This window comes from Salminus brasiliensis, chromosome 15 (assembly GCF_030463535.1).
Source record: "Salminus brasiliensis chromosome 15, fSalBra1.hap2, whole genome shotgun sequence".
NCBI classification, from domain to species: domain Eukaryota; kingdom Metazoa; phylum Chordata; class Actinopteri; order Characiformes; family Bryconidae; genus Salminus; species Salminus brasiliensis.
In genome coordinates this window covers 33667740-33811051 of record NC_132892.1, presented here as the reverse complement: position 1 = coordinate 33811051, position 143312 = coordinate 33667740, and the positions used below count along the sequence as shown (strand labels likewise).

Here is a 143312-nt window from a genome sequence, read left to right as displayed (position 1 = left end):
GTGGACACCCCTTCTAATGAATGCATTGAGTTACCCATTGCTGACAAAGTCCCTGTAGAGAAGTACTTCCAATAGAATGGGACTCTCTGGAGCAGATCAACATCATGAACCTATTGGGACCATGTCTAATGCCAGGTGTGGGCAAGATGGGTATAAAGCCCCCCAGCATAAAGCTGAGGAGCAGTGGAACTCTGGAATGATGGATTGTTCTCCATGCAATACCTTTGGGGAGAGTTTGGGAGGTAAGGTGGTGATCCCCTGGACAGTATAAATGGTTACTCCAATAACAGTAAGCTAAATTTATTACATTCCGTTACTTAGATCAGTTTCTAAATAGCTTAATGCACACGTGGACAAAATCGTTGGTACCCCTCAGTTAATGAAAGAAAAGCCCACAATGGTCACAGAAATAACCTGAATCTGACAAAAGTAATAATAAATAAAAATGCTATGAAAATGAACAAATGAAAGTCAGACATTGATTTTCAACTATGCTTCAACAGAATTATTGAACTCATGAAACCGGCCTGGACAGAAACGATGGTACCCTTAACTTAATATTTTGTTGCACAACCTTTTGAGGCAATCACTGCAATCAAACGATTCCTGTAACTGTCAATGAGACTTCTGCACCCCTCAGCAGGTATTTTGGCCCACTCCTCAAGAGCAAACTGCTCCACTTGTCTCAGGTTTGAAGGGTGTCTTTTCCAGACAGCATGTTTTAGCTCCTTCCAAAGATGATCAATAGGATTTAGGTCAGGGCTCATAGAAGGCCACTTCAGAATAGTCCAATGTTTTCCTCTTAGCCATTCTTGGGTGTATTAAGCTGTGTGTTTTGGGTCATTATCCTGTTGCAAGACCCATGACCTGTGACTGAGACAAAGCTTTCTTACACTGGGCAGCACATTTCTCTCTAGAATCCCTTGATAGTCTTGAGATTTCATTGTACCCTGCACAGATTCAATGGACCCTGTGTCAGATGCAACAAAGCAGCCCCAGAACATAACAGCCTCCTCCATCTTTCACAGTTGGGACAGTGTTTTTTTTTTTCTTGATATGCTTCATTTTTCCATCTGTGAACATAGAGCTGATGTGCCTTGGCAAAAAGTTCAATTTTTGTCCTATCTATCCATAGGACATTCTCCCAGAAGCTTTGGGGATTGTTATTAGAGTTCAAGTAGATTGTTATTCATTTATTGTTATTAGAGATTATCCTCTGGTAGACTAAATCTGATTGGATAGTGTTGTTGTTTAGGCTCTGGGAGACTGAATCTGATTGGTTGGTGTTGGGGTTTAGACTCTGGTAGACTGAATCTGATTGGTTGGTGTTGGGGTTTAGAGTGAGAAAGATGCTCGTGTTCTAGTTTCCCAGTAGATCATTTCCAGAAATACCAGCAGCCTGACATAAGAGCAACATAGAGTTAAAATTGGTTGAGAAATATAATAAAATTAGATTTTTGATTACTGTGAAACTAAATCAAGAGTTTGTTTTTTTGATGTTGGAGTTTTGATGTTCATGCATTTTATACTTACTCTGTTATTTGTTTCTCTTTGTTGGGTGTGAGTCTCTAAGAAAGAGAAAACATCAAGGCAGTAGATGTTGGTGCCTATCTGACCACTAGAGGGAGACATTTGATTAGGCTTTAAAACCGGTTCAGTATTGTAGAAAGGGGGTTAAAGGAAGAGATCAGGTTTTCTCAGCCTGAGAAAGCAAGAAGAAACTCACTTTAGAAGAGAGGAATATGCTCTGCCCCTGGATGCCAAGCAGAGGCCAAACAGGTACTTTACTTTCAAATAATAATAATAATAATAATAATAATAATAATAATGCTAAAATGCTTAAATTGTTGCAATCCTGCTCTGAGTGAGATTCGTCTGGTCCTGTACAATGTCATCTTCTAGTCTCATTGTGTTGTCTTCTCAGTGCTGTGTCAGAGTTTAGCTAAGGCTTGCAGAAGAGTGTTATAGTAATGAGAAGTGTATATTATTTTACAATCAAATGGGAAACAAAGTGGGAAACCCCTTGAAAACCTTCATGTGATCAACACTGAGAGATGGAGGTAATCTAACTAAACTCACACACCTGAAGAAATGTCTTTAATAATCATTTATAAAATTCAATTGTGTAGAATTAAACCTCAGATGTTTAGTCTGGTCTGCTCTTGATTGATGGTTGAAGTGAGTGTTGAAGAACAGAAGGAAAAAAACATACACATCTGAAAGATTTCTGCATGGAGGAAGGGGGAAAACTTTCTCATATGTCTGAGACTGGTCAAAGATAATGAGAAATGTCTATTTGAGGATATTTCAGGCAAAGGGGGAAATACCATTCGTCCATCCATCTTCTTATCCGTTGCTTCCTGTTCAGGGTCATGGTAGATCTGGAATTCATTTGTAATCTTTGGACACAATGCAGGAATACTCCCTGGACAGGCTGTGAACCTATGATGTTCAGCACTGAGCTGTTAGCTAGCCTATGTTTATTATTTAAAGCATAGAGGCTAGCATAAACGTAAAATGCTAAGTTTAGATAACAGATGTGCAAATGCACACACACAGCTTGTCTAGTCCCTGTAGAGATGTACTATCAATAGAATAGGACTATCTAGAGCAGATAAACATGAACCTATTGGCACCAGTAATGCCAGGTGTGGGCTAGAGGGGTATAAAGCTTCCCATCATTGAGCTGTGGAGCAGTGGAAGAAGTGGAAGTGTTCTCTGGAGTGATGGATAGTGATCAGACATCAGGACAATACCCTTAATTTGGGAACAAACTATTAAATGAGCAGGTGTCCCAATACTTTTGTCCATATAGTGTAGCCACCAGTAAGGTTGTTTTCGAATAAATCAGTGTTTGCTTGGTTATTAGTAACAGTGAAAAACCTAAAGTTAACCTAAACCCCTAAAGTTTTAAGATGAGATGAGTTTATGAATCATATCTCAAAGTGAATGCACTATATATCAATGTGGATCAGCAAAAAACAAACTCTAGTCCCAGTATGTTATATTACAATTGTTTTATTACATATCTGATTACAAACATTACACATAGATAAATTAAAAAGATGAACATTGGATAAACATTAGGAAATGTAAAAATTTAAAAGAAATAAACATAAGAAAAAATACAAACAAGAGATTAGAATCACATGAAACTGCCTTCAAATCATCTGCATTTGTGTCACTAATTAATCATAAATAAAATGATTATCAATCTAAACTAAAAGTGAGATTTATTAGCACAGATGAAAGCCAAGCCAAATGTAGGTAATCACTTTGCACTTTGCACATTAATACAAAATATTGCATTAAAGAAGACAAACTTTAATGCAAAATACTGTTGTTGTTGTTTTTTGGTTGTTGTTTATTGCTCTAAGGCCTTATGATTGAATGCTATTGCTTTGGTTTGGAGTCTGCTCTAGTAATCTCTGGTATTGGGGTTGAGGGTCTGCCTGATTTAATCTGATTGTAGACAGAATTTAATTGGGTTTTGGTAGACCTGATGTAATAGTTCTAGTAGAGTTTTGGTTTAGGGATTTAAAAACTAAGCCAGACTGAATCTGTCTAGTTGCCGTTTAGACTCTGGTTGGTTGGTGTTGCGGTTTAGCCTCAGTAGACTTAATCTGATTGGTTAATGTCTGGGTTTAGGCTCTGGTAGACTGAATCTGATTGGTTGGTGCTGGGGTTTAGGCTCTGGTAGACTGAATCTGATTGGTTGGTGCTGGGGTTTAGGCTTTGGTAGACTGAATCTGATTGGTTGGTGTTGGGGTCTATGATCTCATAGATTGGATCCAAGTGCATTTTCTGGTCTGGTCGGTCATTTTCATTATCACCATCTGCCTAAAATCAGAGAAACACACAGTGCCAATAAGCTCTTTAGATTCAACCTCTTTAAGGTAGACATACGGGATGGGGAGGAAGACACATGCGTTACTTTTAGAGTGGTGAAATCAACAGTTCTGATGGCAATTTTACATCTGAGATAATTCACTTACTTTTTTTCTTATTGCTTGTTGGCTTAAAGAGTCAGAGTCTAGAGAAAAAGAGAAATGAGAAAAAGTCAGTGCCATAGGTGCTGTTCTCCAACCGTCCTCTAGGGGAAGGTCTAGTGCTCATCTCTAAGCAATAAAGTGATGGTCTGAAAAGTGAATCCACAGTCCAGCCCACATAAACTCTGTATGTGTGTGTGTGTGTGTGTGTGTGTGTGTGTGTAGTACCTTGTCTCTTGTGATATCTGAGTCTATATAAAACCACTGCTGATCCCCCAATCAGCAGCAGAACCACACAGACTGATACAACTGTTTTAAGAACAGAGGAACCTGGAATTGAAATACAGACAAAGGAACAGAAAGATCCACCACTTCGATCACTCACAACTTTACAACACAAACACAACCTCACATATAATTCAGTACATACAGTATAGACCTATATATATATATATATATATATATATATATATATATATATATATATATATATATATATATAAAACTATTATTATTATTAGTAGTAGTAGTATTACAGATGTATACCCATTAATTTATTTATTTGAGGAAGGAAGGAATAAACAATAAAATGAAAGTATATATAAATATGAGTTCTTACTGATTTTTTCTTTATGAGATGCAAATACCCCTGGTTCTGCTGATGTGCTCCTGTAGGGTGCTGTCATTGGTGTCTTAGTTGTAGTTGGTCTTGCTGGTGGTGGTTATTATAATGTTGTTTAAATGACAAAACATTAAATTAAATAATTTACACATTTAAACATTTATAAAAAACAAGGTCAAACATTAAAGATAAAAACAATGTGAAATACAATATTTGCACTGCAATATTTTAGTTGCCATAAGTTCACTGCAGTGCCATATTAACAGTAAACAACTGTCAAAATATATATATTACTGTATACAGTAACTTCAGAGTCCTTTACGTCACAATTACTGTGCAAAATCGGCAAAATGGTCTGACACTCGGTGGCTGAGCTGTTCTCTGTGAGCTGTTCCTCCTAAATTCTTCCACTGTTCAGTAATAATACCCCTCACAGCTGATGGAGGAAGATCTAGGAGGGAGGAGATTTCACCAGCTGACTTGTTGTTGTTGGTGCAGCGGTGTCTCCTATTACATCCAGAACCACGCTGGAGTTCAGTGAGCTCTTCAGAACCTCCCGTTCTTTCACTGATGTGTGGAAGAAAGACAGACTGCAGGACTAGAGGCTGGATTTTATACCCCTGTGGCTGAATGGGACTGAATCAAACATCTGAATTCAAACATTAAGAGGGGTGTTTTCCAATTCATAATATATATATATATATATATATGGTGGGCCATTTATATGGATACACCTAAATAAAATGGGAATGGTTGGTGATATTACCTTCCTGCTTGTGGCACATTAGTATATGGGAGGGGGAAAACTTTTCAAGATGGGTGGTGACCATGGTGGCCATTTTGAAGTCGGCCATTTTGGATCCAACTTTTTTTCAATGGGAAGAGGGTCATGTCACACATCAAACTTATTGAGAATTTAAAAAAAAACAAATCAATGATGTGCTTGGTTTTAATGTAACTTTATTCTTTCATGAGTTATTTACAAGTTTCTGACCACTTATAACAGGACGTTAATATCACCAACCATTCCAGTTTTATTTAGGTGTATCCACCATGTGTATATATATGTGTATATATATATATATATATATATATATATATATATATATATATATATATATATATATATATAGAGAGAGAGAGAGAGAGAGAGAGAGATGGTACTTCAAAAATTCTGGATACAATATTACTAAATATATATAATATTATCTTACCAACAACCTGGAGATCAATCCTCCTGAAGGTGGTCAATTTTACACTCTTTCCATTACACGAATAACCTCCTATATCAGCTTCTCTAACATCACTGATGTTTACAGTGAAAATGTTGGACTTTCTGTCGTCAAAGATGGAGAATCTGCCTTTCTGAAACTCTGTGGTTTGGATCACTTCTGTAAAAGAGTTATCGTGCCTTTTGGCTAAAAACTTGGGTTTGTTCTTGAATTCCTCTGGATAGTTACAGCTGATAGTTACAGTGTCTCCCAGGAGTGCAGTCACTAACTCTATACTCCAGGCATCTGTCAACCATACAATCATAACAAAATTAATTATTGGGGAAATATATAGCAGCTACACTATATGGACAAAAGTTTTGGGACACCTGTTCATTCACTGTTTCTTCAAGTCAAGGGTATTTAAAAGAGTTAATCCTGCTTTTGTTGAGGTCTCTACTGTCCAGGGAGCACAGCTTTCTAGTAGATTTTGGAGGGGCATTGCTGTGAAGATTTGATTGCATTCAGCCGCAATAGCTTTAGTGAGATCAGGATGTTGGATGATGCCCACCCCACCTCATCCCCAACTCATCCCAAAAGTATTGGATGGAGCACCACCATCATTCCAGAGAATACAGAATCACTGCTCCACAGCTCAATGCTGGGGGGCTTTATACCCCTCTAGCCCATGCCTGGCATTAGGCATGGAGCCAATAGGTTCATGTTAATCTGCTCCAGAGAGTCCTATTCTATATGGCAATACCTTACAGGGACTAGACAAGTTGTGACACTTCTGTGTCAGCAATTAGAGTAACATAAAGTAGCAGAATGCATTAATTAGAAGGGGTGTCCACAAACATTTAGACATATTGTGTAGCTATGTAATAAACTATGTGAAAGCTTACTTTAATAGCTCAACCAATCTAGGAAGATTGAGAAATTCGGACTGCAGTTAATGACTAATTCAAGTATGAAAATTATTTTATGGAGTCTTGATCTCATCTTGGTCTTGGTTTTTATTTAGACTTGGTCTTGACAGGACAGCTAGTCTTCACCTAGGAGCCAAGACCTAACTAATACTGGGTATATTTTCAACCCTGATCTTCATGCAGGGGCCCCATGAAAAGATGTTACACTGGGGCCCACAATTCTAACAATTCTTCAAAATACTCAATTAATGCATTTTTAGGGCCCCTGTCAGTCACATGACTGTTCTAACCCCCATCCCAGCCCCCATGCGGTGCTGTCTTCATGCTCATCACAGTGTCTTTTTTGCTATGAAGATCACCGTTAGCTTAAATAATGATCTGACAGTTGTATTTTTTATTGATCAAAGCTATTTTAGCCCAAAAGTGGCTTTGAGGGATGAGTGCTCATGAGTTTAAACTGATCCCTAAGGCTGCACTTTCACTAATATTGACACAACTCAATACAGTCAATTAAAAGCAATTGTTGGTTTCTTGAGCCTTTCAGAGCTCTCTGAATAAAACTTGAAGGAACATTCTTAAACAAGCTGCATTTACTGAGCCATTGGCAGCAACCTATGTTAAATATCTCACCTGTGACTTGGTAGAGAGTGAAGATGAGGAGAATCTTCATCCTGAACTGAAATAAGCTACACAGAAATTCAATTCACTTTTCCAGATGGTCTTAAGATCTTCTTGAATTGAACTGATTTTTGTGTTACTGGACTCTTTTTGTATGTGTATGTTTTTGTTTCCACTTCCCTTCGGGTTTAGTTGGATCCTCTTTCTTTGGAATATGTCATATTTTATCCAGTCACTGCCACTCCTACCAGCACCACAAATTAAATGGGCCCCATCTAGTGGAGTATTGAGACCAATCTGGCACTATGGCATAAAATAAAATGCAAAAAGGAAATAATATGGTTGACCTCAAGAAATTTAGAAAGATAATCACTGTCCCTGCCTAAATTAAGGTTTCTGAAATATGTGATTGTACTGCTCACTGCCAAATCTTAAACCTTAAGATGTTTGTCAGTTCATGAATAATCTAGGACCACCACAGCTTGGGTCTTGTCCATCTTAAAACATACCTCATTAAACTTAACAGCAGTTATTTAACAGCAGTTAATAACCAGGTGAAGCTGTGTGTCTAAGTAAGAAATATACCAAACTGAGTAAGGAACTGACCTTCCAGGACCTGAATTGATGAGCCCTCCTGTAGACCTTCAGGGTCCATTAGCAAAGCATATCATAAATCAGTGCATTTCAAAACGTATAGATGTTGCCTCTTAGTTAATCTGTGATCAGCTTTCTCTTCCCTTATGATTTAACTTCATATCAAAGGTTTTCAATAAACTTTCAGTGAACACACTGCCACCTATTGGCCAGAAAAATAAATGCATGATAAATATGAAGGGCATGTTGTAAGTTATCAAATATGAGTGCACTTGTTTAAAATTTCTGTAAAATTGCATTAGAAAAAAACAGACAGAAATATCTTCATAAATTATAAGAGTACAACATCTATCAATGTTGGGCAAGAAAGGACACACCAGTGAGTGGGAAAAGGGCAACATGAACTCAGCAAAAAGTTCTATTAGGTCAGAGTAAACTGTACTCCTATAACACTTGAAGACAGTCACTTATATTTACATTTACAGTGTTTAGCTCTTCTCCAGAGCGACTTACAAAAGTGCTTCACTGTTTACTCAAGAAAAACCTCAGCTAGAATCAGAATCAGAAATACTTTATTGATCCCATGAAATGACAGTTGTTACAGCTGCAACCGTTAGTGTAAGATTAAACACAGTTTTTAGTTTGAATAGACTAAAAATTCAGATCCTCTAATCTTAGACTCAAGTCAATATAGAGACCATAATACTCTACTCTTCACCCAAGTACTCTCAGAAGAGGAGGGTCTTCAGTCTGGGTTTGAGGACCGTGAGTGTTGGACTCTGCTGTTTGGACACCCAGGGGAAGTTCGTTCCACCACTTCAGTGCAGGACAGAAACAAGTCTGGACGCTCGTCTTCCGTGGATTTTAAAGGATGGCGGGTCAAGCCGAGCCGTACTTGAAGCTGGAAGGGCTACAGAGGGGCTGGCTGGTCCAGTCTTGGCTTTGAAGACCAGAGTCAGGGTCTGAATCTGAAGACCTGGGCAGCAGCTACAGGAAGCCAGTCAAGAGAGAACGCAGCAGTGGAGTGACATGGCTGAACTTAGAAAGGTTGAAGACAACCCATGCTGCTGTGTTCTGAATGAGTTGCAGGGGCCTGATGGTGCGCAGAGGGAGACCAGTCAGAAGAGAGCTGCAGTGGTCAAGTCTTGAAATGACAAGAGACTGAACGAGCACCTGGGTGGCCTCTCTAAAGAGGAAGGGTCAAAATCTCTAGATGTTGTACAGGAGGAATCTGCATGACTGAGTTAGATTTGCAACATGACTTGAGAACGATAACTGATCATCCATGACTACACCAAGGCCTCAGGCTTCTGTAGATGTAGAGTGACCAGTGAGTCTAAATCTGCTTCATTTTTTAGCAAAATAAAATAATTTTAAACTTAATTTCTGTTCAAAATTAACTTTACTTTATCTTTAATGTTGTCTTTCACTGTGAGGAGGTGTGTTCCTCCAAATGTCATCATTATTGGAGGTTTTGTCAATTCACCACTTTCAGACCAGCGGATCAATTTCAGACAAGTTAAATCTGATGAATCTAGGGCCTAAAGTTTGATAGACTGAATCTGATTGGTTGGTGTTGGGGTCTAGACTCTGGTAGACTGAATCTGATTGGTTGGTGTTGGGGTCTAGACTCTGGTAGACTGGATCTGACTGGTTGGTGTTGGTGTTTAGGTTGCGGTTCTTCTGGTTTCCAGGTGGATCGTTTTCATAATCATAATTAGCCTGAACACAAAACACACAGCTTAGCTTTCTGTGTGTAATGGTTTTATTATGAACAAAATTAAATTAAGACACAGTTTTAAACCATATAAATTATGTGAAATTCAATTAAGATTAAAGAAGATACTGTAACTCCAAGAGTATAAAAAGTATATTGTCTAAAATATACAGACAGTCACCTGCTTTGTTCATTTTCTCTAGTAGTTCATTTGAATTTATTTATAATACATTTATAAATCTTTTGTTTACAAACTGATTCACTGTGATGAGTTTCACTTACTTTGTTATGGGCTTCTCGTAGTCTGCTGGTCAAGGCAGAGTCTAAAAAAAAAAAAGATATATGCTCAGAGCCATATATATTGTTCTCAATCCTTCCAGTAGAGGGAGACTTTGTACAGTTTTATGCTTACACAACTTTATATCCTGCAACATTTACCAGGAGTGTCCTTAAGACATATTTACTATGAGTGTATCTTATCCAGAAAGGACCGATGTAGCTGCTGGGTTTCACTCTGTCTATGTGATCGGTTCTATGAACCTTGAGTGTTTTAAACCATGTGTGAGCCACTCTGGGTTAGATTAGATACCCCTGCACTATTAACACAAGTGTGTGTGTGTGTGTGTGTGTGTGAACACTATACCTTGTGCCTTGTTGCGTCTCAGTTTGCAGAACAATGTGGATAATCCTCCAATCAGCAGAAAAGTTGCACAGACAGTGATGATGATGATGATGATGATGACAGAGGAATCTGCTGGAAACAATATCAGAAAGAACCCACCAGCTCATCTGATTACCATCTCAATGATTAGACCATTGCTCATCCTATGGCATACACTCTATGTCCAAATGTTTGTGGACACTACTTCAAATGAATCTGAAAATGAAGCTTTCAGTTAAAGTAGCTAAATGCATTTATTAGAAGGGGTGTCTACACATATTTGGACATATAGTGTATAATCATATCAATCCTATATAAATATAGTGTAAAATCATATAAATCATATTTAAATGTAGTGTTTAATAAATAAAACCACACCGTAATGTTCTTCATCAATGGTGGCTGGTGCTGTTGATGAGCTCCAGTGAGTTTTTGATATTAGCTTGATAGTTGTGGTCGACCTTACTGGTGGTTTACGTCATGGTGGAGGAAATTAAACATGCATTTAAATGAAACTAGAAATCACTCATTCATAGAAATAAATAAAATAAAGCAAGAAATCAGAGACAAAACTAGGTTACACACACACATACATATAGACATAGTAAGTGGACATGTCTCACCAGTAACATGTAGATGAATCTTTTTGAAGGGGACTTGTTTTCCATCTTCCCACCTTTTACAGTAATAAACTCCTTCATCCTCTTCTCTCACATCACTGATTCTCAATGTGAGAACTTCAGACCTCTTGTCATCAGAGATGGAGAACCTGCCTTTGTGAGACTGTACATTGTTGATCACTTTAGCACAGGTTCTGCCTTCCCATTTACAGAAGAATTTGGGATATTTTTTGTAATCGTCTTCATATTCACAGCTGAACGAGACAGTCTGTCCCAGACCAGCAGTTACTCTTTTTTCACTGACAGCATCTGTCAATCATATAAACACACAATGACTTCAAATACAGTTCAGCAGCACTGTCACTGTGTAGAGCCTTGTGTCTGTACAGCAGAGTCATCTGCTCAACCTCATCTGATGTCCTTTATGTTGTTTCCAGCAGAATGAGGTTAAACTGTCCTCTCCATTACATTACGCTATTTACAGTGAACAGACACATACACTGATATGGTGTGTGTATCACTGCAGCACTCCGGGCAGCAGTGGCAGTTTGGCCGGTCCTGGGTATTGAAGCCACAACCCTGTCATCAATAACCCAGTGCTCTAACACCTGAGCTACCACAATAGGTTCATGTTTATCTGCTCCAGAGAGTTCTATTCTTTTGGCAGTACTTCTCTACAGGGACTAGACTGTCTGTGTGTGTGTGTGCATTTGCACACCTGTGTCAGCAATGGATGCAACTTAAAGTAGCTAAATTCATTTATTAGAAGGGGTGTCCATAAACATTTGTCCAAATAGCGTGTTCAAATGCCTGATACTGTTTTCTTCTGATTAAACCTGTGTAATGTATTTGATTCTTGTAAACTGATGATGAGAGCCTATAGAGAGTTATATTTCACAAGCTGTCATTAATTAAAACTTTACTCTTTACTCATTTCATTGTCCTTTCCAGTTGAACAGTGCCTTTTCTTTTGTATTCATTTTTTATCATTTACAGAAAAACAATTATGTAAAAACTACAGTGGAATATGATGCAATTATGTTCCGTGACTAATAGTTGCATCACACAACAGCACAATTTAGTACATCTCTTCTTACAATGTGTGGTAGTGTTGTGACCCACAGTGACGCCAATAGTCATTACCTAATCAACATCTCTTCTCTGAAAAGATGACTTTTGCCACCTATTTCTGGCTGCTATTGATGTGATCTCTGTTAATGTGTAGGTCAAGGGTTATTTCTGTATAAATTATGTGTGTATATTTGCTGCTCAGTGATAAATAAGGTATTGAACAAGTAGATTTTCAAAAGTGGATCTCTAATGTTCTGACAGACAGACCAGAAGCAGTGTGGGTAATCAAACGTATCACCCACCATCACCCTCCGCACTGGAGTCCCCCAGGGTTATATCCTGAGCCCTCTAGAGTGCTGTATAACTTCTAAACCTGCAGCATTCTCATAAGGGAACATCCTGCTTTGGGGCAGTGGTGGCTCAGCGATTAGAGCTCCGGGCTATTTATGATAAGGTTGTGGGTTTGATACCTGGGCTCTGCAAGCTGCCACTGTTGGTCCCTTGAGCAAGGCCCTTTACCCTCTCTGCTCTCAAAGTTGGCTGCCCACCTCCCTGTATCTGTGTGTGTGTGCTTACTGCCTCCAGTTCACTAGTGTGTGTGTTCACTACCACAGATGAGTAAAAGACAAGGACACATTTTGTTGTACATAGTACAGTGATGAATGTGTGCATCTTTACCTTTACAAACTGGTTTGGGTACAGCACCAAAGAGCATAAACCCTAGACCCTATACCCTCTCTGTTTGTGTCTATAACAGTATATCTGTACCAGTGTGTCTGTTACAGTATATCTGTAGCAGTGTGTCTGTAACAGTATATTTGTAACAGTGTGTCTGTAACAGTATATTTGTAACAGTATGTCTGTGACAGTATGTCTGAAAGGCTGTGCCTGTAACAACATGTTTGTAACAGTATATCTCTGACAGTATATCCAAAACAGCATGTCTATTACAGTATATCTGTAACAGTATGTCTGTAACAGTATATCTGTAACAGCATATCTGTAAAAATGTGTCTGTAACAGTATGTCTGTAACAGTATATCTGTAACAGTGTGTCTATGACAGTGTGTCTATAACAGTATATCTGTAACAGCATATCTGTAACAGTGTGTCTGTAACAGTATGTCTATAACAGTATTTCTGTAGCAGTATGTCTATAACTGTATATCTGTAACAGTGTGTCTATAACAGTATATCTGTAACAGTATGTCTGTAACAGTATATCTGTAACAGTGTGTCTGTAACAGTATATCTGTCACAGTATGTCTGTAACAGTATATGTATAGCAGTGTCTGTAACAGCAAATCGTTAACAGTGTGTCTGTGAGAGCTTGTTGAGTATATCTGTAACAGTATGTCTGTAACAGTATATATGTGATGCTGTGCCTGTAACATGTCTGTGACAGTATATCTGAAACAGCATGTATAGTACAGTATATTTGTAACAGTAACAGTATATCTGTCACAGTATGTCTATAACAGTATATGTATAGCAGTGTCTGTAACAGCAAATCATTAACAGTGTGTCTGTGAGAGCTTGTTGAGTTTCTTGAGATGACACTTCTCAGGATCAACATATACACATATAAAACTGGACACAAATATAGGAAAATTTGAATTTAGAAGGATATAAACAGACTTAGCTCGGTTGAATAAAAACTACTTTACTGCAACTGAAAACAACAGAGCAAGATGTTTTACTTTTTCCATCCTAGATAACTGATTACTGGTATTTGTATAATTAACAGTAAGCTGATTTACAGTTAGTTCAGTGTGAATTAAAGCTATTCCAGTCCTGCATGGTGTTTGACAGTGGCATACTCAGTAGCAGATTCCTCCTTACTGACATTGACTGAGGCATGGGTGGGAGACCCTGGATTCTTCTGGAAACTGACAGTGGTGTAGGTGAGGTCTCGGTTTTTGGATGGTTGCACGGTAGAGTGGAGATGTTTATCAGAGCTGTTAGCCGGTGTTGATGCCTTTGCATAAATTCCAATGTCTGAATCAGGAAGATGTTCAGGTTGTTTAATCTCTGCATTGTCAGAGACCACTGTAGGAACCTGACAGTAGAAGAAAAACAGACATTTTACCATTTTGTTTGACATATTTGAGCCTTTTCAACAGGTCAGTCATGGAACTGTGTCCTGTATTTATCCTTTCTTTTGATGTATTATGGGTTCTACTTTAATCAACTGACACATTTGCTCACCGGTTTATTGTCTTTTAACTCCATGCTGGATGAAAGAGTGATACCTGTTAAAAATGAAATCAAATGACGTCAGTGTCTTCAAAAGGTCTTCAGATCACAGAAACAAGCTTTGACACGTAGAATAAGAACCCTTAATGTGTGTGAGTGCGTGAACAGTACCTTGTCTCTTCTTGTGTATCACATAAAACAAGATCAGTGTTATTCCAATCAGCAGCAGAACCACACAGACACTCACAGTGATGGCAGAAGAACCTGGGGTTAAGAACAGAAAGAACAGATACAGTGGGTGTGTTTACATGCACTTAAAAAACTATGTTGAGTATGTGGTTTCATACTCAGATTTCTTAGATCTAGGTCTAAAAATCCAAGAAAAAAATACGATAAAGATCGATCGATTTTAGCTCAGTAATTGGATTTCCTAATGTATGTTCAATTTGAACTTTATTTAAACTTGGAATACATTAAGGGTGACCCTCATTAACACATAAAATATAGATTTAAAATAAAAACAAAAAAGTTGTATTGATGTGATTAATAATTTAAAACACTTGTACTTGGTCAGTAGTAATCTGTTTGCGGTTCACTTTTAAAGCCAATATGTATGAAACAACTCAAATTACATTTAAGATGTCATTGCTCAATATATGAGGATATTGGAAATGCAGTTGATTACAAATAATTCACATAGTTTTATTTAAACACAAGATACTATTTTATATGCTAAGTTTATTTACTAGTATCTTACGTATGTATGGCATGTGGTAAATGTCCTTATCGAGAGTGACTTAGATTTGAATCATGTTACACAGGAAGGAGAATGTAGAGTAAGGAGTCTTACCCAAAAACAGTGTGCCATGAAGGTGGTGTTGTTATCTATTACAATACACCAACCTTGAAATCATTTAAAATTATGTTTAACTTTAATTGACCTTTAATTTCCCCTTTCCCCTGGGCTTACTGATGGCCTGAAAGCAACCTCCGTTGATTGATTGAGTCATGTTAGGACACATTATGGCACATTTTGTGTCTTTGCTAATGCTTACATCTGACCCTCTTTTTTGTCTTCTGTTAATTCTCTGTGGTCTAAATTTGATTAGAAATGCTCACATTTTCACTCACAGTGCAGATAAAGTAAATACTTCTTGACATGAGAGTTATGATAATGCAATGTCTTGTATTTAAATATGCTTTGGTCTTTTACAGCTCAGAGTTGTAAAATGACATTCTCAGTTGTGAAAACAAAAAGGAAGGGCAATGTTACAGTGTCATAAAGCAAATATTTAGTATCTCACCAGTGACCTGAAGCTGAATCTCTGTAAAGAAGGTGTAATAACCCTCTATATCCTCTCCAATGAACACTCCACAGGGATAAACTCCTCCATCATCTTCTCTCACATCACTGATTCTCACTCTGAGAACTTCAGACCTTTTGTCATCAGAGATGGAGATTCTGCCTCTCTGAGATCCTGTTCCAGTGTTAAGGATCTCGGTAATAGAAAGATCATCCAGTTTAAATAAGGATTTATAGTAATCCTGAAACTGCTCTGGATAGTTGCAGCTGATGGTGAGCGTCTCTCCCTGAGAACCACTCAGTGTTTTTGTCCCCTCACAGCAATCATCTGTCAATCATATAAAGAAACACCTGAGTTACAGAACAGCAGAATCAGCTGTGCCGTTATTCTGCATTCATAGGTTATATATATTTAATACACAAAACAAAGATAAAGGATATCATCACTCACTGTTCATAATCTTTAACTCCACTTCACTACTCTGCATCTCCCCCACTTGAAGCCTGTACACTCCAGCATCCTGGGGGTTCAGTCCTCTGATGAACACCATCAAGTGTCCTGTTTTACTTGAAGTAAGCTTGAATCTTCCATCATAAACACAATCACTTCTGGAGTCAGGAGGTATTTTATTTATGCACTTTGTTTGGTCAATTTTCCAAATGTATTTAGTGTGGGATGAGTACCACCACAGATCAAATTGTATAATGACAGTTCCTCCAGAATAACCAATCACATCAAAGCAGGACCCTGAACCTGTCAATCAAAAGGAAACCTTTACTTAACCTCACTGAGCCTTCTAAAGAAGTATATTTGTGGCACTCATGACAGAAACAATTAAAACAATATAACGAATATAGCGAATATAAAATATGACATTTTCATTTTTTTTAAATATACTTTGCTGTGTCATTATTTTTAGGCAAACACATTACATTTTTTGCATGCATTTAAAAACTATTAAAAACTGTAAATTAAACAAAACAAATCTAGAAAACTACTGCAGTGTCTGACATATTATCATTAGCATAAAGTAGAATATCTAAGATAAGATAAGATAAGATATTCCTTTATTAGTCCCGCAGTGGGGAAATTCATCTGACCTGAAATCAGGTAGAGAGTGAAAAAGATGAAGATTTTCATGTTGAAGTTCACAAAAAATCAATCCACCTTCCAAAAGCCTTTCAGTCTTTCAGTCTCTGAAGAATAACATTCTTAGCCTGCGTCAGCTGTAGCTCTTTGTGTGTACGTCTGTACTTCCTCTTCTATCTGGAGGAGTTGTTTCCGTTTTTACTTGAATCGTGATTGCAAAACTTCACAACTCCTCCCATTAGCATCACTGACAGTACACCATACTGCACATAGGATCAGCTCATCAAGTCTCATCAATTGGTGGTTGACTGCTGTCTCTGTACTATGACTGCAATGAACAAAGAAATGACCTCACTGTATTATCCAGACACTATCCAGACATACAGTTTTTTTAATTACACATAATTATGCACAATTTGTGCTACATTCCATTTAGCCCTTCATAAATAATCTTCAGCAGCCAAAGAGCAGTTATAGGTTGGATATTTTTAAACTATATATTTTCCTTAGAGCTGTTGGGAAGTTTAGTGTTTATGCTCTAAAATAAGGAATTAACTTCATGCTCTCAATTAAAGAAAGCAATAGTAAAGTATTATAATAATAATAATAATAATAATAAGTGTATAAAGGTAATGATGAAACAAAAAAGGGATGTTTTATGTAATATAATAATATAAATGACACCTAAACTTTGCCTAAAAGTACATTCCTATCATAAATAAGAGAAACATTAACTGATCCCACTATATACTTATGAGTATGAACCAATTAATCTGTGTTACTCTAAATTTAGTAAACATGCCCAAAAGCCCTCAATATTATAATATTCCTTAATTCATAGATATGGTTGTCTTGTCTTAATCTGCTAATTTATTGTTTCTTTTCAAAACAAGGGTATTGAGTTTATTCTGCTTTTGTTGGAGTAACTATCTCTACTGTCCAGGGAAGAAGACTTTGTACTAGATTTTGGAGGAACATTGCTGTAAGAATTTAACTGCATTCAGCAACATTAATGTTGGATGGCTGGATGGAGCTCCACCACCATCATTCCACAGAACACAGTTCTTCCACTGCTCCACAGCTTAATGCTGGGGGGCTTTATACCCCTCTAGCCCACGCCTGGCATTAGGCATGGTGACTGTGCGTGTGTGTGTGTGTGTGAGAGAGAGAGCAGTACCTTGTTTATTGATACATCTCAGTCTGTAGAAGACTAGTGTTAGTCCTCCAATCAGCAGCAGAACCACACAGACACTCACAGTGATGATGATAATAGAGAAACCTGGAGCTGAGAGACAGAAAGAACAAACCAACTTTATCACACACACACACACACACACACACACACACGACCACAAATACCTCCTCAATCTAACCAGGAATGCATCAGTTCCTGGTGTGGAGCCTAAAGCTCTAAAGGTCTGCATGAACACATTTAAGATGAATACAGAATAAAATAGTTCTGAGTAATCGTTGAGATCTTACTGGAAGGTTCTTATCTTAAAGTGATTTTCAATAAAATATAAACACAAGATACATACACACAATAATGCATACTAAAAAACAGATGCTTCTCTTTTCGTCCCTGTCCAATGAAAAACATGCATCTCCAAAAAGGCAAAAATGCTCTTAACTCTGAATGGAAAAATATATTCAAATAATTTAGAGCATTTCTATTGGTCCAGTCATCCAGAATCATTTACACAGTGCACAGAGCAGCTATAGGCTTTAAACTTTGAAGAAAACTAAAAATTGAGACATTATACATTGGACAGCAGTGTGTTTTGTGTGTGTGTCTCTCTGAGAATGTCATCATACAGTACTATGCTGAAATACTTAGCCAAACCCACACCCACAGACTCTGTGACTTCCTCGGCTCTGTCACACACTGTTTGTCTAGTCTATATATATATACAATGGGGAAAAAAAGTATTTAGTCAGTCACCAATTGTGCAAGTTCTCCCACTTAAAAAGATGACAGAGGCCTGTAACTGACATCATAGGTAGACCTCAACTGAGAGACAAAATGAGAAAAAACAAATTCTGAAAATCACATTGTCTGATTTATAAAGAATTTATTTGCAAATAATGGTGGAAAATAAGTATTTGGTCAATAACAAAAGTTCATCTCAATACTTTGTTATATATCCTTTGTTGGCAATGACGGAGGTCAAACGTTTTCTGTAAGTCTTCACAAGGTTGGCACACACCGTTGCTGGTATGTTGGCCCATTCCTCTATGCAGATCTCCTCTAGAGCAGTGATGTTTTGGGGCTGTCGGCGGCAACACGGACTTTCAACTCCCTCCAAAGGTTTTCTATGGGATTGAGATCTGAAGACTGGCTAGGCCACTCCAGGACCTTGAAATGCTTCTTACAAAGCCACTCCTTTGTTGCCCTGGCAGTGTGCTTGGGATCATTGTCATGCTGAAAGACCCAGCCACGTTTCATCTTCAATGCCCTTGCTGATGGGAGGAGGTTTGCACTCAAAATCTCTCAATACATGACCCCATTCATTCTTTCATGTACACGGACCAGTCGTCCTAGTCCCTTTGCAGAGAAACAGCCCCAAAGCATGATGTTGCCACCCCCATGCTTCACAGTTGGTATGGTGTTCTTTGGATGCAACTCAGCATTCACTCTCCTCCAAACACAACGAGTTGTGTTTGTACCAAACAGTTCTACTTTGGTTTCATCTGATCATAAGACATTCTCCCAAAACTCTTCCAGAACATCCAAATGCTCTCTAGCAAACTTCAGACGGGCCGGATATGTACTGGCTTAAGCAGGGGAACACTTCTGGCACTGCAAGATCTGAGTCCCTGGCGGCGTAGTGTGTTACTGACGGTAGTCTTTGTAACGTTGGTCCCAGCTTTCTGCAGGTCATTCACTAGGTCTCCCCGTGTGGTTTTGGGATTTTTGCTCACCGTTCTTGTGATCATTTTGACCCCACGGGCTGAGATCTTGCGTGGAGCCCCTGATCGAGGGAGATTAGCAGTGGTCTTGTAGGTCTCCCATTTTCTGATTATTGCTCCCACAGTAGATTTCTTCACACCAAGCTGCTTGCCTATTGCAGATTCAGTCTTCCCAGCCAATGAATAAGCATGTGTCCCAATACTTTTGTCTTTTCGGTGTATAATAAAGCAATGGTATAATGAAGTATCTCACTAGTAACTTGTAGCTCAAGCTTTGGGTTTCCTTCCACACTCCACAGGTATAAACTCCTCCATTACTTTCTCTCACATCACTGATTCTGAGTGGAAAATCTGAGATGGAAAATCTGTCTTTCTGAGACTTTGTTTCAGTGTTAGAGATCATAGAGTCATCCAGTTTGAAAAAAACAATTGCTGCAGTTGATGGTGACAGTCTTGCCCAAGTAAGTGCTCATTAGCTTTGTTTCCCCACAACAAGCATCAGTCAATGATATAAATAAACATGTATAAACTACAAATCATTACCTCAGCAGCTATATAGTGCTCAAGGCCTGAGTGTGTTTTAGGTGGACAAATAATGTACAGTGCCCTCCTTAATGATTTGCCTCCAAACATTACATTTTACTCAGTTAATTCAAGTATGTTTAAGTACACATTCACAAATTTTACAGTCTAAATAATAAATAATCTTTCATACATATTTGCACCATTTTAAGGTACCATAAAATACGTGAAGTCCTTTATTGTGTTTATGGAAAGCTCTGTGTGTCTCAATTCATTTATCATGTTTGATACTCCGGCCAAAATAGCTTAAACAGGTTATAATGTCTCAAATTTCTCTTTCTTCAGATTTATTTCCATCTTCTGGTTTCCAACTCCAAAATCATACTGTGCCTCATCATGCTGACTCTAATCTTCCATGATGAATAAAAAGTGTCCACTGTGGTCTTGTATGATATTAGTGCAGTCACTGTTTTTTTTCTTGCCAATGTGCTTTTATTGCCTGAACCCCCACTTCAGATCAGAGAGTATAATAACACTTCCAGTGTAGCCCATCACATCAAAGCAGCTTACTGGACTGAACAATGAAAAGGAAAAATCACTGAGCCTTCAGTTTTACACCTGTCAAAATTGTGTGTAATTTTCTTCAATGAAAAATTACATTAATCTTCATTATAAGTAGCGCCTCCCGTCTCTGTGTGTCTTTGCTTGCATTTTCTCCACTGTTTAGTTCCTCTTTCACTACTTACAGTATCTCAACCTTACACAGCTCCTCCCACCAACATCACTGACAACATTAAAATAGTCATGAAAATAGTGCCATCCTCTGGGAACAGCCCTGAATGATATAGGGATTATGCCTCTAGGGTTGATAATTAAAATTGAGTTGTTGGAAGGTATTTGCATCTGTATCTTCTGTAACATGGCCAGCATGAGGACTGTGAGTAGAAAAGCCATCATTATCAGTATACACATGCATATACAGTATACACTATATGGACCAAAGTATTGGGACACTCTGCTCATTTCTTCTGAAATCAAGGGTATTAAAATAGTGTGTTGGAGTAACTGTCTTTACTGTCCAGGGAAGAAGGCCTTCTACTAGGTTTTGGAGCATTGTCGTGATGATTTGATTGCATTCAGTGATAAGAGTGTTGGTAAGGTCAAGATGTTGAACGATTACCACCCACCTCATCATTCTCAACTTCCTAACTTATCTGGATATACTGGATGGAGCTTCACCACTATCATTCCGGAGAACACAGTTCTTCCAATGCTTCACAGCTCTATGTTATACCCCTCTAGCCCACGCCTGGTATTAGGCAGAATGGTGACAATAGGTTCATGTTGATCTGCTCCAGAGAGTCCTATTCTAATGTCAGTACTTGTCTACAGGGACTAGTCATGTCATAAATGGATCCATGCTTAATACAGATTTCATCTTTTTCAAATGTGAACACCTAGCTTTTTGCAAAAAGGACAGACAAGTCTTCAATATATGTCTGAAACTGTAAATTCACTATACAGTGCACTACTTTAAGGTTTTGCTAATTTGTAGTGGTGTCCGAAAAACTCCCAATGCACCGTAATGAGAAGGGTCCAAACAGTGCACCCTGGCAGACATGGATTTCCCATAATTCATCACGTTAATTGGTTTGAAGTTTCACCCACAGCTTCTCTGAGGAAGACTGCCAGTGTCAGATGTCCAGATTGTTCACTACTAAGTGGAATTCTGTTCCGCATAATAGTGCTCCATAGAATGACCTGGAGTTTCACATGTAGGGGATAGTGAATAGGGCGCAGTTCAAACACAGCTCAAGTCTTTTAAAATGTACATGGCAAACTCTTACTTTTGGAAAAGAACAGAACCTCAGAACTTTAATTAAGACTTTAATCATTTTCAAAAAGCATACATCGATACATCCTAATTGATGATTTGGCTATTAAATGTCTACAGGCCTTTAGTAGAAAACAGCTAACATGAATAAGCATTCCATAAATAACATGTTCTAAAGATGAAGATGAAAGCATATTGTATAACTCACTCAGGTACAATCACATGTGTTTACAGGGTATTTACTGTAGTATAAAAAAACTTGTTTTGGAAATGAGTACTTAAAAATACTACAACCCACTTTGGTTATTTCTTATCTGTGTGGCATTTTACAGTGACATATTGAGTAAAAGGTTTCTTGTTACTGAAGCAAGCTGAAGCATCAGTCTGACAATGTGAATTTTTCTTGAAGTTCACAGAGATGTATTTGACCGCATCAGTGGAGGGTTCAGGCAGATGTGTTGTACTGTAGATATTCTGGAAAGGAGGGTTTGTGGAGACCTGCGAAGTAGCATACAAGCTGCATCAGAGGTAGCATGGGAAATGGAGCAGTAGCCACAATTTCACGAATGTTTCAGTGTCATGAAAGGTAAACAATGAACATGCATGAACCAGCTGTATAGAACCAGTACAACTAGCGCTTAAGACAGGGATGATAGCAATGGCCACCTGGACACACTAAAGGCCGTTATCTTATCAAGAATCGCATTTTTGAGCGATTTGATTTTTGTATTGATTCTTGCACCTGTTTTAACACTGATTGTTTGTTTGTCATTTTATATGTATGTATGTGTATGTATGTTTATTTATGTATGTGTATGTATGTGTACTCAATTAGCTTCTGGTGCTTGCTAGGCTGCCATTGTAAATAAGAACATGTTCTTGATGACTTGCCTGGTTAAATTAAAGGTTTAATAAAAAAAAAAAATTATACATGGATACGGACAGAACCTTCTTTCTATACTCTGCATCCTTTTTTCAATGTTTTAAGAAGACATTTCTTCTTAAAATGGTTGGTGAATAAGGCCCACTGTTTTTAATGAAGCATTATGTGAGAGTCCTTTTCATCATGTTATGGTTAATATGGGCTGACAACCTCACACTTATTGCATACACATACATACACAGACTAAAATATACTCACTTTATCATTCTTTTCTGCGTGCTTCTTGTTTAATGAACCTGTGGAACACAAAGAAAATAAAAATGAACAGAAAATAATAACGGAATTTAAACAATTAATTGAATGAGAAGATATTAAATACAATTAAATTTGAAGAAGAACATAAACTACCACAGCTTGCAGTTTTGTGTGTATGACAAAGCAGTACCTTGTGTCTTGGTGCATCTCAATCTGTAAAGGATCAGTGTTAGTCCTCCAATCAGCAGCACCAGAACCACACAGACACTCACAGTGGTAATGACAACAGAGGAACCTGGAGCTGAACCTGGAAAGAACAGATTTCCGTATTTGTTTATGGGTGTCATCACACTTTTGATGTATATATAGTAAAAAAAAAATGCAGTTTGGGAACGCTTGGTTAAATTATGTATTTTATAAGTGTATATAGGTAAACATATTCTCTACATTAACTAAACTTAAATATAATATTTTCCTGCACATTCTAAGCACAATTTCTTTATTGTATGCATTTTATGAACAGATAAAATAGAGGGGGAAATTATATATTTAAGGTGCCACTTCTTTTTACTTTTTACTATGCTTTATTTTTCACAGCATGGTAAATAAACTAAATAAACAGTAATTATGCTATAACATGTGTCTCTGTAGCGGGTTTGACTCTAAACTTCACACACATTAACTACACATGTGTCTGTTTGACTGGGGTTGCACTAGGCTTGACCTTTTGCATAACATTTAGTTTCCTGTATAAATGCAGAGGTTCTGTATAGAACCAGTACAACTAGTGCTTAAAGACTTGAATGCTTGAAGAGTTCTTTAGCTGGATATGGTTGCTTTTAATAAGGGTCTATATAGTATATAGCTATAGTAACATGGCAATACATCATTTTTAATACTATATTTTGTTTACAGTGTTGAATGTGTATATATAAATATATAAATATAATGAAAGGTTATTACTGGAATGTTCTGATGTGACGCTGTTTGTGCTGCTGAAGTGGTTCTAATGGGTGATCCATCAGCAATAACATTTAATAAAATGAGGAACAAACATTTTTAAAGATATATTTAGTCAAAAAATTATACTATGACACACCTGCATGTTCTTCTTTAGAGGTGGTTGCTGCTGTTGCTTTTAAAGTTGTGGTCAATTTTACTGGTTGTCCACATCCCGATAGAGGTGATTAATCATACATCAATAGACAAATTATTAACTGATAGAAAGAAAAAAACTTACACATAGCAAAGAGTTAAAGTATACACACACGTATACACCCAGTAAGTGGACATGTCTCACCAGTAACATATAGATGAATCTTTTTGAAGGGGACTTGTTTTCCATCTTCCCACCTTTTACAGTAATAAACTCCTTCATCCTCTTCTCTCACATCACTGATTCTCACTCTGAGAACTTCAGACCTCTTGTCATCAGAGATGGAGAACCTGCCTTTGTGAGACTGTACATTGTTGATCACTTTAGCACAGGTTCTGCCTTCCCATTTACAGAAGAATTTGGGATATTTTTTGTAATCGTCTTCATATTCACAGCTGAACGAGACAGTCTGTCCCAGACCAGCAGTTACTCTTTTCTCACTGACAGCATCTGTCAATCATATAAACACACAAGGACTTAAACTATTTGAAACATTTCTTTCTACAGCTGTTTGCTGCAAATGTGAACATTTCTCAGATAAGTTAAAAATATAGAGAATTAAAATATATATACACTATATATATATAAAGAGTCAAGAAATTAAAGTGCAACCTGCAAAATAGCAGGTTTAAAAAAACATGTGCAAAAGAAAAAAATGAAAAAAGTAAAAAAAAATCCAAAAACACACCCAAATGTAACATAAGGGTTGAGGCAGGCTGTATTTTATAATGGCGACAGTAATACTCATTCTCGAGACAGGAAGAGGTCAGAAAACAGATATACAAGTATAACACAGGGCAATCAATAATCTAAGTAGAAGGTCAAAAACAAAAGTAACAACAAAGTAAGCAAAGAAACCTGTGCATGGATTGATCACGTCACAGTGACTTCAGAGAGAACACTTTAAACTGAGGTGCTTAAGAGGAGTCCAAATCAGAAAAGCTCCTGTGTGCTGGAGATGAGGGGTGAAGTTTAGCCCATGCACTTTGGAGACCATGATTTGAGCATGAGCTCCCCACTAAGGCCAGTAGAGGGAGGCATTACACCAAATATCGCAAAAAGATTTTTATACTAGAATGAGGTAAGAAATGAAGAAATTTATTAAAGCCAAAAGTTTACGGGAAAAAAAGAGTGGTGGTAGAGGGGTTTTCGATTAAATGATTCGTGATTATCTTGTTAGTTGGCGTGTGTGGTCGGTGACAGGAAACCACTGGCCCTGCTGATGGTCTGAACATGATACACAGCTTTTTAAAAGATGCTTTCCACATTCTGAAAAGTTGTTCGTAGCTAATCTAAAATCTTTTAGCCCTCATTAGGTGGGCCACTGAAACAAACAACATTTGAACAACTGAACTGTAAACAACAAACCAGCCATAAAAAGATTGCAAAGGGCTGTGAAGATGATTTTGCTAAAAGCAAAGATTGAGTCTAATCTCTCAAATTGTGTCAATTCTGAACCTGTGTCCTGAACTTTAGTGGATGGAAACACACCTTATTTCTTTTCTGCCAAAATTTCGCTATTGCACATAATTTTTGAGAAATGTTTGAATGGAAACCCAAATACAGTGTAAAAGTAAATGTGCGACATAATTAAATCCTGCAGTGTTTCTTCCCTCAGGAAAATAAAAATGTCACTTTTAAGACCAGAGTGTTTCAGAATGTGTTACTTATTCCTATCTATTAAAACCAGTCATAAAAAGATTGCAAAGAGCTGTGAAGATGATTTTGCTAAAAGCAAAGGGAAGAAACACCGCAAGATTTAACATTATGTTGCACATTTACTTTTACACTGTACTTTTAACTGTATTCAAATATTTCTCAAAAATTATGCGCAATTGCATTGCTTATAGCACAAAAATACAACCACTGGGCAGCTATCAAAGTACATCACCACAGGACCTGCTGAACCTGTCATCAGTACTCTAGAGCACTGGTTTCCAATCCTGGTCCTGAAGCATTTTAGTGTTACCTTATTCAGCTAGTCAGCTCATTATCAAAAGAGGGCAGGTCCTCCAGGACAATGCAATACAATAACCTGCCTATCTAATCTAATTACTTCACCAGTCTCCCATACCTGTCATCAATAACCTAAATCAGTGCCCACCCCCACCCTGCACATTTTAGTTTTTACTCCGCTCCCAAAGTGTTGTTGGAGGTAGTGTGCAAAATACCATGAAAATGTGAAAAGCAGGGGCTTCTAAAGGACCAGGTCTGGGAAACACTTGTCTAAAGGATCACAATGACAACTTTAATACTTAATGTTGTTATTATATTATAAAGTATTATACAATTAGCTTAAATAAAATTAATAAATACATTTAATAAAACTATTTTTTTAATTAAATACGTTTCAAATAAAAGTAAAACAGAATATCTGACCTTTTATTAAGCAGAACGTGAAGAAGAAGAAGAAGAAGATTATTTTCATTTCGAAGGTCACAGAAGTTCTAATCTCCTCTCTATGTGGCTGTCTCTGTCTCCACTGTGGTGTGGTTTGGTATATTCTTCTTTTTGTATTATTTATCACAAAGACAAAACCACACAGATCCTCCCACTAGCGTCACTGACTAAACGGATCACAGAGGAAACACGTAGGTGCAAAATTTAGCTTTCCAATGAGACATCACTGTCTGATTACATGGAGAAGTGATGAAATAGTCTACAAGTAGTCTAAAAATAATGAAAGCCCTTTGTTAGAAGGCTTGCTTCAAAAACTGGAAAATAAAACGAGACCAGAATGGCTTATTGGAAATAAGAAATGTATTAATAGAGTTTACGCATGATCTACAGAAACATGACTCAACAATGACAGATGTAAAACCCTAAAGGTTTGTGTTATTGGGTTGGTTACATCATCTTCATCACCATCATCATATCCATATCCTCTCTGCTCTGGAAAGAGGAAGAGACGTACTGTAACCACCTTTTGCGTCTTTTTGTCTTTAAGACCACAACACATCTTGCAAGACTGTGATAGAGTTGAGGAGGGCTGGATGGGGGAGGTGGGATAGGTAAATATGTGCATTTTTCCATATTGAGATGTGTTGACGTGCGGTAGCCTACGTCTTAGGGGTGACCATTTGTGGCCACCTGGCTATCTTTCTGCCCATGTGGGGAGACTAATAACAGGAATAAATTCGTCAGATCAGATTCAATCATCATTACAATGCAGAAAAAACAAAATAAAGCAATACAATTTAGCAAATTACTAGAATTAAGAAGTAGTTTATGAAAGACAGTCCATACTTTGCTAGTTTTTTTTTAAGTTTTTTATGTAACGTGTCTATTTGTTACAAATCTTCTAAAATGAATTCATAAAGGATTTTTTTAAACTTTTTTTTAAGCAGTATTTGCATATTAAGTGTGTCTCATAACATGGATTGATCATATTTTGGTCTACAAAAAAAGGACACTGGGCACACAAGGGTATTCAATGTGGTTGGGATGTCATGGCCAGGAGGGCTTTAAGTAGGCCTTGTTGTAGGACTGTAGCAATGTGTGTGGTGTGTGTAGTGGTAGTAGTTCAATTACCTCTAAAACCATGCAACTATGTTATTGAGCATTAATACATAAGCATTTACTAATTTAGCAGCTTTTAACTTCAGCAGTCTTAATAGCCTATATGACTAAATTAGCTTGTTTCTTTTCAACTTGTGTGTTACAAGCAAAATACATTTAAAGGTTCACTTTCACCACCTTTGACAGAGCATTTTCATGCCAAAATATGAACAAATAAATAAATAAATAAATAAAAATACAGTAATAACTAACCAGTTGCCACAGACATTATTCTGGCCTGTTGGAGTATAGAAGTTCAAAGTTTTATTTATCATATACAGACTTATACACAGTACAAAAATAGCAGTAAAATGCTTTAATCAACTGTCCGCTCACGCGAAACAGTAGGATAGAACATATAGGGGGAAATCTCAAACAAGATAAGCAAAGATGAGGCAGCTTTGTCCAAATACCCTAAATTAAGCAAGATATCAAAAATATACTGAGATAATAACAAATATATACAAAAATAAATACCATTTTATACACTAAATTTACACAAATAGAAAAGAAATGTCTTGTGCAAAGTAATTCTTCCTCATCCTCTTAATGTTTGCCTTCAGGGAGCAAAAATGCTTCCCTGATCGCAACAGAGAGAACAGTCTGTTGCCTAGAAGGCTAAGGTCCTTTACCATCTTTACCACCTTGGTCCAGCAGCACTTGCTGTAGATGCTCTGCAGGTCAAGAAGCTTGGTATGAATGATGCACTTAGCTGAACATCCCACCCTCTGGAGAGCCCATCTGTCCTGCTTGGTGCTGTTCCCAAACCATGCTGTGATGTTCCCTGCCAGGATGCTTTTGATAGCGCAGTGATTCCACAGCACCTTGGAGGGCAGTCTGAAGTCCCTTTGGAAATGGTCGAGATGCTGACAGGCCTTCTTCACCAGGAAGTTGATGTGGGAAGACCTTGAGTGATCCTGTGAGATGTGAACCCCAAAGTACCACTCTTTCTGCAGTGTATCCAGATGGGGTGGTAGCTCCTCTCCTGCTTCTTGTTGCAGTCCATTATCAACTCTTTAGCCTTGCTGATATTGAGGAAGGCGTTATTATTTTAGTAACCACAGGATTATTTTCTAGAGCAGGTTTGTGTTTATTTACATTTGCGTTCAGGTATTTTAAGCCATGGTCAACCAGCTGTGGTGGGAAGCAGTTTGATCAATGGTTGATGCAGATGCAGGTACATATAGACCAATGTGGTGGTGAGAAGGCGGGGCTTATAGATATGTGTTTGAAGTTGTAAAAATCCAGACAAAGAATGTGTGGCAACTGTAGAAATGTGAAATGCAAAATCCAGGAGGAATTTTTCACATCCCAGAACAATTGTAATGATTGTTGGCCAAACATGGTCAAACTGCACCAACAAAGACAAAATCAATACACTGTTATCCTTAAATGCTATCAGTCAGTCAGCTCTGTCTGGAGACTTTGGTTTGCTGTTTAATGGCTTTAAGTGCCACTGTAGCTGTGAGGCTAATGTAGCTAATAAACAATAAAATGTATATCCTACTAACTATCTTGCTAACTAGCATGGTTGTAACTGCACACTTAAGTCATATCAGTTATCAAAAACATTTATTTGGCATTAGAGTCACATAAAGACACACTTTTAAACATTATACCTCACAATTACTGTTTCTTTATGGAATTTAACATATAAGAAAAAAATAAAGCATGAAATATGGCATGAACAAAGATTACAACAGATTTTGTATGTTACGTTTTATGTGAATTAACCAAATAAATAGAAAGTTTGGCTCAAATGCTGTATGAATATAAATTTTCTGTATAGAAATAGTTTCCTTATTTTTAAATATAACCATATTAATCTGCAGATAAAAAATAAAAGAGAATTTCCCCACTGTGGGACTAATAAAGGATTATCTCAGATTAGTTATATAATAAAATTAGTTATAAGTGATATAATTTAACCAGCGACTAATGTACACTGTAGAATAAATGTACACTGACCAGCCATAACATAAGTAACATGTCAAGTAACAAGTGAATAACACACTTACAATTATCTCTACAATTATTATCCACAGTGGCTTCGACCAAGAGGTGTATATGAGGCAGCAAGTTAACAGTTAGTTCCTGAAGGTGGTGAAGGTGTAATAGCAGGAAAAATGGACAAGCATAAGACTCTGAGACACTTTGATAAGATCTCCAAAACATCAGGCAGGTCTTGTGAGGTGTTCAGTGGTCAGCAACTGAAGGACAACTGGTGGACCAGTGACAGAGTCATGGGCCTCTAAGGCTCATTGGTGCTCATTGAGGTTCCACCGTAAACTTACAGGACTTGGACAGACTTACAGGATCTGTTGCTAATGTATTGGTGCTAGACACTACAGGACCCCTTTAGAGGTCCTATGGAGATCTTTTTGGCATCACAACAGGGACCTGCTTGAGATTAGGCAGGTGGTAATAATGTTATGGCTGATTGGTGTATATTTAGTTCTATATTGACATTTACAGAGGGGGCAGTGGGTGTGTATATTTAAAAGTACATCAGCAAGATTACATTAGCATTAAATTACTTCAGTCCTGGAATGGTGGTGGTGTCTGACAGTGGCATACTCAGTATCAGGTTCCTTATTACTGAAGACACTGATTACATCAGTGGGAGTATCTGGTTTTCTCTTAAAACTCACTGTGGTGTAAGTGGGGTCAGTTAGAACTGCCTGTGCATCTGATCTGGAAAGGCTTCTGTTACGTTTAATTTCCTTGTAGTTACAGACCACAGTGGGAACCTGAGAGTGGACAAGAATAACAACACTGACAAGGACTGAATATTTTACATAATTTTACACGAACATTTAACATGTATTACTTACTTTTTCATTTTCTTTTATCTCCATCCTGGGTGAAGATGGACTGGAACCTGTTGAGTACATTAAAGTATCATTGTAAAACACAGCATTCACATTGAAATAGATAACTCTGTACTCTATAGGTTCTGTATGTGTATGTGTTTTGAGTAGTACCTTGTTTCTTGTAGCGTCTCAATTTCCAAAGTATCAGTACTAATCCCCCAGTCAGCAGCAGAGCCACACAGACATACAGTGTAATGATGATCAATGGAAAACCTGCTGAGAGATGCAAGCTCTGCTAAGTTCACACCCAAACAAAGCACCAGCAGATGGAGCTGAAGCTCTACATGAGGGAGTGAGTAAGGCCTGTTCAATAATTCAGAGTCAGCAGAAACCATGCTTCACAGTTTGATGGGTCTGAATACAGATGCATGCCCCTTATCCACTCCTGATAAGTTTGAAGGCCTGAGCTGGATATCACCCAGACCTCAGTGAATAGTTCATCACCACTTCCTCTTCTGTGGACTTTTTAGACTGGTGATGCTTGACCCCTACATGGACACCTGCTTAACACCTTTAAAAAAATAAAGGTGTTTCAAATTGTTATTCGAAACACCTTGGAGAACCATGTTTTTAATAGATACCTATTAAAACATTTATTTCTTTGTGGAACCAAAAGTAATTCTTCTCTGGAATCACTCAAAGAATTATTTGAAGCACCCTTAATTTTTGACCCTAACCCTAACCCTACATGTGATCCCCACCTGTTCATACTAACATGTTCTATAAGCAACAAATGATTTGTGTCTCATTGTTGTTAAATAACCTCTGATAGACCTCCAGCATTAGTCATCATTAGTCAGTTATGCTGCCCACCATTAGGCCTCACTCCATTTCAAAGGTCACGGTTTATCACACTGTGGTTTGGACCTAATTGTTCCAATTCATAATGGACCTAATGATTATTTTTTTTATTTATGTATACTAACATTTGAGAATTTTGCCTTGTTGCTGACAATTATCCCACCCCTTCATAACTTCCCCTAGTGCTAGCAATGCTCCAGAAACTAGTCGGGTAAGGACTTGTCTCCTCTGACACATATGAGTTCAGCAACTGCCGCTGATATGGCAGCTGACATGCTCTGAGGAAAGCAAACTTTAATTGCTAACAGTTTATAGCTTCAGGTTTTCCACACTTTGGTTCCACATTATGTTCATCAATATGTTCATCAATACTCCTTCACTGTGCAGACACTTCATCCTTATTTCTTTCTGCTTCTTTTATTTCTTCAGCTATCAAACTACTAAATGCTGAAAATCCTTGTTAGAGCTGCTTATCGTTTTCTTGCACTGCCCTTTTGTTGACCAGCTGTATCTGATCTTATTAGTAAAGTAGTCTGAACTGACCTGAATGTATAGTTTACAGCTTACAGTGTATTCTCTATACAACTGCAACAGAGAACCGTCCAATACGAACACACATATTGTTACACCCATACTATTATTGACTTTTGCATAATTCTTAGTGTTGTGTTGTGTTTTGTTAATGTTTTTTCTTTCCAGAAATGATTGAAAAGGATGTCCTGTCTCTGTCACCCTTGCTGTGCTCCCCAGGGGCAGTTAAAATTAGCACCATACAAATTAATTTTATTTAAATTGCAACATACTGTTGGCTCAGTTCTGTCACACAATGACACTGGCTTTAATACAATGGCTTTTTAACAGGTTTACACTACATGCTTAATAGCCTCCATTGAAACTGGACCGAATTTAGGACTTTCTATTATTGTCTTTCTCTCTTCTGCTTTCCTCAACATACATAGGCTTTACTAAAAACTATGTTTTTTTTTCCATTTTCTGGTTTCTTGTTGATTTTCACTTCTCTTTTAGCCCCTGTTTCTTGTTTAGATTAAGTTGGGCAATGGAAACAACACTGATTGTTATCACAGTATGGCATGTTGCTCGGTACATTAGCTCTTGCAAAACCCTTGATCTAATCTCAGAGTTAGGTTAATTTTGTCATCAGTGGTTTTGAGCTATGCTAAACTTATTTGTTCTTCCTGTGCCCAGTAAGTGTGCAACATTAACTCACTGCTTAACTTAATAAGTCTTTATTTTGTTATATTATGAAAACTGATTTTTTCTATATTAAATTTAAAAGATTGTAACGATAGTCAAAATGAATCAATAACTTGCCAGCATGTACAGTATTAGAACACCTGCTCATTTATTGTTACTTCTGAAATCAAGGTTATTAAAAATAGGTTACGCTGCTTTTGTTGGAGTACTGTCTACTGTGGAGCATTGCTGCAAGAATTTGATTGCACTCAGTCTCAAGAGTGTTAGTGAAGCCAGGATGTATTGGATGGAGCACCACCATCATTCCAGAGAACACAGTTCCACTGCTCCACAGCTCAATGCTGGGGCCTGTATACCTCTTTAGCCCATGCCTGGCATTAGACATGGTGCTAACAGGTTCATGTTTTATGCTCCAGGGAGTCTTATTCTATTGGCAGGGCTTTCTTTTTGTTTAGATAAAAAGGATTCAGTATAATACTAAAATATAATAAAATCGTTCTTTGCATTGTGATAATGGTAAAACCTTTGAGAAAATGCCTCTTTAAATACTTTATACAGCAAACTCTATCACAGAGAACAACCATTTCTGCATTCAATTGGTTCTTTAGGTGTATATGGCTCTATATACATGGAACCAAGAACCTTAAAGAATACTTTTATTGGAAAAAGGTCATTCAAAAACATACATGCAAACCACATAAACATTATATAAGGTCATAGAATCACCAATTAGCTGATCCTACAAGCAGTGTTTTTCAAAACTGTGCAATCAATTAAATAACAATGAAATTCATACCTTTCATAACTTGCAGGTGGACTCTAGTGTAAATGGCGAATCCAGAATTCTCTTCTCCACACCAGTACATCCCTGAATCCTCCTCTCTCAGATCAGTGATGGTCACCCTGAAGGCTCCAGCAGATGCATCTTCACTCAGAGAGAATCTGCCACTTCTGTTTGTCTCAGAAGAAACTTTGACTCCTTCATGGACACAGCTGGAAAGCTCCTGTCCCATGCAGAAGAACTTTCCTTTATTCGTCTCAGAGTCTGTCCTAGAGCTGCAGTTGATGGATATATTGAGTGCTTCACGTCCAAGCACATGAAGCTCTGGAAAGCACAATGGAAACCATAGAAGATCTTAGCACAAAGAGCCCACTTAGAATTTAACACATGAAAGAAGCCTCCAACCTTCTTTCATGACGACCTTCAGTTCCATGGAGAGATAGTTTGTCAAGACTCCTGTCCACACTGCACACCAGTATTTCCCAGAATCCTCTGAGGTCAGTCCACTGATGGTCACAGTGAAGACACCAGCAGTGGTGTTGTCACTCAGAGAGAATCTCTTCACCTTCTTCTGAAGCTGAGTTTGAGAATGAAGGCCTGTTTGTTCTGTTAAACATTCGTCCTCTTTCTCCTTACAGAAATACTTAGAATGTTGTTGATAGTTTGAGGCATAAGGGCATCTGACCTCCACTACATCACCTTCAGTACCAATCACTGTGCTGGCTGCAATCAGGGAGAAATATAGTTTTGTTAAATTAATTCATATTTAAACAGACTTAAACAGAAGCTTTATTTCCATATGCTCATCAGCCATAACATTAGAACCACTGTGGTAAAGTGAAAAGCACTGGTTTTAAACTGATGACAGGGTCATTGGCACCTAAGGCCAGAAACATACTCCACACAAATATGTAAACGTAAATGCCCAGCCAACACTTTGCAAACTTAAAGTGCGTTCTTACTTTACTGTGGTGGTTCAAACACTCAGTACACAATAAAACATCAGAGCCAAGTGATACAGTTTACTGGAAAAGCATGCCATGTCTACAAGACAACTTCAGTGGCACTGTAGTGCCCCTTGCTGCAGTGCTCAGAATGAGGTTTGCGCTTGCATTATAACACTTACATTTACATTGACAAGACACTTAGCAGAAGCTCTTCTCCAGAGCTCCAGAAAATATCAAATGCGCCATGATGCACATAAAACCCAGTTTGCGTACCTTAAAGAATCTGCATTTGCATCCTTGCATAAAGTATATTTCATGCCTAGGGTCTATTGATTTGTAAATGGAGGAGCAACCTCACACCTTACAGGACTTGAAGGATCTCCTGCTAACTTCTTGGTGCCAGAAACTACAGGACACCTTAAGAGGTCTTGTGGAGCCCATCCCTCGAATGTAGTAGAACAATAGGGACCTCCTCAATATTGGTTATAATGGTATGGCTGATTGGTGTATGTTGGGTCAATAGATTGTACTGACTTGAGACTAAACTATACTATTAGAAATGTTTATCTACACAAATTCAATAAGTTTTTCTACAAGATTGGAATATATTATTGCTTTTGAAGTAAAACATACAGCAGTTTCAAATGTCAACCATGGTTCATGTTACTCACCAGTACGTAGGTGGATATTTCTGATTGCAGATATGTAACTGACTGTTGATTCGTTGGTCTGAACGCCACAGAAATAAAGCCCTGCATCGTCTACCGTCACAGTTTTGATGCTAACTCTGAACATGTTCAAGTCTCTCTCGTCAGAGATGGAGAACCGTCTTGAGTCCTCTTGCAGTCTCACTGTTGTTAAAGTGTTGGGCATCATGTGTTCAGCAGAGAGATCTTGTATTTTGAATAAGCACTTGGGGTTCATTTTTTTCATTTCTGAATATTCACAAATGAAGGAGGCATTGTGTCCAAGCTGAGCAGTGACCGTCTTTAACTCACTAAAGAAATCTGTTGGGGATGAAAAGGCAGTGGTTGTGATGTTGACAGACAGACAGATGTGGAATGTGCTTATTAATGCAATACATGGATACACTGTATCATAATTATGACAATTATTACTTTGGTGTTTTCTTTTGTTCTGCATTAATGTCACAACCACAAAGACCCCTAATCTAAAATCAAGAGAAATGAGCATTTCCTTCCTGCTCATTGTTCAAGTTAAACAAGTCCTGTAAGTGGACAGAAGTATTGGGACACCTGCTTATTCATTATTTTTTTCTGAAATCAGGGGTGTTAAAAAGAGTTGGTGGAGAATTGCTGTGATGATTTGATTGCTTTCAACAACAAGAGAATTAAGGAGGTCAGGATGTTAGAAGATCACCACCACATCCTCAACTCCTCAACTCATCCTAAACCTATTGGATGGAGCACCACCATCATTTCAGAGAACACAGATTCACTTCTCCACAGCTCAATGCTATAATGCTATACCCCTCTAGTCCACGCCTAGCATTAGGCATTATATTGGCTGTACTTCTACAGGGATTAGACAAGTTGTTTTTGCATCTGTGGATCTGTCAGAAATGGGTGTGACTTTTATTAGAAAGTTGCCCACACTATTTGGACATTTTCTCCATTCTGTTGAATTTTATATTTGATATTCAGGGGTATTAAAGAGGCTCGAAGTGTTATAATGCCTCATTTTACTAGTTAGTTCTAGAACAAATGACTGACTCCTTATTTTAAGGTGAAAACATTTAGTTTTCCATCCAGTTACAACTCATATCTGGTTAATTCACTCTAGTTCCTGCCTATTTGAGTAGTACTGGCTTGTTAAGGCTTAAGATTACACTGAATCATGGTCAATTTTAATCCAGAATCAATGTTATTAAAGAAGCTTCAAATATAGACCAAATTCACTCACCTTCTTTTACTTTCAGCTCCCAGTCTTCGACAGTCCAGTAGGCAGAATCTTGTACAAAAGCACACCTGTATAGTCCAGTATCCTGGAGACTCAGATTGCTGATGAACACTTTAATCACTGATGCAGTGGTATCATCGTACATGTGGAATTTACCATTATGAACCCACTGATTTGGTATATTTGTTCTTATTTTGGTCTCACAGATCTGTACTTTCCTGCAGACCACCTTTGATTGAGTTCGTACTGATGCTGAATAATAGCAGTTAATAATGACACCTCTGCCTGAATAGCCAATAACGTCGACACAATCCAGTAGACCTGTCAGAAAAATAAAACAATATTTTTTCCAATCTTCTAATTTTTGTTGATTTTTCCATCTTCTTTTCTTTTCATTAGGTTTAAAGTGACAATTCATGAATGGCTAACATGTATAGTGTAATGGTGCATCTTCTGAGCAAAAAATCTGACCTTTGATCTGGTAAATGGTGAGAATAAGGAGGATCTTCATTGTAAAATTCACAGATGGTTGTCTTCAAACATTGGAAAGTTCATGTTTGCTCTCAGTGAGCTGGGCGTGACTGGTATGTTTCCTCTTTCTCTTGTATATGAAAAAGATGCTCAACCACACAACTCCTCCCATCAGCACCAGACTCATCACAGAGAAAGAGCACCCTCTAAAGGATATATCAGACTGATTCTTCTCAATAACACACTGATAAAGTGCTTTTCTTAAAAAATCATAAAAAAGGGGATAATTGGCCTTCTTGCATACTAAGCATTGGTTTGATTGCTGTTACAGTGTTTTTGCAGTACAGGCATATTTTATTCACACATTGTCAAACAGCAGAGGCATTCCAATATGCACATTTTAAGTTCTGTCAAGTTGTTTACTAATTATTTAAGTACTTTAAGTTTACTTTTTATGTGTATTACTTGCATTACTTTAATATTAGAGCCCCATGCCCACAGAAAACATAGAATACATAGAGAGAACTGATTTATTTATAATAATGATCGAAAAAACATATATAATTTTTTTTAAAATAATAAAAAATAATTTTAAGTCATCATCCTTCTGCTTTTCCTGCTTTTGGAGATTAAAATCGTGTCACGTGACACAACCTTACGTCGCAACGACATTGTTTAGCTTTTATTTTCTGTTTAAAATTTTTCCCTTTGCCGTATTTTCTCCTCCTTAAAATACCTTTGTGAATTAAATTGTTTAGAAATAATAATAATAATAATAATAAAAAAAAAAATCTTCCGCACATGCGCCCTCGATAAACCAGCCCGAGGCGCCAAATTTCCCTGACGGTCAAGTTCAGCGGGAGGCTCGCGCTGCTCTGCTCTGAGGAAACGCTAAAATGGCTAACGGCTTTCCTGCCGTTTCTGGACAAAGACACCGTTAAAACACGACGAATAAATGCTGCTATACACAATCCGCCACACAGAGACTTCGACCGTAAGAATATCACACGAAAATGAAGAACTTGAGGCAGATTTCAGTTAAAAGCTACACAGCTGTCAGCTGATCCAGCATAGCCAAACGGATGTGACTAGCCAGTTAGCCAGTTAGCTAGCTAGCTAACGTCTTTCCTCATTTTCGTGTTTCTCAGCTTAACTCCAACAACAACAGACATCTGTCTCCTGAAATATGTGAGCCCAAAGCAGAAATGTCAGATAAGTGAATCTAAAGCATAAATGTGATATTTAAGATTAACATGTTTAAACTGATAAGTGAAATTCTTACTTTGCTAATCCTCCTTTTACACATGAGGTATTAAAACATAGGTAAATCTAATCAGTATAAGCTATTATAGACATAATTAAAACAGTGAAGTGAAAAAACACTAACAGAGGTAGTGAAAATGTAGTTTCGCGCAGTTAACATTGCTGTTATATTGTGCAAGAGCATGGCAGTAAAGTTAGCTACATGTGCAGTGTTGTTATAAATGCAATGCTGTTCATAAAATGTAGCACCTAAGTGTAAGGTAAGTAGATTTAAAATGTTGAATGTTATGCATATGAACCTAAAGTAAATAACAAATGTGGGTTAAGTGAACCTCAAATATAAATGTAATGTATGTGAACTTTATACACAAAACAAATGTGAGCTAAAATAGCCTGATACATAAATGTGATGCATGTGAACATAATAGTAAGTGAATCTAAAGCATAAATGTGATATTCAAGATGTACATGTTTACTGAAATTTAATGAAATTCTTTTCTAATCCTCCTTTTACACATGAGGTATTAAAACAGGTAAAATCTATTCAGTAAAAGCTATTATAGACATAATTAAAACAGTGAAGTGAAAATACACTAATAGAGGTAGAGAAAATGTAGTTTAGTACAGTTAACATTGCTGTGATATTGTGCAAGATGTAGTGCTGTTCATAAAAAGGTAAGTAAATTTATGTGAATTTAAAATGTTGAATGTTATGCATATGAACCTAAAACACATAACAAATGTGGGTTAAGTGAAAATGTAGTTTAGTACAGTTAACATGGCTGTAATATTGTGCAAGCTACATGTGCAGTGTTATAAATGTAATGCTGTTCATAAAATGTAGCACCTAAGTGTAAGGTAAGTTAAATAAATGTGGTGTAAGTGAACCTCAAATATAAATGTAATGTATGTGAACTTTATACACAAAACAAATGTGAGCTAAAATAGCCTGATACTATTTTGTGAATCTAGTGAATCTAAAGCATAAATGTGATATTCAAGATGTACATGTTTACTGAAATTTAATGAAGTTCTTTTCTAATCCTCCTTTTACACATGAGGTATTAAAACATAGGTAAAATCTATTCAGTGTAAGCTATTATAGACATAATTAAAACAGTGAAGTGAAAAAACACTAACAGAGGTAGTGAAAATGTAGTTTAGCGCAGTTAACATTGCTGTGATATTGTGCAAGAGCATGGCAGCAAAGTTAGCTACATGTGCAGTGTTGTTATAAATGCAATGCTGTTCATAAAATGTAGCACCTAAGTGTAAGGTAAGTAGATTTAAAATGTTGAATGTTATGCATATGAACCTAAAACACATAACAAATGTGGGTTAAGTGAACCTCAAATATAAATGTAATGTATGTGAACTTTATACACAAAACAAATGTGAGCTAAAATAGCCTGATACATAAATGTGATGCATGTGAACATAATACATATTAAAAATGTGAGGTAAGTGAATCTAAAGCATAAATGTGATATTCAAGATGTACATGTTTAATGAAATTCTTTTCTAATCCTCCTTTTACACATGAGGTATTAAAACATAGGTAAATCTATTCAGTAAAAGCTATTATAGACATAATTAAAACAGTGAAGTGAAAAAACACTAATAGAGGTAGTGAAAATGTAGTTTAGTACAGTTAACATTGCTGTGATATTGTGCAAGAGCATGGCAGTAAAGTTACATATGAAGTATTGTAATAAATGTAGTGCTGTTCATAAAAAGGTAAGTAAATTTATGTGAATTTAAAATGTTGAATGTTATGCATATGAACCTAAAACACATAACAAATGTGGGTTAAGTGAAAATGTAGTTTAGTACAGTTCACATGGCTGTAATATTGTGCAAGCTACATGTGCAGTGTTGTTATAAATGCAATGCTGTTCATAAAATGTAGCACCTAAGTGTAAGGTAAGTAGATTTATGTATAAATGGTGAATGTTATGCATGTGAACCTAAAGTGAATAACAAATGTGGTGTAAGTGAACCTCAAATATAAATGTAATGTATGTGAACTTTATACACAAAACAAATGTGAGCTAAAATAGCCTGACACATACATGTGATGCATGTGAATATAATACATATTTAAAATGTGAGGTAAGTGAATCTAAAGCATAAATGTGATATTCAAGATGTACATGTTTAATGAAATTTAATGAAGTTCTTTTCTAATCCTCCTTTTACACATGAGGTATTAAAACATAGGTAAAATTATTCAGTATAAGCTATTATAGACATAATTAAAACAGTGAAGAAAAGAAACACTAATAGTCGTAGTGAAAATGTAGTTTAGCACAGTTAACATTGCTGTGATATTGTGCAAGAGCATGGCAGTAAAGGTAGCTACATGTGCAGTGTTGTTATAAATGTAATGCTGTTCATAAAATGTAGCACTTAAGGTAAGTGAACTTAAAATGTTGAATGTTATGCATGTGAATCTAAAGCAAATAACACATATAAATGTAATGTATGTGAACTAATACACAAAACAAATGTGAGCTAAAATAGCCTGATACATATATGTAATGCACATGAACATAATACATATAAAAAATGTGAGGTAATTTATGCTGAAATATAAATGTAAGGTAAGTGAACCTAACACATAAATGTGAGGTGAGTGAACTTAATGCATATATTAAATATGTGAGATAATTGATCCTGAAATATAAATGTGAGGTAATGGAGTCTAAAACATACATTTGATGTGTGTGAGCCTAATACATACAACAAATGTGAGATAAGCGAACCTAATACATAAATGTGATGTATGTGAGCCTAAAACCTAGAAAGAAATGTGAGGTAAGTGATCCTTAAATATATGAGATAAGTAAACCTAACACATAAATCAAATCAAAGGTAAGTGAACCTAAAATGAAATATGTGAGGTAAATAAATCTAAAATATACATTTGATGTATGTGAACCTAATACATGAAGCAGATGTGAGCTAAGGGAACCTAATGCATACATGTGATGTATGTAAATCTAATACATGTAAAAATGTGAAGTGATCTTCAAATATAAATGTGATGTGTGTGAACCTAAGACATACACATTTAAGGTAAGTGATTCTCAAATATAAATGTGATGTGTGTGAACCCAAGACATATACACATTTAAGGTAAGTGATTCTCAAATATAAATGTGAGGTAAATGACCCCAAAACATACATTTGATGTGTGTGAACCTAATACATAAAAACAAATGTGAGCTAAGTGAACCTAATTCATAAATGTGATCTTAAGGGCCAATGGGCAGTCTTGCACTGGCAGCTATATGTTGCTGTGACTTGTCAAGATTGTCAACTTCCAAATCCAGGATCATTTGTGGCTTCATATCCTCTCTTGTGCTCAGAGATGTATCTTTGTGCATTGTGCTCATCACAAGAACATTCTTGAGTCTCTTTGGGCAGTAAGAAAGAAGTGTTGTTTTCTATGTGAAAGCGAATTTTGAGGAATGCAGAGGTCTTCCTTGCATCTTCAGAATCTCTCTGGGATGTTCTGACTTATTTTTTCTGACTCTTCCCAAGATAGTCAGCTTTCTCTCCTGAAATTCATCTTCAAGATGGTAGGATGTAAAGTTGTCACGTGATGTTATGACCTTGCAGCCCTTCATTCATTTCCAATACCACACGCATTCCCTGATTCTTCTCAGGTGCTCCTCCAGGTGGCTTTCTTTCAAGTTCCATGTATGGTATGACAAATGTAAGGTAAGTGAACCTAAAATAAAAATGTGAGGTAAATGAATCTAAAACATGCATTTAATGTGTGTGAACCTAATACATAAAGCAGATATCAGCTTAGTGAACCTAATGCATACATGTGATGTATGTGAATCTAATACATATACAAAATGTGAGGTAAGTGATCTTCAAATATAAATGTGATGTATGTGAGCCTAAGACATACTAACATTTAAGGTAAGTGATTCTTAAATATACATCTGAGGTAAGTGAACCCAAAACATAAATGTGAGGTAAGTGAATGTATTTTATAAAACATATAAAATACAAGGTAAGTGATCCTTAAATATAAATGTGAGATAAGTGAACCTAACACAGAACAAATATGAGGTAAGTGAACCTAAAACATAAAACAAATGTGAGGTAAGTAAATCAAAACCCAATAAATAAATGTGCTTAAGTAAATTGAAACCTAATAAATAAGTGTAAGCTAAGAGAACCTAATACATAAATGTGGGATAAGTGAACCTAATACATAAATGTGAGGTGAGTGAACTTAATGCATATATTAAATATGTGAGGTAATTGATCCTTAAATATAAATGTGAGAATGGAATCTAAAACATACATTTGATGTGTGTGAGCCTAATGCGTACAACAAATGTGAGATAAGCGAACCTAATACATAAATGTGATGTGTGTGAATTTTACACAACACAAATGTGGGGTAAGTAAATCAGAACCTAATAAACAAAGGTGAGCTAAGAGAACCTAGTGCATACAGTACATGTGATGTATGTGAACCTAAAACCTATAGAACAAAAATGTGAGGTAAGTTATCCTGAAATATGTGAGATAAGTAAACCTAACACATAAATCAAAGGTAAGTGAACCTAAAACAAAAATGTGAAGTAAATAAATCTTAAATATACATTTCATGTGTGTGAACCTAATACATAAAATCAAATGTGAGCTAAGTGATACTAATTCATAAATGTGATGTACATGATCTTAAGGGCTATATGTTGCTGTGACTTTGTCAAGATTGTCAACTCCTCCTTTGGTGGAGTTGTATTCTAGGATCATTTGCGGCTTCATATCCTCTCTTGTGCTCAGATGCATCTTTGTGCATTGTGCTCATCACAAGAACATTCTTGAGTCTCTTTGGGCAGTAAGAAAGAAGTGTTGTTTTCTATGTGAAAGCAAATTTTGAGGAATGCAGAGGTCTTCCTTGCATCTTCAGAATCTCACTGGGACGTTCTGGCTTTTTTTTCTGACTGTTCCCAAGATAGTCAGCTTTCTCTCCTGAAAATCATCTTCAAGACGGAAGGATGTAAAGAAGTTGTCACATGTGATGTTATGACCTTGCAGCCCTTCAGTCAACTCCAATACCACACGCATTCCCTGATTCTTCTCAGGTGCTCCTCCAGGTGGCTTTCTTGCAAGTTCCATGCGAAACTGGATTTTGCATCACAGGCTGCCCATATTTAGATGCCATATTTCACAGGCTTGTTTGGCATATACTGTCGGAAAGGAGAGTGTCCTCTGAATGGAACAAGGCGCTCATCAACAGTAACATGGGGGCCAGGATTATACAATAAAGGCAGGATTTCGACCCATTTATCCCAAACAAATTTAAGGTAAGTGAACCTGAAATAAAAATGTGAGGTAAATAATTTTGAAACATTGATTTGATGTGTGTGAACCTAATACATAAAGCAGATGTGAGCTAAGTGAACCTAATGCATACATGTGATGTATGTGAATCTAATACATATACAAAATGTGAGGTAAGTGATCTTTAAATATAAATGTGATGTATGTGAACCTAAGACATATACACATTTAAGGTAAGTGATTCTCAAATAACAATGTGAGGTAAATAAATCTAAAATATACACTTGATGTGTATGAACCTAATACATAAAGCAGATGTGAGCTAAGTGAACCTAATGCATGCATGTGATGTATGTAAATCTAATACATGTAAAAAATGTGAAGTGATCTTCAAATATAAATGTGATGTATGTGAACCTAAGACATACACATTTAAGGTAAGTGATTCTCAAATATAAATGTGAGGTAAGTGAATCTAAAACACATTTGATGTTTGTGAACCTAATACAATGTGATCTAAGTGAACCTAATTCATAAATGTGATTTACTTGGTCTTAAGGGCCAACGGGCAGTCTTGCGCTGGCAGCTATATGTTGCTGTGACTTTGTCAAGATTTTCAATTTCTCCTTTAGTGGAGTTGTAATCCAGGATCATTTGCGGCTTCATATCCTCTCGTGCTCAGATGCATCTTTGTGCATTGTGCTCATCACAAGAACATTCTTGAGTCTCTTTGGGCAGTAAGAAAGAAGTGTTGTTTTCTATGTGAAAGCGAATTTTGAGGAATGCAGAGGTCTTCCTTGCATCTTCAGAATCTCACTGGGACGTTCTGGCTTATTTTTTCTGACTGTTCCCAAGATAGTCAGCTTTCTCTCCTGAAATTCATCTTCAAGATGGTAGGATGTAAAGTTGTCACGTGATGTTATGACCTTGCAGCCCTTCATTCATTTTCAATACCACACGCATTCCCTGATTCTTCTCAAGTGCTCCTCCAGGTGGCTTTCTTTCAAGTTCCATGTATTGTATGACAAATGTAAGGTAAGTGAACCTAAAATAAAAATGTGAGGTAAATAAATCTAAAACATGCCTTTAATGTGTGTGAACCTTATACATAAAGCAGATGTGAGCTAAGTGAACCTAATGCATACATGTGATGCATGTGAATCTAATACATATACAAAATGTGAGGTAAGTGATCTTCAAAATATGATGTATGTGAACCTAAGACATATAAACATTTAAGGTAAGTGATTCTCAAATATACACCTGAGGTAAGTGAACTCAAAACATAAATGCGAGGTAAGTGAATGTATTTTATAAAACATAAAATACAAGGTAAGTGATCTTTAAATTTAAATGTGAGATAAGTGAACCTAACACAGAACAAATGTGAGGTAAGTGAACCTAAAACATAAAACAAATGTGAGATAAGTAAATCAAAACCCAATAAATAAATGTGCGGAAGTAAATTGAAACCTAATAAATAAGTGTAAGCTAAGAGAGCCTAATACATAAATGTGAGGTAAATGAACCTAATACATATAAAAAATGTAAGGTAAGTGATCCTCAAATATAAATGTGAGGTAAGTTAACCTAATACATAAATGTGAGGTAAGTGAACTTAATGCATATTATAAATATGTGAGGTAATTGATCCTGAAATATAAATGTGAGGTAAGGGAGTCTAAAACATACATTTGATGTTTGTGAGCCTAATACATAAAACAAATGTGAGACAAGCAAACCTAATACATAAATGTGATGTATGTGAACCTAACACATAACACAAATGTGGGGTAAGTAAATCTAAAATACACATTTCATGTGTGTGAACCTAATAAACAAAGGTGAGCTAAGAGAACCTAGTGCATACAGTACATGTGATATATGTGAACCTAAAACCTATAGAAAAAAAATGTGAGGTAAGTTATCCTGAAATATGTGAGATAAGTAAACCTAACACATAAATCAAAGGTAAGTGAACCTAAAACAAAAATGTGAGGTAAATAAATCTAAAATACACATTTCATGTGTGTGAACTTAATACATAAAATCAAATGTGAGCTAAGTGATACTAATTCATAAATGTGATGTACATGATCTTAAGGGCCAATGGGCAGTCTTGCGCTGGCAGCTATATGTTGCTGTGACTTTGTCAAGATTGTCAACTCCTCCTTTGGTGGAGTTGTATTCTAGGATCATTTGCAGCTTCATATCCTCTCTTGTGCTCAGAGATGTATCTTTGTGCATTGTGCTCATCACAAGAACATTCTTGAGTCTCTTTGGGCAGTAAGAAAGAAGTGTTGTTTTCTATGTGAAAGCAAATTTTGAGGAATGCAGAGATCTTCCTTGCATCTTCAGAATCTCACTGGGAAGTTCTTGCTTTTTTCTGACTGTTCCCAAGATAGTCAGCTTTCTCACCTGAAATTCATCTTCAAGATGGTAGGATGTAAAGTTGTCACATGTGATGTTATGACCTTGCAGCCCTTCAGTCATCTCCAATACCACACGCATTCCCTGATTCTTCTCAGGTGCTCCTCCAGGTGGCTTTCTTGCAAGTTCCATGGAAAACTGGATTTTGCATCACAGGCTGCCCATATATAGATGCCATATTTCGCAGGCTTGTTTGGCATATACTGTTGGAAGGGGGGGTTTTCTCTGAATGGAACAAGGCGCTCATCGACAGTGACATTGGAGCCAGGATTATACAATAAAGGCAGGATTTTGACCCATTTATCCCAAACATCTCTCATCACTGCAAGTTTTCCTCTTTCGCGTTGACCAGACAAATCAGATCACAAGAGAGATCATGTGAAATGTCTCTAAAGACATTGTTACTCAGAAGATTGGCCTTTCATTCTCTTCATTCCATAAACTTGCAGTTGATTCACCCTTTGACCTGTAACCTGGAATTCCAATGTAAGCATGCAAGTCAGTTGGATCCAGTGGCTTCCATTTTTTTGAAAGACATGCCTCCGCTCCAAGTTGGTCGGCTCAAGGATTATCTTCTCTATGGGTGGGGATACGTTCAACAAATGTGAGATAAGCGAACCTAATACATAAATGTGATGTATGTGAACCTAACACATAACACAAATGTGGGGTAAGTAAATCAGAACCTAATAAACAAACGTGAGCTAAGAGAACATAATGCATATAGTACATGTGATGTGTGTGAACCTAAAACCTATAAAAAAGAATGTAAGGTAAGTGATCCTTAAACATAAATGTGAGATAAGTAAACCTGACACATAAATTTAATCAGAGGTAAGTGAACCTAAAACAAAAATGTGAGGTAAATAAATCTAAAATATACATTTGATGTGTGTGAACGTAATGCATGAAGCAGATGTGAGCTAAGTGAACCTAATGCATATATGTGATGTATGTAAATCTAATACATAAAAAAATGTGAAGTGATCTTCAAATATAAATGTGATGTATGTGAGCCTAAGACATACACATTTAATGTAAGGGATTCTCAAATATAAATGTGAGAATCAAAACCCAATAAGTAAATTTAAGCTAAGAGAGCCTAAAACAAATATGAGTTAAGTGAATCTAACACATATAAAAATACAAGGTAAGAGATCCTCAAATATAAATATGAGATAAGTGAACTTAACACAGAACAAATGTGAGGTAAGTGAATCAAAACCCAATAAGTAAATTTAAGCTAAGAGAACCTAAAACATGAATGTGAGATAAGTGAACCTAACCTAATACAGAAATGTAAGTAAGTAAATGTCAAATGTGAGGTAGGTGGATCTTATACATAAATGTGTTGTATGTGAACCTAATACATATAAAAATGAGGTAAGTGATCAAATCTAAATGTGAAATAAAACACATTGAACAAATGTGACATAAGTAAATCAAAACCTAACACATAAAAGCAAGTTAATTGAATCTAAAACATAAATGAAAGCTATGAGAACCTAAAACATAAATGTGATGTATATAAACCTAATACATAACACAAATGTGAGTTAGTTGAATCTAAAACAAACCATATATGTGAGGAAAGAGAAACTTAAGTGTAAGTGTGATGTTTGTGAACCTAATACATAAAACAAATGTGAAGTGAACTTTAATTTCTAACATCTAACATTAATCTAACATTAATATGGGCATTTGACCTTTTAACCTGTGGAAGTATTTTTAGCTTGTAGGAGTGTTATTGCTGACCAATAGTATCATTAGCTTATTTGTTGTCGTTCTGGTCGGGAATACTTTTACTGCTAGAGGATAAATATACAAACTACTTTGCCTTGCCTTTTTTAGTAATTTTAAGTAAACATAACTAATGCAATAAAGGAATGAAAGATTTTAGTGAAGCTGTTTAGTTTACCTTTATTTTTTGATTTTGCACTGTTTACCTCTGAATACCCCTGACCTACTGCTGCCACCCATCACTGCTGGCCACTGAAGTGGAGAAGCAGAGAAAGTGTTAGGTGCTACTAAACTACTAAAGCTACTAAGCTACTAAATGTTTAGTATTATACAAAACAGCTGACATACAAAACTGAACAATCATTTATTAATATAAATGTTCAATATATACAATTAAGATGCCATTTGAATACAGCAATGCAAACAGCTGTGATAAAGCAAAGTATGTCACTACATTGTGTTAAATAATCTAAAGAAAAAAATAACTACTTTGATCATGTTCCAAAAACATGTTTGACAGTAGCATAGTCACAGAAGTCGTCCTCCTTGTTGAAGGTATCAGCATTATTAGAACTGCACACATTCTTCCTAAATTTCACAGTAGCGTATGCTGGATCTTCAGCAGAGATTGCTGCTGAATGCAAAAAGTCACTCATGGGTAACTGGAGATTGTCATAAACAGGATCTGAGGGGTTTGTGAGCAGTTGGGAAGTAGAGTAGACTGTGGAAACTGCAGTGTCTGATGCTTGACCTACACCACAGATGTTTACTGGGTCTCTGAGGGATTGGCTTGAGAATGAAATTGGGTCTAAGAAGAAAGAAAACTTGATATTAACACTCATACATTAAAAAAATCACATTCTTATTGTGAATTTTAAACACAATATTAGTCACCTTAATAACAGTCCCAGATTAAATGAAGGGATTCATCAGTGAATATGTGAATTCTGTTTACTTTTGGCCTCATAATTGCTAGCCAACAGAGGGCACTACTGAGCATGTCACTATAGTCTGTGTCTAATTAAAGTTATAGGTAGAATTGTGTAGAAGTTATGCCTGTTGTATATATTTTTTCAGATTTAATTATTAGTTGTGCTTATAATAAGCCTTTGTTGTTGGTGGTGTTGATGTACTGCTGTAAAACGTTTTCAGCTTACTGTAGCCTGTGTTAAAAGAGTAAAATTAACTGTTCTTTGGAAATGCTAGATTGGGGTTGGTCATTAATCAGTTCTGTGTAAACTGATTTAGTGATTTAATTATAGCAAATACATGTAGGTAATGTACCCTTCTGTAGCTATGTATGTGTCGTTTAGCTTAAGAAAGGTGTATGTATCCATGTGCGTGGTTGTACTTTGATTCTTGCTTCGTTTTCGGAGAGTAAGTATGATGAATAAGAATCCAATCAGAAGTAATACCAAAATCACAGAAACTAAAACTGGAAATGCTGGTTCTGGAGAAACATAATCGGAATTAGTGAATCAGGTATAAGCAAATTTAAATGTAGACATGTTAAATATATGTAGACTTCCTGTGTTCTGCACACTGTATAAATACCTTTAGCATCAGATGAAGGTGATGTGGTTTTAGAAGTTGACAGTGTGGTTGGTTTTGTTGTGGGTGAACCTATGTGTGTTGATGACTGTGATAGAACATCAGGATCTAAGGAATTAGATTTGTGTTAGAATTAAACAATGTAAATAAAATATTTTTAAAAATTGCTTTAGCTTTATTTGTTTTATGTTGTGTTTGATGGTGTTTTTGTTATGACTTAAATGTAAGTAGCTTTGGATGTCAGCCAGGTAAAATAATTGTAATTACATCTAAGAATGCCAGGAGTGCTTGTAAACGCACACAAGCAAACTTTTTAAACTTTCTCAGTAGTGTTCATTATTGTTTGCTGAATGTATTTGAGAAAACCAACAGATATGCTAATATTACTGGGGTGCTATTTCAGGCTTTTCTCAGTTCCTCATTTAAATGCTAGTCATGGTGATAAGGACTCATATGTGCATATGCAAATAGTTTTTTATGGTCTCTAGTAATTCTATTTTAAACTACTAGTGCATTGTCTTAGTGCTAACTTGTCAACAGTATTACAGAAATTAGTTAAATTATGTCCATATGTACATATGGATAAAATATTGTACATAACTAATTTAAGTAATTACTTTATGTAAGACTCTTCTCATATACATCACTTTGTTTCTGATATTGCTTCTGACATTTATTCATAGTAAATTAAATGTGTATGTATGAAAATGTATATGTAAGAAAATTAAATCAACAGTATCTACTCACCAGTAACTTTGAGATTGGTCTGTGTGATATGAACATTGTATCTATGACCAGATGTCTGGCCTGATTTAGCTCCACACCAGTATTCACCAGAGTCTTCCTCAGTCAGGTTGTTGATGCTCACAGTAAAAATCTGAGCTTCTTTGTCATCACACAGAGAGAATTTCTCTACTGTTTTCCATCTTCTAATACTATCACATCTACTACTACTAGATATTTTATAAGCACAGTCAGCAATATCCACTTTCCTACAAAGAAACTTAGGTTTGCCTTTATAGTGTTGTGGGTATTTACAGCTGATGTTCAGACTTCCTCCGACATGGCCCAGTGCATTGATGTTGTTTTTATTCACTGGAAAAAAAGTTTAAGTTTTAGTTGGCTGAAGTGTACATCATTTTTGCAACATGTTGTAACAGCAACACAACTTTCTACAGATCTAGTGATATAGTCTGTACAGTGTCTAGTGATCAAGTTAACTCATGGAGCAACAGACTACTTTAGAAATCAGACTTTTCAAGCCATAACTTACCAGTAAGTGTAAGTAGTTTCTTTAATGTGTAGATATTTAGGTTTGAACCATTAGCAACACCACACTGGTATGTTCCAGAGTCCTCCACAGTGAGCTCTCTGATCAACACCCAGAGCACTGTAGTTTTTGTGTTATCAAACAGTGAGAATCGTCCTCTATTTTCCCAAGTATTTTTAACTTCTGTCCTGATCTGGGTGACACAGTTTAGTGTTGAAATCTTACAGAAGTACTTTGAGTTTGATATGTGACTTTTGTCATATTTACACTTGATGAGGACTCCTCCTCCTGAATGTCCTGTCACTTCATATGAGGCACTGCCACCTACAAAATGTCCATTTAAGTAAAGCCTGCTCAACTGGCAAAAACAATCATGATTTTGGTCAATATTAAAATTACAAATATTTAACATGCTTACTTATTGTAGGAGACATGCATTTATTGAACTTTTAAAAAACATTTCTTACAGTGTGAAAGCACACTGCTGTGAAAGAAAGTGCTGAATTTATAACATGAGACAAAACAAAAACACTACTATAAAACAGAATGTATTTGAAATCAAAATTTGATTCAGTCCCACTGCTGAAAGTGCTGATTATTTAGAAGTGCATTTCCTTACCTGAAATCAGGTAGAGGGTGAAGATGAAAAGGCTCTTCATTCTGAGTTCTGGCTCGCAGATCCACACCAGCTGTAGGCCACTTAAGACAGATATCAGAGGTCTATCTCTGTCAAACTCTGAGCTTCTGTTTTGACTTCCTCTGCATCTAAAACAGTACATGAGACCATGCCTATTTCCCTTTTTAGGTTATGAGAAAGAAAGCTGCAGAAATCTCTTTTTTGGTCAGATATAAATGATCTGAATTGCTGTTAAAATGCATTGAAATGTATTTTAAGTGCTTTTAAGTAAACTATCATTTGCTCAACTTGTCAGGATGTTCATGCATTGAAAACACTGCAGCAGGAAAGTACTAAAATGTATAAAACTATAATAGACTTTATAACAGAAGTAGAATTTACTTGATACAAACAAACAGCCATAGTAAACAAATTGCCATCATTTGTGTACAGTGCATATAGAATGCAATGCAATGCTCAATTATTCCTTAGATAGTGCTGGGGTTTGGGGACTCTTGGATAACTGGATCTGATTGGTTGGTACGTCAGATTTTTCACTCTGGTAGACTGATTGAGTCTGATTGGTTGGTACTGGCACTCAGAGACTGGAAGACTGAATTTGATTGGTTGGTGCTGGGTTTCTGACTCTGGCAGACTGAACCTGATTGACATTTTCTTTTTTTTAAGAATAAAAAAGCTAGGTCATTTTAATAACTAATATTAGTCTGAAAATATGAAGATTTGATTCAATTTTTAATACCTCTGACAATGACTTGACAAATTTGACAAAATGTCTCTGGAATATCTGGTCCTGGTAAATTCATTAAATGTAGTTTTGAGAGAGTAAGTACATACATGCTAGAGTTTATATACAGTGTATCACAAAAGTGAGTACACCCCTCACATTTCTGCAGATATTTAAGTACATCTTTTCATGGGACAACACTGACAAAATGACACTTTGACACATTGAAAAGTAGTCTGTTTGCAGCTTATATATCTGTGTAAATGTATTCTTCTCTCAAAATAACTCAATATACAGCCATTAATGTCTAAACCACCGGCAACAAAAGTGAGTACACCCCTAAATGTCCAAATTGAGCACTGCTTGTCATTTTCCCTCCAAAATGTCATGTGACTCATTAGTGTTACTAGGTCTCAGGTGTTATTAGGTCCAACATATCACCTCATGGCAAAGAACTCTGAGGATCTTAAAAGACAAATTGTTGCACTACATGAAGATGGCCAAGGCTACAAGAAGATTGGCAACACCCTGAAACTGAGCTGCAGCACAGTGACCATGATCATCCAGCATTTTAAAAGAGCAGGATCCACTCAGAACAGACCTTGCGTTGGTCGTCCAAAGAAGCTGAGTGCACGTGCTCAGCGTCACATCCAAATGCTGTCTCTAAAGGTAAGTGCAGAAGTGCTGTCAGCATTGCTGCAGAGATTGAGAAGGTGGGGGGGTCAGCCTGTCAGTGCTCAGACCATACGCTGCACACTACATCAAATTGGTCTGCATAGCTGTCACCCCAGAAGGAAGCCTCTTCTGAAGTCTGTATACAAGAAAGCCCGCAAACAGTTTGCTGAAGACATGTCAACAAAGGACATGGATTACTGGAACCATGCCCTATTGTCTGATGAGACCAAGATTAATTTGTTTGGTTCAGATGGTCTCAAGCATGTATGGTGGCAATTAGGTGAAGAGTACAAAGATAAGTGTGTCATGCCTAAGATAAGATAATCCTTTATTAGTCCCACAGTGGGGAAATTCTCAGTGTCACAGCAGAAAGGGATGCATGTCAGTCAAGCATGGTGGTGGGAATGTCATGGTCTGGGGCTGCATGAGTGCAGCAGATTTTGGGGAGTTACATTTTATTGAGGGACACATGAACTCCAATTTGTACTGTGATATATTGAAGCACAGCCTGACCCCCCCCCCCCTCCGGAAACTACGTTGCAGGACAGTGTTCCAGCAGGATAATTACCCCAGACACACCTCTAAAATATCCCTGTATTATTAAAGAGGCTGAGAATAAAGGTGATAGACTGGCCAAGCATGTCACCAGACCTAAATCCAATAGAACATCTTTGGGGCTTCCTCAAGCGGAAGGTGAATAAACGCAAAGTCTTGAATATCCGTCAGCTCCTTGATGTCGTCATGGAAGAGTGGAAAAGCATTTCAGTGGCAACCTGTTTTTCTGTTGTCCCATGAAAAGATACTTAAATACATGCAATTTATAACAATTTATACTATTACCATAATTACCATCTAAAAGCAGGATATTATGCTAAAACTACACACTTGATTAGCCCACAGGAAGAAATGTAGTTTCTAGAGATAAAGATAAAACAAGAATTTTTCATTTTTTTAAACAAGAAATAAAAATATATTTTTTTAAACAAACACTACAAGAGTAGAACAATTACCGATGAATGGTATGAATACTTAAAAATATTAATACAAACAATTTACATAAATGGTCATAAAATAGCAGGGATTATTGATCTTGATTGATCTACTTGATTGATCTCTGTGATATTAACTGTTTCCATGATCAGATTACCAGTCTGATTTAGCTCCATGCCAGTATTCAGTACTTCTCAGGCCCTTTTGATTCTCACAGTAAAGAACTATTAGAGTAACACTTTACATGGCTACATCATTTTAAAAGATAGAATATTCAACACTTTAAGTTAACCTTGCAATAATGTAAATTATAAGTCAACTGCATTTACATACAACACAGATTAAAATCACAAGTAACCCAGCAAAAGTAAATAATGTAATAAATATCACAACTGAAATTTTTTAAGAACTGCAGACTTATGATAATTAAAATTGAGTTTATTGATTATAGTTAAGGCAGAATTATAATATATTTCTGCCTTAATTAAAAAAGTGTTTTTTGCTTGAGATCAATCTTGAGAGCAGTATCTGTCATGTTGGGTCAGACATGGCAGTGAACACAAGGAAACACTTGCAGGGTTGGACAATGCAAGACTTTATTGAAAACAGGACACAGGGTAACAAAAACAAATAAAACAGGTACAGCAATCTAATGGGCAAAACTAGAAAGTAAAAAGCACTTGACAACACAAACCAGGTAACCAAAGTAATACACCTGGGACAGGGAGGAAGCCAAGCAGTTTAATAGAAAACTGGGAAACATAAAACAAAACTAACACACTCTACAAGGTTTGGGCTACAATGCAGTAAGAACCAAATCTGTGAATGTAAAACTGCGATTCAGGGCTTCAGAAACTGATGAACAAAAAAAAACTAAATTTTAATACAATTGCAGTAAAACAAGTATTCATTTCTGAATCTTAATATTTTTTTCAAATGAAGATCAAATGAAAATCCATATTTAAATAAGAGACAAAGTTTTTGCATATAACTGTATGTAGCAATATGTTAATCAATGTACTTACTTAGTGAGGCAGATTTATTTATAAATGAAATATAATCACCTAAAGTGATCATGTATGTATGCTTGCTGCTTGAGAGCTTCTTTTGCAAATGTAAGTCAGTCACTACCTTCATCTACATTGATAATAATAGGTAATAGGGCTGTGGAGTAGATATACTGATCAGGATGGTTTATGGTAGTTGAGCTGTAGAATAAACAGGATTTGTAAAATCACAGAGGTTTGCAGGTAATTGGATGTTGTCATAGACCGTTTGCGATGGATTTGTGGACAGGTTGACAGTAGAGTAGACTGTGGAAGCTCTGGTGCCTGAGGCAAGAGGACATCTGGTGTCTTTAAACTCCTCATAGATAGCCACGGGTACCTGCTGGGTTAAAGACAATTTACCCTTTTAGTAATTTTAAGGCAATTTACATGACTAGATTTTGTCTGTGATTTAAGATGTTTCAGCTACAGATTAGCATTGCATGCATTTAATTGCTGCATATTTGTACAGCAGTGATTGACTTATGCTTACACACTTATTACTTACCATGTGGTTGTTTGAGGGGCCTCTGAGGGATTGGCTTGTGGTTGACTGTGGGTCTGAGGAGAGATATGTTGATGTAAAAGCAATTATACATAACACAATTAAAATACTTGGTAAGTGTTTAAGGCATGATATTCATTACTTGAATTACTATTCAAACTGTTATTTGGATTAATCTGAGAATGTGTATACTGTCTTTATTTCAAGCCTCATTATTGCTAGCCAGCAGAGGGCAGCATCTATCACTTTTAGTTAGTAAGCCTGCTGTCTCAGTTGTTTTTTTCTTTGTAAGCCAACAGAGGTGTACTTGATATAGTCAGTTTCAAGTTCCAAATATCATTGCTGCCCCATAAACACATTTTCATTTGATCTGTTTTTCAGTTTTTGACATGTGAATCTGACAGTTCTTTATATTGTCTTAGAATGTCATGATGAATGGACCAATAGCAATGCTCAAAATTAACATGGAATAAAATAATTGACTTTCATTGTAAGCTAAGACAATGTATTTTTGTGCTGTAAAGTTGCCATTTTAAAGACAAAGGTTTTACATGACGGCATTGATATGCCTATAGTTTGTAAAAATCGCACTAAGGCCAGGGCTCCAAACCGGTTGGAGAAAATGATCTTGATGTTTTGTATTTTGGATATTTTTTTAATGCCTCAGATTTATATATCAAATGTGAATTAATTTATGCTTTCATTACAACCTCTAGTAAATAATTTTGGGTTAACTGCTGCTGCTTTAAAAGTAACTTTCAGAATTCCATAACTAAATACCATGTAATAGCTTTTTTGTTCTAATTACTATTACTAGTATTACTAAATACTATTAGTTTAATGTGTATATGAGGTATGCAGGGGTCAAATAAAGAATTTTCAATTAATACCATAGTCTACCATGTACATTGTGGTCCTGTTACCACTACACTTTACCAACCAAAATGTACCTGTACAGTACAATGAAATTATTTATTCCTATCCCAGATTAGAAAGCCATAGTTATCATGCAGGATCAGCCATGCCACAGCAACCCTGAAGTAGAGAGTGTTAAGAGCCTGTGTGTGTGTTTGTGTGGCTGTGTGTGATGGTACCTTGATTGTTGTTTCTTTTTTGGAGTATAAAAATGAAGACTAAGATTCCAATCAGAAGCAGCACCACAATCACCGATACAACAGTGATCACAGGGGCAGCTGAAGGTGCTGATGCTAGGAATATGGAAACACAATTATCAAATCAGTTTTATTCAGTAATCATTAAGAAGTGATGACATATGAGTAGACTTGGTGTGTACTACAGATTGTGTATAAGCACATTTATCACCAGATGAAGGTAATGTGGTCGTAGAACTCAAGAGCGTGGTTGGATTCATGGTCAGTGAACTTGTGCTTGTTGAAGACAGTGATAGAATATTAGGACCTGAGGAGTTAAATGTGAATTTGTTAGAATATCTATGTGCATTATTGCAGTCTTAATACAGCTTTATCAGGATACATACAGTTTGTGTACCTGATGAGGTTTTAAACTAATTAGCTATTTTTTAGCTGAAGAGTTTTCTCTCATATGTGAGAGAATGAGCATTTGCTGTCTATAAATGCCATGTAAAGGAATAGAAGCTTTATCATTTTCATTTTAAGCAAAAAAGATGGCAAGATGCTCATCACAAACACCTAAAACACCTTAATATATGGACATCAATCTCTCATTAGAGGAGCTTTGTGATTATTAAAGTGAATGTTTTTCAGAAAATCAACAGCCATGTGCTAATAATTCTGGGGTGCTATTTCAGGCTCTTCTCAGTTCCTCATTTAAATGCTATTAATGTTAATCACATGTCAAAGAAATGTGCATATGTAACTTTTTCTTCAGGTCTTGAAAATACTACTATAACTACTGGTACTACTAGTTCTAGTCCAGGTAGGATGTACTAACAGAGGTGACAAGTAACAAAGTATTGTTGCTTTGTTACTGTACTTAATACTGTACTTTGTACTGTAAACTTTATACTTTTGCTCCCTACGTTTTACAAGAACAAATACATTTTCAGAACAGGCTTATTACTAAAAAATATATTTTAGCAGTTTATTAATCACAGTTTGTAATCAGCTAATTGCATGTTTAAATTAATGCATGTAAAAACTAAAGTAAAAACATCCCAAAGCATTCCAAAAAAAGTGAAAACAGATTAAGTCAATGTAGTATCTACTCACTAGTAACTCTGTGATTGATCTGTGTGATATAAACCTTGTATCCATGATCAGATTCCCAGTCTGATTCAGCTCCACACCAGTATTCTCCCTTAGTCAGGTTGCTGCTGCTCACAGTAAAGATATCTGTTTCTCTGTCATCATAGAAGGAGAATAGTCCAACCTTTATCCATTTTTTGCCCTCTTCAACAGGTGTTTTATAATTACAACCAGTACTGCCCAGTCTCTTGCAGAAAAACTTGTTTTTATTTTTAAGGGCTGTTGGGTATTTGCAGCTGATGTTCAGATCTCCTTTTACATGACCAACTAGGTTGATACTTTTATCATAGTGCAGACCTGTCAAAGGAATTATTCCATTATTTCTATTGGTATTGGGATTTTATACTGACTACAGATTATTTAACTTGTGAAGCAACAAACTACATCAGAAGACTTACGTCACGACTAACTGATCAGTACCAACTCATTGGTCACATGCATATGTTTACATAGAAACATGATTACTGCTTGTGTATCGGGGTTATCTTTTCAGACCCAGTAATGATATGGTGTTATGTTACAGTTAAGTATAATGTGAACTTAATTAACTCTTCCTCTTGCTGCCAAAGATTTCAGACTAGAATGTGAATGGACAGATGAATAAATGTACTTCACAAATGCTAGTAATTCTGGAGGTTTGGGAAAATAAACAGATGCTACCAGAGTAGACACTGACCTTTGTTCAGTTCCATTATCTTCAGTTCCATTGTTGAGCAAATGCTTTGTTTTGAATCTTTAGAAGCTACACACCGGTACATCCCAGAGTCTTCCACAGTGAGATCTCTGATCAACACCTGTAACTCTGCAGTGCTGGTGTTATCAAACAGTGAGAATTTTCCAGGATCAGCCCACTCCTTTTTAACAATTGTACTGATCTGGTTGGCACATTTTAGCATCAACATCTTACAGAAATACTTTGGAGTTGATATGTAAGATTTGTCATATTTACACTTAATGAGAACGCTTCCTCCTGAGTACCCTGTCACTTTGTTGAAGGTTTCCCCACCTACTAAAAGAAGCCAAATGTCCATCTAAGTACAGCCTTCATGTGACACTGCTGATGATGATGATTATTTACAAGTGTAGGTCCTTACTTGACATCAGGTGGAGGGTGAACATGAGGAAGATCTTCATTCTGAATTCAGGTTCTCAGATCCACACCAACTCTTGTCCACATCAGTCAGATATCAGAGACTTTGAAACACTCACTCTTTGTAAAGCTATGTGTCTCTACTCTACATCTTCAGCAGCATCTAAACCACAAACACATGCCATGCCCACTTCCCTTTTTAACTCTGGCTTTGAGTTGTGTTGGAGCTTGTTGCGTGTTTCATGATGTAGCAGCACATAAAACATTTTTTGCTCAACCCCTTAAACAGTGCAGCAGGCCTAAAATGTTGTTACAAATTTCTATTACCAAAAAATAGCCCCACCAGTTTGAACAGAGGTCCTTGTATTCCCTGAATAATACACTTTAGTGTGTAATAAGCCTTTCTTCTTTAGAGGTTAGTAGTTTACTAGGTACAGATTACTGTTGTGCAGGAGTGTAGATCATTTAAGTTGGCAAGATGATCATGATGGTGTGATGGTAGTTGAGCTATAGTATAAACAGGATTTGAAAAGGCCTAGTTTTTTTTTGGGTAAGTGAACATTGCCATAAACATTGCTAGTTTGAGAGACATCTAAGGGGTTGAGCAGTAGAATAGACACTTCACTGTGTGAGGGAGATGGCTGAAAAAGGCACTTAACAGTGCTCTTCATTAAGGAATGTGGACATGCTAATTAAGTTTTACCTAAATCATCACACATGCTTGATGCATTACTCCTTACTGTAACACATTACTAAGACATTTTTACACATTTTAATAATTTAGCAATGAGTCTTGCACCTAATTTAATGCCCCTAATTAATGCTTGTGTACTTATTAACCAAACAGTTTAGACTGCTTAGTTTGTTTTGAACTACTTTGTTTAACCAGGTAGTTTGAACTGCTTAGGTTAATTATTAACTGTGTAACATCTGAGGCATTAGTATTGACATGGAATATTTATTTTAAGATGTAATGTATCTTAATGGCTGTTAATTAACATTCTTATAATAATAAGCAACCATATATTGTACTTACTGGTTGTTTATTGAATATATTGTGTATAAGATTTTAAATAAATAAATAAATAAATACACTAATTTCTCACAATGTGGTTGTTTGAGGAGACACTGAAGGATTGGTTTGTTGTTGAGGCTGGATCTGAGGAGTACCATAACATTACATTATTAGTAAATGATTCCATTCAAATATGTATGACACATAAAGTTTGTGTTTAAGTCTATTCTTACTTTGGGTCTCCTAGTGTCTTTCATTTAGAGTCAACAGAGGGCAGCATCTGTGCATCACTCTTTCTCCACTGAGGCCTAGTGACCAATTCTCTCTCTCTATATGTGTCTTTCAGTTTAACATTTTTACCTAAAATGGTAAAATTTGAAATTTGGAATGAGTGGATCTATGAAATAAGTAATAAGTAATAATGGAATGGAATGTTTTTACAATAACATAATACCTCATTCCATTATTTTTTTTTCTCTGGAGCAGAGAAACATGGACATAGTGGCACCATGCTTAATGCTGTTGTGGATTAGAGGGGTATAAAGCCCCAAGCATTGAACTGTGGAGCAATGCTTCACCCAATACTTTTGAGATGAGTTGGCAATGAGGTAGGGTGGTGATAATTGCATGCTAACAAATCAGTACAGCCTTTATTGTTTTTTCTATGCTCAAGGCTTAACAACTATGTATCCAAAGCTCTAAAGAGTAGGAGACATGGGAAACAGTTCATTTCTAGCATCTTCGTGCTCTAAAGAAAGACTGAACTGTAGGACTGTAAATCCCTGAGGATAGAATCTGTGATAACAGTGTTAAAATGAGTGGGTACTAAATTTATAACTTTGTAAAACACTTTTTATGACTTTTTTATGATTATGTAGATTCATCCACACTGTACCTGATACTAATGGTGCTAGAAGGTGCAGTGGTGGGAGATGCTTTTATTTATCTTTAGTTTTACTGGTGTGTAGATGTCTACTTTCAAACATTTATCAACTGCACACTGATATGTTCCAGAGTCCTGTACAGTGGGCTCGCTGATGAACATCCAGAACTCTGCAGTGCTGATTTTACAGTAAAAATCTTCCTGTATTTACCCACTCATTACTAACCTCTCTTGATCTGATTAGCACAATTTAATCCTAAAGCCTTAAAGAATTACTTTGGGTTTGATATGTAATGTTTCTCATATTTACACTTGATGAGAACAACTCCTCCTGAATATCCTGTCACTTCCCTGGAGGCCCCACCACATACAAAAAAGACAATTATTTTATCTAGTTAGAACTGTAATTTGACACTGCTGATAGATATATTTATTAATAATGTTCCTTACCTAAGATGAGGATAATCTTTATTTTAAGTTACTTATCAATTCTACTCCATTTTAGACACTTTGAATGTTGTACCTCCCTAGCTCTGTCTGACTGTGTGCCTCTGCTTTGTCTTTAGCTGCATCTAAAAAAAAGGTGATGACAGGTTCATGTCATTCATTAACTGATAGGTCATTGTAAACCACAACAAGACAGTGTGAAATGTGCATCACAGTGCTTTGAAATAAGTGCATGATACCTTGGCATCAAGTGGCCTGAATTGAACCAAGTTCCTTGGTTTTTCCTTAGCCTTAGGCTTTTTCCAGGATGATTAAGTATTGCATGTATGTGTAAATTGTGAGTATATATGTGAGTTTCGTTTGCCACAATCTACAGTATATATATATATTTTAGTGTGTGAGCTCTGTCCTTGAATATGCATGGTCATGTTGTTGATTATCAACTAAACTAGAAGGCCTCTACTGCCATCTAGAGCACAACATGTTTAACACAGGAAGTAAGCTCAGTAAGCTGTGGTTAAGTTTGCTGCACACACACTTCTCTGATGTTTGTACACTCATCAAGCTCTTTATTAAGAACATCTAGGCCAGCAGCTTCAGGTAATGTTCCCATCAACCATCAGAATGGGGAGCAAAAGTGTCTGTTCTCTGGTGTACTAAAGAAAATGGTATTTATATTTGTAATCACTTAACAAATAAAAAAAACATAACTGAACATTTAATACTACACATGTTGGATGATTATTATGGCTGTGATTATAATACATATCAGTGTAGTCTGCTGTTGCTCTGGAGTTTTTAACAGAAAGTAAACAAAGATGGCCACCCCATTGTTCAGTAGTAAAGGTGGATAGGTTCATGTTTATCTGCTCCAGAGAATCCTGTTCTATTGACAGTACTTCCTACAGGGACTGAACAAGCTGTGTCAGCAGCCGGTGTAACTTACAGTAATTCATGCATTAGAATTGATATCCACAAGCATTTGGACATGTCTTTATTGTAAATATATAAGACATATACTGTATATATTACCAGCATGACTATTTACAGAACCAATGGTGGTTGTTCTATTACACATCTAGTAGTACAAAAGTTAGAATATCATTTTAAATTATATAAATAAGTAATATACTTATTACTCACCCTGCAGTTGTTTGAAGGAGCAACAAGAGACTGGCTTGTGGTTGCATCTGGAAAATATGAAAATAAGAAAATTAGTTTCTTAAAACTTTCTAAAAGCTTTCTGAGAGCATGTTCATTTCTATCTGTCCTTACTCTAGCTATCCTAATGCATGTTCATGTACAGCCAGCAGAGGGCAACATCTGTACATCATTGTCAGTCTTAGTGGACAAACAATGATATACAGATACCTTTTCTATAACCAGATACTGGGAATGAGTAAGTCTTGGGAATAAGTAAATCTTGGGAATGAGTAAAGTGCTTGAGAAAATAAATTACCAGAGTGTCATCATAGTATGTCTCAGATGTCTTCATGCAGGAAATGTCTGTACAAAATACTGTATGGTGTGGAAAAGCTTTGGTGAGTTAGCCTGAATACTGATGACTGTGTATGTACCTGAACACTGTATGTCAGTTCTGTTACCAGGACTTCTGCACATGCATACTAATCAAAAACATGTATACCACAATGCAGCAAAATCAAATAATGACCTGCACATATTTGTACATGCAGACCAGGACTTCAAGTTGTATGTCACCAATACTGATGTATACAGTATGTTTTGACATCAGCTAAACCTTTTCTAATTAAATCAGTGTCATCATTTCTCATTAAGCAGTCCAATACTGTAAGTATGTGGTTGTACCTTGATTCTTTCGAAGTCTCTTTAGGAGACTGACTGTGAAGAATAAGAGTCCGGTCACAAGCAAATCCAGAATCACAGACACAACAGTGATCAAAGAGGAAGCAGGAAACACAATCATAATTGAAAAAATATTATTCCCTCTATATACAGTTGAAACCAGACATTTACATATACTATATAAAAAGACACATGCATTTTTGTTCCACTGTCTGACATGAAATTAAAAAAAATCTTTTCTCATTTTACGTCAATTAGGGTTACTAAAATTATTTCTATTTGCTAAATGCCAGAATAATGAGAAGTATTTTTAGAGCAGTTTTTATTACTTTCTTAAGTCAAAAGTTTAAATACACTAAGATTACTATGACAATTTGGGACAGTCCATATGATGATGTCATGTCTTTGGAAGCTTCTGATAGGTGTATTGGCAAAATTTAATTAATAGTTAATTAGAGACAATCTGGCTCATCCTTGGGTGCATCATTGGGGCTGAGAAGTGTGTGATTATCCACAGTGAAACAAGTACGGTATCGGTTTTACTGTTTTCACAATAAAACAGTAAAATATTTTCATATTGTCCATCCCTACTTGTGAGGATGTTTTACTGTTTAGTGCAATGGAAATCTGCTCTCTGCTCTCTACTCTGTATTTCATATTACTTTCTTTGTCTTAGAACCATTCATTTTGACAAGTATGGCAGAAATTCTGAAGGAAGCAATGTTCCTGGTTCTGAAATTGCTATTACTGATTAACTACATTTTTCAAATGTGCATTATATATTTTAGTACTTTTAGTATCAAATGAGGATATTCCAGTGCTTTTCTGTATGTTTTCTTTTGTGCACTGTAGAGTTGGGGTTGATAACAAGGGGTGGGGTGATGTTCTTGCTTGTGTTCTTCCTAGTAATGGTGACAAATATAAGAAAATTAAGTGTTTTCTTTTCTGATATATAGGCATACAAATTCTGAAAGTGCCTGGCACATTTATTAACAAGCAATCAAATAGACCTGTGAAGACACATAACTTACATAACTCAGTTTTAAAATGCTCAGAAATGATGATTAATGTTTAATGTGGAAGAGAAAATAGCTGAATGAATCACTACATATTCTCACTTCCACATTTAGAAATTGTTAGTATTTGTTAAAAGGTTACATGTACTATACTCATACCTATGTAAATAATTTCCGCTAACATTGTAGGGATTGTTGCCTTAATATTAATCACACATATTTTTCTTGGTTCTACCTCAGACACTGACAGGATTAAAAGGCTTAAGGATATCCACAAACTAATGTAAAATGGTATCTACTCACCTGTAACGCTGAGTTTGACCTGTGTAAAATAAACCTTATATCCCAGATTCCTTGTTTCCCATTCTGATTCAGCTCCACACCAGTATTTGCCAGAATCTTCCTCAGTCAGTTTGTTGATGCTCACAGATTTGGTTTCCATCATCATGCAGAGAGAGATTTCTCTCCTTTATCCATCTTCCCCTCTCTTTAACATGAGAGTTGTAATTGCAGTCAGTAATTACAAAACAATTGCCCACTTTCTTACAAAGAAACTTGGGGTCTGTCCTGTGAGATTTTGGGTATTGGCAGCTGATGTTCACTCTTCCTCCTACATGACTATTTACATGGATGCTCTTTTCATAGTAAAAATCTGACAATGAGATTAAACACTTATTATTATTCCCCACAGTATAGCATAATCATTGCCTACCAGACAGAATTTGCAGTACCTCACTTTAGGGGCAAACTACCTACAGGTTGGTGATTTGTCAGCCTCCAGTCAATGAACAACTTTTTTTTCAATATTTGTGTGAATATTTCATAGATGGATGACAAAGACTAAGTGTCAGCTTAAGACGTAGCCTGTGTCAAAACAAGCAGTTTGGGAGGGCATGAAGTAAATGGAGTGGTTGGGTATGGGAAGGGAAGACATTAGGTTTTGTGAGCCTTGATATGTGGTTGATAAAAACAGATGTGAATATTAAAAATGAAATCTGCTTAGTCCATATTTCTATAGAAGAGATTAAGAAGTAGATGTTTAGGACAATAAACAGGTGCAGTTTTAGGAGATACTCACCCTCCTTTATTTTCAGTTTCACTGATGTGTAGATGTCCAGTTTCAAAGATAGATCAACTGCACACTGGTACGTTCCAGAGTCCTCCACAGTGAGCTCACTGATCAACACCCAGAACTCTGCAGCGCTGGTTTTATCAAACAGTGAGAATCTTCCAGTATTTACCTACTCATTACTAACTCCTGCCCTGATCTGTTCAGCACAGTTTAACCCTAAACTGTTACAGAAGTACTTTGGGTTTGTTGTGTATTTTTTCTCATATTTACACTTGATGAGAACTCCTCCTCCTGAATATGCCATCACTTCTTTGAAGGCTCCATCACCTACTAAAAAGGTAAAATGTCCATCTAAGTAAAGCCTTTATTTGACACTGCTGATAGAACTGGTTATTTAGAAGAGCAGGTTCCTACCTGAAATCAAATACAAAGTAAAGAGGTGGATCATCATTTTGAGTTTAGGGTTAGAGATCTACACCAGCTCTAGTCTACTTCAGTAGTCTACTTACACACTTCGTCTTTTGTCTTTATCTTTGTTTCTAACTTTGTCTCTGCGATGTCTTAACCAGAACTGATTGTGTGGCCACTTCCGTTTTTGTTCTTGAGAAACATAAGTATGCTTAAGAACAAGAATCTTAACATCCCTTCTGAACCTGTTCAAGCAAACATGCAAAAATGCTTTCTTAATTCATTTTACTGTGATACACAGTGACTTTCACTATGCTAAAGCAGTTTGTATTTTTGGGGTTTTGGGTTTTTTGCTTTTTGGCTACATTTTACCTGTTGCTCTTGCTATGTAATATTACTGTTGTGCACAAGTTTATCAATTTGACTTACTTTGTATGTACTCCACAGTTACACTTTTGGCGACTATATCACCACTGTCAACTTTCTGTTGTATCTGCTTTGGTAATTTTTATCATTAATGTTTAAATAGTCTGGCCAGAGGAGGATGGGTCCCCCTTGTGAGTCTTGGTTCCTCCCAAGGTTTCTTCCTCCAGCTCTGAGGGAGTTTTTCCTTGCCACTTTCGCCGTTGGCTTGCTCACGGGGGTCTTTGACCCTTCATGTTATTTCTTCTTTCTTCTCTGTCTCTGTCCTTTTTTAAGTACTAATTATGTAAAGCTGCTTTGTGACAACAACAGTTGTAAAAAGCGCTATACAAATAAAATTGACTTGACTTGACTTGACTATATTACTTTGAATCACTTATTTAATCTGTATTGATGTGTGTACACAATATCTCCATTGTCATCTAGAGCACAGGGTGTGTAACAGGAAAAATGCATCATAACTGTAATTTATTTCTCTTTCTTTCCTCTTTATACTCTGTGTACTGAGTATATGCAGTATACATAGATTGTGATGGAGTGATTGATGTATAAGGTAGAAGGTAGAAGTATATGGTGCTATTCTGGGATAAATTAGTTTAGGGCTCAATAGCACCTCAGTATATTGCACATAAACCACTCTGCTGTCTATGATGAGTACTCCTCTCAGTCAGTGAACTGTACTTCAGCTCTAACTGTACTTACACTCTCCCCCTCTCTCTCTCTCTCTCTCCCTCTCTCTCTCTTTCCAACCATTTATCCCAGATAACATGGGAAGCATTTTTTGCACAAGCATTTGCACTGACAACTTTACTACCTCACTGGACTCTATTTATCGCACATTGCACAACTTGCACACTACAGTCATTATTTATTATCCTCTGTCTGTACTGTGTTGTCTGTCCGCACTTGTTTGTTTGTGTTGCACTTGTGTCTTGTATGCACTGTCTATGTTGCACCATGGTCCGGGAGGAACGTTGTTTCGTTTCACTGTGTACTCTGTATGTAGTTGAAATAACAATAAACCCACTTGACTTGACTTGACTTGACTAATGCATTGTCATGATGTTTGAAAATGTTTTATAAAATTATGTTTTATAACAGGAAATTTGTGGAACCAAAGTCTTTCTTGTGAATTGTGAAATCAGAAAAACAGGGTAGTTAAAGAAGTAAAATTAACTATTATTTTTTTGGGTGTTTTAAATGAATACACTTCACAATATATGAATGTATCACTGTATAATTGAAAGGGTACAATTTAATTAAAAAATATACACTATTCAAGAATCAATCTTTGTATGTCCTGTACATATTGCAGTTTTGAGAGGAAAACTAAACATTACATGTTGAGTCCATAATCTAAAATGATTCATATTAATGTTATTGTTAACACAGACCTGTTATTTTTACTTACATTCTGAATTCTGATCTGAATCTAAAATATGATTGGTTGTATTAGGATTCATACTCTAGTAGTCTAAATCTGATTGGTTAGTGGCAGAGTCTGGTAAACTGAATCTGACAGGATGGGGTTCAGACTCTGGTAAATTGAATCCGATTGGTTGGTGTCGCGGATTACATTCTGGTAGACTGAATCTGGTTGTTCAGTGTTGGGATCTGAACTCTGGTAGAGAGAGTTGTTGGCAATTGCTGTTGTCTAGGGAGGTAGAAAGTTTGTTATTAGAGCATTTCCATTAGTCTGAAATTAATATAAATGTATGTATATAATTAGAAGTTTGTCAAATTGATAATTAATATAATATTAATAATATGAGAGGAAACCTTGGTCTTTTGGCTCACCTTTCTGAATGGTTGAATGATACATTCTTGGCCTGTTGGAGATTGAGAATGGCAGCACAGAATAAACCTTTTTTTTTCATGTGACAACAAAAATGGTCACCCTCACACTTTTCTTACTGTAATGTGGATTAATGTAATCAGTGTGGTTATTTCAGCATAGACCTTAAAATAAATTGTTTTTACCATTGTTCTTTATTTTGCAGTAGGTTACTGTAATCAAACCAGCGATGAACAACACCAAACCAGCAGTGATAGAGGAGTACACAGCCCGACTCAGAAAGCCTATACAAAGAACACACACATGCACATTTATAATCACAAAAACAAACAAATGTAAAACCATGAACTGATTTACTTAAAATTATTTATTTGGTGAGTGTGCAGTGAAGTGGGGCAGTGGGAACTCACCTGTTGGAGAGTCACTCTGTGTAGATTGTTCTGCAGGTGATGAAGGAAATTGACTTGTCGACCCTAGAGTTTGGATTTACAAAGCAGAGTTTTAATGCAAAGCAGTTACATTGTTTCTTAAATGTTTTTGTGGAATATTTATAAAGAAATAAACAAATAATATAATAATGAATAATACAAATAATATAAAAGTCATATAAATATCATGTAATATTGTATTTGAATAAATATTCTGTGGACACTGGTGTTCAGATGTAGAGACTCACCAGATGATGGAGTCTTGTGAGCTGTCCCAGTGATATATGTTGAAATTCTGGTTGCTGTTTCAGTCACCGATTCTTAAACATTTTCATTTTAAATGTTAAAGTGTTATGTATATATAGTATATGATCAAGTACAGTATTTTGTTAACTTCTGCATTTAATTAACTCACCTGTAACTCTGACATTGACCTCTGTCATATAAGCCTTATATCCATGATCAGATTCCCAGTCTGATTCAGCTCCACACCAGTATTCACCAGTGTCTTCCTCAGTCAGACTGCTGATACTCACAGTGAAAATCTTATTTGCTCTTTCATCATAATGAGAGAATTTTCCCTCCTTTATCCATATACTATTTTCTTTGACAAATGTTTTATAAGCACAGTCAGCATTGCCATCTCGTCTGCAGAAAAACTTGGGGTCTGTCATATGAGATTGTGGGTACTTGCAGCTGATGTTTGTTGCTCTCCCTTCATTGCCATTCACACTGATGTTCTTATCAATGGATTGATCTGTCAACCAGAAACAATCAGCCAAGACCCACATTTAAACAAAGTCCTGATTTTATTCCTGCCTTTACAGTAACATTTGTAAATTTTAGTACTGCACTTGATTACTTTTACTCTCTGCATATCACAACTTTGGAGACCACACTTCCTCAAAATGTTCAGTTCATATTTGTAAACAACAGGATGTAGAAGAAGAGAACATGTATACAGTGTTACATGTTGATAAATAAATGCATGGGAACTCCATACTACTCTAGCCAACCAAGCAAAATAATTTTTAACATTTTCTAGAGAAGTGAAAAAAAAAATTGTATAGATCTGTGGATTAACTTTCCCAGTAGCTTATTGTAAGAGACAATAATTATGCCATATTATGTCAGAGAATATATTTATTAAATTGAAATGTATAACCCATTCTTCTGTGGTAATAGTGATTGACATAAATCCCATTTATTGGTTAGCTCATAGAGCAGTGGTCTAATCCAGAAAACATTTTATACCTAATCACCTTAGATCTGCCTTTAGTATTAGCTCTAAATAGAGCTGCACAAAATATTGTCTCAGCAGTGTCATCACAGGGTGGACATGCACAATAGTCACATTGTTGTGTGAGGCAAATTTATTTCAATGTTACAACTTTTTTGCTGCCTTATGCAAAAGAAAAATTTCCACTTTTCTCATTTTCCATGACATATGTACCAGAGACTGCCCAATATCATTATCATTATCATCAGTATTATTTTACTCTAATCTGTGGATACATGGAGTGCAACATCAGTACTGCAACATGTTGCATAATTTGATTAAATATGGAACAAAAAGCAGTATTTTTATTGGTGGACATGATAATTATATATTGCAGAAAAACACTAATGCAGTGTCAGTTTTTTCAATATTGTGCATCCCTTGTCCTAAACACTTCATTTCATCCTATATAAACATGGTCGTGATGCAATAAAATTACATCAGTACAGAAATAAACATATTTCCTTGGCAAAAAACAAAGCACAGAATTGCTGTGTTCACACCAATACAATATTTTGCAACTATCACTGCAGACAGTATTAGGAAATATGTTCTGTAGAAACCACAGTTTCAAAAGTAGTTTAAATTATATCAAATATGAAAGAAATTCAGAGAGATGTGTATTCTAATAATGTTTTATATGTATAATTGGCATACCTCCTCTGGGTCTGGCTATATTCTGGGTCTGCAGCTGATGCAAATATTGGTGCAAGTTTGGGATAATTAACAAATGCAGTGGTGGGAGATTCGTACCTTCTTTTATCTGCAGTTGCACTGTTGTGTGGTCATCTAACTGCCAGTTTTTATCCACTCCACACTGGTACGTTCCAGAGTCCTCCACAGTGAGCTCTCTGATCAACACCCAGAACTCTGCAGTGCTGGTGTTATCAAGCAGTGAGAATCTTTCTGTGTTTACCCACTCATTACTAACTCCTGTCCTGATCTGGTCAGCACAGTTTGTCCATGAATGCTTACAGAAATACTTTGGGTTTGATGTGTAACTTCTGTCATATTTACACTTCATGAGAACTCCTCCTCCTGAGAATCCTGTCACTTCATTAGAGTCTCCACCACCTACTAAAAGAGCCAAATTTCCATCTAGGTAAAGCTTTTATTTGACACAGCTGAAAGTGCTGATTATTTAGAAGTGCAGTTTCTTACCTGACATCAGGTATAAGGTGAAGATGAGGAGGATCTTCATTCTGAGTACAGGCTTACAGATCTGCATCAGCTCTACTCCACTTCAGACTGACATCAGATAATCTAAAACACACTGTCTATCACTTAGTGCCTCCGCAGTGCCTTTAGCTGCATCTCCACCAGAAAGTGATGCCATGCCCACTTCCTTAATTAACTGAGACAGAGCTGTAAACACCAAGACAGAGTGTGAAGTGTGTAAAAAGTGCATCAAAATATTTTTTTATAAATTCATGATGAATTTAGTTCAATTGAATCAGGTTCTGTTGGACTTGATGTTTAGTACACTTTATGTTAAGAACAGGTTAAACACTAAAATATGCAGGTCAGGGACACTAATCTAGATCACAGTCTGGGTAATAGAGGTTCCATAGCATGCATGCATTGAGTATTTAAGTTGATGTTGATGTATAAATAATGATATGTGACTGAAATATGTTCAGACATGGTTTTACAATACAATTTAGAATCCTGCTATTTTACCTAAGAATGAAATATGCCATTTTCCTTTTATGGGGGACTTGTAGAAACATGCTTTTATTGATGGCACTGGTGAAATCCCACAGCTGCATAGCATATCCTAGCCTAGTCTAGCTTTTATCTCTTTAACTTTAATTATTCCTGCATTTTGCCAGATAGGGTTGCTGCACACTTGCATTGTAGAACATTCTGGTACAGTAAGGCCCTCTCTACATGGACACCTGCAATGGCACTTACTGCAGTTCTTCATTGGTTCACTTAGTGTTAGCTTTTTGTGATCCTGAAGTAGCTGTTCGGTTTAGCCCTGAAAAGTTTTTATAGTGGGCTTGGTGTATGTACATTTTAGGGGTGTTAATAAAGTTAACAGAGTCAACACTTTTTCCCCACCTAGATCTCATTATTCAACTGTACCATTGTTTTTCAATCTAGGGCCTCTTTGAAGAGAAGCAGAGAAGGGAAGTTTGACTAGATTGTAGAAGTGCTACTCTGGGAGAATGAAATGCTTCGTGTTTTCAAATTCTATTTTACTCAGTAGCAACTATTTATTACATACTCAACCCAGCTGTCTGTACTGTGCATGCAAAAGTGCAACTCTCATGTTCTTCAAAGTCATCTTGGATTGCATCTTGGACCATCTCAGGATGGTGGCATATTTTAGCCCAGTTGTTTTCCAAGTTGGAATGTTGTATAAACTTATATGCAGTACTTTTATGCAGTACATGCATTACATAAAGAATGCATGAAAAATAAATGTTGCATTGTATCATTTCCAGTAATTCAAAAAAGATATACCCTGACAGAGTATGGAAAACACCCTGAAGACCATCAGGTTTTGTTTAAATAATATAGTAGGGAAGAAGAATATCAGAATTCTTATACATTACAAACAGGAATTAAAGCACTGTTTTGCATTTTCACATTAGCATTTATATAAAAACACAGACAGAAGGCAACTTCAAGCAAAGAAGAGAGGTTATGTTTCATCTCCAGGCATTACACCAATTAAATTAAATTGCGTTTCACCCACCCTAATAACCAGTAAATTTAAACACACCTTTACACAATTAAAAAACAAATCTCCTGAAAGGTACACTTTACAATCTGAGTTGGGTGGAAATGGACAAAAAAGAACAGCTACTTATTAATCTAGCCTAGTTTGACAGTAGCATAGTCACATGAGTCCTCCTTCTTGTTGACAGTTGCCATGGTAACAGCAAGATTCTAGCTGAATTTCACAGTAGCATAAGCTGGGTCATCTCCAGACTTCCTTGCAGATTTTGGAGCACCACTTACTAGGGAACCAGAGGAGCTTGTGGGTAATCGAGGTGTAGAGTAGACAGCCTGATCAGGAGCTGTAGAGTAAACTAGATTTGAAAAATCTCCAAAACTTTTGACTAACTGGATGTTGTCATACACAGTTTGAGAAGGATCTGATGGGTTTGGAGGTAGTAGGGCATTAGAGTAGACTGTGGAAGCTCCAGTGTTTGAAGTAGGAAGGTGTCTGGTGTCTTTAATCTCCTCATAGATGGCCAGAGTTACCTGAAAGAATAGTCCGAATCAGTAAATGTTTAGAAACACTAGATGTTAAAAACGTGTTACAGATTTTACTATTTGTCAGAAAAGGTTTTTTTGTTATAGTGCTGAATAATACTCAACTAATTTAGAAACATTTGATTACTTACTGATTAGTTTGTAAGTGCTTAAGCATTAGCTAAATATAAATAATGGGCTGTTAATTAGTCATTACATGTTTAACCCTGCGTTTTTTTATTTATTTAGATGTATTTTAAAAGAAGCGCTGTAATAAAACCTGATTACTTTTTACTAACTTACTAAGCATTAGTTAATCTATTAAGCTACAATAGGGGTTCAAAACTGATTATAAAATACATGCATGACTTACCGTGTTATTGTTGAAGGAGCCTCTGAGGGACTGGCTTGGGGTCAGGGCTGGATCTGAAAAGAAATATTAAGTTAATTGTATTATTAAGAGATATGTTATATTATTTGGAATATAAACAGTGGGATTTGCGTTCACAGCCTATTTTAGTTTTTCTGATGTAGGTTTATTTATAGTCAGCAGAGGGTAGCATGTGTATATGCCTAGTAGTCCACCAAGGACTAATAAACCAATATCCTCATGAACGTGTTTGATAACACATATACAGATTTATCCATCAGCTTAACAATTAAGCATGCGTTAATCTTGAAAATGAGTAAATCTAAGGAATGAGTAAACCCAAAGAATGTAATCCAAATAAAGTAATGTTTTTTTGGAAACCATAACATGGCCTTTGACTGTGTCATAATGAGTCACTTTACAGGGACTGTATTTGCAAAACCTTAAGAAAAAGAAAAACACTGCTGCACCAACACTACAAAACCACCTACATAATATCCCAATCAGCATACAGAGAAACCTCGAAACCTCTGCAACAAAATAATTTGGAGTGATGAGACCAAATCTGAACTTTATGGTCATAGGTGTAAGTGCTACAAAACTGTGCATTTGCACATTTGTGTCAGCAATAGAAGCTAACCTTTTTTCAAGTCTCAATATTTCCCAATAGCCCAATACAATCATGTTTGTATGTGTGTGTGTTCATTGAGAAACTCATTTCAAAAAGTTAATCAACTGCACGTAATCATGCAACCTAAATCTGTCTTTCTATATGTGTGAGTGTGCGTACCTCGAGTCTTGAGACTCTTTCGGAGAATGATTATAAAGAATAAGAGTCCAATTAAAAGCACAACCAGGATGACAGACACAGCAGTGATCACAGAGGAAGGCTTAGATGCTGGGGATAGAGAAATACAATCATAATTCAAAAATCAGATGCCATTAATAATCTGATCAGAAGGGATTAAATGAGTAGATGAGCTGTGTATGTGTGGGTGTTTTCATGTGTGAAAGATCATGTTGCAAGAGCTGAAGATGATGCCATTTTAAAGGTTGAGGATATTTTTGGTTTGTGGTCAGGGAACTAATATGTGTTGAATACCTGGGTATGAAGGAAATTAGTTTATTAGATCATCAGCAGGTTTTACTGATTGACTTCAAGTTTACATATGTTCTCAGATCTCAGATCTACACCAGCTCTAGTGTAATCTAGCTTCAGACAGATATGAGGCATTATGAAACTTTATGAGACAGAGAGCTGCAAATGTTTGCTGAGGATAATGTGAAATACTTCTGAGAAAAGAAAGCAGTAAGATGGTTTCAGATAACCTTATGAACCAAAGGTTATGCCAAAGTAACAAGTTTGTATTCAAGCAGTATTTTGTATATTCTGTATACAGTTAAAATGTACCTTTAAATAAAAGTCATTAAATCCAATACATACTTGAAAACACTGTGTGAATAAGTAAAGATACAGTATATTACTTCTTTATTGAATTGTACATATTTGTGTTTTTGATTCTGTATTGCTATCTATCAGAAGGTCTGCACAAGATGATCATACTATTGAAAGTTTAAGTTACTGAAAACATCAATGCATGCCATTGCAAGGCTGTGCAAACGGCCTACTTCTTTATTAAAAAAGCAAAGTTCACTCATGCAGGTAGAAATACATGGATTTATTTTATACTGTCATTGTTCCTTTTTATTTGGCCTCCACTCTTCTCGTCTTTATTGAATTGTATGTGCTTTTGTTTTTAATTCCTTGTTTCTACCAGAAAGCCTATACTGCCATTTAGTATTTTTTTTATTAGTTTTTTTTTTTTAAATAAATACATAGATATAGTATATTCATTTGTTTTTAAAATGCATTGAGCAAAATAAGCAAATAACAGTGATATACAAAATCCACATTTTAATGATATTGCATAATGGGCTTTTTATTTTTGGGGCGTTCAGTAAATAATTACACTAAGACACTCAGCAGTTTAATGGAATAATAGCATTATAGAAATAAATATACTGAGCTGATAGTTCTAATATATGACTTCACTGATAGAGAGCAGGGTAGTGTAAATATTCTGCTACTTTAGAAAACAGGTAAATGTGTGAAGATTTCTCCAAAGGTAGCACCATAGCCCACTAGCATAGGGAATCACTATTTTCCTGCCTACTGTTACACACTTTCTACGGTAGATGGCAGTAGAGGACTGCTCATGTACTGTATGTAGATCGGGATAACAACAGAGTGAACATTTATAAAGGTAAAAAAGGTAAAGGTAAAGGTGCACGTATTTGTCACTGTACAGCACAATGTGTCCTTCACATTTAACCCATCTGTGGTAGTGAACACACACACACTAGTGAACTAGGGCCAGTGAGTACACACACACCCAGAGCGGTGGGCAGCCAACTCCAGCGCCCGGGGAGCAGAGAGGGTAAAGGGCCTTGCTCAAGGGCCAAACAGTGGTAGCTTGCCAAGCCCGGGAATCATTTTAAAATAGTTCAACGCGAAAAAACCATTGACAATGCTATTTAGATACAGTTCAGTTAAAAGTAAAAATAATATTATTATAATAGTGTAAGTCTTTCAGTGTCATATATAAAAAGTCCATACACTGGACTAATATTTGATGTGCATAAATGCTCATTCAGTCAACTGTTTATGACATGACCTTTGGCATGCATTTTGTTATTCACATATCCCAGAGGAAGTTAATTATAACTATTGGAGTTAACTATATTAGCATGACTAGACCTGAGTAGATGTTTTACACAATACATTTTTGCCTTTCAAAGAGAAAAGCTGAAGTGCTCATCATTTCTAAACTAGAACAATGAATGGCTACCTAGGGAGCACAATGCAGGATTTCTTTAACTAGGTTTAACTAGGTAGGAAGAGAGTGGAGAGACATTCCCATTGAACAACAATTCTCAATACTGGGCTAAAGTTAACTCAGAAATCATGCTTTGTAAAATACTCCCCCATTAAATTTTATGCATTCTTCTGCACCAACAAAGCAACATAACACAACTGTTTGATGATTTCATAGATCTATTAAGAAACATTTTTACAGTGTTTTGCTTCTCCAGAAAAAGGACTTGGAAAAACTGTTGTAATTTAACATCCAAAAACATATACATTCCTAAAACAATCAATCAGACCAGACAAGGCAATATCTTTACTATGTATGTATATGACAATGTATACATCCATCCATCTTTTTTACCCTGAGAGCAACAGAGCTGCAGACTTTTGCTGAAGATGATGTACAATATGTTTGAGAAAAGAAAACAGGAAAATATTATCAGATAACTTCATAACTAAACTAAAGTTTATGTTAAAGTATACAGTGGTCCTGAGATGTGTTGATATAAGGGTTTAGTCCACACTGCCAGTCACCAGCAGGGGGCCAAGGCGATGTAGTAAGGAAGCAGCTGGGAGCAGCTCTAAAAACTCAATTTCCCAGAAGCCCCAGCACTGATTGCTGCTGATCAGACGCACCTGCTGGACACTGCATTAAAGCAAACAGTGGCTCAGCACTGCACCTTTGTAAAGGGGCAGAAGGTAATATGGTAAAGAGGTAACTAGAACAAAAGAACAGACAAGTAAAACTATGAGCAAGAAAAAGTGGAAAGAAAGAAAAGACAAGCCATGCCAAGCCAAGTAGATTCTTGATTTAGAACCCAGGTCCCAATTAAACACTTGAACCCAGTGTTTAAAGTGTGAGCTAATCCAAGGGCTCTGCTCACTGCCTTTAAATTAATTCATTTCTGTGAAAAACTTTTCAGTTACTGCCTTATTTTCAGCCCAAGGGCTGAGGGAGTCTTAAATCTCTTGGCAAATGATTATGAAGAGTCCAATCAAAAGCAGGATCAGAATCACAGACACAACAGTAATCACAGAGTAAGCAGGAAATGTTGGTGTTAGAGAAACATAACATAATGATGGTTAGTAAATCAGTGTTTAGGTATTTATTAAAAAATGAGATTAGTTTTACTTGGTAATCAGTTTGCTGATCTTTGACTGTAGTAGTACACATATATTAAATAAATGCATTATAAATAAAGATATAGTAGTATGTAAGATATAGCTGTACTACTGCGGTCCTCTGAAAAAGTCAAATGGCGCTCTGGTACAATCCAACAATGTCTCTTGGTGAGCACTGAAACAATGTCTTTGTAAATGATTTATACTTAAATAATAATGATAAATACATCATTTATTTTAGAAACTCAAGTATTTTTGCTTAAATGTAAAAGTTCTTCATACCTACAGCTCTTTTGAAAATGTGTTCTTTATGGAACCATTTTGTATCACCTTGTTTTAAGAGGTCTACCAATTTAGCATTATATTAACAGTATGAGCACTGTAACTGTCAGTGTCTCATATGTTGAGGTTACTGTAGATGTAGATGTTTGGGAAGAAGTGGCTTCACTGCTCCATGGGTCTGAGCTTGTTGGTGGTGAGGCTGGTGATTTTCCTGTTTTCTTGTACTGCAATGAATATATGGTTCACAGAAGAGATTTAGCAGTTTTCTGTTCTTCATAGTATGCATTGTTTTTTTTGATACTCACCTTTATTTATCTTTAGTTTCACTGGTGTGTAGATGTCTAGTTTCAAAGCTAGATGAACTGCACACTGGTCCATCTATGTAAAGGCTTTATTTGACACTGACTGTGCTGATTATTTAGAAGTGCAGTTCGTTACCTGAACTTGGGTAGAGGGTGAAAAATTATGGGGACCTTCATTCTGAGTACAGGTTCACAGATACATTTAAACTCTTGTACATGTCACATAGCTATCAGAGGCCTGGAAGACCCCACTTTTGTGACTCTGCCCTGTGTCTTTAGCAGCAATAACCAGGAACTGGTCACTTCCTGTTTTTGACCCTGAGATGGACAGAGTTGCAAATTTCTCCCAAATGATGTGTAAATATGTTTTTAAATTACTTTAATTACTAAAGATGTTATAATTAAAATGTATTTTTTGGGTTCAGAATAATACACACTGTTTGGTGGAATAACATACAGCATAATATAAATAAATATACTATTTTATACTATACCATAACTTTGTATGAGTTTACTGATAGACAACAGGGTAGTTTTAATACTCTGCTGCTTTTTAGCACTTTAGAAAACGTGTAAATGTGTAAAGGATGATCCAAAAGAAGCACCATAATAATATTTTCCCTCCCACAGTTACACTCTTTCTACTGTAGATGGCAGTAGAGGACCAACCATGTACTGTATGTAGGCTGGAATCATACATGTCTACTCAACATTTACGTAGTTAAAAATAACAACTAAATGGATGCAACTACCCAGTAATTATAAATTGTCTTGTACCTATTAAGCAGCACCATCTTTATTTCACACTTCAGTAGCTTGAGCCCAACTCAAAAAAGCAAAACATCTAATGAAATGAGCATTGTTTTTATGTACACTTTTTGTAAACAAAACATAACTAACCTCACTCTGAAAGCTCCTTAAGATACAAATGTGACTTAAAGTGAAGGGAAGCCTTGAACACCATACAACACTATACATAAACACAATACATAAACTCTATACATAGCACACATGTATTTTATCTCTGTAGTTTTATAAGGAGACAAAACTTGATGCACAGCTTGCACTTTAGAAATGGGCAACTGTGTGAACCAGAACCATAACCATAAGTGGTACCATTAACCCAAAATCTACCAAACCGTGTTTAACTGCTTTCACTGTTAAACTTTTAAGCTTAAATGTTAAGGAATCTTTCCCAATTAGTCCCTGCTTGGCTTAGCTTTATACTTAAACACACTCAACAGCTCAGTGGAAACATTAAAATATGAAAATAATTTGGTTAAAATGTCACTTTATGAAGCAATATGGTGCAATTTTACCTTACAAGTCACAAAAAATAACAGTGTAGAACATAACCCACAGACTTCCGAAGGATTGCATATTGATGATCTAAGGAAAGTAGAATAATCTAGAATCTAGTGTAGTTCTGTAGTGAAATATCAGCATTATTATTCTACTTATTATCAGCATATGAGACAAGGAGGAGCATATTGGCACTGTCATTTAAAAATGTCCTATTTCTAAATCTAAATCAATCAACTTTACAGCAAAAGGGAAAAAAAGAAACAGCAAAAATAAAGATACATGTTTCCCAACAGTAGCACTCTACAGACAGCACAGTTTTTTACGCTCAGCCATTCACAGTATTTACCCTACTAAAGCAAAACACACATTTACACTTTTCCAAAATAAAAACTTCCGTTTGTGAAAGTGAACACTGTAAGGTGTGTATTGTCACAGTAGGACCAGAATAATAATGCTCCATGCTAACCTAGACACTTCCGTTAACATGTTTGACCGTAGCATAATCACATGAGCCCTCCTCTTTGTTGACGTTTGCAGTAGTAACTGCATCATTCTCTTTAAAGTTCACAGTGGTGTAAGATGGATCTTCATCAGGTTTTCCGGTTGAATGATTGGTGTCCCTTACTGAGGAATCAGAGAACCTTGGGGGTAATGGAGCTGTGGAGTAAATGCCATGATGAGGAGGGTTTAGTGGTAGTTGGGTGGAAGAATAAACAGGATTTGAAATATCACAGGGGCTTGTGGCTAACTGGATATCGTCATAAACAGCTTGAAAATGATCTGAGGGATTTGTGGGCAGGTGGGCAGGAAGCGGTGTGATGTCTTTAATCTCCTCATAGTCATAGACTGTATGGGAAACCTGAGAGCAGAGTTTTAGAAAATTCAACATATATTAATTAGAATACATAATCTGTTAGTAGGTATGAAGCAGTCTCAGCACTTGATCATTGACTATTTCACTAGTGAGATTTTTTTATGGGGGCTTTAAAATGCAGTCATGACTCACCCTGGCATTGTTTAAAGAGTCTCCGATGGACTGGTCTTGGGTTGATGCTGGATTTGAGAAAAATTAATCAGTCACAAATAAATATGTAAGTATGTTCGTGATATAAGTGACTTCAAAAAAATCACAGGTTGTTATATTGATATAAGAATGTGTTTACAGTCTATTCTTACACTAGTTATCCTAAACATTTATAGCCAGCAGGGGCAGCATCTGTAAATCACTGTCCTAGTGCAATATTTTATACACTAATGAATGTGGACATATGGGTGTACATATCTGACAATCAGCTAAAGATAGATAGCTAATGTTAGAACTGCAAAATCATGTGTATCATATACATTTTAACCAACATAATTAAAATACTAAATTTGGCTGTTTTTAATTCATCTACTGGATGGTAAATGTGGTAATATTACATTCTTATGTCTAATACTGAACACTTGATAACACTAATAGTCTGTTGTCTTTTTTTTTTTCCCTTGGTCTTAATTTTTTTTTTTAAGTATTATTTTTCTCTTTTTGCTGTTGTATCAAAGTTTTACATTTTTAGACAAAATATGAAATGGTGCCACACAAAAATCAACAACTCCTTCCTGTTTAACTTTAAGCTCAGAACAGCCGTTTTCAGTAATTTACTGGTTTAACAGACTAGTGGTAAGGACCTCTTTCAATGCCTGCCAGTCAGATTTGGAAATCTGCTTCTCGGACCACCCCAGCCTTCATCACATCCCTAACCATTAGCCATGAACTAGTGAAACTGATTAGTAAAAATTAATTACTATTAAACACTGTTAGTTTACTTGGAAAATGTTGCGGTACCTTGAGTGTTCCTTCTCATTCGGAGAGTAAAAATAACAAATAAGATTCCAGTCAGAACCAGCATCAGAATCACAGCCACAGCGGTGAACACAGAGGAAGCTGTAGATGTTGCAGCTGAAGATACAGAATGGCAGTTAGTGAATCAATCACAAACAAGAGTCTGGTCATTCAGCCTCAAAAGTAGAGTAACAATTTGTTGTCTGTCTGTTTGTTGTGTGTTCTTAATCACCTGCTGTAGAAAAGGAAGACAATGTGGTTTTAGAAGTTGAGAGTGTGCTTGGTTTTGGGGTTAATGAACTGATCGATGTTGAGGACTGTGGTAGAACACCTGGATCTAAAGAAAGCAAATTGTGTAAATTGTAAATTGTGTACACTTTTAAAACTAAAGTTGCTACAAAGGGTTCTTTGGGTGATCCCATAGAAGAACCACTTTTAGTTCTGCGCGGAGAACTCTTTAAAGGTTTAAAGGTGTAAAGGTTAATTTTGAAGTTAAATGTTCCATACACACAGCTCTTTTTTTTACAGAAATTGTTCTTTATGTAGCCTCAGTGGGTGTTTTGTGGCATTTCTCAAGAGGTTTACCAAGCTGTACAAGGTGTAAATGTTGTACCTGTCAATATCTTAAATGAAGATGTTACTTTATTTGTAGATGTTGAGGAGGAGGAGGTGGCTTCTGTGCTCCATGGACTTGATCTTGTTGGCGCTGAGGCCAATGGCTTTACTGGTTGTTCTTCTGTGATAAATATTTAGTTTACATAAGTGATGAATCTTGCAGTTTTATGTTCTTCCTGGTAGGTATTGTTAACAAAAGCAAGGGTTTCTTTTCTCTTATACTCAAACATTCTTATCCTTGGTTTAATGCTTTAATAATTGGATTACCAGACTAACAGGAGTTAGTGTGTTTTACCTGTAGGTGTTTCTAATCTAAATGATGCGTTTGTGATGCCTTTTGATGAAGATGTGGTAGCGTTTGTGTTCTGAGTTCTGTTTGATGGAGATGAATTGGGTGGTGGTGTTGGTCGTTTTGGGTCTAGTAATGAGAGAAAATTGATTACAAAAAATAACTTGTGCATTAGACCTGGATGATTTCTTCTTCACCTTTTCTGCTGGGGATTTCCCAGAGTACAACATATCAAGTTTAAATGAGTCCAAATAGATCTAATACTAGAGAGAGCTAGATGGTTTCTCATCAACACCTATATCTTTGCACTTTTTAATATATACAACATGTATGTCCAAAGCCATGTCTACTGTAGTCTGATGTTTCTCCAGCAGGAGGCAATACTAGCTTATAAGCTGTTATGTGTAACAAGAAAATACCATGAATTCACACAGATCTCACAAACACACTAAACAAATATGTTGACTTATTATGGTTGTGCACTGCAAAACAATTAGACATCATATCAACTGCATAGCAAAACATCCACCACCTAGCAACAGCCTAGCAGCACTATGGTGACCAACTAAATCATTACTGTGGCAATCATTTAACAACAACATAACAGTCACTTAGCAACATCATTGAAATGTCTTACTGCAAATTCAGCTGCTTCCTTCACACTGTGGTCTTTGGCATGGCCAAATGCATTCATTCCTTTTTGGTCATCATTAACACATCTGCTTTGTGACCTATTTTCCACACATCCAATGAGACCTTCGCTGTACCACCTTTTCTAAACCTATGACTCCCGTCACACACCCCGCAGGTATTTAAAGCTGATCATCCTTATGTAATGGATGGATTAACCACCACCTTAAACATGCAGTGTGCAAAGCAAGGGAGTGTGTGTGTGTGTGTGTGTGTGTGTGTGTGTGTGTGTGTGTGTGTATATATATAATGTATAGACATTATATATAGACATGGGCTATATATATATATATATATATATATATATATATATATATATATATATATATATATATAGATATAGATATAGAGAGAGAGAGAGAGAGAGAGAGAGACAGACATGGGCTAGACAGGGGTAAGACATTAATCTGTGGAGCAGTGGAATGATGGTGGTGTTCCATCAAATACTTTAAGATAAACTCCTAATACCCTTGATTTCAGAAGAAACTGTGAATGAGCAGATGTCCCAAAATACTTTTTAGTCCATCTAATGTATAAATATTCATCATTAGAATCTTAAAATATATCAATTAAGCTGTTTTTGGATTATCTCTGTAAATTGAGCTATAGCCTTTTCTCTCTTATTTTACTTACCTGTATATACAAGTGTAAATCTGTCCTCTTGCATACCTGTACCTTTAATTGTATCTGTTCTTACTACTAAATTGATAAAAGCTTATAGTGATAAATCCACTCTGCAAATGCAGCCTCCCTCATCCAAATCATTATAGCAGTACAGGCCTTATGGCAAACACTGGTACAGAATAAAAAACAAACATGCATTTAAAAATGGAGTAACATATATCTTATTATTAAGAGAGTGTATCTGGAGTGTTTAGTGGTTATACCCTGCACAACAGTGATTCTCAATGTGAGCCTAATAAATAAAAGACAGGTTTAGTGTTCTGACCAAAGTTGGAAGAACGGCTGAAAAGCTGCTTCAACACAGCTTATCTAACTCTAATCATCAATGTTAACTTGAAGTTTTCTAAAATCATTACACTACAGCCTTCCCCAAACGTATTTCACACATCATATGGGTGAGGTTTGCAGCTCTGTCTTTCTCAGGGTCAGTAACAGGAAGCAGACATCGGTTTTGGAATAGTTGTATTTGAAGACATCACAGGCGTCAGATAGAGACATAAATAAAAATGCTTTCTTTCCCAGTTTAATATTATGTTTTTTTCTGTAAAACCAATGAGACACCATAGCAACTACCTGAGATAACAGCAACTGCATACTAACCACTTAGCAATATCTTAGTAACCACCAAGAAACATTATAGCAACCACTTGAATTACTGTAGCAGCCACCTAGCAACAATATATAGACAATTTAGCAGCACCAAAGCAACCACCTGGGATACCATAGCAACCAGCTAGCAACACTATAGCAAACACCTGGGATACTATAGCAACCTCTTAGCAATTGTTTCATCCTAGTGACCACATAGCACCTACTGCAACATTACCACACAACATGTAATCTTATGTTAACTGTAGAACATGGGTGTGAGTGAATCTGTGTTTTGCGGGGCAAGGATGGTCTGGAGGCCACATTAGTGACAATCACATTTGTTTTATCAAGAAAATGTCATTCTTTTAACTTGGGACCTGAGGCCTACTCTGTATGTTTCAGAACACTATATTATACTAAACAGTAAAGTGTAAATATAAAGGCTTCTCTCCATCACTCATCAACATGTCTTATATATAAACAGTACATTTCCTGTGATTGGCAGGAATTCCTGAAACAGTCAAGATATTAGTCTCACTTCTGTAAATGCTGTAAATGCTCAGACATGCTGACTGCTATCTGCTATGATGAGAAAGTATTCTGAGATACATTAGTAATACATGGCTTCCAATTCAGTCTCAATGTTTTATCATTTATAAAAAAGTTGAAGTAAAAGTCTTGTAATTAAGTAAAAAAGTAAAAAAATAAGTCTTGTGCCCATAAATTAATCAATAGTTTTCCTGTAATTGACTGATGTAATCTCACTTACAGTGCTGCAAACATGATCGCTTTAGATTTTCAGGATATTAAATAGAAAGTGTGTAAAAATATAAACCATAGTTTAAAATGTTATCTGCTTACCAGTAACTCTGAGATTGATCTGTGTGATATAAACCTTGTAGCCATGATCAGATTCCCAGTCTGATTCAGCTCCACACCAGTATTCACCAGAATCCTCTTTGGCCATGTTGTTGATGGACACAGTGAAGGTCTGCTGTGCTCGGTCATCATACAGAGAGAATTTCCCCTCCTTTATCCATCTTCTGCTCTCATTAACAGATGTTCTGTAATTACAACGAACAGAGCCCACTCTCCTGCAGAGAAACTTGGGCTTACTGCTGAAGAATTGTGGATAGTTGCAGGTGATGTTCACACTTCCTCCTACAAGACCATTCACACTGATGCTCTTTTTTTGGTCTAGATCTGTCAATCATAAAGAGTCAGATGATTAACTGTATATAAACTGTTTTATATACATGATTATTTTAATGCTGGCGAATGGCACATATCAGAATGTTCAGAATTCTTGAACATTTACTAGAATAATAAAAAAAAAGATATTGTGCTAACATGATCTTGGGAAATGTGGGAAGCATGAGTCTGGATTTATAAACAGGATAGTCAATATCTCACAAAGTACATTTGACAGCTCTAAAGTGCATTCACACAGTGTAACAATCATACAATCATCACCAGATATCAGTAACTATGCACATGCATTATCACAGCAGAGTTTAAAGAGAATTTATCCAATCAGAGATGAGCTGAACTGGAAAAGAGTCTCTGGAGAGCGAGCTTCTAAAACCTTGTTAAATGAGTTCTTCTATAGCTCTTCCAGTTCATTGACTTGATGATACTCACCTTTATTTATCTTCAGTTCCACTGTTGTGAGGTTTTTCTTCAAGCCAATATCGACTGCACACTGGTACGTTCCAGAGTCCTCCACAGTGAGTTCTCTGATCAACACCCAGAACTCTGCAGCGCTGGTGTTATCAAGCAGTGAGAATCTTCCTGTATTTTTCCACTCATTACTAACTCCTGTCCTGATCTGATCCGTACAGTTTAATCCTGAACCCTTACAGAAGTACTTTTGGTGTGATGTGTAACTTTTCTCATATTTACACTTGATGAGAACTCCTCCTCCTGGATATCCTGCCACTTTATTGGAGGCCCCTCCACATACTAAAAGAGGCAACAGGTTCATCTACATAAAGCCTTCATTTGACATTGCTGATACAGCTGATTATTTAAATGTGCAGATTCCTTACCTGACATCAGGTAGAGGATGAAGATGAAGAGGATCTTCACAGTCATGTTGGTTTTAAATGTATTTTCTCCTGATCAACAGCAAAAGGCTGTTAGCAGTTTAGATGGCCATTTCTCTTTCTCTGCTTGTGGGTCTGTGGTTAGTTTGTTCATTCAGCTAACCAGACAGATGATGACGCCCATTTCCTTTTTGCCCAGAGAGAAAGAGAGAGAGTTCTTCTTACCATGATGAAACGGCAACCGTAATAAGTCAGTTGCAGTACCTTTAAAATACTTGAGACACAGTTGATCAAATGGTCATGTAGTCTTCACTCTTTTTCTCTATTTTTGGCCGTCACTGTTTCAGAACTACTGTTTTACTACAGAGTACTTCAGAAAATACTATACAGTTGAAACAAGATGTTTACGTACACCATATAAAAAGAAACATGCATATTTTTTGGCACTGTCTGACATGAATTTAGAATAAGCTTTTTCCTGTTTTAGGTCATTAGGATTATCAAAATTTCTATTTGCTAAATGCCAGAATAATAACAGTGAATTTAAGGCATTTTTACTACTTGCACTAAGATTACTATGCCTTTAAATCTGTGAATGTATTTTAAGTCATGCCTGAAACACACTGCTTCTTTGTGTAACATCATGGGAAAGTCAAAAATAATCAGCCAAAATATCAGGAAAAGAACTGTGGACTTGCACAAGTCTGGCTCATCCTCGGGTGCAATTTACAGATGCTTGAAGGTGCCTCGTTCATCTGTACAAACAATTATACAGAAGTACAAACAAGATGGGAATGTCCAGCCTTCATACCACTCAGGAAGGAGACAGGTTCTGTGTCCCAGAGATGAATGTGCTCTGGTCTGAAATAAGCCTATCAGTCCAAGAACAAAAGCAAAAGACCTTGTGAAGATGCTGGCTGAAGCTGGTAAGAGTGGGTCATTATCCACATTGAAACGAGGACTGTATCCACATGGGATGAAAGGCCACTCTGCCATGAAGAAGCCATTACTCCAAAAGAAATAACAAAAAAAAAAAGCCAGATAAATTTTTGGAGAGATGTCCTGTGGTCTGACAAAACTAAAATGTAACTGTTTGGCCATAATGACCATTGTTATGTTTGGAGGAAAAAGAGGGGAACTTGGAAGCCTGAGAACACCATCCCAACTGTGAAACATGGGTGGCAGCATCATGTTGAGGGGTTGTTTTGCTGCAGGAGGGACTGGTGCACTTCACAAAATAGATGGCATCATGAGGAAAGAACATTATGTGAAAATCCTGACATCTCAAGACATCAGCCAGGAAGTAAAAGATTGGGCTCAAATGGGTCTTCCAAATGGACAATGACCCAAAGCAAACTGCCAAACAGGTTACAAAGTGGCGTAAGGATAACAAAGAAAATGTTTTGGAGTGGCCATTACAAAGCTCTGATCTCAGTCCTATTAGGTAGGTAGTAACCCACCATTACAATGATGTCACTTGTGTATTGATCTGAACCAGTACATCTCTACTGCCATCTAGAGTGCAGCACAGTGTAAATATGATATGGGGTGGTTGCTGTAAAATGTATTAGTTTTCACACAAAATTTCAGAAATGTTGTAAGTCATCTAACCCTAAAAACTTCATTGCATATATGATCAGGGAAGGTATTTTTAAATAATTATAAAAGTTTAAAAACAGCACTTTTTGATAAATATATTATACATTGCACTGCCGATGTTCTCCAGTATGACTTGTAGTGTGTTTATCGTAAAAAAAAAGACATAATAGATGTGTTATTTTCTCAGCTTGATGGTCAGAGCTAAGTCAGTTATGGTATTTATGAATAATAATTGAGTAGTAGCACTTTTTGATAAATAAAATGTTAAAAATGTTTATATTTATATATGTTGTTCTACTGCATACATTTGCAAAATCAATAAACACATGTGTATCAACATTTTCATTATATATATTTTTTGAGAAGTATTACACATTGTCAATAATAGTATATATTTTTATAATAAAGCTTTTGAAACTTAGATTTGATTAATTACCAGATAAACACTTCATTAAAAATTCATTAAAGACTTTATCAATGTTAGTTTCACAGGAATTAAAATATGATGCACAAAATAAAATATTACATTAAACAGGACACAGATACCCATCAAGAGAAATGTAAGACTCCTACCCGGGATAACCCCTGGATTAGGCTCTACTGATAATGTGGAGAAACCATTAGGGTGGGTGAGTTGTTTAGGCTTTGCTAAGGAAGGTGGTGCAATATGTGGTTAATTCAGTGGTTTCATTGACCGTGGAGTATATTTCTATATCTCATAATTGAAGGACATGAGAATGCTACTGCCTAGCAGCACTATAGCAACACCAAACAGCATCAAAATGACCACTTAGAACTTAAAACTGTATTAATTCCAACATTAACATAATTTATAAAAAAAAAAAAACTTTCAAAATGTTTCACAAAGTAAGGAGATTATGTAAACACACAAATAAATTAATTAAACAAACACAAATTAACAAGACGTTATGCTTAAACATAAGACAATGGGCCTGCATTTTGTTTGACCTCTCGAAGTAGAATCTAATCAGGTGTTTTCCAGACAACTCAACTTGGACAACTCAAAACAGCTCTTTTCTAACCCAGCAGATTTCACTCCGTTTTAGCTTAACAATGAAATAAACTGTACACTGCTTCTACAATAATGTATGTGCAACACAAATGGTCAACAATACTGAACTCATAGCTAGATATCAAAGTAACAACAAGGTAACAAAGGCAGGATTTCACTTGCTTTGAGATTGCACACAGGGTAGTAATGAAGACTTAATTAGGCTTCTCTTTGAGAAGTTCAACAATTCCTGAGTCCAGCCTTTTTGCCTACATTTTTATTCTACCAGCCAATATGTCTGAGACAGCAGTGCAAACCAGTTTGCAAACAACAGGAAATATTCAGAAAGGTTTTTCAGGTTTCATAGATGAAGGTAAGCCACAATGACAACCACATTCCATGCAGTGAACACAAACATGCACACAGTGATACCGTGAGCACATGTACCCAGAGCAGTGGACAGCCTTCGCTTTAACATCCAGGGAACAAAGAGGGTTAAGGGCCAACAGTAACGGTTTAGCAAACCTGGGCATTTACTCCATAACCTTGTCATCAACAGTCCAGTGCTCTGATCACTGAGCCACCCCAGAATGGCCAATAAGTACATCAGAGGTTCTTGATGAGGGTGTAATTGAAACTGTGAAAGATACTGGTTGGAAGTTTTGGGTTTACTGATAGATGATCTATGTGGAGTAACCAGTAGAATGGGTGAGTTGTTCTGTTTTGCTAAGGTGGGCTGAGTAGTATACGGTTGTCAGTAGATTCATCAATAGTGGAATAGACTGATGGATCAGTGGGTCCCTCAGCTGTAGAGTAGATTGTGTTGACTGTGGACTCCATAGCAGGCCCCTGCTGTTCATAGATCTCCTGGTAGATGCAGTCATCCTAAAGAAGAACTTGAATCAGTTTGATATAATTGAAGAAAATGGCAATATAATAAAACTATATGTAAAACTACCATCTGTACTGTATCCATTCCTAAATCATATCTACTTACTGCAGATGGGATTTCAGTGGATTTAGAAATGTTCTGCAAGAGAAAAGATGCATTACAACATTTAGTCCCCAGTACTGTCCACTAGAGGGAGATAAAGTAGCACTAATCATAAGACCCCTACCCCTTTAGGGTTGGTTGGCATTATGTTTAGAGGGGTCATCTCAACTGGGGCTGCAAAACATCCAGATAAATTGTATTATTATTAGGCATATGCTGTTTGTGTTTTTGTGTGTTCTGATTTGTTACCTTTTGACTTTTTGGCATTCTTCTTGTGCTTGTAAAATGCTGTCATTGCAACCAGAAGAGTGATCACCATGATGACCAATCCTCCAGTGATGTAAATGAGAAGGTCTAAAGAAATATTAGAGATTGGACCAGTAAATTCAATCTGACAGAAAGAGATTCGACAGTTTTTTCATCATCCTATTGCAATGATTTAGTGGTTGATTTTAGAAATATGGCTCAGATCAACAGTGACAATTTATCATCTAAATAAATGTTTTGGCTGTAATTGGTGTAAAGTAATGTCGGTGTACACTAAAGTGCAAGATAATTATAATGCACCAGGAAGTATAACAGAGCGAGAGAGAGAGAGAGCGAGAGAGAGAGAAACTGTTTTGTTTAATTCTGGAGCTCAAGGTCATGCAAGGATTATAAATGCCTGCAGACAGGAAGCAATGATATAGAGAAAGAAAAAAAAGGCATGGAGTTTTTTAAGCTGGTCCATGTTTGTTTATTTATTTGTTTTAATAATTGGATCACAATCATTTAAAAGGGAATTCTGTATTGGAGGTCTTGAACATTTTAGTAGAATTTAACCCTCACTGTCAACAAGTAGACTTGCCTTCTAGTGGGAATATTAAAGAGGCACTCTGCAGACTGAAAAGGGAAATACTTTACACTCACCAAACCACAGTGCATAGCAACATGAGCTAAATGGTCACCAAACCATGACAACAGCAGAGCAGTGGTGGCCTATGTTCTGTTTAGTCAAATAATTAGATCAGCCCATCAGTGGCTAGTCAATGTATTTGTTATAGAAACGATTAACAGTCCCGCCTCTCTGACTCATCACTAACAGGAATGGTCTTGCTGTTTCTTGTTAAAGTGTGAGAAGCTGTAGTTGTGAGATATTAAAGCTCTGTCAACTGGATTTCACTCTCCAGCAGCTGTGTGCTCACATCACACCTTGTATCGGTTCAGTAAAGAACAGTGCATTTATTTTTAAATGAGGAATTCTGTGGGCTATTACAGGCTATTGTAGTTACAACCCTAAATGTTTGTTTGTGTGTGTGTGTGGTGATTAGCCTAATTTGGTGATATGCTCAGTAAAGAAGGTAGCCAGTAAAAGAAATGTGGACATTAGGAGCTACTTTACATCAAGTCAAAGAAAAAACAATTGGTAGTGCCTCAACAATACTGTTAATAATAAAACTCAAAGCTGTGGATGTGTTTGCTGTCTGTTCCTATGCAGCAGCATCGGTGTGTTATTTTATCAGGTGACCAAAACAACCTTGTTTACTTGTTTACTTGCTTAGATGTTCTATCATGCAGTAGAACAGAAAGCAGTGATGAAAACTGATGCCATTTGCTAATATAATCACAATTGTGTAATTGTTGTCTCTGGAACATACTGACAGAAAACAACTTTGTGAGGGTGTTGGCTACCACATTTATTAATAAAGGCTAAAGGTGACATCAAATTGCAGTCTGAAATCTATTATAAATGAAATGTCTCTGTCTTTCTGTGACATACCACGTTTATAACATTGCAACATTGCCTCCACCTATGCCCTTGTAAATGAGGTTGTACTACCACATGTACACTCATGCATACCTCATTCATGCACTCTGTATGTCTTTTTTGAAAATACCATCATTAATACATCATTGTATTGTCTTATTATAGTTCACCACAACCTGTGCTTCACTACAACCTAGCTTTCCTGGGGCCCTAAGCAAAACCCAACCACCTCCCTCACTAAATGCAGATCTACCTCCTCTATTAAAGTAATGACACTTTTTCTCTCTACACAAATAATGAATCCTATCCCCTGTGGGATGCTGTGTACCATATGGCTTGAACACTAATGCCTTAATATAGCAATTATATATTTAATGGTTAAAAAATGTGTATTTGATAGGAAGAAGCCAGCCATTTATGAATTCCCCATGGATGTAAGCTAACATAGTTCCCCTGTGAACTCTAGCACCAACAAATATGTGATTATGTGCTTTCAAAAAGTGAAGGACTTACTAGTTAGTTGATGTGTGGGTTCAGGATGCACTGATCTGGGAGCTGTTTGGGAAGAAGTGTGGATGAACCTGTATACTTAGAAATGGTTGTAAGATGCATATATATAAGCTAAAACTCTGTGAACAGCAATGATACAAATTAAGAAGTATCATCTCATGACTGAATGAGTAGTGAGAAGAGTGTATGGATTTTCTGATGGATGTTGTAATGGATACACATGTAAGGACAGAGATTAACAGACAGCACATACCTGTAGATGAAAAATTAGGTAGGTGTGTGGGTTGTGTCTGCACTGATGAAGGAGAGAATGTGGAGTGGGGGACAGCAGCTGGGTTTGGAGCACATTAATGGAAATGCAGATAAATGTTCCACTTTAAGCAAGAAAAATATAAAAAATATCGGTTTTCCATCAGCTATAATAGCTGTATTCTCGAGGGCCCTGCTGCTCTATTGCCCCCCACCCCCTTTTTTATGAACCATTTATAGGAAGCATGAAGACATGTAGCATGTTTAAAACTCCCTGCACTGTGATGTTTCTCCTGCAGGAGGTGATACTAGCTTGCAGAGTGTCCAGTTTAATATGGTGGCACATAGCAACTACATAGCACATTCTAGCAAACTACAAAGCAGCATCACGATAACAACCTAAAATAGCATAGCAACCACCTAGCAACACCATAGCAATGACCTGGTACACCACATGAACTACCTAGGAACATTACAGAAACACCCTAGCAACCACTTCATTGCAACCACCTGGGATACCACAAGAACCACTATACAACACAAAATCAACCACCAGCAAAATTATCTCTCAGAGGTGGATTAGTTTATTACCAAAAGATGTTGACTTGAGATGTTGAACCCAGTTTTATATCAATGCCATTTTACATTGCACAGCAATGCAACACAATAGCATTGACTTGGAATACCATAGCAACTGCATAGAAACCACTTAGCGACAGCCTAGAAACCACTAAGCAACAACAGCAACAACTTGGAATACTGTAGCAACTACCCAGGAACACTATAGCACCAACTTGGAATATAATGTAGCAACATCATAGGAACCACCTAGCAAAACAGTTTCAGGGAAAATTTCTGAGAAATTCTCCCCAGAAAGTTGAATCAGTAATTGAGTGTTAATTCACTCCCTCATGTAAACCATTTATAGACAAACAAACTTCCCATTGGAAAAACTAGAGGCCACGGAGCTGAATGCATCCATATCCAGTAATATGTTACCAGTTACCCTATAGTGGTACACTGACGTTATAGTTTTCTTGTAATTGACAGACGTAATCTCACTTACAGTGCAGTCAACATGATTCCTCTAGATTATAAACATAATCAATAGAAACTGTGTGAAAGCATAAACCATCATCAAACCAAGCTCTACTCACCAGTAACTGTGAGCTTGATCTGTGTGATATAAACCTTGTAGCCATGATCAGATTCCCAGTCTGATTCAGCTCCACACCAGTATTCACCAGAATCCTCATTGGTCAGGTTGTCGATGGACACAGTGAAGGTCTGCTGTGCTCGGTCATCATACAGAGAGAATTTCCCCTCCTTTATCCATCTTCTGCTCTCTTTAACAGATGCTTTATAATTACAGTCAGCAGAGCCCACTCTCCTGCAGAGAAACCTGGGCTTACTGCTGGAGGATTGTGGGTATTTGCAGCTGATGTTCACACTTCCTCCTACATGACTATTCACAGTGATGCTCTTCTTTTGGTCTAGATCTGTCAATCATAAACAGTCAGATGATGAAGCTTACACTACCCCACATAGATTATTCAGAAGTCAGAACACTCCTAAAAGAACAGTCACATCTGCTTTTGGTTATGAATCCTCCCGTTTCATATAATGTCACTTCTCTGCAGGTCAGACCCTTCATCAAGCGTATGTTCAGATCATTGTGAAGAATAGAAGGTAGAAGCAGGGAGCATGTGTATAGATGTGCATTACTGGCTGACACATTTATGAAAGGGAAGCTGATGTTCAGAGTTTCTAAAAATAGATAAACATTTACTTTAGTAATGAAAACTAGACACAGTGCTAATAAGATCTGAAGTCTGGGGAAACTAAAGGGAAATAAGAGATATATCAGATCTGCAAACAGCACAGTCAGTGTTAATGATGCTGGAAGTTTGGGACGATGAACATGTGCAGTGGTGGGATATACTCACCTTCCTTTATCTTCAGTTCCACTGGTGTGTGATCATCAGGCCACATCTCTATATCAACTCTACACTGGTACGTTCCAGAGTCCTCCACAGTGAGTTCTCTGATCAACACCCAGAACTCTGCAGCGCTGGTGTTATCAAACAGTGAGAATCTTCCTATATTTTTCCACTCATTACTAACGTCTGTCCTGATCTGATCATCACATGTTGTCCATGAACTCTTACAGAAGTACTTTGGGTTTGCTGTGTAGCTTCTCTCATATTTACACTTGATGAGAACTCCTCCTCCTGGATATCCTGTCACTTCCCTGGAGGCCCCTCCACTTACTAAAAGAGACCAAATGTCTGTTTTAGTAAAATAAAAAGTAAAATGTTAATTTGATGCTGATTGAGCTAATTATTTAGATATGAAGTTTCTTACCTGACATCAGATAGAAGGAGATAAAGAGGAGGATCTTCACAGTCATGTTAGTTAGAAGTATATTTTCTCCAGATCAACATCAAAAGACTGTTAGAAGTTTAGATCACCATTTCTCTTTCTCTGCTTGTGGGTCTGTGGTAAGTTTTAGTCTGTTTATCAGCTTGTGGTTCAGCTAAGCAGAATCATGAGGACGCCCATTTCCCTTTTGCACAGAGAGAGATTTCTTTGCTTACCATGTTGTGAACTACTAACAGTAATCAGTCAGATGCTGTAACCTTTAACATACTTTCTCTACACAGTTGATCAAATGATCATGAAGTCTTCACTCTGTTTCTCATCCTTTGACCCATCACTGTTTTTCAGAACTACTATTTTACTACACACTGCTCCTAGACTTTTACTGTATACTGTACTGTACTGTATACTGCACTGTACTGTATACTGCATGTACTGTTCTCTGCTTGACTTCCCTTTTTTAGTAGTTCATCTCTTCTGCCATCTAGAGTGCCACACATACAGGAAAACTGTCCTGTAGTATTAATTAGTATTTTTATCTGGTCTTTTTAATGTAGCTCTAATGTTGACATGGGAACATATATCTTCTGCTTCCTTCACACATAAACACAATTATTATTCTTCTGTTGTCCTTGATATTGAACCACTCTTGGCCCACTTATGGTAAACCTGCCTGTACATTGAAATATTGCTCTGTGTTTTCTGTACAGCTCGTGGTGGTAAAGCAGTGTGTGACAAAATTTCACCTTTCGTCCCTCATTTTCCACCAACAGACCACTTTACTGATTTCCCTTTTTTCTTACTTTTCTTATTTAAAATTCATGAACTGGTTTAAAACCGAATGTTCAGTTTCAGCAGCATTTTCAAATGAATCATTTCATATCAAACCTTGTCATTATTATTTTCTCTCAGTTTGTTAGATTAGTTTTAGTTTAATTCCTGAAATAAAAAGCATTTATTTGCTTTTAAAATCTTAATGAGATCAAGTACTATTTAGATCTTGTACACACATCACACATTAATCTGGGTGGTCCAAAGGGGGACCAGCAGTGGTAAACAGTCAGTGGGGTGCCGACCTGATTTTTCCTCAAGCAATTAGGCTGCTGAATGAACAATAGCTTATAGACTGTGGACTTAATCACACCTCCTCCTCATACTAACACACTCTGCACCCTGCGCATATGACTGGAAACCCTATGCATAGTCATAGTGTACATGTATAGTACAAGTTAATGTGTAAATGTTTTTTTTTTTTTTTTTTGTACTACAGTGAGGGGCGATGCACCCAAGTTTTCCACTCGCCTTTAAACCTGTGCAATGTGATGTGACCGTAAAAGTGATTTGATTTTGATTTGATCTAGCCTGTGGACCTAAAAACTGTTCTCAGTGTGGTTTCCACAATTTACGCATTTAAATAGATATCTTTCTTAATTATGTTTTGCTTTAACGTATGGAATTAATGTTGTAACAATGCAGACCCAGGCAGGTTTGTAGAATCTATAAGCAGGTTTAATAACACATGCAAAGTTACACAAAATCACAATCCAAGTAAATGTTGTCAAAGGCAGGGCAAAAAGGGGTCAGAGGCCAAAAGGAGCAACAATAAATCCAAAGCAAAATAGCCCAAAAACACGGTCCAAACATCCAAGGTCACAAGGCAGGCAGGGATCTAAATAACAAGACAACAAATCAACACAATTGAGACCAATTAGTATTGCAGCAAGGAAAACTGGCAATGCTTCTCAAAGAGAGTGAGAGACTGATTAGGATATTACGGTCAGGTGTAAGTGATTGATGCCGTTGCTGGGGAATTCTGTGGACAGGGACCTCTGGTGGCTGGACGGAGTATCACACATTAACAAATGTCATGAAAATAGATAAATCAATAAAATTACAGAATATTCAGCAAATCTTGATATTTGTGCTGGAAAATGCAAACAGCTCTAGTAATTATGATATTTATGACATCTTTAAAACAGCACTTTTTTATATATTATGTTAAACCATGGACTGCAGATGTTTTCAAGTGTGATTAAAGGTATGCCTATTGATTCCCTTGTCTCAAGTGCACACATTTGCAAAATAAATAAATAAACACATTTTGTATATCATTTTTATGATCTGTGATGCATGGTCAAATAGCATGTCTCTACTTAGCACAAAGCTATAATGTGGTTAATACATTCAGAAATATTAAAAAAGGCAATTCATAAAAGGTTTTTAATATGTTTATCGTACACATGAAGTTAATTATGTTGCACAAAATAAAATATTAAGTTAAAATAAAGAAAAGAAAATGTACTAATTTAAATGTACACTTTGCACATTAAACGTGAGAAAATAGGCCTGCATTTTAAGACCCCTTAAAGTAAATGAAAATATAAACAACTTTCTGTTTGGCCTGTCTGAAATATGACAGTAAAGTAGAATCTACTCCAGTGTTTTTCAGATGCACACTTGGGCAGTACTCTTCTGATGCACCAGATCCCACTCCCACTTCCACAAACACAGCCAACATTACTGAACTAATAGTCAGACTATCAGGGTAACAACAAGGTAATAAGGCCAAGATTTCAGTATGACTTGCAGTGGCACACATGTAGCAATGAAGACCTAATTAGGCTTCTCTTTAAGAACAATTCCTGATTACAGTCTTTTTACACCCAACTGTGACAGCTTAGCAAACCTGGATATTAACTCCATAACCCTGTCCTGAACAGTGCTCTAACCACTGAGCCACCACAGGATCATCAATTAGTAGATCAGGGTTTCTTGATTTCATTTCTGGAACAACAAACACTCACCTGCCCAGTTTTACCATTTCTTCTCCCAATCATGCCTCATCTAACTTACAAATGGATTTATATGATGTGGGTTGAGGCAGGGTGTAGTTAACACTGTAAAAGTTGCTGGTTGGTAGTTTTGGCTTTACTGATAGATAATCTATGTGGAATAACCAGTAGAGTGGATGAGTTGTTTGGGCTTTGCTAAGGTAGGGTAGTAGTGCAGTAGAAGGTTAAATCAGTAGGCCCCTGCTGTTGTTCATCGATCCCCTGGTAGATGCTGTCATCCTAAGGAGGAACTTGCATCAGTATCACATAATTGAAGGAAATAGCAATAATGAAAAGTCGGGGATTTAGACACTGGATTTAGAAATGTTCTACAAGAGAACATTACAGCATTTAGGCCCAGTAGTGTCCACTAGAGGGAGATAAAGTAGCAGTGATCATAAGACACCCACCTCTTTAGGGCTGGTTGGCATTATGTTTAGAGGAGTCATCTCAACTGGGGCTGCAAAACATCCAGATAAATTGTATTATAATTAGACATGTGCTGTTTGCTGTTTGCCTGTGTGTGTGTTCAGATTTGATACAGTTTGATCATTTGACTTTCTTGTGCTTGTAAAGTGCTGCTTTTGCAACCAGATAAGCAATAAACATGATGACCAACCCTCTAGTGATGTAAATGAGAAGGTCTAAAGAAAACAATACTGTTAATAATAAAACTCAAAGCTGTGGATGTGTTTGCTGTCTGTTCCTATGCAGCAGCATTGGTGTGTTATTTTATCAGGTGACCAAAACAACCTTGTTTACTTGTTTACTTGCTTAGATTACTATGGGGCAGTGGTGGCTCAGCGGTTAGAGATCCGGGCTGTCGATAACAGGGTTGTGGGTTCGATTCCCGGGCTCGGCAAGCTGCCACTGTTGGGCCCTTGAGCAAGGCCCTTTACCCTCTCTGCTCCCCGGGCGCTGGAGTTGGCTGCCCACCGCTCTGGGTGTGTGTGTGTACTCACTGCCCCTAACACATGTGTGTGTGTGTGAGTGTGTGTTCACTACCAGATGGGTTAAATGCGGAGGACACATTTCGCTGTACAGTGTACAGTGACAAATACCTTTACCTTTAGATGTTCTATCATGCAGTAGAACAGAAAGCAGTGATGAAAATATAATCACAATTGTGTAATTGTTGTCTCTGGAACATACTGACAGAAAAGAACTTTGTGAGGGTGTTGGCTACCACATTTATAAATAAAGGCTAAAGGTGACATCAAATTGCAGTCTGAAATCTATTATAAATGAAAATGTCTCAGCTTCCTATAAACCACATTTATAACTTTGCAACATTGCCCCCACCTATGCCCTTGCAAATCAGGTTGTACTACCACATAAACACATACCACTCATGCATACCTCATTCATGCACTCTGTATGTCTTTTTTGAAAATACCATCATTAATACATCGTTATATCTTGTCTTATTATAGTTCACTACAACCTGTGTTTCACTACAACCTAGCTATTCTGGGGCCATAAGAAAAACCCACCCACCTCCCTCACTAAATGCAAATCTACCTCCTCTATTAAAGTTATATGACACTTTTTCTCTCTACACATAAATAATGAATCCTAACCCCTTTAGGATGCTGTGTGCCATATGGCTCGAACACAAATACCTTAATATAGCAAATATATAATTAATGGTTAAAAATTGTGTATTTGTTATAGTGGATGGGAAGAAGCCAGCCATTTATGAATTCCCCATGGATGTAAGCTAGTATAGTTCCCCTGTGAACTCTAGCACCAACAAATATGTGATTATGTGCTTTCAAAAAGTGAAGGACTTTTAGTTGATGTGTGGGTTCAGGATGCACTGATGTTCTGGGAGCTGTTTGGGAAGAAGTGTGGATGAACCCGTATACTTGGAGATGGTTGTAAGATGCATATATTCTAAGCTAAAACTCTGTGAACAGCAATGATACAAATTAAGAAGATGACAATGAGTAGTGAGAAGAGTGTATGGATTTTCTGATGGATGTTGTGATGGATACACATGTAAGGACAGAGATTAACAGACAGCACATACCTGTAGATGAAAAATTAGGTAGGTGTGTGGATTGTGTCTGCACTGATGAAGGAGAGAATGTGGAGTGGGGGACAGCAGCTGGGTTTGGAGCACATGAATGGAAATGCAGATAAATGTTCCACTTTAAGCAAGAAAAATATAAAGAATATCGGTTTTCCATCAGCTTCAATAGCTGTATTCTCGAGGGCCCTGCTGCTCTATTGCCCCCCCCCCCTTTTTATGAACCATTTATAGGAAGCATGAAGACATGTAGCATGTTTAAAACTCCCTGCACTGTGATGTTTCTCCTGCAGGAGGTGATACTAGCTTGCAGGGTGTCCAGTTTAATATGGTGGCACATAGCAACTACATAGCACATTCTAGCAAACTACAAAGCAGCATCACGATAACAACCTAAAATAGCATAGCAACCACCTAGCAACACCATAGCAATGACCTGGTACACCACATGAACTACCTAGGAACATTACAGAAACACCCTAGCAACCACTTAGCAACATCATTGCAACCACCTGGGATACCACAAGAACCACTATACAACACAAAATCAACCACCAGCAAAATTATCTCTCAGAGGTGGATTAGTTTATTACCAAAAGATGTTGACTTGAGATGTTGAACCCAGTTTTATATCAATGCCATTTTACATTGCACAGCAATGCAACACAATAGCATTGACTTGGAATACCATAGCAACTGCATAGAAACCACCTAGCGACAGCCTAGAAACCACTAAGCAACAACAGCAACAACTTGGAATACTGTAGCAACTACCCAGGAACACTATAGCACCAACTTGGAATATAATGTAGCAACATCATAGGAACCACCTAGCAAAACAGTTTCAGGGAAAATTTCAGAGAAATTCTCCCCAGAAAGTTGAATCAGTAATTGAGTGTTAATTCACTCCCTCATGTAAACCATTTATAGACAAAAAACTGCCCATTCGAAAAACTAGAGGCCACAGAGCTGAATGCATCCATTTGTTACCAGTTACCCTATAGTGGTACACTGACGTTATAGTTTCCTTGTAATTGACAGACGTAATCTCACTTACAGTGCAGTCAATATGATTCCTCCAGATTATAAACATAATCAATAGAAACTGTGTGAAAGCATAAACCATCATCAAACCAAGCTCTACTCACCAGTGACTGTGAGCTTGATCTGTGTGATATAAACCTTGTATCCATGATCAGATTCCCAGTCTGATTCAGCTCCACACCAGTATTCACCAGAATCCTCATTGGTCATGTTGTTGATGGACACAGTGAAGGTCTGCCGTGCTCGGTCATCATACAGAGAGAATTTCCCCTCCTTTATCCATCTTCTGCTCTCTTTAACAGATGCTTTATAATTACAGTCAGCAGAGCCCACTCTCCTGCAGAGAAACCTGGGCTTACTGCTGGAGGATTGTGGGTATTTGCAGCTGATGTTCACACTTCCTCCTACATGACTATTCAAAGTGATGCTCTTCTCTTGGTCTAGATCTGTCAATCATAAACAGTCAGACGATGAAGCTTACACTACCCCACATAGTTTATTCAGAAGTCAGAACACTCCTAAAAGAACAGTCACATCTGCTTTTGGTTATGAATCCTCCCGTTTCATATAATGTCACTTCTCTGGAGGTCAGACCCTTCATCAAGAGTATGTTCAGCTCATTGTGAAGAATTGAAGGTAGAAGCAGGGAGCATGTGTATAGGTGTGCATTACTGCCTTTATGAAAGGGAAGCTGATGTTCAGAGTTTCTAAAAATAGATAAACATTTACTTTAGTAATGAAAACTAGACACAGTGCTAATAAGATCTGAAGTCTGGGAAAACTAAAGGGAAATAAGAGATATATCAGATCTGCAAACAGCATAGTCAGTGTTAATGATGCTGGAAGTTTGGGACGATGAACATGTGCAGTGGTGGGAGATACTCACCTTCCTGTATCTTCAGTTCCACTGGTGTGTAGAGGTCTTTGTTCCATTCAATATCAACTACACACTGGTACGTTCCAGAGTCCTCCACAGTGATCTCTCTGATCAACACCCAGAACTCTGCAGCGCTGGAGTTATCAAACAGTGAGAATCTTCCTGTATTTTTCCACTCATTACTAACTCCTGTCTTGATCTGATCAGGACAGTTTGTCCATGAACTCTTACAGAAGTGCTTTTTATTTGATGTGTAGCTTCTCTCATATTTACACTTGATGAGAACTCCTCCTCCTGGATATCCTGTCACTTCCCTGGAGGCCCCTCCACTTACTAAAAGAGACCAAATGTCTGTTTTAGTAAAATAAAAAGTAAAATGTTAATTTGATGCTGATTGAGCTAATTATTTAGATATGAAGTTCCTTACCTGACATCAGATAGAAGGGGATAAAGAGGAGGATCTTCACAGTCGTATTAGTTAGAAGTGTATTTTCTCCAGATCAACATCAAAAGACTGTTAGCAGTTTAGTTGACCATTTCTCTTTCTCTGCTTGTGGGTCTGTGGTAAGTTTTAGTCTGTTCATCAGCTTGTGGTTCAGCTAAGCAGAATCATGAGGACGCCCATTTCCCTTTTGCACAGAGAGAGATCTCTTTGCTTACCATGTTGTGAACTAGTTACAGCAACAGTAATCAGTCAGTTGCTGTAACCTTTAACATACTTTCTCTACACAGTAGATCAAATGATCATGAAGTCTTCACTCTGTTTCTCATCCTTCGACCCATCACTGTTTTTCAGAACTACTATTTTACTACACACTGCTCCTAGACTTTTACTGTATACTGTACTGTACTGTATACTGCATGTACTGTTCTCTGCTTGACTTCCCTTTTTTAGTAATTCATCTCTACTGCCATCTAGAGTGCCACACATACAGGAAAACAGTCCTAAGAGAGATAAGATAAGATAAGATAGTCCTTTATTAGTCCCGCAGTGGGGAAATTCACAGTGTAGCAGCAGAAAGGGATAGCAGGACACTCAGTTACAAAAATTTGGATAAATAATTTACACTATATACACAATATAAATAAGAATTAAAAAAGCAATAAACAATATTATCTACAGCAAAAGACTCTTAATTGCACATGGGGATGGGATATTGCACATAGTATTCCCTGAACATGAACATGTGTGTGTAGTTAAGTTAAGTGTGTGTGTATGTGGTCCGCTGGGAGCAGTGTTGGTTGTGTAGTCTGACGGCAGCAGGAAGGAAGGACCTGCGATACCGCTCCTTCACACACTTGGGGTGAAGCAGTCAAGTATTAAGTAGTAGTCCTGTAGTATTAAGTAGTATTTGTATCTGGTCTTTTTAATGTAGCTCTAATGTTGACATGGGAACATATATCTTCCGCTTCCTTCACACATAAACACAATTATTATTCTTCTGTTGTCCTTGATATTGAACCACTTTTGGCCCACTTATGGTAAACCTGCCTGTACATTGAAATATTGCTCTGTGTTTTCTGTACAGCTCGTGGTGGTAAAGCAGTGTGTGACAAAATTTCACCTTTCGTCCCTCATTTTCCACCAACAGACCACTTTACTGATTTCCCTTTTTTCTTACTTTTCTTATTTAATATTCATGAACTGGTTTAATACCGAATGTTCAGTTTCAGCAGCATTTTCAAATGAATCATTTCATATCAAACGTTGTCATTATTATTTTCTCTCAGTTTGTTAGATTAGTTTTAGTTTAATTCCTGAAATAAAAAGCATTTATTTACTTTTAAAATCTTAATGAGATCAAGTACTATTTAGATCTTGTACACATGACATTAATCTGGGTGCTCCAAAAGGGGGACCAGCAGTGGTAAACAGTCAGTGGGGTGCCGACCTGATTTTTTTCTTCAAGCAATTAGGCTGCTGAATGAACAATAGCTTATAGACTGTGGACTTAATCACACCTCCTCCTCATACTAACACACTCTGCACCCTGTGCATATGACTGGAACCCTATGCACAGTCACACGGCACCCACAAAGGCTTTTCCCCACCCACATTACACCTGAACTCACACCCAACCAGGGTCTTTTGCAAATATTGTAATATTGTAAATAGTGTACATGTATAGTACAAGTTAATGTGTAAATGTTTTTGTTTTTTTTGTTTTTTTGTACTACAGTGAGTGGCGATGCACCCAAGTTTTCCACTCGTGATTTGATTTGATCTAGCCCTTGGACCTAAAAACTGTTCTCAATGTGGTTTCCACAATTTAGATCCAACTTACACATTTAAATAGAGATCTTTCTTAATTATGTTTTGCTTTAACGTATGGGATTAATGTTGTAACAATGCAGACCCAGGCAGGTTTGTAGAATCTATAAGCAGGTTTAATAACACATGCAAAGTTACACAAAATCACAATCCAAGTAAATGTTGTCAAAGGCAGGGCAAAAAGGGGTCAGAGGCCAAAAGGAGCAACAATAAATCCAAAGCAAAATAGCCCCAAAACACGGTCCAAACATCCAAGGTCACAAGGCAGGCAGGGATCTAAATAACAAGACAACAAATCAACACAATTGAGACCAATTAGTATTGCAGCAAGGAAAACTGGCAATGCTTCTCAAAGAGAGTGAGAGACTGATTAGGATATTACGGTCAGGTGTAAGTGATTGATGCCGTTGCTGGGGAATTCTGTGGACAGGGACCTCTGGTGGTTGGACGGAGTATCACACATTAACAAATGTCATGAAAATAGATAAATCAATAAAATTACAGAATATTCAGCAAATCTTGATATTTGTGCTGGAAAATGCAAACAGCTCTAGTAATTATGATATTTATGATATCTTTAAAACAGCACTTTTTTATATATTATGTTAAACCATGGACTGCAGATGTTTTCAAGTGTAATTAAAGGTATGCCTATTGATTCCCTTGTCTCAAGTGCACACATTTGCAAAATAAATAAATAAACACATTTTGTATATCATTTTTATGATCTGTGATGCATGGTCAAATAGCATGTCTCTACTTAGCACAAAGCTATAATGTGGTTAATACATTCAGAAATATTAAAAAAGGCAATTCATAAAAGGTTTTTAATATGTTTATCGTACACATGAAGTTAATTATGTTGCACAAAATAAAATATTAAGTTAAAATAAAGAAAAGAAAATGTACTAATTTAAATGTACACTTTGCACATTAAACGTGAGAAAATAGGCCTGCATTTTAAGACCCCTTAAAGTAAATGAAAATATAAACAACTTTCTGTTTGGCCTGTCTGAAATATGACAGTAAAGTAGAATCTACTCCAGTGTTTTTCAGATGCACACTTGGGCAGTACTCTTCTGATGCACCAGATCCCACTCCCACTTCCACAAACACAGCCAACATTACTGAACTAATAGTCAGACTATCAGGGTAACAACAAGGTAATAAAGCCAAGATTTCAGTATGACTTGCAGTGGCACACATGTAGCAATGAAGACCTAATTAGGCTTCTCTTTAAGAACAATTCCTGATTACAGTCTTTTTACACCCAACTGTGACAGCTTAGCAAACCTGGGTATTAACTCCATAACCCTGTCCTGAACAGTGCTCTAACCACTGAGCTACCACAGGATCATCAATTAGTAGATCAGGGTTTTTTTATTTAATTTCTGGAAAAACAAACACTCACCTGCCCAGTTTCACCATTTCCTCTCCCAATCATGCCTCATCTAACTCACAAATGGATTTATATGATGTGGGTTGAGGCAGGGTGTAGTTAACACTGTGAAAGATGCTGGTTGGTAGTTTTGGCTTTACTGATAGATAATCTATGTGGAATAACCAGTAGAGTGGATGAATTGTTTGGGCTTTGCTAAGGTAGGGTAGTAGTGCAGTACAAGGTTAAATCAGTAGGCCCCTGCTGTTGTTCATCGATCCCCTGGTAGATGCAGTCATCCGAAGGAGGAACTTGCATCAGTATCACTATGAAGGAAATAGCAATAATGAAAAGTCAGGGATTTGGACAGGGAGATAGAGGGAGATAAAGGGAGATAAAGTAGCAGTGATCATAAGACACCCACCTCCAGATAAATTGTATTATATTATACACTTTCTTGTGCTTGTAAAGTGCTGCTTTTGCAACCAGATAAGCAATCAACATGATGACCAATCCTCCAGTGATGTAAATGAGAAGGTCTAAAGAAAATGTAGAGACTAGACCATTAATCTCAATCTGACAGAAAGAGGTTTTACAGTATTTTTCATCTGTCTATTACAATGATTCAGTGTCCAATTTATCACTGACAATTTCTCATCCAACTAAAGTCCAAAGATTTGCATAAACAGAGTTCTCTTTCATGACTTTAGTTTAGTTTGAATGTATGTGTGGTTCTGTACATGTACAGGTTTTTACATTATATCCACTAGAGGGATATTTGAATACAGTGTGGTATTCTCTGAAATTTCTAAATGTTTCTGTCCAGAACAGCTAATAAGAATATAAAACATTATTACATTTCTCTAAATGCAGTCTGTCTGTTGTATATAGATGCTTGTGTCAAAAATATAATTCAGTTACACTTGACATACACACTGATCAGCCAAAACATTACCACACAAACAATGAGTGTAAAAAAAAAATCACCTAAGACTTTTGATTTTGAACATTTTAGTAAATAATTTAACACTCAGTTGCAAAAAGTAGACTTGCCCTCTAGTGAGCTTATTAAAGAGGCACTCTGCAGATGGAAAAGGGAAATACTTCACACTCACCAAACCACAGTGCATAGCAACGCGGCCTAAACGGTCACCAAACCATGACAACAGGAGCAGTGGTGGCCTATGTTCTGTTTAGTTGAATCATTCTTTGCTAAGTTTGCTATGTCCTTGGATTGACCTGATACGAATGAGCAAGGTCCTATAATTGAGTAGGGACATGTCCATACCAATATCCTGTGACTACTGAAAGGTCCCTTGCAGTAACTTTAATTAAGAAATAACAGCCAGCAGGGGCTAGTCAATATATTTGTTATAGAAACGAGTGAAAAAAAACAACCTCATTTAAATATTTACTTGTTTAGCTGTTTTATCCTGCAGCAGAACAGAAAGCAGTGATAAAAACTGTGATGTTAACATAATCACAATTGTTTAATTGTTGTCTCACAAACATACTGACAGAAACAAAAACTGTACGAGTGTGTTGGCCACCATAACTATAAATAAAGGTTGTACAAAGGTTGTATTTACACTCACCCATACCTCATTTATCCACTCTTTTTTTAAAAATACCTTCATTATTACTTTATCTTGTCTTATTATAGGTCACTACAACCTGTGCTTCACTACAACTTGGCTTTCCTGGGGCCATAAGCAAAACCTGCCCCACCTCCATCACTAAATGCAAATCTACCTCCTCTATTAGGTATATCTACCTCTATCTACCTCCTCTACATAAGTAATATGACACCTTTTCTCTCTACACACAAATAATGAATCCTGAAAGATCTACTCACCAGTAACTGTGAGCTTGATCTGTGTGGTATAAACTTTGTATCCATGATCAGATTCCCAGTCTGATCATGTAGACACTTAAAATAATGTGATAATGTAACATAATGAACCACTATTTCCACTACTCTAGAACGAAAACCACAGCCTGTATTTTTAGAACTTTCTAGCTCTGTATACTCTAAAACACTCTAAAAATCACTCTACATACATTTCTAATAGCTTTTTTAATATACTGCATTCATATGTGCTTTAAACACACAAATAAGCAGAAACATATGTAACATAAATGTGATATTTAGCTCACAGTGAACATTTTAATTACTAAAGTCATCCTGGATGCAATGATGGTATCCATTGATTTCATTAGTTTGATCTTTTTTTTATCTTAATAGCTGTTATTTTAAAACACTCTGGTATAGTAAACATGAGGGACCCCTCATGCTCTCTCCAACAGTGCAGCCCTTTTGACTTTTACAACTATCTTGATCCTTGATCCTGCTCACTAATGTGTTTGACCACGTGAATAACATTGTTAATTGCTAACATTGTTCATAACTCCTTTATAAAGACAGTCTTATTATAAAGTGGTACCCATAGTTAGTATTTTGTCCCCAGTTGTGTTTTGGTCTGAGGTGAGGTACATTTACTGCCATCTATAGGAAACATTGTTACAACAAGAAGATGTTCTACAGTATGAGAGAGAAATGCCCTAAGTTATGTCCATATAAGAATACAATTGTGAAAACAGCTCTAAACTTATTTGTCCACATTGACTCACTAGGGAAATGTTTGAAAAACACTATAAACACTTATATGATTTAATTGTTCATAGGAATACAATTAAGAATACTTTTTTTTTTTTTTCATTTTCAGCTACGTTAAAATATATAACACAAAAATATGCCTACACTTATATAACAACATAGCAAACAAAGAAGAGCACATTGTTGCTGTGACAAAAAAAAAACCTCTCCAAAACATCCACTTTACTGGAGAAGTAAAAATTCCTATTAACTCTAAATGGAAGTTAATGTGAATATACTTTATTCCAAGTAATTTTGGAGTGTTTCTATTGGTCAATTGTTCCTGAAAGTTTGACAAAATGTAAATAGCCAGATTTCCATTGTGTTAATCAGTGAAAAACAGCAAAAATGGAGATACATGGTTCTCAACAGCAGTGATTTGTGTCGACAGACAGAACAGTTTTCACCACATCCAAAGTCATCCACAATATTTACCCATCTAAATCAAAACACACATTTACACTCTTCTGAATAAAAGCTTGTGTGTGTGAAACTGAACACTCAGCTCTGATTTTGGTGGAAATGGACCTGAATAAAAAGGCTATATGCTAACCTAGCCACTTCCGCTAACATGTTTGACAGTAGCATAGTCACATGAGTCCTCCTTGTTGGTTGTTGCTGTTGTAACAGCATCATTCTTGCAGAAATTGACAGTGGCGTAAGCTGGATCTTCAGCAGATTTCACAGAGGAATGCTGGGGCAGTGTAGAATAAACAGGATTTGAAACATTACAGGGGCTTGTGGGCAGCTGAACATGGTCATACACAGTTTGAGTAGTATTTAAGGGGTCTGTGGGCAGGTGGACAGTAGAGTAGACAGTGGAACCTCCAGTTTCTGAGGCAGGAAGACATCTGGGGTCTTTAATCTCCTCATAGTCACAGACTGTATGGGAAATCTGAGAACAGAAGTTTTAGAAAATCAATAAACACATTGTTTGGATCATCAATCGGTTAGAGAGGTTTGGACATTTTACTAGTGTTTTTGTTTAAACCAAATTTTCTCTCCAATTTAGTTGAACCAATAAACCCTCCCACTCACTAGGACTCCACTATCACTTTCTTTGCTCCTGACAATAGGAAAGTGTGGACAAGCTCATGCCTCCTCCAATACATGTGAAGTCAGCCACTCCAGGTCATGACTCACCTTGGAGTTGTTTAAAGAGTCTCTGATGGACTGGTCCTGGGTTGATGCTGGATCTAAGCAAAAACAATTTCCTAACATTAAAACACTGATGTATGTGATGTATAAATATGATATTAATGACATCAGTGATTTCAAAAAGAAATAAGCAGGTTGTGAGATTCATTTGAGAACATGTTCCCAGTCTGGTCTTACTCTAGCTATCCTTTTCATGTACAGCCAGCAAGTGGCAGCATATGTACATCATTGTCCACTGGGGCCTAGTGAACTATTTTCTGCACCAACAGCTAAAGCTTCTAACATGAGCAAACATCTTGAAGATTAAGCAGACAAGGGTGGCCCAAGTAAAGTCTACTGTTTGTTAGTGACATAGCCATATAAGCAGTGAGTCTATGATCACGTGTCTCAGAGGAAACACATGCTAACAGTATTTCTACTTTTGTACTTTAATATAGTATTGTAGTATTTCTCTACTAGGGCCAGTCATTATACACTATATGAACTGTATGAAAAGTATTGGGACACCTCCTAATTAGTTGTTTGCTGAATGCAACTCTCCAGCTCATCCCAAAAGTATTTAAATGAAGCTCCATCATTCCCCATCTCTACAGCTCAATGCTGAGGGGATTTTATACCTCTGTAGCCCACACCTGGCATTAGGCATTGTGCCAGTAGGTTCATGTTTATCTGCTTCAGAGAGTCCAATTCTATCAGCAAATCTCCTCTACTAGACAAGCTAGAAAGAGGATAAGAGCCTTGCTAAAGAGCCCAACAGTGGCAGTTTAGCAGACATGGGTATTGAACCCACAGCCCTCTGACCTGCAGCCATTGCTCTAAGCACTACGCATATAGTGAAACACCACTGTCCCTGCCATGTGTGTAAACTAGTATGCATGGGTGTGTCTGTTATGTTTATAGGTTTGGTGGTACCTTGAGTGTTCCTTCTCTTTATGAGAGTGACTGTGAAGAATAAGAGTCCAATCAGAACCAGCATCAGAATCACAGCCAGGATGGTGATCACAGAGGAAGCTGGATGTGCTACCCCTGAACATACAGAATTGTATCTGACAATGAGAGTGACCCTTTTTGATTCATTGAGGTGTGTGTGTGTGTGTGTGTGTGTGTGTGTGTGTGTGTGTGTGTGTGTGTGTGTGTGTGTATTCTCTATAATCACCTGCAGCAGAGGAGGAAGACAATGTGGTTTTAGAAGTTGAGAGTGTTATTGCTTTTGTGGTCTGTAAACTGATAGGTGTTGAGGACTGTGGAAGAACATCTGGAGCTAAAGGAAACACATGGTATATTTGAATGAAGGTAATGCAAAGGATTCTTTGAGTAATGCTGTAGAAGAACCAGTTTTAGTTCTGTGAAGAACTGTTTCTGAATGGAGCACCATTTACAAGTTTAAAGAAACCAATGTAATTTTATGGTTCTTCATATACATTTTCACAAAAATGGTTCCTCGTAGCCTTACTCAAATAACTCTTTGTAGCACATTAAGAGTTATATTAATTTACCATTCTATATACTATAAAAAACATTTTCAGTGTCAGTTAAATGAAGAGGTTACTGTACTTTTAGACGTTGAGGAGGAGGTGACTTCTGTGCTAAGTGGATTTGAGGTTCTTGGTGGTGAGATTGATGACCTTACTGGTTGATCTTGTCCTGTAATGAATGTATAATTTACAGATTACAGTTTTTCCTGGTATGTATTGTTAACAAAAGCATGTGCTTCATGTATATTTTCTCTTAGATCTGAACATTCCCATCTTTAGTTTGATGTTTTTTGGAGGCAAATAGTTTGTAAAGCAAATAAATGAGGACAAGCTTAATTACTGGGTTCAAATTGCTGAGAAATGCAATTAAAGTGCAGTTGCCTCTGTCAGGGATTAATTTAGCTTGTATGGATGGAGGGATAGAGGTGTGGTTGGTTTTATTGGTAGTAAACTGCATAAAATGGCCATAGCTGAATACCTGGATCTTGAATTACCGAGTATCAGGAGTTGTGCAGTGTGTGTTTTACCTGTAGGTGTTTCTGTTCTAAGTGATGCATTCGTGATGGTTTTAGATGTTGAAGATGTGATAGCTTTTGTTTTCTGTGAAGTTTTGTTTGACGTTGATGAATTGGATAAAGTTACTGGTTGCTGTGATTTCTCTTTAATGATAAACAATGATTTGGATTAAAATAAAAAAAACATTATTTATGTTTATGAATCATACAATATTTGTGTATGATAGTTTATGTATTAGATCTGGATGAAGGGTGATAAATTCCTCACTGCCTGAAGGTGCCTCGTTCATCTGTACAAACAATTATACAGAAGTACAAACAAGATGGGAATGTCCAGCCTTCATACCACTCAGGAAGGAGACAGGTTCTGTGTCCCAGAGATGAATGTGCTTTGGTCTGAAATAAGCCTATCAGTCCAAGAACAAAAGCAAAAGACCTTGTGAAGATGCTGGCTGAAGCTGGTAAGAGTGGGTCATTATCCACATTGAAACGAGGACTGTATCCACATGGGCTGAAAGGCCACTCTGCCAGGAAGAAGCCATTACTCCAAAAGAAATAACAAAAAAAAGCCAGATAAATTTTTGGAGAGATGTCCTGTGGTCTGACAAAACTAAAATTTAACTGTTTGGCCATAATGACCATTGTTATGTTTGGAGGAAAAAGAGGGGAACTTGGAAGCCTGAGAACACCATCCCAACTGTGAAACATGGGTGGCAGCATCATGTTGAGGGGTTGTTTTGCTGCAGGAGGGACTGGTGCACTTCACAAAATAGATGGCATCATGAGGAAAGAACATTATGTGAAAATCCTGAAGCAACATCTCAAGACATCAGCCAGGAAGTAAAAGATTGGGCTCAAATGGGTCTTCCAAATGGACAATGACCCAAAGCAAACTGCCAAACAGGTTACAAAGTGGCGTAAGGATAACAAAGAAAATGTTTTGGAGTGGCCATTACAAAGCTCTGATCTCAGTCCTATTAGGTAGGTAGTAACCCACCATTACAATGATGTCACTCGTGTATTGATCTGAACCAGTACATCTCTACTGCCATCTAGAGTGCAGCACACACTGGAAAAGCAGTAGTGTAGTATGAATTAGTTTTCTCAGTGTAAATATGATATGGGGTGGTTGCTGTAAAATGTATTAGTTTTCACACAAAGTTTCAGAAATGTTGTAAGTCATCTAACCCTAAAAACGTCATTGCATATATGATCAGGTAAGGTATTTTTAAATAATTATAAAAGTTTAAAAACAGCACTTTTTGATAAATATATTACATTGCACTGCAGATGTTCTCCAGTATGACTTATAGTGTGTTTATCGTAAAAAAAAAAATAGATGTGTTATTTTCTCAGCTTGATGGTCAGAGCTAAGTCAGTTATGGTATTTATGAATAATAATTGAGTAGTAGTTTTAAAAACAGCACTTTTTGATAAATAAAATTTTATAAATGTTTATATTTATATATGTTCTTCTACTGCATACATTTGCAAAATCAATAAACACGTGTATCAACATTTTCATTATATATTTATTTTTTGAGAAGTATTACACATTGTCAATAATAGTATATATTTTCATAATAAAGCTTTTGAAACTTAGATTTGATTAATTACCAGATAAACACAATTCATTAAAGACTTTATCAATGTTAGTTTCACAGGAATTAAAATATGATGCACAAAATAAAATATTACATTGAACAGGACACAGATACCCATCAAAAGAAATGTACACTTTCAGTGAACGTAAGAAAATGTTCTGGGCCTGCATTCATAACTCTGAACACAATCTCACCAGATTCAATTTATTCAGCTAATTTCTCTAAACATTTCTTTAAAATCTAACACCTCATGATCAAAACCAAAACTAGTAAAAACTGTTCAGTGATTCCAAAATCATGTTTGAATAACAAAGGTAGTCGAGAAGTCTGAGCTAATAGCCAGATATCAAGGTAACAAGTCCAATCCAGACTTTCAATTAAAGATTCATTAAGTCTTGGGTTCATTATGTCTTGTGGTGACACAGCATGCAGTAATGATGACTGGATTTTGAGTAGCCAAACATGCTCACATGTTATTTGATCTCAGTATCCAGTATATGAAATGTAAAACTTGAACTAGAACCAGAAGTTCTAAAATATCAGATTTGTTTACTTTCATAAATTGCTATGTATTCATCAGGTTTCCTAATTCAACATAGGACACAGGTACTGGGTTGTTGTTGTTGTTGTTGTTGTTGTTGACTCCTACCCGGGATAACCCCTGGATTAGGCTCTACTGATAATGTGGAGAAACCATTAGGGTGGGTGAGTTGTTTAGGCTTTGCTAAGGAAGGTGGTTAATGTGGTTAATTCAGTGGTTTCATTGATCGTGGAGTATATTTCTATATCACATAATTGAAGGACATGAGAATGCTACTGCCTAGCAGCACTATAGCAACACCAAACAGCATCAAAATGACCACTTAGAACTTAAAACTGTATTAATTCCAACATTAACACAATTTATAAAAAAAAAACTTTCAAAATGTTTCACAAAGTAAGGAGATTATGTAAACACACAAATAAATTAATTAAACAAACACAAATTAACAAGACGTTATGCTTAAACATAAGACAATGGGCCTGCATTTTGTTTGACCTCTCGAAGTAGAATCTAATCAGGTGTTTTCCAGACAACTCAACTTGGACAACTCAAAACAGCTCTTTTCTAACCCAGCAGATTTCACTCCGTTTTAGCTTAACAATGAAATAAACTGTACAGTGCTTCTACAATAATGTATGTGCAACACAAATGGTCAACAATACTGAACTCATAGCTAGATATCAAAGTAACAACAAGGTAACAAAGGCAGGATTTCACTTGCTTTGAGATTGCACACAGGGTAGTAATGAAGACTTAATTAGGCTTCTCCTTGAGAAGTTCAACAATTCCTGAGTCCAGCCTTTTTGCCTACATTTTTATTCTACCAGCCAATATGTCTGGGACAGCAGTGCAAACCAGTTTGCAAACAACAGGAAATATTCAGAAAGAGTTTGCTACATTTTCATGTTTTCTTTTTCAGGTTTCATAGATGAAGGTAAGCCACAATGACAACCACATTCCATGCAGTGAACACAAACATGCACACAGTGATACCGTGAGCACATGTACCCAGAGCAGTGGACAGCCTTCGCTTTAACATCCAGGGAACAAAGAGGGTTAAGGGCCAACAGTAACGGTTTAGCAAACCTGGGCATTTACTCCATAACCTTGTCATCAACAGTCCAGTGCTCTGATCACTGAGCCACCCCAGAATGGCCAATAAGTACATCAGAGGTTCTTGATGAGGGTGTAATTGAAACTGTGAAAGATACTGGTTGGAAGTTTTGGGTTTACTGATAGATGATCTATGTGGAGTAACCAGTAGAATGGGTGAGTTGTTCTGCTTTGCTAAGGTGGGCTGAGTAGTATACGGTTGTCAGTAGATTCATCAATAGTGGAATAGACTGATGGATCAGTGGGTCCCTCAGCTGTAGAGTAGATTGTGTTGACTGTGGACTCCATAGCAGGCCCCTGCTGTTCATCGATCTCCTGGTAGATGCAGTCATCCTAAAGAAGAACTTGAATCAGTATGATATAATTGAAGAAAATGGCAATATAATTAAACTATATGTAAAACTACCATCTGTACTGTATCCATTCCTAAATCATATCTACTTACTGCAGATGGGATTTCAGTGGATTTAGAAATGTTCTGCAAGAGAAAAGATACATTACAACATTTAGTCCCCAGTACTGTCCACTAGAGGGAGATAAAGTAGCACTAATCATAAGACCCCTACCTCTCTAGGGTTGGTTGGCATTATGTTTAGAGGGGTCATCTCAACTGGGGCTGCAAAACATCCAGATAAATTGTATTATTATTAGGCATATGCTGTTTGTGTTTTTGTGTGTTCTGATTTGTTACCTTTTGACTTTTTGGCATTCTTCTTGTGCTTGTAAAATGCTGTCATTGCAACCAGAAGAGTGATCACCATGATGACCAATCCTCCAGTGATGTAAATGAGAAGGTCTAAAGAAATATTAGAGATTGGACCAGTAAATTCAATCTGACAGAAAGAGATTCGACAGTTTTTTCATCATCCTATTGCAATGATTTAGTGGTTGATTTTAGAAATATGGCTCAGATCAATAATGACAATTTATCATCTAAATAAATGTTTTGGCTGTAATTGGTGTAAAGTAATGTCGGTGTACACTAAAGTGCAAGATAATTATAATGCACCAGGAAGTATAACAGAGCGAGAGAGAGAGAGAGAGAGAGAGAGAGAGAAACTGTTTTGTTTAATTCTGGAGCTCAAGGTCATGCATGGATTATAAATGCCTGCAGACAGGAAGCAATGATATAGAGAAAGAAAAAAAAGGCATGGAGTTTTTTAAGCTGGTCCATGTTTGTTTATTTATTTGTTTTAATAATTGGATCACAATCATTTAAAAGGGAATTCTGTATTGGAGGTCTTGAACATTTTAGTAGAATTTAACCCTCACTGTCAACAAGTAGACTTGCCTTCTAGTGGGAATATTAAAGAGGCACTCTGCAGACTGAAAAGGGAAATACTTTACACTCACCAAACCACAGTGCATAGCAACATGACCTAAATGGTCACCAAACCATGACAACAGCAGAGCAGTGGTGGCCTATGTTCTGTTTAGTCAAATAATTAGATCAGCCCATCAGTGGCTAGTCAATGTATTTGTTATAGAAACGATTAACAGTCCCGCCTCTCTGACTCATCACTAACAGGAATGGTCTTGCTGTTTCTTGTTAAAGTGTGAGAAGCTGTAGTTGTGAGATATTAAAGCTCTGTCAACTGGATTTCACTCTCCAGCAGCTGTGTGCTCACATCACACCTTGTATCGGTTCAGTAAAGAACAGTGCATTTATTTTTAAATGAGGAATTCTGTGGGCTATTACAGGCTATTGTAGTTACAACCCTAAATGTTTGTTTGTTTGTTTGTTTGTTTGTGTGTGTGTGTGGTGATTAGCCTAATTTGGTGATATGCTCAGTAAAGAAGGTAGCCAGTAAAAGAAATGTGGACATTAGGAGCTACTTTACATCAAGTCAAAGAATTTGGTAGTGCCTCAACAATACTGTTAATAATAAAACTCAAAGCTGTGGATGTGTTTGCTGTCTGTTCCTATGCAGCAGCATCGTTGTGTTATTTTATCAGGTGACCAAAACAACATTGTTTACTTGTTTACTTGCTTAGATGTTCTATCATGCAGTAGAACAGAAAGCAGTGATGAAAACTGATGCCGTTTGCTAATATAATCACAATTGTGTAATTGTTGTCTCTGGAACATACTGACAGAAAACAACTTTGTGAGGGTGTTGGCTACCACATTTATTAATAAAGGCTAAAGGTGACATCAAATTGCAGTCTGAAATCTATTATAAATGAAAATGTCTCTGTCTTCCTGTGACATACCACGTTTATAACATTGCAACATTGCCTCCACCTATGCCCTTGCAAATCAGGTTGTACTACCACATGTACACTCATGCATACCTCATTCATGCACTCTGTATGTCTTTTTTGAAAATACCATCATTAATACATCATTGTATTGTCTTATTATAGTTCACCACAACCTGTGCTTCACTACAACCTAGCTTTCCTGGGGCCATAAGCAAAACCCACCCACCTCCCTCACTAAATGCAGATCTACCTCCTCTATTAAAGTAATGACACTTTTTCTCTCTACACAAATAATGAATCCTATCCCCTGTGGGATGCTGTGTACCATATGGCTCGAACACTAATGCCTTAATATAGCAATTATATATTTAATGGTTAAAAAATGTATATTTGTTATAGTGGATAGGAAGAAGCCAGACGTTTATGAATTCCCCATGGATGTAAGCTAGTATAGTTCCCCTGTGAACTCTAGCACCAACAAATATGTGATTATGTGCTTTCAAAAAGTGAAGGACTTACTAGTTAGTTGATGTGTGGGTTCAGGATGCACTGATCTGGGAGCTGTTTGGGAAGAAGTGTGGATGAACCCGTATACTTAGAAATGGTTGTAAGATGCATATATATAAGCTAAAACTCTGTGAACAGCAATGATACAAATTAAGAAGATGACTGAATGAGTAGTGAGAAGAGTGTATGGATTTTCTGATGGATGATGTGATGGACACACATGTAAGGACAGAGATTAACAGACAGCACATACCTATAGCTGAAAAATTAGGTAGGTGTGTGGGTTGTGTCTGCACTGATGAAGGAGAGAATGTTGAGTGGGGGACAGCAGCTGGGTTTGGAGCACATGAATGGAAATGCAGATAAATGTTCCACTTTAAGCAAGAAAAATATAAAAAATATCGGTTTTCCATCAGCTTCAATAGCTGTATTCTTGAGGGCCCTGCTGCTCTATTGCCCCCCCCCCCTTTTTTTATGAACCATTTATAGAAAGCATGAAGACATGTAGCATGTTTAAAACTCCCTGCACTGTGATGTTTCTCCTGCAGGAGGTGATACTAGCTTGCAGGGTGTCCAGTTTAATATGGTGGCACATAGCAACTACATAGCACATTCTAGCAAACTACAAAGCAGCATCACGATAACAACCTAAAATAGCATAGCAACCACCTAGCAACACCATAGCAATGACCTGGTACACCACATGAACTACCTAGGAACATTACAGAAACACCCTAGCAACCACTTCATTGCAACCACCTGGGATACCACAAGAACCACTATACAACACAAAATCAACCACCAGCAAAATTATCTCTCAGAGGTGGATTAGTTTATTACCAAAAGATGTTGACTTGAGATGTTGAACCCAGTTTTATATCAATGCCATTTTACATTGCACAGCAATGCAACACAATAGCATTGACTTGGAATACCATAGCAACTGCATAGAAACCACCTAGCGACAGCCTAGAAACCACTAAGCAACAACAGCAACAACTTGGAATACTGTAGCAACTACCCAGGAACACTATAGCACCAACTTAAAATATATTGTAACAACATCATAGGAACCACCTAGCAAAACAGTTTCAGGGAAAATTTCTGAGAACTTCTCCCCAGAAAGTTGAATCAGTAATTGAGTGTTAATTCACTCCCTCATGTAAACCATTTATAGACAAAAAACTGCCCATTGGAAAAACTAGAGGCCACGGAGCTGAATGCATCCATATCCAGTAATATGTTACCAGTTACCCTATAGTGGTACACTGACGTTATAGTTTCCTTGTAATTGACAGACGTAATCTCACTTACAGTGCAGTCAACATGATTCCTCCAGATTATAAACATAATCAATAGAAACTGTGTGAAAGCATAAACCATCATCAAACCAAGCTCTACTCACCAGTAACTGTGAGCTTGATCTGTGTGATATAAACCTTGTAGCCATGATCAGATTCCCAGTCTGATTCAGCTCCACACCAGTATTCACCAGAATCCTCATTGGTCAGGTTGTCGATGGACACAGTGAAGGTCTGCTGTGCTCGGTCATCATACAGCGAGAATTTCCCCTCCTTTATCCATCTTCTGCTCTCTTTAACAGATGCTTTATAATTACAGTCAGCAGAGCCCACTCTCCTGCAGAGAAACCTGGGCTTACTGCTAGAGGATCGTGGGTATTTGCAGCTGGCCCTCACACTTTCTCCTACATGACCATTCACAGTGATGCTCTTCTTTTGGTCTAGATCTGTCAATCATAAACAGTCAGATGATGAAGCTTACACTACCCCACATAGTTTATTCAGAAGTCAGAACACTCCTAAAAGAACAGTCACATCTGCTTTTGGTTATGAATCCTCCCGTTTCATATAATGTCACTTCTCTGCAGGTCAGACCCTTCATCAAGAGTATATTCAGATCATTGTGAAGAATAGAAGGTAGAAGCAGGGAGCATGTGTATAGGTGTGCATTACTGGCTGACACATTTATGAAAGGGAAGCTGATGTTCAGAGTCTCTAAAAATAGATAAACATTTACTTTAGTAATGAAAACTAGACACAGTGCTAATAAGATCTGAAGTCTGGGGAAACTAAAGGGAAATAAGAGATATATCAGATCTGCAAACAGCATAGTCAGTGTTAATGATGCTGGAAGTTTGGGACGATGAACATGTGCAGTGGTGGGAGATACTCACCTTCCTTTATCTTCAGTTCCACTGGTGTGTAGAGGTCTTTGTTCCATTCAATATCAACTGCACACTGGTACGTTCCAGAGTCCTCCACAGTGAGATCTCTGATCAACACCCAGAACTCTGCAGCTCTGGTGTTATCAAACAGTGAGAATCTTCCTGTATTTTTCCTCTCATTACTAACTCCTGTCTTGATCTGATCACCACATGTTGTCCATGAACTCTTACAGAAGTATTTTGGGTTTGATGTGCAGCTTCTCTCATATTTACACTTGATGAGAACTCCTCCTCCTGGATATCCTGCCACTTCCCTGGAGGCCCCACCACCTACTAAAATAGACCAAATGTCCATCTAAGTAAAATGTTCATTTGATGCTGATTGAGCTGATTATTTAGATATGAAATTTCTTACCTGACATCAGATAGAATGTGAAGAAGAGGAGGATCTTCACAGTCATGTTAGTTTGAAGTGCATTTTATCCAGACCAACATCAAAAGACTGTTAGCAGTTTAGTTGACCATTTCTCTTTCTCTGCTTGTGGGTCTGTGGTAAGTTTTAGTCTGTTTATCAGCTTGTGGTTCAGCTAAGCAGAATCATGAGGACGCCCATTTCCCTTTTGCACAGAGAGAGATCTCTTTGCTCACCATGTTGTGAACTAGTTACAGCAACAGTAATCAGTCAGTTGCTGTAACCTTTAACATACTTTCTCTACACAGTTGATCAAATGATCATGAAGTCTTCACTCTGTTTCTCATCCTTTGACCCATCACTGTTTTTCAGAACTACTATTTTACTACACACTGCTCCTAGACTTTTACTGTATACTGTACTGTACTGTATACTGCATGTACTGTTCTCTGCTTGACTTCCCTCTTTTAGTAGTTCATCTCTACTGCCATCTAGAGTGCCACACATACAGGAAAACAGTCCTGTAGTATTAATTAGTATTTTTATCTGGTCTCTTTAATGTAGCTCTAATGTTGACATGGGAACATATATCTTCCGCTTCCTTCACACATAAACACAATTATTATTCTTCTGTTGTCCTTGATATTGAACCACTCTTGGCCGACTTATGGTAAACCTGCCTGTACATTGAAATATTGCTCTGTGTTTTCTGTACAGCTCGTGGTGGTAAAGCAGTGTGTGACAAAATTTCACCTTTCGTCCCTCATTTTCCACCAACAGACCACTTTACTGATTTCCCTTTTTTCTTACTTTTCTTATTTAATATTCATGAACTGGTTTAATACCGAATGTTCAGTTTCAGCAGCATTTTCAAATGAATCATTTCATATCAAACCTTGTCATTATTATTTTCTCTCAGTTTGTTAGATTAGTTTTAGTTTAATTCCTGAAATAAAAAGCATTTATTTGCTTTTAAAATCTTAATGAGATCAAGTACTATTTAGATCTTGTACACATGACATTAATCTGGGTGGTCCAAAAGGGGGACCAGCAGTGGTAAACAGTCAGTGGGGTGCCGACCTGATTTTTCCTCAAGCAATTAGGCTGCTGAATGAACAATAGCTTATAGACTGTGGACTTAATCACACCTCCTCCTCATACTAACACACTCTGCACCCTGCACATATGACTGGAAACCCTATGCACAGTCACACTGCACCCACAAAGGCTTTTCCCCACCCACATTACACCTGAACTCACACCCAATCAGGGTCTTTTGCAAATATTGTAATATTGTAAATAGTGTACATGTATAGTACATGTACATGTATAAATATGCAGTATATCTGTTGTGTAAATATGTGTTCTTTTTTTGTACTACAGTAAGGGGCGATGCACCCAAGTTTTCCACTCGCCCTTAAACCTGTGCAATGTGATGTGACCGCTAAAGTGATTTGATTTGATCTAGCCTGCGGACCTAAAAACTGTTCTCAATGTGGTTTCCACAATTTAGATCCAACTTACACATTTAAATAGAGATCTTTCTTAATTATGTTTTGCTTTAACGTATGGGATTAATGTTGTAACAATGCAGACCCAGGCAGGTTTGTAGAATCTATAAGCAGGTTTAATAACACATGCAAAGTTACACAAAATCACAATCCAAGTAAATGTTGTCAAAGGCAGGGCAAAAAGGGGTCAGAGGCCAAAAGGAGCAACAATAAATCCAAAGCAAAATAGCCCAAAAACACGGTCCAAACATCCAAGGTCACAAGGCAGGCAGGGATCTAAATAACAAGACAACAAATCAACACAATTGAGACCAATTAGTATTGCAGCAAGGAAAACTGGCAATGCTTCTCAAAGAGAGTGAGAGACTGATTAGGATATTACGGTCAGGTGTAAGTGACTGATGCCGTTGCTGGGGAATTCTGTGGACAGGGACCTCTGGTGGCTGGACGGAGTGTCACACATTAACAAATGTCATGAAAATAGATAAATCAATAAAATTACAGAATATTCAGCAAATCTTGATATTTGTGCTGCAAAATGCAAACAGCTCTAGTAATTATGATATTTTTGATATCTTTAAAACAGCACTTTTTTATATATTATGTTAAACCATGGACTGCAGATGTTTTCAAGTGTAATTAAAGGTATGCCTATTGATTCCCTTGTCTCAAGTGCACACATTTGCAAAATAAATAAACACATTTTGTATATCATTTTTATGATCTGTGATGCATGGTCAAATAGCATGTCTCTACTTAGCACAAAGCTATAATGTGGTTAATACATTCAGAAATATTAAAAAAGGCAATTCATAAAAGGTTTTTAATATGTTTATCGTACACATGAAGTTAATTATGTTGCACAAAATAAAATATTAAGTTAAAATAAAGAAAAGAAAATGTACTAATTTAAATGTACACTTTGCACATTAAACGTGAGAAAATAGGCCTGCATTTTAAGACCCCTTAAAGTAAATGAAAATATAAACAACTTTCTGTTTGGCCTGTCTGAAATATGACAGTAAAGTAGAATCTACTCCAGTGTTTTTCAGATGCACACTTGGGCAGTACTCTTCTGATGCACCAGATCCCACTCCCACTTCCACAAACACAGCCAACATTACTGAACTAATAGTCAGACTATCAGGGTAACAACAAGGTAATAAGGCCAAGATTTCAGTATGACTTGCAGTGGCACACATGTAGCAATGAAGACCTAATTAGGCTTCTCTTTAAGAACAATTCCTGATTACAGTCTTTTTACACCCAACTGTGACAGCTTAGCAAACCTGGATATTAACTCCATAACCCTGTCCTGAACAGTGCTCTAACCACTGAGCTACCACAGGATCATCAATTAGTAGATCAGGGTTTTTTTATTTAATTTCTGGAAAAACAAACACTCACCTGCCCAGTTTCACCATTTCCTCTCCCAATCATGCCTCATCTAACTCACAAATGGATTTATATGATGTGGGTTGAGGCAGGGTGTAGTTAACACTGTGAAAGATGCTGGTTGGTAGTTTTGGCTTTACTGATAGATAATCTATGTGGAATAACCAGTAGAGTGGATGAATTGTTTGGGCTTTGCTAAGGTAGGGTAGTAGTGCAGTACAAGGTTAAATCAGTAGGCCCCTGCTGTTGTTCATCGATCCCCTGGTAGATGCAGTCATCCGAAGGAGGAACTTGCATCAGTATCACTATGAAGGAAATAGCAATAATGAAAAGTCAGGGATTTGGACAGGGAGATAGAGGGAGATAAAGGGAGATAAAGTAGCAGTGATCATAAGACACCCACCTCCAGATAAATTGTATTATATTATACACTTTCTTGTGCTTGTAAAGTGCTGCTTTTGCAACCAGATAAGCAATCAACATGATGACCAATCCTCCAGTGATGTAAATGAGAAGGTCTAAAGAAAATGTAGAGACTAGACCATTAATCTCAATCTGACAGAAAGAGGTTTTACAGTATTTTTTTTTACAGTATTATATTTACAGATTCAGTGTCCAATTTATCACTGACAATTTCTCATCCAACTAAAGTCCAAAGATTTGCATAAACAGAGTTCTCTTTCATGACTTTAGTTTAGTTTGAATGTATGTGTGGTTCTGTACATGTACAGGTTTTTACATTATATCCACTAGAGGGATATTTGAATACAGTGTGGTATTCTCTGAAATTTCTAAATGTTCCTCTCCAGAACAGCTAATAAGAATATAAAACATTATTACATTTCTCTAAATGCAGTCTGTCTGTTGTATATAGATGCTTGTGTCAAAAATATAATTCAGTTACACTTGACATACACACTGATCAGCCAAAACATTACCACACAAACAATGAGTGTAAAAAAAAAATCACCTAAGACCTTTGATTTTGAACATTTTAGTAAAGAATTTAACACTCAGTTGCAAAAAGTAGACTTGCCCTCTAGTGAGCTTATTAAAGAGGCACTCTGCAGATGGAAAAGGGAAATACTTCACACTCACCAAACCACAGTGCATAGCAACGCGGCCTAAACGGTCACCAAACCATGACAACAGGAGCAGTGGTGGCCTATGTTCTGTTTAGTTGAATCATTCTTTGCTAAGTTTGCTATGTCCTTGGATTGACCTGATACGAATGAGCAAGGTCATATAATTGAGTAGGGACATGTCCATACCAATATCCTGTGACTACTGAAAGGTCCCTTGCAGTAACTTTAATTAAGAAATAACAGCCAGCAGGGGCTAGTCAATGTATTTGTTATAGAAACGAGTGAAAAAAAACAACCTCATTTAAATATTGACTTGTTTAGCTGTTTTATCCTGCAGCGGAACAGAAAGCAGTGATAAAAACTGTGATGTTAACATAATCACAATTGTGTAATTGTTGTCTCACAAACATACTGACAGAAACAAAAACTGTACGAGTGTGTTGGCCACCATAGCTATAAATAAAGGTTGTAGGTGACATTAAATTGCAGTCAGAAATCTATCATAAATGAAAATGTCTCAGCTACCTGTGGACAACTTAAATGTCCCCACCAGTCCTATGCCCTTGAAGTCGTGACACCACATTTACACTCACCCATACCTCATTCATTCACTCTTTTTTTAAAAATACCTTCATTATTACTTTATCTTGTCTTATTATAGATCACTACAACCTGTGCTTCACTACAACTTGGCTTTCCTGGGGCCATAAGCAAAACCTGCCCCACCTCCATCACTAAATGCAAATCTACCTCCTCTATTAGGTATATCTACCTCTATCTACCTCCTCTACATAAGTAATATGACACCTTTTCTCTCTACACACAAATAATGAATCCTGAAAGATCTACTCACCAGTAACTGTGAGCTTGATCTGTGTGGTATAAACTTTCCCAGTCTGATCATGTAGACACTTAAAATAATGTAATAATGTAACATAATGAACCACTATTTCCACTACTCTAGAACGAAAACCACAGCCTGTATTTTTAGAACTTTCTAGCTCTGTATACTCTAAAACACTCTAAAAATCACTCTACATACATTTCTAATAGCCTTTTTTAATATACTGCATTCATATGTGCTTTAAACACACAAATAAGCAGAAACCTATGTAACATAAATGTGATATTTAGCTCACAGTGAACATTTTAATTACTAAAGTCATCCTGGATGCAATGATGGTATCCATTGATTTCATTAGTTTGATCTTTTTTTATCTTAATAGCTGTTATTTTAAAACACTCTGGTATAGTAAACATGAGGGACCCCTCATCCTCTCTCCAACAGTGCAGCCCTTTTGACTTTTACAACTATCTTGATCCTTGATCCTGCTCACTAATGTGTTTGACCACGTGAATAACATTGTTAAAACATTGTTCATAACTCCTTTATAAAGACAGTCTTATTATAAAGTGGTACCCATAGTTAGTATTTTGTCCCCAGTTGTGTTTTGGTCTGAGGTGAGGTACATTTACTGCCATCTATAGGAAACATTGTTACAACAAGAAGATGTTCTACAGTATGAGAGAGAAATGCCCTAAGTTATGTCCATATAAGAATACAATTGTGAAAACAGCTCTAAACTTATTTGTCCACATTGACTCACTAGGGAAATGTTTGAAAAACACTATAAACACTTATATGATTTAATTGTTCATAGGAATACAATTAAGAATACTTTTTTTTTTTCATTTTCAGCTACGTTAAAATATATAACACAAAAATATGCCTACACTTATATAACAACATAGCAAACAAAGAAGAGCACATTGTTGCTGTGACAAAAAAAAAAACCTCTCCAAAACATCCACTTTACTGGAGAAGTAAAAATTCCTATTAACTCTAAATGGAAGTTAATGTGAATATACTTTATTCCAAGTAATTTTGGAGTGTTTCTATTGGTCAATTGTTCCTGAAAGTTTGACAAAATGTAAATAGCCAGATTTCCATTGTGTTAATCAGTGAAAAACAGCAAAAATGGAGATACATGGTTCTCAACAGCAGTGATTTGTGTCGACAGACAGAACAGTTTTCACCACATCCAAAGTCATCCACAATATTTACCCATCTAAATCAAAACACACATTTACACTCTTCTGAATAAAAGCTTGTGTGTGTGAAACTGAACACTCAGCTCTGATTTTGGTGGAAATGGACCTGAATAAAAAGGCTATATGCTAACCTAGCCACTTCCGCTAACATGTTTGACAGTAGCATAGTCACATGAGTCCTCCTTGTTGGTTGTTGCTGTTGTAACAGCATCATTCTTGCAGAAATTGACAGTGGCGTAAGCTGGATCTTCAGCAGATTTCACAGAGGAATGCTGGGGCAGTGTAGAATAAACAGGATTTGAAACATTACAGGGGCTTGTGGGCAGCTGAACATGGTCATACACAGTTTGAGTAGTATTTAAGGGGTCTGTGGGCAGGTGGACAGTAGAGTAGACAGTGGAAACTCCAGTTTCTGAGGCAGGAAGACATCTGGGGTCTTTAATCTCCTCATAGTCACAGACTGTATGGGAAATCTGAGAACAGAAGTTTTAGAAAATCAATAAACACATTGTTTGGATCATCAATCGGTTAGAGAGGTTTGAAGTGGTCTCAGCAAGACTGGTATTCATTATATAACATTTTACTAGTGTTTTTGTTTAAACCCAATTTTCTCTCCAATTTAGTTGAACCAATAAACCCTCCCACTCACTAGGACTCCACTATCACTTTCTTTGCTCCTGACAATAGGAAAGTGTGGACAAGCTCATGCCTCCTCCAATACATGTGAAGTCAGCCACTCCAGGTCATGACTCACCTTGGAGTTGTTTAAAGAGTCTCTGATGGACTGGTCCTGGGTTGATGCTGGATCTAAGCAAAAACAATTTCCTAACATTAAAACACTGATGTATGTGATGTATAAATATGATATTAATGACATCAGTGATTTCAAAAAGAAATAAGCAGGTTGTGAGATTAATTTGAGAACATGTTCCCAGTCTGGTCTTACTCTAGCTATCCTTTTCATGTACAGCCAGCAAGTGGCAGCATATGTACATCATTGTCCACTGGGGCCTAGTGAACTATTTTCTGCACCAACAGCTAAAGCTTCTAACATGAGCAAACATCTTGAAGATTAAGCAGACAAGGGTGGCCCAAGTAAAGTCTACTGTTTGTTAGTGACATAGCCATATAAGCAGTGAGTCTATGATCACGTGTCTCAGAGGAAACACATGCTAACAGTATTTCTACTTTTGTACTTTACTGTAGTATTGTAGTATTTCTCTACTAGGACCAGTCATTATACACTATATGAACTATGTGAAAAGTATTGGGACACCTCCTAATTAGTTGTTTGCTGAATGCAACTCTCCAGCTCATCCCAAAAGTATTTAAATGAAGCTCCATCATTCCCCATCTCTACAGCTCAATGCTGAGGGGATTTTATACCTCTGTAGCCCACACCTGGCATTAGGCGTTGTGCCAGTAGGTTCATGTTTATCTGCTTCAGAGAGTCCAATTCTATCAGCAAATCTCCTCTACTAGACAAGCTAGACAGCTTAGAGCTCAGGGGTGACCATGCTGCAGCACCCCTGGAGCAAAGAGGATAAGAGCCTTGCTAAAGAGCCCAACAGTGGCAGTTTAGCAGACATGGGTATTGAACCCACAGCCCTCTGACCTGCAGCCATTGCTCTAAGCACTACGCATATAGTGAAACACCACTGTCCCTGCCATGTGTGTAAACTAGTATGCATGGGTGTGTCTGTTATGTTTATAGGTTTGGTGGTACCTTGAGTGTTCCTTCTCTTTCTGAGAGTGACTGTGAAGAATAAGAGTCCAATCAGAACCAGCATCAGAATCACAGCCAGGATGGTGATCACAGAGGAAGCTGGATGTGCTACCCCTGAACATACAGAATTGTATCTGACAATGAGAGTGACACCTTTTTGATTCATTGAGGTGTGTGTGTGTGTGTGTGTGTGTGTGTGTGTGTGTGTGTGTGTGTGTGTGTGTGTGTTTTCTATAATCACCTGCAGCAGAGGAGGAAGACAATGTGGTTTTAGAAGTTGAGAGTGTTATTGGTTTTGTGGTTGGTAAACTGATAGGTGTTGAGGACTGTGGAAGAACATCTGGAGCTAAAGGAAACACATGGTATATTTGAATGAAGGTAATGCAAAGGATTCTTTGAGTAATGCTGTAGAAGAACCAGTTTTAGTTCTGTGAAGAACTGTTTCTGAATGGAGCACCATTTACAAGTTTAAAGAAACCAATGTAATTTTATAGTTCTTCATATACATTTTCACAAAAATGGTTCCTCGTAGCCTTACTCAAATAACTCTTTGTAGCACATTAAGAGTTATATTAATTTACCATTCTATATACTATAAAAAACATTTTCAGTGTCAGTTAAATGAAGAGGTTACTGTACTTTTAGACGTTGAGGAGGAGGTGACTTCTGTGCTAAGTGGATTTGAGGTTCTTTGTGGTGAGATTGATGACCTTACTGGTTGATCTTGTCCTGTAATGAATGTATAATTTACAGATTACAGATTACAGTTATTCCTGGTATGTATTGTTAACAAAAGCATGTGCTTCATGTATATTTTCTCTTAGATCTGAACATTCCCATCTTTAGTTTGATGTTTTGTGGAGGCAAATAGTTTGTAAAGCAAATAAATGAGGACAAGCTTAATTACTGGGTTCAAATTGCTGAGAAATGCAATTAAAGTGCAGTTGCCTCTGTCAGGGATTAATTTAGCTTGTATGGATGGAGGGATAGAGGTGTGGTTGGTTTTATTGGTAGTAAACTGCATAAAATGGCCATAGCTGAATGCCTGGATCTTGAATTACCGAGTATCAGGAGTTGTGCAGTGTGTGTTTTACCTGTAGGTGTTTCTGTTCTAAGTGATGCATTCGTGATGGTTTTAGATGTTGAAGATGTGATAGCTTTTGTTTTCTGTGAAGTTTTGTTTGACGTTGATGAATTGGATAAAGTTACTGGTTGCTGTGATTTCTCTTTAATGATAAACAATGATTTGGATTAAAATAAAAAAAATGTTATTTATGTTTATGAATCATACAATATTTGTGTATGATAGTTTATGTATTAGATCTGGATGAAGGGTGATAAATTCCTCACTGACTGAAGGTGCCTCGTTCATCTGTACAAACAATTATACAGAAGTACAAACAAGATGGGAATGTCCAGCCTTCATACCACTCAGGAAGGAGACAGGTTCTGTGTCCCAGAGATGAATGTGCTTTGGTCTGAAATAAGCCTATCAGTCCAAGAACAAAAGCAAAAGACCTTGTGAAGATGCTGGCTGAAGCTGGTAAGAGTGGGTCATTATCCACATTGAAACGAGGACTGTATCCACATGGGATGAAAGGCCACTCTGCCAGGAAGAAGCCATTACTCCAAAAGAAATAACAAAAAAAAGCCAGATAACTTTTTGGAGGGATGTCCTGTGGTCTGACAAAACTAAAATTTAACTGTTTGGCCATAATGACCATTGTTATGTTTGGAGGAAAAAGAGGGGAACTTCTTTAAAATCTAACACCTCATGATCAAAACCAAAACTAGTAAAAACTGTTCAGTGATAACAAAATCATGTTTGAATAACAAAGGTAGTCGAGAAGTCTGAGCTAATAGCCAGATATCAAGGTAACAAGTCCAATCCAGACTTTCAATTAAAGATTCATTAAGTCTTGGGTTCATTATGTCTTGTGGTGACACAGCATGCAGTAATGATGACTGGATTTTGAGTAGCCAAACATGCTCACATGTTATTTGATCTCAGTATCCAGTATATGAAATGTAAAACTTGAACTAGAACCAGAAGTTCTAAAATATCAGATTTGTTTACTTTCATAAATTGCTATGTATTCATCAGGTTTCCTAATTCAACATAGGACACAGGTACTGGGTTGTTGTTGTTGTTGTTGTTGTTGTTGACTCCTACCTGGGATAACCCCTGGATTAGGCTCTACTGATAATGTGGAGAAACCATTAGGGTGGGTGAGTTGTTTAGGCTTTGCTAAGGAAGGTGGTGCAATATGTGGTTAATTCAGTGGTTTCATTGATAGTGGAGTATATTTCTATATCACATAATTGAAGGACATGAGAATGCTACTGCCTAGCAGCACTATAGCAACACCAAACAGCATCAAAATGACCACTTAGAACTTAAAACTGTATTAATTCCAGCATTAACACAATTTATAAAAAAAAAACTTTCAAAATGTTTCACAAAGTAAGGAGATTATGTAAACACACAAATAAATTAATTAAACAAACACAAATTAACAAGACGTTATGCTTAAACATAAGACAATGGGCCTGCATTTTGTTTGACCTCTCGAAGTAGAATCTAATCAGGTGTTTTCCAGACAACTCAACTTGGACAACTCAAAACAGCTCTTTTCTAACCCACCAGATTTCACTCCATTTTAGCTTAACAATGAAATAAACTGTACAGTGCTTCTACAATAATGTATGTGCAACACAAATGGTCAACAATACTGAACTCATAGCTAGATATCAAAGTAACAACAAGGTAACAAAGGCAGGATTTCACTTGCTTTGAGATTGCACACAGGGTAGAAATGAAAACTTAATTAGGCTTCTCTTTGAGAAGTTCAACAATTCCTGAGTCCAGCCTTTTTGCCTACATTTTTATTCTACCAGCCAATATGTCTGAGACAGCAGTGCAAACCAGTTTGCAAACAACAGGAAATATTCAGAAAGAGTTTGCTACATTTTCATGTTTTCTTTTTCAGGTTTCATAGATGAAGGTAAGCCACAATGACAACCACATTCCATGCAGTGAACACAAACATGCACACAGTGATACCGTGAGCACATGTACCCAGAGCAGTGGACAGCCTTCGCTTTAACATCCAGGGAACAAAGAGGGTTAAGGGCCAACAGTAACGGTTTAGCAAACCTGGGCATTTACTCCATAACCTTGTCATCAACAGTCCAGTGCTCTGATCACTGAGCCACCCCAGAATGGCCAATAAGTACATCAGAGGTTCTTGATGAGGGTGTAATTGAAACTGTGAAAGATACTGGTTGGAAGTTTTGGGTTTACTGATAGATGATCTATGTGGAGTAACCAGTAGAATGGGTGAGTTGTTCTGCTTTGCTAAGGTGGGCTGAGTAGTATACGGTTGTCAGATAGATTCATCAATAGTGGAATAGACTGATGGATCAGTGGGTCCCTCAGCTGTAGAGTAGATTGTGTTGACTGTGGACTCCATAGCAGGCCCCTGCTGTTCATCGATCTCCTGGTAGATGCAGTCATCCTAAAGAAGAACTTGAATCAGTATGATATAATTGAAGAAAATGGCAATATAATAAAACTATATGTAAAACTACCATCTGTACTGTATCCATTCCTAAATCATATCTACTTACTGCAGATGGGATTTCAGTGGATTTAGAAATGTTCTGCAAGAGAAAAGATACATTACAACATTTAGTCCCCAGTACTGTCCACTAGAGGGAGATAAAGTAGCACTAATCATAAGACCCCTACCCCTCTAGGGTTGGTTGGCATTATGTTTAGAGGGGTCATCTCAACTGGGGCTGCAAAACATCCAGATAAATTGTATTATTATTAGGCATATGCTGTTTGTGTTTTTGTGTGTTCTGATTTGTTACCTTTTGACTTTTTGGCATTCTTCTTGTGCTTGTAAAATGCTGTCATTGCAACCAGAAGAGTGATCACCATGATGACCAATCCTTCAGTGATGTAAATGAGAAGGTCTAAAGAAATATTAGAGATTGGACCAGTAAATTCAATCTGACAGAAAGAGATTCGACAGTTTTTTCATCATCCTATTGCAATGATTTAGTGGTTGATTTTAGAAATATGGCTCAGATCAACAGTGACAATTTATCATCTAAATAAATGTTTTGGCTGTAATTGGTGTAAAGTAATGTCGGTGTACACTAAAGTGCAAGATAATTATAATGCACCAGGAAGTATAACAGAGCGAGAGAGAGAGAGAGCGAGAGAGAGAGAAACTGTTTTGTTTAATTCTGGAGCTCAAGGTCATGCAAGGATTATAAATGCCTGCAGACAGGAAGCAATGATATAGAGAAAGAAAAAAAAGGCATGGAGTTTTTTAAGCTGGTCCATGTTTGTTTATTTATTTGTTTTAATAATTGGATCACAATCATTTAAAAGGGAATTCTGTATTGGAGGTCTTGAACATTTTAGTAGAATTTAACCCTCACTGTCAACAAGTAGACTTGCCTTCTAGTGGGAATATTAAAGAGGCACTCTGCAGACTGAAAAGGGAAATACTTTACACTCACCAAACCACAGTGCATAGCAACATGAGCTAAATGGTCACCAAACCATGACAACAGCAGAGCAGTGGTGGCCTATGTTCTGTTTAGTCAAATAATTAGATCAGCCCATCAGTGGCTAGTCAATGTATTTGTTATAGAAACGATTAACAGTCCCGCCTCTCTGACTCATCACTAACAGGAATGGTCTTGCTGTTTCTTGTTAAAGTGTGAGAAGCTGTAGTTGTGAGATATTAAAGCTCTGTCAACTGGATTTCACTCTCCAGCAGCTGTGTGCTCACATATCACACCTTGTATCGGTTCAGTAAAGAACAGTGCATTTATTTTTAAATGAGGAATTCTGTGGGCTATTACAGGTTATTGTAGTTACAACCCTAAATGTTTGTTTGTGTGTGTGTGTGTGTGGTCATTAGCCTAATTTGGTGATATGCTCAGTAAAGAAGGTAGCCAGTAAAAGAAACGTGGACATTAGGAGCTACTTTACATCAAGTCAAAGAATTTGGTAGTGCCTCAACAATACTGTTAATAATAAAACTCAAAGCTGTGGATGTGTTTGCTGTCTGTTCCTATGCAGCAGCATCATGTGTGTTATTTTATCAGGTGACCAAAACAACCTTGTTTACTTGTTTACTTGCTTAGATGTTCTATCATGCAGTAGAACAGAAAGCAGTGATGAAAACTGATGCCGTTTGCTAATATAATCACAATTGTGTAATTGTTGTCTCTGGAACATACTGACAGAAAACAACTTTGTGAGGGTGTTGGCTACCACATTTATTAATAAAGGCTAAAGGTGACATCAAATTGCAGTCTGAAATCTATTATAAATGAAAATGTCTCTGTCTTCCTGTGACATACCACGTTTATAACATTGCAACATTGCCTCCACCTATGCCCTTGTAAATGAGGTTGTACTACCACATGTACACTCATGCATACCTCATTCATGCACTCTGTATGTCTTTTTTGAAAATACCATCATTAATACATCATTGTATTGTCTTATTATAGTTCACCACAACCTGTGCTTCACTACAACCTAGCTTTCCTGGGGCCCTAAGCAAAACCCACCCACCTCCCTCACTAAATGCAGATCTACCTCCTCTATTAAAGTAATGACACTTTTTCTCTCTACACAAATAATGAATCCTATCCCCTGTGGGATGCTGTGTACCATATGGCTCGAACACTAATGCCTTAATATAGCAATTATATATTTAATGGTTAAAAAATGTGTATTTGTTATAGTGGATAGGAAGAAGCCAGACATTTATGAATTCCCCATGGATGTAAGCTAGTATAGTTCCCCTGTGAACTCTAGCACCAACAAATATGTGTTAATGTGCTTTCAAAAAGTGAAGGACTTACTAGTTAGTTGATGTGTGGGTTCAGGATGCACTGATCTGGGAGCTGTTTGGGAAGAAGTGTGGATGAACCTGTATACTTGGAGATGGTTGTAAGATGCATATATATAAGCTAAAACTCTGTGAACAGCAATGATACAAATTAAGAAGATGACTGAATGAGTAGTGAGAAGAGTGTATGGATTTTCTGATGGATGTTGTGACGGACACACATGTAAGGACAGAGATTAACAGACAGCACATACCTTTAGTTGAAAAATTAGGTAGGTGTGTGGATTGTGTCTGCACTGATGAAGGAGAGAATGTGGAGTGGGAGACAGCAGCTGGGTTTGGAGCACATGAATGGAAATGCAGATAAATGTTAAAATATAAAAAAATCTAAATATAATTAACGGTTTAACATCAGCTATAATAGCTGTATTCTCGAGGGCCCTGCTGCTCTATTGCCCCCCCCCCCCTTTTTTGTGAACCATTTATAGAAAGCATGTAGACATGTAGCATGTTTAAAATTCCCTGCACTGTGATGTTTCTCCTGCAGGAGGTGATACTAGCTTGCAGGGTGTCCAGTTTAATATGGTGGCACATAGCAACTACATAGCACATTCTAGCAACCACAAAGCAGCATCACGATAACAACCTAAAATAGCATAGCAACCACCTAGCAACACCATAGCAATGACCTGGTACACCACATGACCTACCTAGGAACATTACAGCAACTACCTAGCAACCATTTAGAAACACCCTAGCAACCACTTAGCAACATCATTGCAACCACCTGGGATACCACAAGAACCACTATACAACACAAAATCAACCACCAGCAAAATTATCTCTCAGAGGTGGATTAGTTTATTACCAAAAGATGTTGACTTAATGTTGAACCCAGTTTTATATTAATGCCATTTTACATTGCACAGCAATGCAACACAATAGCATTGACTTGGAATACCATAGCAACTGCATAGAAACCACCTAGCGACAGCCTAGAAACCACTAAGCAACAACAGCAACAACTTGGAATACTGTAGCAACTACCCAGGAACACTATAGCACCAACTTGGAATATAATGTAGCAACATCATAGGAACCACCTAGCAAAACAGTTTCAGGGAAAATTTCAGAGAAATTCTCCCCAGAAAGATGAATCAGTAATCGAGTGTTAATTCACTCCCTCATGTAAACCATTTATAGACAAAAAAACTGCCCGTTGGAAAAACTAGAGGCCACAGAGCTGAATGCATCCATATCCAGTAATATGTTACCAGTTACCCTATAGTGGTACACTGACGTTATAGTTTTCTTGTAATTGACAGACGTAATATCACTTACAGTGCAGTCAACATGATTCCTCTAGATTATAAACATAATCAATAGAAACTGTGTGAAAGCATAAACCATCATCAAACCAAGCTCTACTCACCAGTAACTGTGAGCTTGATCTGTGTGATATAAACCTTGTATCCATGATCAGATTTCCTGTCTGATTCAGCTCCACACCAGTATTCACCAGAATCCTCATTGGTCAGGTTGTCGATGGACACAGTGAAGGTCTGCTGTGCTCGGTCATCATACAGAGAGAATTTCCCCTCCTTTATCCATCTTCTGTTCTCTTTAACAGATGCTTTATAATTACAGTCAGCAGAGCCCACTCTCCTGCAGAGAAACTTGGGCTTACTGCTGGAGGATTGTGGGTATTTGCAGCTGATGTTCACACTTCCTCCTACATGACCATTCACAGTGATGCTCTTCTTTTGGTCTAGATCTGTCAATCATAAACAGTCAGATGATGAAGCTTACACTACCCCACATAGTTTATTCAGAAGTCAGAACACTCCTAAAAGAACAGTCACATCTGCTTTTGGTTATGAATCCTCCCGTTTCATATAATGTCACTTCTCTGGAGGTCAGACCCTTCATCAAGAGTATGTTCAGCTCATTGTGAAGAATAGAAGGTAGAAGCAGGGAGCATGTGTATAGGTGTGCATTAGTGGCTGACACATTTATGAAAGGGAAGCTGATGTTCAGAGTTTCTAAAAATAGATAAACATTTACTTTAGTAATGAAAACTAGACACAGTGCTAATAAGATCTGAAGTCTGGGGAAACTAAAGGGAAATAAGAGATATATCAGATCTGCAAACAGCATAGTCAGTGTTAATGATGCTGGAAGTTTGGGACAATGAACATGTGCAGTGGTGGGAGATACTCACCTTCCTTTATCTTCAGTTCCACTGGTGTGTAGAGGTCTTTGTTCCATTCAATATCAACTGCACACCAGTACGTTCCAGAGTCCTCCACAGTGAGATCTCTGATCAACACCCAGAACTCTGCAGCTCTGGTGTTATCAAACAGTGAGAATCTTCCTGTATTTTTCCTCTCATTACTAACTCCTGTCTTGATCTGATCAGCACAGTTTGTCCATGAACTCTTACAGAAGTACTTTTTATTTGATGTGTATCTTCTCTCATATTTACACTTGATGAGAACTCCTCCTCCTGGATATCCTGTCACTTCCCTGGAGGCCCCTCCACTTACTAAAAGAGACCAAATATCTCTTTTAGTAAAATAAAAAGTAAAATGTTAATTTGATGCTGATTGAGCTAATTATTTAGATATGAAGTTTCTTACCTGACATCAGATAGAAGGGGATAAAGAGGAGGATCTTCACAGTCATGTTAGTTAGAAGTATATTTTCTCCAGATCAACATCAAAAGACTGTTAGAAGTTTCTCTGCTTGTGGGTCTGTGGTGAGTTTTAGTCTGTTCATCAGCTTGTGGTTCAGCTAAGCAGAATCATGAGGACGCCCATTTCCCTTTTGCACAAAGAGAGATTTCTTTGCTTACCATGTTGTGAACTAGTTACAGCAACAGTAATCAGTCAGTTGCTGTAACCTTTAACATACTTTCTCTACACAGTTAATCAAATGATCATGAAGTCTTCACTCTGTTTCTCATCCTTTGACCCATCACTGTTTTTCAGAACTACTATTTTACTACACACTGCTCCTAGACTTTTACTGTATACTGTACTGTATACTGCACTGTACTGTATACTGCATGTACTGTTCTCTGCTTAACTTCCCTCTTTTAGTAGTTCATCTCTACTGCCATCTAGAGTGCCACACATACAGGAAAACAGTCCTGTAGTATTAAGTAGTATTTTTTATATCTGGTCTTTTTAATGTAGCTCTAATGTTGACATGGGAACATATATCTTCTGCTTCCTTCACACATAAACACAATTATTATTCTTCTGTTCTTGATATTGAACCACAGTTGGCCCACTTATGGCAAACCTGCCTGTACATTGAAATATTGCTCTGTGTTTTCTGTACAGCTCGTGGTGGTAAAGCAGAGTATATGACAAAATTTCACCTTTCATCCCTCATTTTCCACCAACAGACCACTTTACTGATTTCCCTTTTTTCTTACTTTTCTTATTTATTGTTCATGAACTGGTTTAATACCGAATGTTCAGTTTCAGCAGCATTTTCAAATGAATCATTTCATATCAGACCTTGTCATTACTATTTTTTTCTCAGTTTGTTAGATTAGTTTTAGTTTAATTCCTGAAATAAAAAGCATTTATTTGCATTTAAAATCTTAATAAGATCAAGTACTATTTAGATCTTGTACACACATCACACATTAATCTGGGTGGTCCAAAGGGGGACCAGCAGTGGTAAACAGTCAGTGGGGTGCCGACCTGATTTTTCCTCAAGCAATTAGGCTGCTGAATGAACAATAGCTTATAGACTGTGGACTTAATCACACCTCCTCCTCATACTAACACACTCTGCACCCTGCACATATGACTGGAAACCCTATGCACAGTCACACTGCACCCACAAAGGCTTTTCCCCACCCACATTACACCTGAACTCACACCCAACCAGGGTCTTTTGTAAATATTGTAATATTGTAAATAGTGTACATGTATAGTACAAGTTAATGTGTAAATGTTTTTTTTATTTTTTTATTATTGTACTACAGTAAGTGGCGATGCACCCAAGTTTTCCACTCGCCTTTAAACCTGTGCAATGTGATGTGACAGCTAAAGTGATTTGATTTGATCTAGCCTGTGGACCTAAAAACTGTTCTCAATGTGGTTTCCACAATTTAGATCCAACTTACACATTTAAATAGATATCTTTCTTAATTATGTTTTGCTTTAATGTATGGGATTAATGTTGTAACAATGCAGACCCAGGCAGGTTTGTAGAATCTATAAGCAGGTTTAATAACACATGCAAAGTTACACAAAATCACAATCCAAGTAAATGTTGTCAAAGGCAGGGCAAAAAGGGGTCAGAGGCCAAAAGGAGCAACAATAAATCCAAAGCAAAATAGCCCAAAAACACGGTCCAAACATCCAAGGTCACAAGGCAGGCAGGGATCTAAATAACAAGACAACAAATCAACACAATTGAGACCAATTAGTATTGCAGCAAGGAAAACTGGCAATGCTTCTCAAAGAGAGTGAGAGACTGATTAGGATATTACGGTCAGGTGTAAGTGATTGATGCCGTTGCTGGGGAATTCTGTGGACAGGACCTCTGGTGGCTGGACGGAGTATCACACATTAACAAATGTCATGAAAATAGATAAATCAATAAAATTACAGAATATTCAGCAAATCTTGATATTTGTGCTGCAAAATGCAAACAGCTCTAGTAATTATAATATTTATGATATCTTTAAAACAGCACTTTTTTATATATTATGTTAAACCATGGACTGCAGATGTTTTCAAGTGTAATTAAAGGTATGCCTATTGATTCCCTTGTCTCAAGTGCACACATTTGCAAAATAAATAAATAATCATAAATAAAAAAAATAACTAAAAAAATCATTTTTATTGTCTGTGATGCATGGTCAAATAGCATGTCTTTACTTAACACAAAGCTGTAATGTGGTTAATATATTCAGAAATATTAAAAAAGGCAATTCATAAAAGGTTTTTAATATGTTTATCATACACATGAAGTAAATTATGATGCACAAAATAAAATATTAAGTTAAAATAAAGAAAAGAAAATTGATTTCTGTTTGGCCTGTCTGAAATATGACAGTAAAGTAGAATATACTCCAGTGATTTTCAGATGCACACTTGGACAGTACTCTTCTGATGCACCAGATCCCACTCCCACAAACATGGCCAACAAAACTGAACTAATAGTCAGACAATCAGGGTAACAACAAGGTAATAAGGCCAAGATTTCATTATGACTTGCAGTGGCACACATGTAGCAATGAAGACCTAATTAGGCTTCTCTTTGAGAACAATTCCTAATTTCAGTCTTTTTACACCCAACTGTGACAGCTTAGCAAACCTGGGTATTAACTCCATAACCCTGTCCTGAACAGTGCTCTAACCACTGAGCCACCACAGGATCATCAATTAGTAGATCAGGGTTTCTTGATTTCATTTCTGGAACAACAAACACTCCCCTGCCCAGTTTCACCATTTCTTCTCCCAATCATGCCTCATCACAACTTACAAATGGATTTATATGATGTGGGTTGAAGCAGGGTGTAGTTAACACTGTAAAAGTTGCTGGTTGGTAGTTTTGGCTTTACTAATAGATAATCTATGTGGAATAACCAGTAGAGTGGATGAGTTGTTAGGGCTTTGCTAAGGTAGGGTAGTAGTGCAGTACAAGGTTAAATCAGTAGGCCCCTGCTGTTTTTCATCGATCCCCTGGTAGATGCTGTCATCCTAAGGAGGAACTTGCATCAGTATCACATAATTGAAGGAAATAGCAATAATGAAAAGTCAGGGATTTAGACACTGGATTTAGAAATGTTCTACAAGAGAACATTACAGCATTTAGGCCCAGTAGTGTCCACTAGAGGGAGATAAAGTAGCAGTGATCATAAGACACCCACCTCTTTAGGGCTGGTTGGCATTATGTTTAGAGGGGTCATCTCAACTGGGGCTGCAAAACATCCAGATAAATTGTATTATAATTAGACATGTGCTGTTTGCTGTTTGCCTGTGTGTGTGTGTTCAGATTTGATACAGTTTGATCATTTGACTTTCTTGTGCTTGTAAAGTGCTGCTTTTGCAACCAGATAAGCAATAAACATGATGACCAATCCTCTAGTGATGTAAATGAGAAGGTCTAAAGAAAACAATACTGTTAATAATAAAACTCAAAGCTGTGGATGTGTTTGCTGTCTGTTCCTATGCAGCAGCATTGGTGTGTTATTTTATCAGGTGACCAAAACAACCTTGTTTACTTGTTTACTTGCTTAGATGTTCTATCATGCAGTAGAACAGAAAGCAGTGATGAAAACTGATGCCGTTTGCTAATATAATCACAATTGTGTAATTGATGTCTCTGGAACATACTGACAGAAAACAACTTTGTGAGGGTGTTGGCTACCACATTTATAAATAAAGGCTAAAGGTGACATCAAATTGCAGTCTGAAATCTATTATAAATGAAAATGTCTCAGCTTCCTATAAACCACATTTATAACATTGCAACATTGCCCCCACCTATGCCCTTGTAAATGAGGTTGTACTACCACATAAACACATACCACTCATGCATACCTCATTCATGCACTCTGTATGTCTTTTTTGAAAATACCATCATTAATACATCATTATATCTTGTCTTATTATAGTTCACTACAACCTGTGTTTCACTCCAACCTAGCTTTCCTGGGGCCATAAGCAAAACCCACCCACCTCCCACACTAAATGCAGTTCTACCTCCTCTATTAAAGTTATATGACACTTTTTCTCTCTACACATAAATAATGAATCCTAACCCCTTTAGGATGCTGTGTGCCATATGGCTCGAACACAAATGCCTTAATATAGCAAATATATAATTAATGGTTAAAAAATGTATATTTGTTATAGTGGATAGGAAGAAGCCAGCCATTTATGAATTCCCCATGGATGTAAGCTAACGTAGTTCCCCTGTGAACTCTAGCACCAACAAATATGTGATTATGTGCTTTCAAAAAGTGAAGGACTTACTATTTAGTTGATGTGTGGGTTCAGGATGCACTGATCTGGGAGCTGTTTGGGAAGAAGTGTGGATGAACCCGTATACTTAGAGATGGTTGTAAGATGCATATATTCTAAGCTAAAACTCTGTGAACAGCAATGATACAAATTAAGAAGATGACTGAATGAGTAGTGAGAAGAGTGTATGGATTTTCTGATGGATGTTGTGACGGACACACATGTAAGGACAGAGATTAACAGACAGCACATACCTTTAGTTGAAAAATTAGGTAGGTGTGTGGATTGTGTCTGCACTGATGAAGGAGAGAATGTGGAGTGGGGGACAGCAGCTGGGTTTGGAGCACATGAATGGAAATGCAGATAAATGTTAAAATATAAAAAAATCTAAATATAATTAACGGTTTTCCATCAGCTATAATAGCTGTATTCTCGAGGGCCCTGCTGCTCTATTGCCCCCCCCCCTTTTTTTTGTGAACCATTTATAGAAAGCATGTAGACATGTAGCATGTTTGAAACTCCCTGCACTGTGATGTTTCTCCTGCAGGGGGTGATACTAGCTTGCAGGGTGTCCAGTTTAATATGGTGGCACATAGCAACTACATAGCACATTCTAGCAACCACAAAGCAGCATCACGATAACAACCTAAAATAGCATAGCAACCACCTAGCAACACCATAGCAATGACCTGGTACACCACATGAACTACCTAGGAACATTACAGCAACTACCTAGCAACCATTTAGAAACACCCTAGCAACCACTTAGCAACATCATTGCAACCACCTGGGATACCACAAGAACCACTATACAACACAAAATCAATCACCAGCAAAATTATCTCTCAGAGGTGGATTAGTTTTTTACCAAAAGATGTTGACTTAATGTTGAACCCAGTTTTATATTAATGCCATTTTACATTGCACAGCAATGCAACACAATAGCATTGACTTGGAATACCATAGCAACTGCATAAAAACCACCTAGCGACAGCCTAGAAACCACTAAGCAACAACAGCAACAACTTGGAATACTGTAGCAACTACCCAGGAACACTATAGCACCAACTTGGAATATAATGTAGCAACATCATAGGAACCACCTAGCAAAACAGTTTCAGGGAAAATTTCAGAGAAATCCTCCCCAGAAAGTTGAATCTGTAATCGAGTGTTAATTCACTCCCTCATGTAAACCATTTATAGACAAAAAACTGCCCATTGGAAAAACTAGAGGCCACAGAGCTGAATGCATCCATATCCAGTAATATGTTACCAGTTACCCTATAGTGGTACACTGACGTTATAGTTTTCTTGTAATTGACAGACGTAATCTCACTTACAGTGCAGTCAACATGATTCCTCCAGATTACAAACATAATCAATAGAAACTGTGTGAAAGCATAAACCATCATCAAACCAAGCTCTACTCACCAGTAACTGTGAGCTTGATCTGTGTGATATAAACCTTGTATCCATGATCAGATTCCCAGTCTGATTCAGCTCCACACCAGTATTCACCAGAATCCTCATTGGTCAGGTTGTTGATGGACACAGTGAAGGTCTGATTTTCTCCCTCATCATACAGAGAGAATTTCCCCTCCTTTATCCATCTTCTGCTCTCTTTAACAGATGCTTTATAATTACAGTCCGCAGAGCCCACTCTCCTGCAGAGAAACTTGGGCTTACTGCTGGAGGATTGTGGGTATTTGCAGCTGATGTTCACACTTCCACCTACATGACCATTCACAGTGATGCTCTTCTCATGGTCTCGATCTGTCAATCATAAACAGTCAGATGATGAAGCTTACACTACCCCACATAGTTTATTCAGAAGTCAGAACACTCCTAAAAGAACAGTCACATCTGCTTTTGGTTATGAATCCTCCCGTTTCATATAATGTCACTTCTCTGGAGGTCAGACCCTTCATCAAGAGTATGTTCAGATCATTGTGAAGAATAGAAGGTAGAAGCAGGGAGCATGTGTATAGGTGTGCATTACTGGCTGACACATTTATGAAAGGAAAGCTCGAATTCAGAGTTTCTAAAAATAGATAAACATTTACTTTAGTAATGAAAACTAGACACAGTGCTAATAAGATCTGAAGTCTGGGAAAACTAAAGGGAAATAAGAGATATATCAGATCTGCAAACAGCATAGTCAGTGTTAATGATGCTGGAAGTTTGTGACGATGAACATGTGCAGTGGTGGGAGATACTCACCTTCCTTTATCTTCAGTTCCACTGGTGTGAAGAGGTCTTTGTTCCATTCAATATCAACTGCACACTGGTACGTTCCAGAGTCCTCCACAGTGAGCTCTCTGATCAACACCCAGAACTCTGCAGCGCTGGTGTTATCAAACAGTGAGAATCTTCCTGTATTTTTCCACTCATTACTAACTCCTGTCTTGATCTGATCATCACAGTTTGTCCATGAACTCTTACAGAAGTACTTTGGGTTTGCTGTGTAGCTTCTCTCATATTTACACTTGATGAGAACTCCTCCTCCTGGATATCCTGCCACTTCCCTGGAGGCCCCTCCACCTACTACAAGAGATCAAATGTCCATCTAAGTAAAATGTTCATTTGATGCTGATTGAGCTAATTATTTAGATATGAAATTTCTTACCTGACATCAGATAGAAGGTAAAGAAGAGGAGGATCTTCACAGTCATGTTAGTGTATTTTCTCCTGATCAACATCAAAAGACTGTTATAAGTTTAGTTGACCATTTCTCTTTCTCTGCTTGTGGGTCTGTGGTGAGTTTTAGTCTGTTCATCAGCTTGTGGTTCAGCCGAGCAGAACGAAGATGACGCCCATTTCCCTTTTGTACAGAGAGAGATCTCTTTGCTTACCATGTTGTGAACTAGTTACAGCAACAGTAATCAGTCAGTTGCTGTAACCTTTAACATACTTTCTCTACACAGTTGATCAAATGATCATGAAGTGTTCACTCTGTTTCTCATCCTTTGACCCATCACTGTTTTTCAGAACTACTATTTTACTACACACTGCTCCTATAGACTGCTTCTATACTTTTACTGTTCTCTGCTTGACTTCCCTCTTTTAGTAGTTCATCTCTTCTGCCATCTAGAGTGCCACACATACAGGAAAACTGTCCTGTAGTATTAAGTAGTATTTGTATGTGTTTGTATGTCTTTTTAATGTAGCTCTATGTTGATATGGGAACATATATCTTCTGCTTCCTTCACACATAAACACAATTATTATTCTTCTGTCGTTCTTGATATTGAACCACTGACCACTGTTGGCCGACTTATGGTAAACCTGCCTGTACATTGAAATATTGCTCTGTGTTTTCTGTACAGCTCGTGGTGGTAAAGCAGAGTATGTGACAAAATTTCACCTTTCGTCCCTCATTTTCCACCAACAGACCACTTTACTGATTTCCCTTTTTTCTTACTTTTCTTATTTAATATTCATGAGCTGGTTTAATACCAAATGTTCAGTTTCAGCAGCATTTTCAAATGAATCATTTCATATCAAACCTTGTCATTATTATTTTCTCTCAGTTTGTTAGATTAGTTTTAGTTTAATTCCTGAAATAAAAAGCATTTATTTGCTTTTAAAATCTTAATGAGATAAAGTACTATTTAGATCTTGTACACATGACATTAATCTGGGTGGTCCAAAAGGGGGACCAGCAGTGGTAAACAGTCAGTGGGGTGCCGACCTGATTTTTTTCTTCAAGCAATTAGGCTGCTGAATGAACAATAGCTTATAGACTGTGGACTAAATCACACCTCCTCCTCATACTAACACACTCTGCACCCTGCGCATATGACTGGAACCCTATGCACAGTCACACGGCACCCACAAAGGCTTTTCCCCACCCACATTACACCTGAACTCACACCCAACCAGGGTCTTTTGCAAATATTGTAATATTGTAAATAGAGTGTACATGTATAGTACAAGTTAATGTTGTTGTTTTTTTTTTGTTTTTTTTGTACTACAGTGAGGGGCGATGCACCCAAGTTTTCCACTCGCCTTTAAACCTGTGCAATGTGATGTGACAGCTAAAGTGATTTGATTTGATCTAGCCTGTGGACCTAAAAACTGTTCTCAATGTGGTTTCCACAATTTAGATCCAACTTACACATTTAAATAGAGATCTTTCTTAATAATGTTTTGCTTTAACGTATGGGATTAATGTTGTAACAATGCAGACCCAGGCAGGTTTGTAGAATCTATAAGCAGGTTTAATAACACATGCAAAGTTACACAAAATCACAATCCAAGTAAATGTTGTCAAAGGCAGGGCAACAAGGGGTCAGAGGCCAAAAGGAGCAACAATAAATCCAAAGCAAAATAGCCCAAAAACACGGTCCAAA

At 37.0% G+C, this 143312-nt stretch overlaps 10 protein-coding genes and 2 long non-coding RNA genes across 30 annotated transcripts; all 12 read right to left on the bottom strand.

Moving 5' to 3' along the window:
* Positions 1-11230: 11230 nt before the first annotated feature.
* LOC140535837 (polymeric immunoglobulin receptor-like) lies at positions 11231-16743 on the bottom strand. Of its 2 annotated transcripts, XM_072657363.1 has the most exons (7): positions 16633-16743; positions 15983-16285; positions 15533-15859; positions 14400-14492; positions 14241-14284; positions 13879-14091; positions 11231-11270 (listed from the first exon to the last, which is right to left on the bottom strand). In XM_072657363.1, exons 1-7 carry the CDS (start codon positions 16670-16672, stop codon positions 11247-11249), a joined length of 1044 nt encoding a protein of 347 aa, XP_072513464.1. In that variant the 5' UTR covers positions 16673-16743; the 3' UTR covers positions 11231-11246. The 2 variants fall into 2 exon arrangements, with proteins under 2 accessions (XP_072513464.1, XP_072513463.1); XM_072657362.1 differs by lacking the exon at positions 11231-11270 and having other exon boundaries at positions 13630-14091.
* Positions 16744-23032: 6289 nt separating this feature from the next.
* Positions 23033-45888, bottom strand: LOC140535574 (polymeric immunoglobulin receptor-like). The gene is made up of 8 exons (XM_072656971.1): positions 45745-45888; positions 45420-45603; positions 36280-36597; positions 35028-35363; positions 33815-34132; positions 33425-33733; positions 23179-23326; positions 23033-23066 (listed from the first exon to the last, which is right to left on the bottom strand). Exons 1-8 carry the CDS (start codon positions 45886-45888, stop codon positions 23033-23035), a joined length of 1791 nt encoding a protein of 596 aa, XP_072513072.1.
* A 1991-nt stretch (positions 45889-47879) lies between these two features.
* LOC140536111 (CMRF35-like molecule 8) lies at positions 47880-51040 on the bottom strand. The gene is made up of 6 exons (XM_072657758.1): positions 50937-51040; positions 50321-50641; positions 49795-50142; positions 49051-49155; positions 48848-48946; positions 47880-48304 (listed from the first exon to the last, which is right to left on the bottom strand). The coding sequence occupies exons 1-6, from the start codon at positions 50974-50976 to the stop codon at positions 47991-47993; spliced, it is 1227 nt and encodes a 408-aa protein (XP_072513859.1). The 5' UTR covers positions 50977-51040; the 3' UTR covers positions 47880-47990.
* A 2874-nt stretch (positions 51041-53914) lies between these two features.
* LOC140536112 (polymeric immunoglobulin receptor-like) lies at positions 53915-58336 on the bottom strand. 2 transcript variants are annotated; one of them, XM_072657760.1, is made up of 7 exons: positions 58235-58336; positions 57817-58149; positions 57105-57437; positions 56209-56313; positions 55989-56102; positions 54898-54950; positions 53915-54732 (listed from the first exon to the last, which is right to left on the bottom strand). In XM_072657760.1, the coding sequence occupies exons 1-7, from the start codon at positions 58272-58274 to the stop codon at positions 54538-54540; spliced, it is 1173 nt and encodes a 390-aa protein (XP_072513861.1). In that variant the 5' UTR covers positions 58275-58336; the 3' UTR covers positions 53915-54537. The 2 variants fall into 2 exon arrangements, with proteins under 2 accessions (XP_072513861.1, XP_072513862.1); XM_072657761.1 differs by having other exon boundaries at positions 53915-54729.
* An 8975-nt stretch (positions 58337-67311) lies between these two features.
* Positions 67312-67883, bottom strand: LOC140535345 (uncharacterized). Its single transcript, XR_011977532.1, has 3 exons — positions 67790-67883; positions 67524-67586; positions 67312-67397 (listed from the first exon to the last, which is right to left on the bottom strand). It is a non-coding gene; the product is annotated as an uncharacterized lncRNA (long non-coding RNA).
* Positions 67884-77820: 9937 nt separating this feature from the next.
* Positions 77821-85623, bottom strand: LOC140535399 (uncharacterized). Of its 2 annotated transcripts, none has more exons than XM_072656738.1 (9): positions 85017-85623; positions 84610-84930; positions 83830-84171; positions 81010-81132; positions 80713-80835; positions 80332-80436; positions 80103-80216; positions 79284-79330; positions 77821-79136 (listed from the first exon to the last, which is right to left on the bottom strand). In XM_072656738.1, exons 1-9 carry the CDS (start codon positions 85060-85062, stop codon positions 78744-78746), a joined length of 1614 nt encoding a protein of 537 aa, XP_072512839.1. In that variant the 5' UTR covers positions 85063-85623; the 3' UTR covers positions 77821-78743. The 2 variants fall into 2 exon arrangements, with proteins under 2 accessions (XP_072512839.1, XP_072512841.1); XM_072656740.1 differs by having other exon boundaries at positions 80713-80832.
* Positions 85624-87063: 1440 nt separating this feature from the next.
* Positions 87064-93624, bottom strand: LOC140535400 (CMRF35-like molecule 8). The gene is made up of 9 exons (XM_072656741.1): positions 93489-93624; positions 93071-93394; positions 92282-92623; positions 91129-91206; positions 90879-90920; positions 88868-88972; positions 88743-88792; positions 88622-88654; positions 87064-88509 (listed from the first exon to the last, which is right to left on the bottom strand). Exons 1-9 carry the CDS (start codon positions 93532-93534, stop codon positions 88351-88353), a joined length of 1179 nt encoding a protein of 392 aa, XP_072512842.1. The 5' UTR covers positions 93535-93624; the 3' UTR covers positions 87064-88350.
* Positions 93625-94990: 1366 nt separating this feature from the next.
* Positions 94991-100874, bottom strand: LOC140535401 (polymeric immunoglobulin receptor-like). Of its 7 annotated transcripts, none has more exons than XM_072656742.1 (7): positions 100715-100874; positions 100297-100620; positions 99515-99856; positions 98367-98444; positions 96745-96794; positions 95279-95332; positions 94991-95172 (listed from the first exon to the last, which is right to left on the bottom strand). In XM_072656742.1, the coding sequence occupies exons 1-7, from the start codon at positions 100719-100721 to the stop codon at positions 95062-95064; spliced, it is 966 nt and encodes a 321-aa protein (XP_072512843.1). In that variant the 5' UTR covers positions 100722-100874; the 3' UTR covers positions 94991-95061. The 7 variants fall into 7 exon arrangements, 6 of the variants coding, with proteins under 6 accessions (XP_072512843.1, XP_072512846.1, XP_072512844.1 ...); XR_011977537.1 differs by having other exon boundaries at positions 95127-95172; positions 95279-96574; XM_072656745.1 differs by having other exon boundaries at positions 94991-96574.
* A 1779-nt stretch (positions 100875-102653) lies between these two features.
* LOC140536020 (uncharacterized) lies at positions 102654-103853 on the bottom strand. Its single transcript, XR_011977575.1, has 2 exons — positions 102942-103853; positions 102654-102835 (listed from the first exon to the last, which is right to left on the bottom strand). It is a non-coding gene; the product is annotated as an uncharacterized lncRNA (long non-coding RNA).
* A 7443-nt stretch (positions 103854-111296) lies between these two features.
* On the bottom strand, positions 111297-118451 carry LOC140536011 (polymeric immunoglobulin receptor-like). 2 transcript variants are annotated; one of them, XM_072657618.1, is made up of 9 exons: positions 118315-118451; positions 117909-118232; positions 117120-117461; positions 115968-116045; positions 115727-115768; positions 113694-113798; positions 113569-113618; positions 113448-113480; positions 111297-113335 (listed from the first exon to the last, which is right to left on the bottom strand). In XM_072657618.1, the coding sequence occupies exons 1-9, from the start codon at positions 118358-118360 to the stop codon at positions 113177-113179; spliced, it is 1179 nt and encodes a 392-aa protein (XP_072513719.1). In that variant the 5' UTR covers positions 118361-118451; the 3' UTR covers positions 111297-113176. The 2 variants fall into 2 exon arrangements, with proteins under 2 accessions (XP_072513719.1, XP_072513720.1); XM_072657619.1 differs by lacking the exons at positions 115727-115768; positions 115968-116045.
* Positions 118452-122789: 4338 nt separating this feature from the next.
* On the bottom strand, positions 122790-135186 carry LOC140535773 (polymeric immunoglobulin receptor-like). 4 transcript variants are annotated; one of them, XM_072657264.1, is made up of 9 exons: positions 134605-135186; positions 134187-134510; positions 133398-133739; positions 132220-132297; positions 131979-132053; positions 129957-130061; positions 129832-129881; positions 129711-129743; positions 126732-129598 (listed from the first exon to the last, which is right to left on the bottom strand). In XM_072657264.1, exons 1-9 carry the CDS (start codon positions 134648-134650, stop codon positions 129467-129469), a joined length of 1185 nt encoding a protein of 394 aa, XP_072513365.1. In that variant the 5' UTR covers positions 134651-135186; the 3' UTR covers positions 126732-129466. The 4 variants fall into 4 exon arrangements, with proteins under 4 accessions (XP_072513363.1, XP_072513364.1, XP_072513365.1 ...); XM_072657265.1 differs by having other exon boundaries at positions 131979-132020; XM_072657262.1 differs by lacking the exons at positions 129711-129743; positions 129832-129881; positions 129957-130061; positions 131979-132053; positions 132220-132297 and adding exons at positions 122790-124827; positions 125109-125161; positions 126081-126194; positions 126322-126426 and having other exon boundaries at positions 126720-126809.
* A 1004-nt stretch (positions 135187-136190) lies between these two features.
* On the bottom strand, positions 136191-141729 carry LOC140535775 (polymeric immunoglobulin receptor-like). Of its 6 annotated transcripts, none has more exons than XM_072657266.1 (8): positions 141587-141729; positions 141181-141504; positions 140392-140733; positions 139215-139292; positions 138973-139014; positions 137865-137914; positions 136479-136538; positions 136191-136372 (listed from the first exon to the last, which is right to left on the bottom strand). In XM_072657266.1, exons 1-8 carry the CDS (start codon positions 141657-141659, stop codon positions 136262-136264), a joined length of 1080 nt encoding a protein of 359 aa, XP_072513367.1. In that variant the 5' UTR covers positions 141660-141729; the 3' UTR covers positions 136191-136261. The 6 variants fall into 6 exon arrangements, 5 of the variants coding, with proteins under 5 accessions (XP_072513367.1, XP_072513369.1, XP_072513368.1 ...); XR_011977551.1 differs by having other exon boundaries at positions 136334-136372; positions 136479-137694; XM_072657268.1 differs by having other exon boundaries at positions 136191-137694.
* Positions 141730-143312: the final 1583 nt, after the last annotated feature.

Bases quoted from the DNA above. Each gene is read 5' to 3' on its own strand.
- LOC140535837 (XM_072657362.1), bottom strand. From the start codon at position 16,672: ATGAAAATCTTCATCTTTTTCACTCTCTACCTGATTTCAG. The intron at 14,493-15,532 runs GTGAGATACTAA...TCTTAACCCCAG, and splicing joins GATTCAGCTTCAGGTCACTG to GTTCTTCTGCCATCACTGTG. The intron at 14,285-14,399 runs GTACTGTTCACG...CATTTTTAACAG, and splicing joins GATACACAAGAAGAGACAAG to GTATCACTCTTTCATCCAGC.
- LOC140535574 (XM_072656971.1), bottom strand. From the start codon at position 45,888: ATGGAACTTGCAAGAAAGCCACCTGGAGGAGCACCTGAGAAGAATCAG. The intron at 36,598-45,419 runs GTACATCACATT...TTTTTCTGACAG, and splicing joins CCATTGGCCCTTAAGATCAT to GTCTACTGGATTGTGTCGAC. The intron at 35,364-36,279 runs GTGAGTGAATTT...CATCCCCAACAG, and splicing joins GGAGCTGAAAGTAAAAGAAG to ATTTCTTTAGTGAGTTAAAG.
- LOC140536111 (XM_072657758.1), bottom strand. From the start codon at position 50,976: ATGAAGAGCCTTTTCATCTTCACCCTCTACCTGATTTCAG. The intron at 50,143-50,320 runs GTAAGTTATGGC...CTTTTTTTCCAG, and splicing joins GAAACTACTTACACTTACTG to TGAATAAAAACAACATCAAT. The intron at 48,305-48,847 runs GTACAACCACGC...CTTTCTTCTTAG, and splicing joins AAAACGAAGCAAGAATCAAA to ACCCAATTTCATTCTCAAGC.
- LOC140536112 (XM_072657760.1), bottom strand. From the start codon at position 58,274: ATGAAGATCTTCCTCATGTTCACCCTCCACCTGATGTCAA. The intron at 56,103-56,208 runs GTGCTTATACAC...CCATATTCCTAG, and splicing joins ACCTTCATCTGGTGATAAAT to CATCAGCACCTTCAGCTGCC. The intron at 54,951-55,988 runs GTACCATCACAC...ATCTCTCCTCAG, and splicing joins AAAAAGAAACAACAATCAAG to ACCCACAGTCAACCACAAGC.
- LOC140535399 (XM_072656738.1), bottom strand. From the start codon at position 85,062: ATGACTGTGAAGATCCTCTTCATCTTCATCCTCTACCTGATGTCAG. The intron at 80,437-80,712 runs GTACAACATTTA...TGCTTTCTTTAG, and splicing joins TTCATTTAAGATATTGACAG to ATCCAGGTGTTCTACCACAG. The intron at 79,137-79,283 runs GTGAGTCATGAC...CTCTGCTCTCAG, and splicing joins ACTCTTTAAACAATGCCAGG to GTTTCCCATACAGTCTATGA.
- LOC140535400 (XM_072656741.1), bottom strand. From the start codon at position 93,534: ATGACTGTGAAGATCCTCCTCTTTATCTCCTTCTATCTGATGTCAG. The intron at 88,973-90,878 runs GTAAGTCCTTCA...ATATTTCTTTAG, and splicing joins ACCCACACATCAACTAACTA to ACCTTCTCATTTACATCACT. The intron at 88,655-88,742 runs GTAGGGGTCTTA...TTTCTCTTGCAG, and splicing joins TGCCAACCAACCCTAAAGGG to AACATTTCTAAATCCACTGA.
- LOC140535401 (XM_072656742.1), bottom strand. The intron at 99,857-100,296 runs GTGAGTATCTCC...TATGATTGACAG, and splicing joins GGAACTGAAGATACAGGAAG to ATCTAGACCAAGAGAAGAGC. The intron at 96,795-98,366 runs GTATGTGCTGTC...GATGTTTTGCAG, and splicing joins ACCTAATTTTTCATCTACAG to CCCCAGTTGAGATGACTCCT.
- LOC140536011 (XM_072657618.1), bottom strand. From the start codon at position 118,360: ATGACTGTGAAGATCCTCCTCTTCTTCACATTCTATCTGATGTCAG. The intron at 116,046-117,119 runs GTGAGTAGAGCT...CTCCAAACCCAG, and splicing joins GATCAAGCTCACAGTTACTG to CTGCTGTCCCCCACTCAACA. The intron at 113,619-113,693 runs GTAACAAATCAG...GATGTTTTGCAG, and splicing joins GAATGCCAAAAAGTCAAAAG to CCCCAGTTGAGATGACCCCT.
- LOC140535773 (XM_072657262.1), bottom strand. From the start codon at position 134,650: ATGACTGTGAAGATCCTCCTCTTTATCCCCTTCTATCTGATGTCAG. The intron at 134,511-134,604 runs GTAAGAAACTTC...GGTCTCTTTTAG, and splicing joins CCCCTTCTATCTGATGTCAG to TAAGTGGAGGGGCCTCCAGG. The intron at 133,740-134,186 runs GTGAGTATCTCC...TATGATTGACAG, and splicing joins GGAACTGAAGATAAAGGAAG to ATCTAGACCAAAAGAAGAGC.
- LOC140535775 (XM_072657266.1), bottom strand. From the start codon at position 141,659: ATGTTGATCAGGAGAAAATACACTAACATGACTGTGAAGATCCTCCTC. The intron at 139,293-140,391 runs GTGAGTAGAGCT...CTCCAAACCCAG, and splicing joins GATCAAGCTCACAGTTACTG to CTGCTGTCCCCCACTCCACA. The intron at 136,373-136,478 runs GTAATATCCTAA...CTTGTTATTTAG, and splicing joins TCAATCACTTACACCTGACC to ATCCCTGCCTGCCTTGTGAC.